The sequence below is a fragment of the Ranitomeya imitator genome, chromosome 5, assembly GCF_032444005.1.
Source record: "Ranitomeya imitator isolate aRanImi1 chromosome 5, aRanImi1.pri, whole genome shotgun sequence".
In the NCBI taxonomy this organism is placed as follows: Eukaryota; Metazoa; Chordata; class Amphibia; order Anura; family Dendrobatidae; genus Ranitomeya; species Ranitomeya imitator.
Window position 1 is genome coordinate 406948525 of NC_091286.1, and position 119531 is coordinate 407068055.

General features: G+C 44.3%; 1 protein-coding gene across 4 annotated transcripts; it reads left to right on the forward strand.

Annotated features, from left to right (window-relative positions):
- The first annotated feature begins 741 nt into the window (after positions 1–741).
- LRCH3 (leucine rich repeats and calponin homology domain containing 3) lies at positions 742–117784 on the forward strand. 4 transcript variants are annotated; one of them, XM_069726993.1, is made up of 22 exons: positions 748–1042; positions 38654–38798; positions 45160–45286; positions 47381–47486; positions 50816–50952; positions 51069–51178; positions 51670–51763; positions 57568–57688; positions 58758–58897; positions 59155–59231; positions 61663–61749; positions 64914–64965; positions 65137–65259; positions 68530–68574; positions 71237–71290; positions 90110–90190; positions 99363–99411; positions 100147–100248; positions 100620–100705; positions 102591–102728; positions 102835–102912; positions 114949–117784. In XM_069726993.1, exons 1-22 carry the CDS (start codon positions 802–804, stop codon positions 115066–115068), a joined length of 2313 nt encoding a protein of 770 aa, XP_069583094.1. In that variant the 5' UTR covers positions 748–801; the 3' UTR covers positions 115069–117784. The 4 variants fall into 4 exon arrangements, with proteins under 4 accessions (XP_069583096.1, XP_069583097.1, XP_069583094.1 ...); XM_069726995.1 differs by lacking the exon at positions 90110–90190 and having other exon boundaries at positions 742–1042; XM_069726996.1 differs by lacking the exons at positions 71237–71290; positions 90110–90190 and having other exon boundaries at positions 744–1042.
- The last annotated feature ends 1747 nt before the right edge of the window (positions 117785–119531 follow it).

The following is a 119531-nucleotide window of genomic DNA, read 5'->3' on the forward strand; positions in this document are numbered from 1 at the left end:
GATGAGCTGGAAGCCCCCCATTCCTGCACTCTATGGGTCCAGTTCATCAGAGATTTTAACCCTTGCTATGTGCATGGCATCCACCCCAATACCCCCAGAACTCCAGTGTCCTCTGACATACCACACCCTCCAGTGCCCCATGGCACCACACATACTCCAGTGCCCTCTGGCCAACACACCCTCCAGTACCCCTGGCACAACACACCCTCCAGTGCCCCCTGGCACCACACATACTCCAGTGTCCTCTGGCACAACACACCCTCCAGTACCCCTGGCACAACACACCCTCCAGTACCCCTGGCACAACACACCCTCCAGTGCCCCCCGGCACAACACTCCCTCCAGTGCCCCCCGGCACAACACTCCCTCCAGTGCCCCCTGGCCAACACACCCTCCAGTGCCCCCTGGCACCACACTCCCTCCAGTGCCCCCCGGCACAACACTCCCTCCAGTGCCCCCTGGCCAACACACCCTCCAGTGCCCCTGGCACCACACATACTCCAGTGTCCTCTGGCACAACACACCCTCCAGTGCCCCCCGGCACAGCACACACAGCAGACCCTTCCTGGGATTCCACCAGACTTCACGTTCTGTAGTTCACTTTAAATGAAGTTCGATAAAGCTTACAACCCGACATCAAAGAACGACACATGCGCAGTAGACACATCCGGCAAGCTGTTACGCCTGCGCCGTAGACCATCTGTGCTGGCTTAACGGGCATGCGCGTTACGGCCTGTCCTTGCCCCTGGCTCGCGTTTCCCGTCAGCTTGGTTGCGCAGGCTCACTGAGGAGTCGGGGGTGATGGCGGCCGCGGTGTTGGCCGAAGGCTCGGTGGTTCCCAGTTATACTGGTATTATCCATAATGGTCACGGAGTGCCCTCCGCTTCCGGCACTGGTGTGGGACCTGCAGCTTGGAACCGTTCACTAGAAAGGGCCCTGGAGGAAGCTGCGGTCACCGGGTCTCTGAATCTGAGCGGCAGGAAATTGAGAGAGTTTCCGCGGAGCGCAGCGCGACAGGATCTCAGTGACACAACACAAGCTGGTGAGCGGAGAGCGGGCGGGTGTGGGGGCAGCACGACACTGGCCGTATGGCGAGCGGCTCGGTGACAGGCTATGTACGCAGTGTGGTGACAGCGGTATGTCCATGTACACAGTGTGCTGCCAGGATCTGACCATACACCTGGTGACAGCGGTATGTCCATGTACCCAGTGTGCTGCCAGGATCAGGGCATACACCTGGTGACAGCGGTATGTCCATGTACACAGTGTGCTGCCAGGATCAGGGCATACACCTGGTGACAGCGGTATGTCCATGTACACAGTGTGCTGCCAGGATCAGGGCATACACCTGGTGACAGCGGTATGTCCATGTACCCAGTGTGCTGCCAGGATCCGACCATACACCTGGTGACAGCGGTATGTCCATGTACCCAGCGTGCTGCCAGGATCCGACCATACACCTGGTGACAGCGGTATGTCCATGTACACAGTGTGCTGCCAGGATCCGACCATACACCTGGTGACAGCGGTATGTCCATGTACCCAGTGTGCTGCCAGGATCCGACCATACACCTGGTGACAGCGGTATGTCCATGTACCCAGCGTGCTGCCAGGATCCGACCATACACCTGGTGACAGCGGTATGTCCATGTACACAGTGTGCTGCCAGGATCCGACCATACACCTGGTGACAGCGGTATGTCCATGTACCCAGTGTGCTGCCAGGATCCGACCATACACCTGGTGACAGCGGTATGTCCATGTACACAGTGTGCTGCCAGGATCCGACCATACACCTGGTGACAGCGGTATGTCCTTGTACACAGTGTGCTGCCAGGATCAGGGCATACACCTGGTGACAGCGGTATGTCCATGTACACAGTGTGCTGCCAGGATCAGGGCATACACCTGGTGACAGCGGTATGTCCATGTACACAGTGTGCTGCCAGGATCAGGGCATACACCTGGTGACAGCGGTATGTCCATGTACCCAGTGTGCTGCCAGGATCAGGGCATACACCTGGTGACAGCGGTATGTCCATGTACACAGTGTGCTGCCAGGATCAGGGCATACACCTGGTGACAGCGGTATGTCCATGTACCCAGTGTGCTGCCAGGATCAGGCCATACACCTGGTGACAGCGGTATGTCCATGTACACAGTGTGCTGCCAGGATCATGGCATATACCTGGTGACAGCGGTATGTCCATGTACCCAGTGTGCGGCCAGGATCCGACCATACACCTGGTGACAGCGGTATGTCCATGTACCCAGTGTGCTGCCAGGATCTGACCATACACCTGGTGACAGCGGTATGTCCATGTACACAGTGTGCTGCCAGGATCAGGGCATACACCTGGTGACAGCGGTATGTCCATGTACACAGTGTGCTGCCAGGATCAGGGCATACACCTGGTGACAGCGGTATGTCCATGTACCCAGTGTGCTGCCAGGATCAGGGCATACACCTGGTGACAGCGGTATGTCCATGTACACAGTGTGCTGCCAGGATCCGACCATACACCTGGTGACAGCGGTATGTCCATGTACCCAGTGTGCTGCCAGGATCCGACCATACACCTGGTGACAGCGGTATGTCCTTGTACACAGTGTGCTGCCAGGATCAGGGCATACACCTGGTGACAGCGGTATGTCCATGTACACAGTGTGCTGCCAGGATCAGGGCATACACCTGGTGACAGCGGTATGTCCATGTACACAGTGTGCTGCCAGGATCAGGGCATACACCTGGTGACAGCGGTATGTCCATGTACCCAGTGTGCTGCCAGGATCAGGGCATACACCTGGTGACAGCGGTATGTCCATGTACCCAGTGTGCTGCCAGGATCAGGGCATACACCTGGTGACAGCGGTATGTCCATGTACACAGTGTGCTGCCAGGATCAGGGCATATACCTGGTGACAGCGGTATGTCCATGTACCCAGTGTGCGGCCAGGATTCGACCATACACCTGGTGACAGCGGTATGTCCATGTACCCAGTGTGCTGCCAGGATCTGACCATACACCTGGTGACAGCGGTATGTCCATGTACACAGTGTGCTGCCAGGATCAGGGCATACACCTGGTGACAGCGGTATGTCCATGTACCCAGTGTGCTGCCAGGATCCGACCATACACCTGGTGACAGCGGTATGTCCATGTACCCAGTGTGCTGCCAGGATCCGACCATACACCTGGTGACAGCGGTATGTCCTTGTACACAGTGTGCTGCCAGGATCCGACCATACACCTGGTGACAGCGGTATGTCCTTGTACACAGTGTGCTGCCAGGATCAGGGCATACACCTGGTGACAGCGGTATGTCCATGTACCCAGTGTGCTGCCAGGATCCGACCATACACCTGGTGACAGCGGTATGTCCATGTACCCAGTGTGCTGCCAGGATCCGACCATACACCTGGTGACAGCGGTATGTCCTTGTACACAGTGTGCTGCCAGGATCCGACCATACACCTGGTGACAGCGGTATGTCCTTGTACACAGTGTGCTGCCAGGATCAGGGCATACACCTGGTGACAGCGGTATGTCCATGTACACAGTGTGCTGCCAGGATCAGGGCATACACCTGGTGACAGCGGTATGTCCATGTACCCAGTGTGCTGCCAGGATCCAACCATACACCTGGTGACAGCGGTATGTCCATGTACCCAGTGTGCTGCCAGGATCCGACCATACACCTGGTGACAGCGGTATGTCCTTGTACACAGTGTGCTGCCAGGATCCGACCATACACCTGGTGACAGCGGTATGTCCTTGTACACAGTGTGCTGCCAGGATCAGGGCATACACCTGGTGACAGCGGTATGTCCATGTACACAGTGTGCTGCCAGGATCAGGGCATACACCTGGTGACAGCGGTATGTCCATGTACACAGTGTGCTGCCAGGATCAGGGCATACACCTGGTGACAGCGGTATGTCCATGTACCCAGTGTGCTGCCAGGATCAGGGCATACACCTGGTGACAGCGGTATGTCCATGTACACAGTGTGCTGCCAGGATCAGGGCATACACCTGGTGACAGCGGTATGTCCATGTACCCAGTGTGCTGCCAGGATCAGGGCATACACCTGGTGACAGCGGTATGTCCATGTACCCAGTGTGCTGCCAGGATCTGACCATACACCTGGTGACAGCGGTATGTCCATGTACACAGTGTGCTGCCAGGATCAGGGCATACACCTGGTGACAGCGGTATGTCCATGTACACAGTGTGCTGCCAGGATCAGGGCATACACCTGGTGACAGCGGTATGTCCATGTACCCAGTGTGCTGCCAGGATCAGGGCATACACCTGGTGACAGCGGTATGTCCATGTACACAGTGTGCTGCCAGGATCCGACCATACACCTGGTGACAGCGGTATGTCCATGTACCCAGTGTGCTGCCAGGATCCGACCATACACCTGGTGACAGCGGTATGTCCTTGTACACAGTGTGCTGCCAGGATCAGGGCATACACCTGGTGACAGCGGTATGTCCATGTACACAGTGTGCTGCCAGGATCAGGGCATACACCTGGTGACAGCGGTATGTCCATGTACACAGTGTGCTGCCAGGATCAGGGCATACACCTGGTGACAGCGGTATGTCCATGTACCCAGTGTGCTGCCAGGATCAGGGCATACACCTGGTGACAGCGGTATGTCCATGTACCCAGTGTGCTGCCAGGATCAGGGCATACACCTGGTGACAGCGGTATGTCCATGTACACAGTGTGCTGCCAGGATCAGGGCATATACCTGGTGACAGCGGTATGTCCATGTACCCAGTGTGCGGCCAGGATTCGACCATACACCTGGTGACAGCGGTATGTCCATGTACCCAGTGTGCTGCCAGGATCTGACCATACACCTGGTGACAGCGGTATGTCCATGTACACAGTGTGCTGCCAGGATCAGGGCATACACCTGGTGACAGCGGTATGTCCATGTACACAGTGTGCTGCCAGGATCAGGGCATACACCTGGTGACAGCGGTATGTCCATGTACCCAGTGTGCTGCCAGGATCAGGGCATACACCTGGTGACAGCGGTATGTCCATGTACACAGTGTGCTGCCAGGATCAGGGCATACACCTGGTGACAGCGGTATGTCCATGTACCCAGTGTGCTGCCAGGATCAGGGCATACACCTGGTGACAGCGGTATGTCCATGTACCCAGTGTGCTGCCAGGATCCGACCATACACCTGGTGACATCGGTATGTCCATGTACACAGTGTGCTGCCAGGATCAGGGCATACACCTGGTGACAGCGGTATGTCCATGTACCCAGTGTGCTGCCAGGATCAGGGCATACACCTGGTGACAGCGGTATGTCCATGTACACAGTGTGCTGCCAGGATCATGGCATACACCTGGTGACAGCGGTATGTCCATGTACCCAGTGTGCTGCCAGGATCACACCATACACCATGTGACAGCGGTATGTCCATGTACACAGTGTGCTGCCAGGATCCGACCATACACCTGGTGACAGCGGTATGTCCATGTACACAGTGTGCGGCCAGGATCCGAGCTCACACCTGGTGACAGCGGTATGTCCATGTACACAGTGTGCTGCCAGGATCCCACCATACACCTGGTGACAGCGGTATGTCCATGTACCCAGTGTGCGGCCAGGATCCGAGCTCACACCTGGTGACAGCGGTATGTCCATGTACACAGTGTGCTGCCAGGATCCCACCATACACCTGGTGACAGCGGTATGTCCATGTACACAGTGTGCGGCCAGGATCCGAGCTTACACCTGGTGACAGCGGTATGTCCTTGTGCACAGTGTGCTGCCAGGATCTGAGCTCACACCTGGTGACAGCGGTATGTCCATGTACACCGTGTGCTGCCAGGATCTGACCATACACCTGGTGACAGCGGTATGTCCATGTACCCAGTGTGCTGCCAGGATCCCACCATACACCATGTGACAGCGGTATGTCCATGTACCCAGTGTGCTGCCAGGATCAGGGCATACACCTGGTGACAGCGGTATGTCCATGTACCCAGTGTGCTGCCAGGATCCCACCATACACCATGTGACAGCGGTATGTCCATGTACACAGTGTGCTGCCAGGATCTGACCATACACCTGGTGACAGTGACTGTAGGGGTGTAGTAGCCTGCCGTAGATGCGTGGACATGGCCATCTCTAGAGACGTGCTGTTAGCGTGTACTGGCGGATAGTCGCTGAGTCTGGCCGCCTGTCTAGCGCTGCAGTATCAGTATAGGACCTGATCACTGACTGGTGCTGCTGGTGCCAGTTCTTCTCTGCTCTTGTCTCCTTTGTTTTTCTGCGCCATACTTGCTATTGTTAGGAAACCGTTTGTCTGTACCTAGATGTAGTGCAGTAAATGGTGGCCTTTAATGGGGTTGAATCTTCTGGCAGTTCCTACCCAGATGTGACTCAGAATGACAGGGCTGTGTCCTGAATGCTCACTAATGTAAGAGGAATACCAGGCCCCAGCCAGGTGGCACCGTACTAATTACTGAATACATTGGGTTAAATGACGGCATTAGGAAAAGACCTTTACAAACATGACCATGATCTGACCTCTGCTGGGCCGCCCTTCTGATCGGGACCGCAGTGTTCTGTACTTCAGGGTTCTTTTTTTATCTCCCTACAATCTTATTACTTGTTTAGTTGAATTTTGTTGTTTATTTAAAGCAGATTCCTTCTGAGTGTTTATGAGCAGAGAGATTATCTGTAAATAGGTGTATGGGGAGCTGAGAGCACTCGGTAGACAACGGTAATCATTTGCTGTCAGCTCTTATGTTAATGGATAAATTAAAGAGGTTGTCCACTGTTCGGGTCTTTTTAAATTATTATTTAAATGCATATAATTGGGGCTAATCCTTTGTTTTCTCAATTGAATTTCATTTCATCGACTTGTACTGTTCAAGATTATTGTACCTGTTTTTATTATGTATACCCCTCCTCACATGTAAAGCGCCATGGAATAAATGGCGCTATAATAATAATAAATAATAATTGTCCTTGTGCAGTCCGTGTGCCGTGCAGGAGACAGCGCTACTGTAAGCGCTGTCCCCCCCACTGGTGCTGAAGCCGCGATTCATATCTTCCCTGCAGCAGCGTTTGCTGTAGAGAAGATATGAATAATCGTGTTCAAAGTAAAGCTCCATGTGCCCCCCCCCCCCCCCCCGTTATTAAAATACTCACCTGGCTCCCTCGCTGGTGCTGCTTCCTGTCCTGGCCGCATCTTCTACTGTATGAGCGGTTACGTGGGGCCGCCCATTACAATCATGAATATGCGGCTCCACCTCCCATAGGGGGCATATTCATTACTGTAAATGAGCGGCCCCACGTGACCGCTCATACAGTAGAAGGTGCGGCCAGGACAGGAAGCAGCGCCAGCCAGCGAGGGAGCCGGGTGAGTATTTTAATAACAGGTGGGGGGGCGCACAGGGGGTGGGAGGGGGCATGGCACATGGAGCTTTATTTTAAACATGATAATTCATATCTTCTCTACAGCAAACGCTGCTGCAGGGAAGATATGAATCGCGGCTTCAGCACCAGATGCAAGGGACAGCGCTAAACTTTAGCGCTGTCTCCCTCACGGTGCGTGTGGTACCCAGTGGGCACACAGTCGGCACACGTGTGCCACACTGATGTACCACAGAAACGCACACTGACACGGATAATTCCAGTACCGATTTTTCCGGTACCGGAATTATCTGGACGTGTGAGACTGCCCTTAGGCAGCATAAATCAGCTGAAAGGTTCCTGTTAATGTTCATATAGCTTAAATGGGTGACTGACACCTCAAATATGTTTTCTAAACATATCTTTACACCCTAACCACTTTTGTAATTTGCTTTATTATACAACACTTTTCCCTATCTAACTAATCTGTAAATGTGTCTGTTTTTTGTTATGGAACCTCCTGTGACATTTTGTTTGACAGTGATATCACAGGAAGCTGGGTCTGCACTCACTCCCCGCAGTGGCCATTGCTCCTCCTGGAACAAGACATAATCAGGGGGCTGCACTGAAGTTACAGGTCCTTCTCAAAAAATTAGCATATAGTGTTAAATTTCATTATTTACCATAACGTAATGATTACAATTAAACTTTCATATATTATAGATTCATTATCCACCAACTGAAATTTGTCAGGTCTTTTATTGTTTTAATACTGATGATTTTGGCATACAACTCCTGATAACCCAAAAAACCTGTCTCAATAAATTAGCATATTTCACCCATCCAATCAAATAAAAGTGTTTTTTAATAACAAACAAAAAAACCATCAAATAATAATGTTCAGTTATGCACTCAATACTTGGTCGGGAATCCTTTGGCAGAAATGACTGCTTCAATGCGGCGTGGCATGGAGGCAATCAGCCTGTGACACTGCTGAGATGTTATGGAGGCCCAGGATGCTTCAATAGCGGCCTTAAGCTCATCCAGAGTGTTGGGTCTTGCGTCTCTCAACTTTCTCTTCACAATATCCCACAGATTCTCTATGGGGTTCAGGTCAGGAGAGTTGGCAGGCCAATTGAGCACAGTAATACCATGGTCAGTAAACCATTTACCAGTGGTTTTGGCACTGTGAGCAGGTGCCAGGTTGTGCTGAAAAATGAAATCTTCATCTCCATAAAGCATTTCAGCCGATGGAAGCATGAAGTGCTCCAAAATCTCCTGATAGCTAGCTGCATTGACCCTGCCCTTGATGAAACACAGTGGACCAACACCAGCAGCTGACATGGCACCCCACACCATCACTGACTGTGGGTACTTGACACTGGACTTCAGGCATTTTGGCATTTCCTTCTCCCCAGTCTTCCTCCAGACTCTGGCACCTTGATTTCCGAATGACATGCAAAATTTGCTTTCATCAGAAAAAAGTACTTGGGACCACTTAGCAACAGTCCAGTGCTGCTTCTCTGTAGCCCAGGTCAGGCGCCTCTGCCGCTGTTTATGGTTCAAAAGTGGCTTTACCTGGGGAATGCGGCACCTGTAGCCCATTTCCTGCACACGCCTGTGCACGGTGGCTCTGGATGTTTCCACACCAGACTCAGTCCACTGCTTCCTCAGGTTCCCCAAGGTCTGGAATCGGTCCTTCTCCACAATCTTCCTCAGGGTCCGGTCTCCTCTTCTCGTTGTACAGCGTTTTCTGCCACATTGTTTCCTTCCAACAGACTTACCATTGAGGTGCCTTGATACAGCACTCTGGGAACAGCCTATTTGTTGAGAAATTTCTTTCTGGGTCTTACCCTCTTGCTTGAGGGTGTCAATGATGGCCTTCTTGACATCTGTCAGGTCGCTAGTCTTACCCATGATGGGGGTTTTGAGTAATGAACCAGGCAGGGAGTTTATAAAAGCCTCAGGTATCTTTTGCATGTGTTTAGAGTTAATTAGTTGATTCAGAAGATTAGGGTAATAGGTCGTTTAGAGAACCTTTTCTTGATATGCTAATTTATTGAGACAGGTTTTTTGGGTTATCAGGAGTTGTATGCCAAAATCATCAGTATTAAAACAATAAAAGACCTGACAAATTTCAGTTGGTGGATAATGAATCTATAATATATGAAAGTTTAATTGTAATCATTACATTATGGTAAATAATGAAATTTAACACTATATGCTAATTTTTTGAGAAGGACCTGTACTTACTAGCTTTTTGCATCGCTGCCCTCTGTAGACATCCTGGATTTTGGATCTTGAGTGATGGTCGCAGTGGGAGAGGTGAGTGCAGCATCAGCACTCTTCTTTCTACTCCACCGCCATAACTTCCAAATGAAAGAAGACATTGTCAGGAGTTGGAGATAGAAGTGAATGAAACCAGCGCCGCCCAACAGCTTCTATCAACTCCCTCCGACTAATCATTTATCAGGGGAGGCGCTGGTTTGACTAGCTGCTTTTATCTCCGCCCTCTGATGGTGATTCGTTTGAGGTCTGTACTAGAAGCTGTGGGGCTGCACTGATGTCACTCACTTCTATCTCCACCTCCTGACGGCGTCTTCTTTCAGTTAGAAGCTATGCCAGCAGCAGAGATAGAAGCAGAGTGCTGGCACTGCACTCGCATCCCCCACAGCTTCCAGCATCTAGGACGTCTTCGGAGGGAGAAACTAGCGAGTAACTGCAGTGCGGCCCCCTGTGACGTACTGTTCCAGGAGGAGCGATGGACGCTGCGGGGAGTGAGTGCAGCCCCAGCCTCCTGTGACATCATGTTTGAGACACAGAAAGTGCAGTAAAAAACATATTAAAGGATTAGCTAGATTGTGAGAAGTAGATATTTAGAAAATACATTGTAGGTTGTGGACCACCCCTTTTAAGTGTCCCATGTTAATTGGTCTTTGCTGGCTTTTTTTTCTTAAAGTATGTGAATAGATCAGATCTCAGTATTATCTGCGGAGTGCTTCATGTCCATTATTTTTTGCATTGTAGTGTTATACTAGTTTTATATATGTGGTGCAAACATATATTAAAAGGTTTATTTGCAAAATCTTATTGGGGATAACATCATGGAGAGTTCAACTGCACCCATTGATCATCCGATTGGGGTTCTGGTTCCTGAGAATCTGTTTTTGCAGAGCCATATATTGATTAGTGCTATGCTTGACTTGCTTATCGTCTATTGTCTATGTGACTGCCTGAGAATCGGAGTATAGTGCTCAGCTTTTTCAAGCAGTTCCATAGACAATTAATGCAGCAGAAGTTCAACTTGCCCACCTGTATTTTATTCAAGAATGGACTCTGCAGCACCCTATCCCTGGGATCTAGAGCTCACATGTGACCCAAATAATCAGTAAGCTGTAAGTATACCATGGATAGGGTATATCTTTCAATCTTGAGAATAGCCCTTTAAGGCTCTGTTCATACCTGGATTCTGAGTTCCATTTATCAGCTCAGTTTTAGGAACAAAGAAACGGGATGCATATGGAAAACAGACCTGCTTCAAAAATGCAAACTGCCAGCAGAAGAGCCTTACTGACTATCATGGGGTCGGTCTGCTTTCAGTTCGGGCACGCTTGCATATGTTTAGTCATGGATCTATTTTCCACATACCTGTAAATTCTACTTCTGTGTTCCTGAAACTGAACTCAAAACCCAAGTGTGGATGGAGCCCAGCATTGCATTAATCAGCCTATTGTAACACAAGCGTTCCATACATTGTTACTTCCTTCCATGCGAGCCTGGCCGCTTTACACTGTGAATCAGCCAGACTGGTGTACAGATGTGCAGCTGTCGTCCGGTGCCAGCTACGCTCTGGGAGTACGGCCTGGCAGCGCTCCAGGACAGTTTGCACTTTGTTTTGGCATGTGAGTGTTCGAGGGAAAGAAAAAATCGTTTTGAGCATAATGACATCCTTCCACCTGCCTCCCAGGCGTTGCTCATTCATGAAGATTGCATCCTTTTTGTCATAGAAATGTACAACACGAAACGCTGTCACTTCCGTTCCCAGACAAACCGTTTGCTCTGGTCTGCGGTCACTGTCCAGATCCCACATAATTGTACATTACAGCAGGTAAAGCTTGTGTCCTACTATTCAGATTGGCCAGTAGACTAACTAGTAGATTAGCCAGTCACCGCTGTGCTCCGCTTTCACTTTACGGCCGGCAGTCAGTCAGTGCGGGAAGCAGACGGCAAGGGACCTGACGGACACCGGAATGTAAGTATGTGCTGTTTGGTTTTTTTTACATTTACGATGGTAACCAGGATAAACATCGGGTTACTAAGTGCGGCCCTGCGCTTAGTAACCCGATGTTTACCCTGGTTACAAGCAAACGCATCGCTGGATCGGTGTCACACACACCGATCCAGCGATGACAGCGGGAGATCCAGCGACGAAAGAATGTTCCAAACGATCTGCTACGACATACGATTCTCAGCAGGGTCCCTGATCGCTGCTGCGTGTCAGACACAGCGATATCGTATGGATATCGCTGGAACGTCACAAATCGTACCGTCGTAGCGACAAAAGTGCCACTGTGTGACGGTACCCTTATGGTGATGAGATCCTGGCTTATGATTTATGTAAAGCACTGTGGAATTATTTACACTGTTAGGCCGGCGTCACACTACCGTGTTTTACGGACGTAAGAGGGGTGCTGAAAATGCGGATTGCATACGGTACAATGCTTCTCTATGCCCCAGCTCCTATCAGCCGTATTTTGCTGATACGGTCTTCTACGGCCGTAGAAAATCGCAGCATGCCGCGTTTGTCACCATATTGCGCAAAAAATCCGCCAATGAAAGTCTATGGGGGCCAGAAAAATACGGATTACACACGGACCAGCAGTGTGACTTGCGAGAAATACGCAGCGGTGTTAGAGAGAAAAGCCGGCAATTCAGTGCGGTGTACAGTAAAATCACACTGACAGCTTACAATAGAACAGGTAGAATAAATGTGTACACATAGAATAGGTATATATATATATATATATATATATATAGTCAGTGAGACACATATATGTATATATATTAATATTCCAGCGCTAGATAGCTTTAAAGCCGGTAATTTAATTGCCGGCTTTTGCTATCTCCTTCCTAAACCTGACATGATATGAGACATGGTTTACATACAGTAAACCATCTCATATCCCCATTTTTTTGCATATTCCACACTACTAATGTTAGTAGTGTATGTGCAAAATTTGGGCGCTCTAGCTATTAAATTTAAGGGTTAAATGGCAGAAAAGATTGGCGTGGGAACCCGCGCAATTTTCTCCGCCAGAGTAGTAAAGCCAGTGACTGAGGGCAGATATTAATAGCCTGGAGAGGGTCCACGGTTATTGGCCCCCCCTGGCTAAAAACATCTGCCCCCAGCCACCCCAGAAAAGGCACATCTGGAAGATGCGCCTATTCTGGCACTTGGCCACTCTCTTCCCATTCCCGTGTAGCGGTGGGATATGGGGTAATGAAGGGTTAATGTCACCTTGCTATTGTAAGGTGACATTAAGCCAGATTAATAATGGAGAAGCGTCAATTCTGACACCCAGCCCTTGAGATATTTGTAGACAGCTATTAAGTCTCCTCTCAGTCTTCTTTTTTGCAAGCTAAACATTCCCAAATCCTGTAACCGTTCCTCATAGGACATGGTTTGCAGACCGGTCACCATTCTGGTCGCTCTTCTCTGAACTTCTCCAGTTTGTTGATGTCTTTTTTAAAATGTAGTTCAGATCCAATCCTAACTTTTGCAAAATACAGAAAAAACAAACCGGGAAATGAACCAAAAAACTATATGTGTGAAAGCAGCTCAGTGTATGGCAGGATAAACCACATGAAACAACTCGGGCTTTGTCTGAGTTCTGTGTTTTGTTTTTTATCCACACACTGCCATGTTAGAGACTCTAGCAACTTTGTAAGTCAAGTGGTGAAAGAGCAGCCGTGTTCCCGATATTACATGTGGCTGAAGATGGCCTGGAAGGATGTCTACACATTTAGGCTGTGTGCACACGTTGCGGTTTTTTTCGCGGTATTTCCCGATAAAAACGCTATAAAACCACAAAAAAAAAAACGCATACAATAAGCATCCCATCATTTAGAATGAATTCCGCATGTTTTGTGCACATGTTGCGTTTTTTTCCGCGAAAAAAAACGCATCACGGTAAAAACCGCAGCATGTTCATTAATTTTGCGGTTTTTTTGCTGATTTCCCGCTACAAAATGCATTGGGAAGTGTCCGGAAAGAACCGTGGCAAAAACGCGTCAAAACCGTGGCAAAACCGCATGCAGATTTCTTGCGGATTTCTTGCAGAAAATGCTGTTTTTTTCTCAGGAATTTTCTGCGAGAAATCCCGAACGTGTGCACATAGCCTTAGAGTATGTTAACATGTAGCACTTATTTTTTCCTATGTATTTTCTGTTGGAGCCTTTCAGTAAAAGATATTTGTCATTTACCCCAGAAAACACCCACCTGATTGTTTTGAAAATGCCCGTTATAACCATATCCTTCTCTAAAAGTGGCCAGTTTTTGCTCTTTTTTTCTTCTCCCTGGTGCTGAATATTCAGGTTTTTACTTGTTTTTTTTTTTTTTTGTTTTATTAAATCTGCCAGAGATGACCATTATTTTTTTTTTTGTGCCTTTTATTATGGCGTTTACCGGGGCTGTGACCTGCCGAATTCTCTGGGGACGTGTCTCTGTAATATTACTCTGTGAACGCCGCCCCCTTGATGAAGACCATAACATTTACACTACATAATAATCCCCATATCTCTGAAACCGTATGGTGAATTTATCCAGGAATAAATTGAAAGGAGAACTGGCCCACCTTTGACCTGTTGACTGATCTTCTTTAACCCTTCGGATTTAGCTTTGCTTTCTGTCCATTGTGACAGCATAGCAGAGCAGGCGATGTAGTGGGCGATGAGTTTTGTCTCTGGAGGTGATATATCGTGGTGATACAGGGGACGGTTCGTCCCGTTTACTTTCCATATGACGTACTGGTGTTTGCAGCAGTTTGCTCGGTCAGATCTGCGGCTGGTTGTCCACATGCTACAAATTACTCTGGAGTTTAAATATAACATGTTATGTAACCGTACACCGGCTGGCTGCATACTTCAGCGCGGCTACAGACCATTTTACTAGCTTCTATTTGTATAGGTAAGGTAGAGTTCAACCACAAAGTGATGGGCTGTGACATTTTATATCTAGTGCCTAGCTGATTAAGGGGTTAAATATTTTCATCTGTATTAAAAAATCTTGCAATGTGATCACACACGTCATATACACGGCCTGTGTCCTCAGAGCCCAGAAGCTTCTTGGGGATATGCTGACGGTGGGCATAAGATGGTTGTTGTCTGATTATTTAGCTGGCGGCCATGTATGACTTCAGCCAAACGTGGGGAAGGAGATGAGCGCATTGTGTGCGGGGATCCGCCAGTAAAACCGCACAAGGAAAAATCCAAGTGAAATGATCCCTGCAGATCAGCACAAGCTCCAGCCACAGATCTATTTCTTAGACATTTCACAGTGTGATTGAGATTTCATCATAGTGAAGACCTTTCTAGTTTTATATTATGAATGCATATTCCGCTAATGAAAAAGGGTTAATAGGAAATGAATCAGTTCCTTGGCTATGTCACTGATTAAAAGATGGAAGAGAAAACCGAAAATATTGACCGCATTCTTAAGTAGGTAAACCATAAGCACCGTCCTGTGTCGGGCATAGGGGCGGAAGCCAGTCGTCAGGATAGGGGATGGAGCATGTACAAGCAGAGGCTGTCGCCTTCTGTGACTAGTCGGCGCCATACTTTTATTATCCTCACTCCCCACAAGTGATGCCAGTAAGATAGGAGAAAGCTGCCACCACTGCAGTATGATCTCCTATGGCGGCACACAAGGGTTACTACTTCTCTGTATTACATAACCATAGGGACTTTACGAGCCACTTGTAGAGTATGTGCCGATGAATCCGCTGGCACAATACTCTTCAGGAAAATGCCAGTGGTGTTTTGTTCTGAAGCATCATTTTTCGCTTCTCCATGTCATTTTTGCAGCAACTTTGCCTCCTGCATTTTTTTTTTCATTGCATACATAAAACAGCAAGGGCTCCTAAGCAGAAAGAACCTGAAGGATGGTCAGGTCGCTCGTGTTAACGGTAAAGGAGAAGAGCAGGTTTTTTGTTTGGATCCACTAAAAGATATTGAATGCCAAAGCAAAAACATCGACAAATTAAAATCTAGGAAGTAGAGCATGCTGGAACCCCCTAATCTACAGGAATCTATCGTTCCTCAGGTCTGTGGTGGGTTTTACATATTCCTTCTTTGAAGGGAAATTGGTGGCAAATCCACTGAGAAAATCTGCATCTAAATAAGTACAGATTTTGTATGTGAAGCCAACATACATGGGAGCGATTAAAGTAAGCTCAAAGGCTGAGCATGTGCCACGGCAAGTAGATTTTCTATCACCGGATATATGTTCAATCATTTTAGCCTTATTTCCATGTGGGTTTTGGAGCGTACTCGCTTGTAAAAGATGTTGTGCTCACATACCCCTAGGCTCTGCGTTAGTGGCTTCGCAAAGCGTCCTGAAGGTAACATGTTATCTTGGAAATGCCGTGTAATCTACAGGCAGCATCTAATAAACTAGAAGAGCTGAACAAAGCATGTTTCAGTTTCTTGGAAAACATTCTCTATAAATTATATTTTATACATGAAATCACTGCTCTTTCTGCAGCATTTTACTGTGCCAGCAAAGGTTTGGCCATATGCTACTTTATCGTCTCACCCTCATGTAAACGTGAGTTGTAAAGTTGAATATAGCCTTTAATTAGGAAAAAAACCTGTTTGACCTCTTTCTTATATAGCTGGATATGGCGACTGTTTCACCTTATCAGGGATGATCCACACAGATTTACTTCCTGAATAGCAAGTCTTGAAATAATTTCAGCAATGTGTGGAAAGTCCACATGCCGCACTGCTACAGGTGACCTGAAACTCCCCTATGAAGGAGGCGCAGAGCTTTGGCTTCTCCATTCTATGGTTCTGCTTGTGTGAAAAAGATCAAACCCCCATTGGAATGCCATCACTTATATGAAGATGAGATAACCCCTTCATGTAGATACAGTTATATGAAAAGGTTTGGGCACCCCTATTAATCTTAATGTTTTATAAAAATTGTTGTTGTTTTTTGCAACAGCTATTTCAGTTTCATATATCTAATAACTGTTGGACACAGTAATGTTTCTGCCTTGAAATGAGGTTTATTGTACTAACAGAAAATGTGCAATCTGCATTCAAACAAAATTTGACAGGTGCATAAGTATGGGCACCCTTATCTTTTTCTTGTTTTAAATACTCCTACCTACTTTTTACTGACTTACTAAAGCACTTTTTTTTTGTTTTCTAACCTCATTGAGCTTTGAACTTCATAGCCAGGTGTATGCAATCATGAGAAAAGCTACTTAAAGTGGCCACTTGCAAGTTGTTCTCCTGTTTGAATCTCCTCTGAAGAGCGGCATCATGGGCTCCTCAAAACAACTGTCTAATGATCTGAAAACATAGATTATTCAACATAGTTGTTCAGGGGAAGGATACAAAAAGCTGTCTCAGAGATTTAACCTGTCAATTTCCACTGTGAGGAACATAGTAAGGAAATGGAAGAACACAGGTACAGTTCTTGTTAAGGCCAGAAGTGGCAGGCCAAGAAAAACATCAGAAAGGCAGAGAAGAAGAATGGTGAGATCAGTCAAGGACAATCCTCAGACCACCTCCAGAGAGCTGCAGCATCAACTTGCTGCAGATGGTGTCACTGTGCATCGGTCAACTATACAACGCACTTTGCACAAGGAGCAGCTGTATGGGAGAGTGATGCGAAAGAAGCCGTTTCTGCAAGCACGCCACAAACAGAGTCGGCTGAGGAATGCAAAAGCACATTTGGAGAAGCCAATTTCTTTTTGGAAGAAGGTCCTTTGGACTGATGAAACCAAGATTGAGTTGTTTGGTCATACAAAAAACATAGCATTCCAAGAAAAACACTTGCTACCCACAGTAAAATTTGGTGGAGGTTCCATCATGCTTTGGGGCTGTGGCCAATGCCGGCACCGAGAATCTTGTTAAAGTTGAGGGACGCATGGATTCCTCTCAGTATCAGCAGATTCTTGACAATAATGTTCATGAATCAGTGACAAACTTGAAGTTACGCAGGGGATGGATCTTTCAGCAAATCTACTCAGGCATTCATGCAGAGGAACAATTACACTGTTCTGGAATGGCCATCCCAGTCCCCAGACCTGAATATCATTGAACATCTGTGGGATCATTTGAAGAGGGCTGTCCATGCTCGGCGACCATCAAACTTAACTGAACTGGAATTGTTTTGTAAAGAGGAATGGTCAAAAATACCTTCATCCAGGATCCAGGAACTCATTAAAAGCTACAGGAAGCGCCTAGAGGCTGTTATTTTTGCAAAAGGAGGATCTACTAAATATTAATGTCACTTTTCTGGTGGGGTGCCCATACTTATGCACCTGTCAAATTTTGTTTAAATGCAGATTGCACATTTTCTGTTAGTACAATAAACCTCATTTCAAGGCAGAAACATTACTGTGTCCAACAGTTATTAGATATATGAAACTGAAATAGCTGTTGCAAAAAAAACAATTTTTATAAAACATTAAGCTTAAGATTAATAGGGGTGCCCAAACTTTCATATAACTGTATGTTTTGGTTGATGTGCTCCTTTATAAGGCTAATATCTATCACTCATTTAGTTAGTACAAAGTTAGATTTTCCTGTTATACTATGCAGTGGCGGCACAGGCAGAAGAGGGCCCCTGTGCAAGTACAATATATCGGCCGTTTACTATCCAATATCTCATTATTATGCACAATTCCACCTACTTTGGAGTTAGCAGTGTTCCGCTTTACCTATTGGGCTCCTATGTGCTGCACCAATGAAAGATCTACCCCTGATACTATGGGTTTATTTTTTACACAGTAGGCACCCTTCACACGCTCGCTTAAAAAAAAAAAAAAAAAAAAAAAGTGAGATAACGTGTGGTTTTGTGTTAACCGTCCATGTGTGCCATAGGAATGTGCTGATCGCGTGACACGTACCGGAATAGAATGCAGAATAGAAATTACAAATTTTTAGGTGTTAAAGATGTGCAAAAATAGAGCTAGATATGGGGGTAGATGATAATAATAATAATAATAATAATAATCTTTATTTTTATATAGCGCTAACATATTCCGCAGCGCTTTACAGTTTGCACACATTATCATCACTGTCCCCGATTGGGCTCACAATCTAGAATTCCTATCAGTATGTCTTTGGAATAGATAGATAATAGATAGATAATAAATAAATAAATGAAAAAAAATGACATGGAGTCCCCCACCATTTTTAGTAACCAGCAAAGGAAAAGCAGAGAGCTATTATCATCAGGTTGGGAAAGTCTAGTCTTTGTTGGGCCCTTCCCAGCCCACAGCTGCTCCAGAAGTGGCGCATCACAATAGAGCCTCCTGTACTGGTGCTTCGCTATTCCCGATTGCCCTGGTATGTTGGCAGTTGAGGTAATGGTGCTTGATGTCAACTGTCCAAAATCACAGCAGACATCAAGCCCTGGTGTTAGTAATGGAGAGGTGTCATTCAGACACCCCTAGTACTAAAAAGAAAAAACACAAAAATACGTTTTTGTTTTTTTTTTAAAAAAGTACCCCAACTCTTTCCCTGGTTCACCAATGTATAAGAAAAAAAAATCCCACCCAGGTCCGTAGTCCAGGGAATTGGACATAGTCCACAAATGTAAATCTGAAAAATCTTCATTTCTCTTTTAAGTTACTGTCCCTCATTCACCAGTTTATTCTAAAAGAAAAGTTCCCACACAGGTCCGACATAGTCCAATGCTTCCCACGACGTTCCCTTAATCCGTTGTTCAAAGCCTATGGAGCCTTTTTTAGACCAGTAACGTTACTGACCTCACCAGTCTTTACTCTTTTTTTTTTGTTTTTTTATTACTGGGTTAGTAATGGGGATGTCTGATAGACAACTTTCTATTACTAACACAAAGGCTTGATGCCAGCTGTTTTTTTGGACAATTCACAGTTGACATCAACCCCAACTACCATTACCCCAATTGCCAACGCACCAGGGCAGTCGGAAAGAGCAGAGGCGAAACGCCAGAATTGGTGCCTCTAATGTCATGCGTCACTTCTGTAGTGACTGCGGGCTGGTATATTTAGGTTGGGAAGGGCCCAATGATCATGGACCTTCTCAGCCAGATAATATAAGACAACAGATGTCTTCTTTACCTTTGCTGGTTACCAATAAATCTGGAGGACCCGACGTCAATTTTTTTTTAATTTATTTATTAGGTTAATCCATGTCCAGTAAGGTGCAAAAGCAAGGCACTACCATATTTTAGAGACTGTAGGACACACTAGACCATAATATGCATTTGGGGTGGAAAATAGGAAAAAAATTATTTTTATAAGATGGGGGTCCGTCTTATAGTCCAAATTTAAGGTATCTTACCCAGGGCCGGCGATGGTGGAGCAGGGTCACAGGAGGCATGGACCCTTCCTCAAGAGGTCGGCGAGTGGGGCAATGCTGCAGGCCCTGGGTGGGAGGAGGGGGTATCCAGCAGTGCGATAGTGCGGGCCCAGTGTCGGCGGTGAGCAGAGTGCATCATATATTTCCTGGCTGCCTTTTCCCTGAAGCCCACAGCCAGGGGAAAATGTCTGCCTCTGGCGGCGTGTGCGCAGATTGAGATCTCGGTTGGGCCAAAATCCCAATCTGTGTACGCACTGCCTCCAACGGCCCACGGCTTCAGGAAAACGGCTGCTGGGAAACCAATGATACACCCCACTCTGCTCACCACCGACATCGGGCCTGTAGCATGCCACACTTCTGCCGCCGTCTTCTTGATGAAGGGACCCTTCACCGCCGCCACGCCCCCCTGTAAACCTGCATTCGGACAATAAGACGCACCTCCTCCATTTTCCTCTCAAATTTTTTTGGGGAAAAGTGCCTCTGATAGTGTGAAAAATACGGTAATTGTATATCTCACGGATATCTATTTATCCGTCTATTATCTATCATCTATTCACCTCAGATCAAACAATCTCTATCTTTGCAAATCTTTAACACACACAAATCTTTGATTTCTATTCCGGTACGTGGCGCACAGATGTGAGTTATGTCATCCATGTGCACAGTACGTGCTGCCTGAAAAATATGGACATGTCTACGTATGGGTCACATGGACACACAGACCGTGTAAAAACACAGACGTGCAAAGCCTCATAGATTATAATGTGTGTGTGACAACGATGCCACATGTACAAGAAACAGACGCGTGAAGGGGCCTAAAGTAGGTGGTGCTTGTACTAATATCAGAAGAATCCGTCTCCAGCTGTACTTGAGAAGGCAGACAGGCGGCTCGCTTTCTGTTGATGTCATCCTTTGAACTGTGGCCACACTGTATTTAGCCTTGGCTATCTCATTGTGCTGAATACAGAACACTGCTCTTGTTGTTAGCTCTGCTACTCAAGGGTTGGATCCAAGACATTTGTATAGATGAAAAGCACCGTATGTCAGATGACCACTATTGAAATGTTGTAAAGTGTGCATTTTTAACAAGTTTCCATCTAGTCCGAGATGGCATCCTTATCTTAACAGACATATGTGAATGCTCCCTAAGGCCATTGTCACTTCTACTGAGGTAGGCGGTGCGTGTGGCTGTCGCTCCTCCATATTGGACCCCTGACTGCATAAAGACCAAGGGCCAAAATAAAGCCAAAAGGATCAATTTTCATTTTACCAATGTGGTCTCATACTGATTTCTAGTTAACCATAATACAAAAAATCCTGACCCCATTTATTCTACCATGATTGTGAATGGCCACAAGATGCTTGATTAAAAGATGAGTATGAAATCCAATTTGTGTATAGTAGAATGCGTGCTCCATCTAGTAACTTGTTGAGCGGTCTCTATAGCAGAGGGGGTTGGCACAGCGAAGTTCATGACATTGATCGAAGTCATCTGAATGGTTGTTATGTAAGACGTGCGCTCCCGGAGAGCCCTGTAACTTGTGCCGCTCAGGATTCCTCTGTGACTCAATCATCAGCTTCTTATTTTGTGGAGGAAACTGGAATTTCCCCTTGAGTTATTTGGTGAAGTATTTTCTCTAGCTGGAACATGTTGAAAAGGGTAAAATAGATTTTTTTTTTCTGGTATGCAGTGGTTGCAGAATTGACATTTGATTCTCAGAACATCCTTGTAATGGGGCACGTTACCTCCCGTTCTGGAGTTACTCCCGTTCTGGAGTTCATGCATATATACGTTTACAGGTAGTATTGAATTGGAGAACTGAGTAGGTTTATATGACTGATATTTGTAGGATCCAGTTTTCTATAAACACATGAAGCTACTGTGTTTTACACCCTTTTAAACTATTGTGTCAGTCTTATTTGAAAAAAGATGTGCCTGCAGTACTCAGCAGCCGCCACTTCGCAGCTGACAGCGCTGTACTATTCAGCTCGGCAACTGTCAACTTCCAGCCCCCAGCACTGTGAATAGCTGATTGGTGGTGCTGCCGAAGGCTATTGGACCCCCACCAATCTGATATTGATGACCTACCCTAAGCAGGATAGATCATCAGTTTAAAAGGATAAGTATCAATCTAAAAGTAAGGGAGCAACCCATTTTAAAAGGAACCTTTCGTCAGGATTGTACACAGTAACCTACAGACAGTGTCAGGTCTGTGCCGTTATACTGATTAAAATGATACCTGGGTGATTTGTTTAATCTTTTCTCTTATTCATTTTCATCTGGACTATTGTAGCTCTCTACTAATCGGTCTCTCTCTTACCAAACTCTCCCCTTTCCAATCTGTCTTGAATGCTGCAGCCAGGATCATATTCCTCACCAATCGTTACACCAATGCCACTACCTTGTGCCAGTCATTGCACTGGTTACCCATCCACTCCAGAATCCAGTACAAACTTATTACCCTCACCCACAAAGCACTCTATGGCTCAGCACCACCCAACATCTCCTTCCTTCCTGGTCTCAGTCTACCACCTTACCCGTGCCCTCCATTCTGCTAATGACCTGAGGTTAACATCCTTAATAATCAGAACCACTCAATCGCATCTCCAATACTTTTCGCATGCCGTGCCAATTCTTTGGAATGCACTACCCAGGTTAATATGATTAATCCCCAATCCACACAGTTTTAAGACTGGCCTACTGCCTCAACGCATTAACCTAACTATCCCTGGGTGGCCCATCAAAATTTTTACCACAACCAGGTTCCTCGCTTCATGTTCTCACGTGCTTTATGCATTTAATATCCCTCTGCGTCTGTAGTGTTGCATAGGCTGATAACCGGTTCAGCCAACCCTCGATCCAACTGCTATGTCCAGCTATCACCCAGTATCGCTGCTACCATTCGCTTCCAAACTCCTGGAGCAGCACGTCCATGCTGAACTTTCCTCCCACCTCTCATTTAATCTTTGACAATATACAATCTGGTTTCCGCCCCATCACTCAACTGAGACAGCCCTGACCAAAATCAGTAATGACCTACTTACAGCCAAAGCTAACGAACAATACTCTGTACTCCTTCTAGACCTGTCCTCTGTAGTAGGAGGCAGTGGTCAACTGTGCCGAAAGCAGATCCTCTCCTCCTTTGGCATCAAAGACCTCGCCCTATCCTGGATCTCCTCGTACCTTTCCAACCGCACGTTCAGCGTCTCCCACTCCCACACTACCTCCTCATCCCACCTTTCTCTGTTGGAGTCCCCCAAGGCTCTGTTCTAGGACCATTACTCTTCTCAATCTATACACTTGGCCTGGGACAACTCATAAAGTCGCATGGTTTCAAGTTCCACCTTTATGCTGATGACACTCAGATCTACCTTTCTCGCCCAGACGTCACCGCTCTGCTGTCCAGAATCCCGGAGTGTCTATCAGCCATATCCTCCTTCTTCTCCTCTCGCTTCCTCAAACTCAATGTGGACAAATCTGAACTCATCATCTTTCCTCCATCCCATAGATCTTCCTTACCTGACCTATCTATCGCAATTAACGACATCACGCTTTCCCCCGTACCGGAAGTCCGGTGCCTCGGAGTAAGCTTTGACTCTGCCCTGTCCTTCAAACCGCACATCCAAGCTCTCTCCACCTCCTGTCGCCTCCAGCTTAAAAATATCTCCAGAATCCATCCTTTCCTCAACCGTTAATCTACTAAAATGCTTGTACATGCCCTCATCATCTCCCGCCTTGACTACTGCAACATCCTTTTCTGTGGCCTCCCTGCTAACACCCTCGCACCTCTCCAGTCCATCCTTAACTCTGTTGCCCGACTAATTCATCTCTCTCCTCGCTACTCCTCTGCTTCCCCCTCTGCAAATCTCTTCACTGGCTCCCATTCCCTCAGCGTATGCAGTTCAAATTACTAATACTGACCTACAAAGCCATCCATAACCTGTCTCCATATATCTCTGAACTAATCGCCTGATATCTTCCCTCACGTAATCTACGGTCCTCCCAAGACCTCCTTCTCTCCTCCACACTTATTCGCTCCTCATCCAACCGCCTCCAAGACTTCTCCCGAATATCCCCCATCCTCTGGAATTCTCTGCCCCAAAACGTCCGACTATCAACCGCATTCGGATCCTTCAGACGGAACCTGAAAACCCACCTCTTCAGGACAGCCTACAGCCTGCACTGACCCCACTGCCTCCTCATCACTACCGAAGCTACCGCCTCACCAACACCGGAGCTCCTGCAACCCTCAACCTATTGTCTCCATCCCCACCATCTTCTAGAATGTAAGCCCGCAAGGACAGGGTCATCTCCAATCTATCAGTCTGTGATTATTAGTTTGCTTACTGTAAGTGATATCTGTAATTTGTATGTAACCCATTCTCATGTACAACACCATGGATTCAATGGTGGTATATAAATAATAATTACATGAACACCCTCTTCTTACACTATGACTGGTCAGAACAATGAAAGCAATTGTTACCATCCACCTTTCGTGTCTCCCCTATTTCCTATAGATTGTAAGCTTGCGAGCAGGACCCTCATTCCTCCTGGTATCTGTTTTGATCTATGTGATTATTGTTATGCTGTAATGTCTATTGTCTGTACAAGTCCTTTCTAAAATGTAAAGTGCTGCGGAATATGTCAGCACTATAGAAATATAATTATTATTTTTTTCAGTTTTGAGTTAATATGCTTGTGCTCCATGGCGGCCTGTGGGGAGGGGGTCTTCATGTGGTGCTCTGCTTACATATTCATCAGTATGGCTTCTGACCAACCACTGATCCCTCACTGACCTGACCCCTAGTTACATAATGAATATTGTATGTGTGTATATATATATATATATATATATATATATATATATATATATATATATATATATATATATATATATATATATATATATATATATATATATATATATATATATATATACCGTATTTTCCGCTTTGTAAGACGCACTTTATTTCCCCCAAATTTGGGGGGGAAATGGGGGTGCGTCTTACAAAGCGGATATACCACTTACCATTACAGGCTGGGATGAGGGGGTGTCCGCCGCCACTGTGGCCCGCCGCCACCGCTGCCGCCCGCCACTGCTGTCACCTCGCCCGCCACCGCTGCTGCCCCGGGTGATGCTGGAGGCTCTGGTGCTGCGGGGGGCTCTGGCGACATTTTGTGAAAGACCAGAGTCCCCCGACAGTTCGTCCATGCGTTCCTGTATGACTGACTCCGGGAAAATGGCCGCCGGAATCTCGGGAGATGAGATTTCAGCGCTGGGATCTCATCTCTCGAGATTCCGGCGGCCATTTTCCCGGAGTCAGTCATACAGGAACGCATGGACAAAGTGCCGGGGGGGCTCTGGTCTTTCACAAAATGTCGCCAGAGCCCCCCGCAGCACCGGAGCCCCCCTGCAGACCCCCTCATCCCAGCCTGCAGCACAGGAGCCTCCTGCAGCACCGGAGCCCCCCTGCAGACCCCCTCATCCCAGCCTGCAGCACAGGAGCTCCCTGCAGACTCCCTCATCCCAGCCTGCAGCACAGGAGCCTCCTGCAGCACCGGAGCCCCCCTGCAGACCCCCTCATCCCAGCCTGCAGCACAGGAGCCTCCTGCAGCACCCTGCAGACCCCCTCATCCCTGCCTCCAGCAACAACCCTGGGACCCTGATCCACCACAGCCACAACCCCTGGTAAGTAATAAGACGCATGGATTATAAGACGCCCCACCAATTTATTAAAAAAAGTTTTTCCTATTTTTCTCCTCAAAATTTGGGGTGCGTCTTATAATCCGGAGCGTCTTACAAAGCGAAAAATACGGTATATATATATTTTTTAAATCCCCTTCTGTAGGCAGGTGGTGCCTGCGCTGCAGCATGATCCCATCTATAATGTGTATTTATTGTTTTTGATGGTGTACATGTATCAAAAAAAAGAAAGTCTGTCTGAAAATGGTCATGGCTGTGCAGTAACAGCTATCGGCTATCTGATTTAAAAAAAAAAAAAAAAAAGTCTCCTCCAAGATGTCAGTGCCTGCTCAGTAGCATCTAGCTGCTACTGCACAGCCTGCGCCTGTTATGGATACCATCAAAGAAAAGCATTAGGCTATGTGCACACGTAGAATGATCCACTGCGGATCTGATAAATCTGCAAGGCAAAAACGCTGCGTTTTTGCTGCAGCTTTATCGTGGATTTACTCCGGTTTTTCTGCGGATTCCACTGCGGTTTTACAACTGCAGTTTTCTTTTGGAGCAGCTGTAAAACCGCTGCGGAATCCGCAGAAAGAAGTGACATGCTGCGGAATGTAAGCCGCTGCGTTTCCGCACATTTCTTTTCGCAGCATGGGCACAGCGTTTTTTTTGTTTCCCATAGGTTTACATTGTAATGTAAACTCATGGGAAACTGCTGCTGACCCGCAGCGTTTTCTGCATCGTGTGCACAGAGCCTCAAATACACATTATAGATGTGATCAACTATATAATTGTCTAATGGTCACTCCCGTCTTTCTGTCTGCCCTTTTGTCACAGATATTTATTGGTCGCGGCCTCTGTCTGTCATGGAATCCAAGTCGGTGATTGGTCTCGCCAGCTGCCTGTCATGGCTGCCGCGACCAATCAGCGACGGCCACAGTCCAATTAGTCCCTCCCTGCTCCTCTGCAGTCAGTGTCCGGCGCCTGCTCCATACTCCCTGCAGTCAGTGCCTGGCACCCGCTCCATACTCCCCGCAGTCAGTGCCCGGCACCCGCTCCATACTCCCCGCAGTCAGCGCCCGCTCCATACTCCCCTCCAGTCACCGCTCACACAGGGTTAATGTCAGCGGTAACGGACCGCGTTATGCCGCGGGTAACTCACTCCGTTATCGCTGCTATTAACCTTGTGTGACCAAGTTTTTACTATTGATGCTGCCTTTGCTGCCTTTGCGAAATTACCCAGAAGACTTAGCGGTCTCGCGAGACTAAGTGATCTGGGTAATTTCGCAATGCATCTCTGGGACCGGAAGATGGCGGCAACCGCGCGCATCGCCAGAGGTTTGCTGGATCTATGCTGGATCCCGCCGGGTGAGTATATAACTATTTTTTATTTTAAAGGGAACCTGTCACCCCGTTTTTTGAGATTGAGCTATAAATACTGTTAAATAGGGCCTGCGCTGTGTGTTCCTATAGTGTATGTAGTGTACCCCGATTCCCCATGTATGCTGAGAAATAACTTACCAAAGTCGCCGTTTTCGCCTGTCAATCAGGCTGGTCAGGTCGGGAGGGCGTGGTGACATCGGTGGTTCTTCCTCAGCTTTACGTTGGTGGCGTAGTGGCGTAGTGGTGAAGACACAGCGCGCGATCTGCGCTGTAATCCCTTGCATCGGTGGGGGCGGCCATCTTCCTGGGGCCGCGCGTGCGCAGATCGAGTGCTCTGCTGCACGGGGCTTCAGGAAAATGGCCGCGGGATGCCGCGCGTGCGCATTAGAGATCGCGGCGGCCATTTTCCCAAAGCCGAGATGCAAACTCGGCTTTGGGAAAATGGCCGCCGCGATCTCTAATGCGCACGCGCGGCATCCCGCGGCCATTTTCCTGAAGCCCCGTGCAGCAGAGCACTCGATCTGCGCACGCGCGGCCCCAGGAAGATGGCCGCCCCCACCGATGCAAGGGATTACAGCGCAGATCGCGCGCTGTGTCTTCGCCACTACGCCACCAACGTAAAGCTGAGGAAGAACCACCGATGTCACCACGCCCTCCCGACCTGACCAGCCTGATTGACAGGCGAAAACGGCGACTTTGGTAAGTTATTTCTCAGCATACATGGGGAATCGGGGTACACTACATACACTATAGGAACACACAGCGCAGGCCCTATTTAACAGTATTTATAGCTCAATCTCAAAAAACGGGGTGACAGGTTCCCTTTAACTATTTTTTTAACAGGGATATGGTGCCCACACTGCTAAATACTACGTGTGCTGTGTTAGATACCGCGTGGCTGCTATATACTACCTGGCCAGTGTTAGATACTATGTGGGCTGTGTTCTGTACTGCATGGGCTGTGCTATATATTACGTGGCCAGTGTTATATACTGCGTGGGCTGAGTTATATACTACGTGGGCAGTGTTATATACTACGTGGCTGTGTTCTATACTGCGTGGCCACTGTTAGATACTATGTGGCCTGTGCTATATATATTACGTGGGCTGTGTTATATATTACCGTACGTGGACAGTGTTACATACTACGTGGGCTTTGTTATATACTGCATGGCTGTTATATACTGCGTGGCTGCTATATACTGTGTGGGCTGTGTTATATACTACATGGGCTGTGTTATTTACTGCGTGGCCTATATTAACGCATCGGGTACTCTACAATTTCTACAATATGTATGTATGTATATAGTAGCCACATGGTATATACCACAGGCCACGTAGTACATATATATATATATATATATATATATATATATATATACGGTATATATATATATATATATGTGTGGCCTATGTGTCTGCTATATACATACATACATATTCTAGAGTACTCGATGCGTTCGAATCGGGCCACCATCCAGTATGTATATAGATATTTTATTTAATTCATTATGCAAACTAGAGGGATCAGTGACCTGTCAGAAGCCGTACACCTGTTAGACCCCCCACCCCTCCACAGGCCACCCTGGGACACGAGCATATCATTAAAGGTACCGTCACACTAAGCGACGCTGCAGCGATACCGACAACGATCCGGATCGCTGCAGCGTCGCTGTTTGGTTGCTGGAGAGCTGTCACACAGACAGCTCTCCAGCGACCAACTATGCCGGTAACCAGGGTAAACATTGGGTTACTAAGCGCAGGGCCGCGCTTAGTAACTCAATGTTTACCCTGGTTACCAGTGTAAAAGTAAAAAAAAAAAAAACTCTACATACTTACCTTCCGCTGTCTGTCCCTCGGCGCTCTGCTTCTCTGCCCTGTGTAAGCACAGCGGCCGGAAAGCACAGCGGTGACGTCACCGCTCTGCTTTCCGGCCGCAGTGCTTACACAGGGCAGAGAAGCAGAGCGCCGAGGGACAGACAGCGGAAGGTAAGTATGTAGAGTTTTTTTTTTTTTTTTTTTTTCTTTTACGCTGGTAACCAGGGTAAACATCGGGTTACTAAGCGCGGCCCTGCGCTTAGTAACCCAATGTTTACCCTGGTTACCAGCGATGTCAGCAGGAAGTCCAGCGACGAAATAAAGTGCTGGACTTTCTGCAGAGACCAACGACATCACAGCAGGATCCTGATCGCTGCTGTGTGTCAAACTGAACGATATCGCTAGCCAGGACGCTGCAACGTCATAGATCGCTAGCGATATCGTTCAGTGTGACGGTACCTTAACTCAAAACTGAAAATAAGGATTACACAACAACCAGAAGAAGGATTTCATCACCCAGGTATCATTGTAATCAGCATAACGGCGCCGACCTGACACTGTTACTGTGCACAGTCCTGCTGACAGGTTCCCTTTAAGGCTATGTGCACACGTACAGGTTTTTTCGCTTTTTTTCGCACTAAAAATGCATACATTATGCATTCTATCATTTAGAATGCATTCTGCATGTTTTGTGCACATGGATGCGTTTCTTTCCGCGAAAAAAACGCATCGTGGTAAAAAAATGAGCATGTTCATTATTTTTGCGGATTTTCTGCGTTTTTCCCGCAATTCTATGCATTTGGGAAAAAACGCATCAAAAACGCATCAAAATCGCGGTAAAAACGCATGCGGATTTCTGGCAGAAATATCCGGTTTTTGTCAGGAAAATTTCTGCAAGAAATCCTGACGTGTGCACATAACCTAAGGGACTATTTTTTGTTTAGTTCGATCATTTTAAATTACAACATAATTGAGAATTTAGCTGTGAATGAGGACGCTTGTTTCCATTCCCAGACTAACAGGTCCATAACTTGCAGTCTTCTCAGTGGATACTATTGCATCTATTTATGCAATGCTCTGTGAGCTGACTATTCATCATCTGCACGGATCTGTCTGCTATAATGTATGGATAATTCACACATTGGGTAGCATCTGTATGCTTTGTCTGTATTGCGGTTGCACTTGGCATGGCCATGTGTTTCCTGCAATGCTGCTGGTTTTGGTCATAAAAAGACCTGCAGTTGGACTGGGAGTTGTAGCCATAATGTGTTAAAGGTACCTTCACACTGAGCGACTTAACGATAACGATAGCGATCCGTGACGTTGCATCGTCCTGGATAGCGATATCGTTGTGTTTGACACGCAGCAGCGATCAGGATCCCGCTGTGACATCGCTGGTCGAAGCAGAAAGGCCAGAACTTTATTTCGACGCTGGATCTCCCGCAGACATCGCTGAATCGGCGTGTGAGACGCCGATTCAGCGATGTCTTCACTGGTAACCAGGGTAAACATTGGGTTACTAAGCGCAGGGCCGCGCTTAGTAACCCGATGTTTACTCTGGTTACCATTGTAAATGTAAAAAACAAACAAACACTACATACTTACATTCCGGTGTCTGTCCCCTCGCCTGTGAGCGCCGGCCGGCCGTAAAGCACAGCGGTTAACGTCACCGCTCTGCTTTACGGCCGGCCGGCGCTGAGACAGTGCAGGGAAGCTGAGGCCGGGGGACAGACACCGGAATGTAAGTATGTAGTGTTTTTTTTTTTTTTTTTTTACATTTACAATGGTAACCAGGGTAAACATCGGGTTACTAAGCGCGGCCCTGCGCTTAGTAACCCGATGTTTACCCTGGTTACCAGGGGACTTCGGCATCGTTGGTCGCTGGAGAGCTGTCTGTGTGACAGCTCTCCAGTGACCACACAACGACGAAACAGCGACGCTGCAGCAATCGGCATCGTTGTCTATATCACTGCAGCGTCGCTTAATGTGATGGTACCTTAAGGCAATAGTCATGTGAATGATCCCCATCAGTCTGGAGTCTGTTATCAGAGGTCATTGCTGATACTGGGCAAAGTGGGTTGTAGAGGATCAGAAGACATGACTGCTCTCTTACATAAGTGGCCACACCTGTCTGTAGGGTATGTCTAGTATTACAGCTTGGCTTCATTGAAGTGAAAAGGGACTGACCTGTAATACCACATGTAACCAGTGGATGGGTGTGGCACGGTTTTTGGAAGAAGGCATTTGTTTTTGTAAGGGCAGGTACCGGCGGCTGTAGTCTTTCATCCGAGAGAATCCATCTGATTATGCGAATTACATTCTGATCAAACTGATCAGTGTAAGCATAGTGCAATCTAATTCTCTTGGATAAGGAGAAGATGTAGTAAAAAAAAAAATTCTCCATTGTCGGTGCACAGAAATCTGACTGCACTCAGATGTCATCCAAGTGCAGTCTGATGTTCCCCACGCCTCATTGACTTGCATTGCGGAGTTCAATCCAAACGCTGCAGGTTTTTTGTTCCTTGGACTGAACATTGGTTCGAAGGCACCCGGACAGCAGATACGCCTGTGTGCCCATGCCCTAATACTATACGTCCCATTTAAACTTTATATAAAACTGTAAAGCCCGCTAACTAGCCATCATCCATGCACACTTATCGTTGCAGTGATGCTACCCAGGTATAAGTGCTTTGTGTTCACATTTCATATATCTATTCTCCTACATCTGAGCCCCACAAAGATTGTCTCATATGGAACAGGACACATATACTGAGGATGTGCAGGGGATGTGGTGTCCATAAAAAGCCCTATGTTCTTGTGCTCACTCCTCCAGGCCATCCTCCACACCATGACATCATCTGAAACGGATCATTGTGCTGCAGAGAGGAGACCGGAACAGCCACATTTCTAGCATGAAGAGGCCACTCTTGTACATTACTGCTGAAATCATTTGGGTCATTGCCAGGTCGTCTGTGTGAGACTATCCGAGAAATAACTGGGCAGCTGTCTATCTGCGACATTCATCTTTACTATGGGGGATTTATCACCATTAAAGCAGCCAATGAATGGTGAATGGCTCTTGTTTTATAGGGCACAACTTTGTACCCTTGGGCATGAGAAGCGAAGACCATGGAAGGTCATGTTACTTGCAGGCACATAACAGAATAATGGCTTTCTGCTTGTCAGAGTAAAGGTGTTTCCCCCAAACATATAGGGATATCCACAGGATGTGTCATGTCTCGCATTCATGGAGTAACCGACTGCTTGTTGTTTTATAAATCCGTCGTACATCTGAAAAGAAACCAGAGAATCTGCTTCACTCATACAGTAAAACCTGTATTCAAAACAGACTTTCCATTTACTGCGAGAGATGCACATGTTCTATGGAGGAGAAGGCAGACGCGACATTCTGCTGCAAATTCTGCGATCTGCACAATCTGCTCATCTGTCTCTGTAATGGGAAAATCTGTATTCACTGAAAAAAATGTTACCTGTGCACTGAGATTGAATGATCAGTGCAAGAAAGATAAAGAAGCAGATAACCCGAATAAGATAAACTACCAGTACTATTGATTTATGAAAAAATTCATAAAATGACTATTGATCTTTAAAGGGAACCTGTCACCCCCAGAATAGAAGGTGAGCTCAGCCCACCGTCATCAGGGGCTTATCTACAGCATTCTGTAATGCTGTAGATAAGCCCCTAATGTATCCTGAAAGATAAGAAAAAGAGGTTAGATTATACTCAACCAGGGGCGGTCCCGCTCCGGTTCTGGTCCTATGGGCGTCGCGATCCGGCGCCTCCTATCTTCTTACGATGACGTCCTCTTCTTGTCTTCCTGCCGTGGCTCCGGCGTACTTTGTCTGCCCTGTTGAGGTCAGAGCAAAGTACTGCAGTGCGCAGGCGCCGGCCTCTCTGACCTTTCCCGGCGCCTGTACACTGCAGTATTTTGCTCTGCCCCCAACAGCCGGAGCCACAGTGTGAAGACAAGAAGAGGACGTCATGGAATGAAGATAGGAGGCGCCGGACCGGACCGCCCCTGGGTGAGTATAATCTAACCTCTTTATCTCATCTTTCATGATACACGGGGATGGGGGAGGAGGGAAGGGAGGGGGCGCTGTGGATAAGCCCCTGATGCTGGTGGGCTTAGCTTACCTTCGATTTTGGGGGTGACGGGTTCCCTTTAAGCTGCGTTCACACTTTGCAATTCATCGTGGTTAATTTTACAGGAGAATAACAATCTGCTGGTCAGCCAGGTTTACCATTGTGCCAGAAAAGGAGAATAGCTCCATTTTCCTTAACGCTTATTCATACGTCAGTGTTTGGTCAGTATTTTAAATGCAAAAACCAGGAATGAAACATACAGAAAAAAAACTATAAAAGACTTACAGTGCGTACGGAATGTATTCAGTCCCCTTTAAATTTTTCACTCTTTGTTTCATTGCTGTCATTTGGTAAATTCAAAAAAGTTCATTTTTTTCTCATTAATGTACACTCTGCATCCCATCTTGACTGAACAAACAGAAATGTAGAAATTTTTGCAAATTTAATAAGAAAAACTGAAATATCACATAGTCATGATTATTCAGACCCTTAATATAAATTGATAGGACTTGATTTGGAAAGGCACACATCTGTCTATATAATACTTCACAGCTCACAGTGCATGTCAGAACAAATGAGAATCATGAGGTCGGAACTGGCCAAGGAGATCAGAGACAGAACTGTGGAAAGGCACAGATCTGGCCAAGGTTATAACAGAATTTCTGCAGCACTCAAGGTTCCTAAGAGCACAGTGGCCTCCATAATCCTTAAATGGAAGAAGTTTGGGACCACCAGAAGTCTTCCTAGACCTGGCCGTCCAGTCAAACTGAGCAGTCGTGGGAGAAGAGCCTCGGTGATGGAGGTAACGAAGAACCCCAAGATCACTGTGGCTGAGCTCCAGAGATGCAGTAGGGAGATGGGAGAAAGTTCCACGAAGTCAACTATCACTGCAGCCTTCCACCAGTCGGGCCTTTATGGCAGAGTGGCCCAACGGAAGCTTCTCCTCAGTGCAAGTCATATGAAAGCCCGCATAGTTTGCTAAAAAAAAAAACACATGAAGGACTCCTAGGCTATGAGAAATAAGATTCTCTGGTCTGATGAGACGAAGATAGATGTTTTTGGTGATAATTCTAAGCGGTATGTGTGGAGAAAACCAGGCACTGCTCATCGCCTGCCCAATACAATCCCAACAGTGAAACATGGTGGTGGCAGCATCATGCTATGGGGGTGTTTTTCAGCTGCAGGGACAGGACGACTGCTTGTCATTGAAGGAAACATGAATGCGGCCAAGTACAGAGATATCCTGGATGAAAACCTCTTCCAGAGTGCTCTGGACCTCAGACTTGGCCGAAGGATCATTTTCCAACAAGACAATGACCCTAAGCACACAGCTAAAATAACAAAGGAGTGGCTTCAGAACAACTCTGTGACCATTCTTGACTGGCCCAGCCAGAGCCCTGACCTAAACCCAATTGAGCATCTCTGGAGAGACCTGAAAATGGCTGTCCACCAACGCTCACCATCCAACCTGAAGAAACTATAGAGGATCTGCAAGGAAGAATGGCCGAGGATCCCCAAATCCAGGTGTGAAAAACTTGTTGCCTCATTCCCAAGAAGACTCATGGCTGTACTAGCTCAAAAGGTGCTTCTACTCAATACTGAGCAAAGGGGCTGAATACTTATGACCATGTGATATGAGTTTTTCTTTTTTAAGAAATTTGCAAAAATTACTACATTTGTTTTTTTTCAGCCAAGATGGGGTGCAGAGTGTACATTATTGAGAAAAAAATAAACTTTTTTGAATTTACCAAATTGCTGCAATGAAACAAATAGTGAAAAATGTAAAGGGGTCTGAATACTTTCCGTACCCACTGTACCTGTTCTGTGTTTTGGAGACGCTCCTAAGAAATACAAATACTGATATGTGAATAAAGCCTTAGGTTCATGTCTGTTTCCTCTTGTATTTTTCAGGGGATAATACTTGTATGAATTGTGGTGGTCTTTTTGCATTATTCGCTGTTCGATACTACATAAAATGTTGAGTACGCTTGTCCTGCTTTTCTAGTTTTGGTCATGTCCAGTTATGATTCTCTGTTCACATGTGTTGTAGACTTTTTTTTTTTTTGCAGTATGATTGACATTATGATGTACCATAAACTCGGCAGACCCCACTAAAGTTGGCGCGTTCCGTCGAGCTGTGTTTGTGTCCATGTAATGGATTTGTCCTCTATGTGAATTCCTAATGCTGGGAATAATAGCAAATTCTGAATTCTGCTTGTTTCTTGCTGACAGAGCGAGGGGGTTTTAGGCGCTTGGGTCATACATTGCAGGTTGTGCAGTTTGGTGCTTGCTGAATGCTACGTGTCACATATTTCACAGCAGGTTAAACTTTGGGTTTCTAGATTCAAGTGGTGAAATATTTTTTAGAAATGTAATGCACTTTAAGGACGAGTGATGTTTTTCTCCCTTTCTATTAACAATCGGCATTGTGTATGTAGAGAGCTCATGACCATGCTTAGCAGTTGCCGTCTTCTAGGAGAGCCTTGTTCTGAGTCTCATAGACTTTAGGGTATTTGTCGACAATCTGGAGTTGCTGCGGGTTTGACGCACCGTACTTATGCGCCCTCAACCCGCAGCGGCCAGAGGTTACCGCATAGTGGATGGGATTTCAAGAAATCCCATGTCCACTATGCTTCCACAGACACCCGCGGATCACCCACGGAGACAGACATGTGGCACTTCTCTCCAGACTGCATCATGTGAATTTCTCTCGCAGAGACAAGAAATGACATCAGTACAATGTATAGGGTGTTATGAATCCGCACGGTTCAGTGATCACATGCAGATTAACCTGCGATCACTAGCCAGCAGCACTTTGGACGCAACGAACATGTGCTTCGTCTAAAGCGCTGCTACTTCGGATCGTGTGCACCCGGCCTTACATGAAGTGGCCTCCAGTCCACTTGAAGACACTGTGAGCCAGCAAGTCACAAATGCAGTCACTTACACCTACACTCACCTCCCGTGACAGCGCCATTACAGTGGTGTCGACGCTTGTGCTCCCAGGGCTCACATTTGGCTATGACACAAGCCCTGTGCCCAGCCAGCGCTGGCGTCTGTCCCTATCTTCAGACGTATATGTAATCAAGAGATGGCATCGGCTGCCTGCTCAATGGTGGGGACAGTGAAGCCAGCGCTGATTGGGCACAGACACAGGCTTGTGTCCTCGCCGCATGTGAGCCCCAGTGGAACAGCACTGAGATGGGAGGCGAGTAATAATGTTTTTATTTTCACGGGGGCAAACATTCACATCGAGAAGGTTATGAACAACCCTTATGGAGCGACATTGGAAATGGTATAAGACGGTGACTGGTAAGTATTGTAGATACTCTCTACACACACAATGCTAACAGAGGGGAGAAAGAGCAACAAAAAGTGGTCCTTTAAGACAAATCAATGTGTTACACAGTAGTCAGTCCCCTAGGATCAAAATGGCACCAGCCTTTTTATGTGCATTTTCTAACTGCTTCCTGGGATTTCCATAGCCCTCACCTTAAGAGTTTTCCTTGTTTGCTTTTTTCTGCGTTAGGCTTCTTTTACACTTGCCGTGTTTTTGAGGCCCCAATACATTTCTATGGGGGCACAAAAATTTGTCTGTACGCCGTATGTCCGTGAGGGCCGTATTTACGGCCGTGAAAAAACATTGAGCCTGCTCGATCTTTTTCACAGTTAACAGACACGATACCCATTGAAAATCAATGGGGCCGCAAAAACAACGGAAGCTTGTTTTTGCGGTGCACAGAGAATACCGTTTTTGCGGAACGCTGTTTTTTTTTTGTTCCAGTACTTTTTCCATTTCCGTTTTTTTTTTTTTTTGTTTCAATACTTTTTTCCTAGTACTTGAAACCAGAAAAACTGCAATCCGGCAGACCTTGAAAATTGCAGCAATACGGCCCACTAAAAAAGGCCCACAAAATTGGGCCACAAAAAACATGGCACGTGTAAAAGAAGCCTTAATTTATGATTTGTAAATATTCCCATGAGTCACCGCAGTGTAATATGTGGAGCTATTGAAGCGCCACCAGCCTGTCAGCTCAAGGTGTCAAAAAGAATTGTTGCTTGTTGAGTCAGAGCAAGACTGGACCAGGCAGCAGCGCTATTCCATTCATCTAGTCATTTGGTTTTACTAGTCAGCCATGACGGTGACAGGAAGCTCCATAAATTGTTACACTAAAATGCAGAAAGGTAAAATACACCACACATGCTTGAAAAAAAACAAGATTAATCAAGATATCAATTTACAGGTTAAAGGGGTTGTTCCGTCCAAATCGATAACTGCAGTCGCTATGTGTGCCTGCAGACTTGTCAATCTCCCGAGCGCGCACACTGTGTATTGCGGGGATTCACCGGTTTCTGAGTCGGGATCATGGGCTATGTAGGAGTTCAACGCTGGGAGTCGGAACACTATTAACCTGCAGGTCAATTGCGTTTTTTGACATGATGGGTTCCCTGTATTGTGTAAATGAGCTGTTAATATCTATTGTCTAGATCCAGGTCTGTACAAGTGTCTACCTCCAGAGCTTAATTTAAACGAAAGGGTGGTGTGATCATTGTGATATGGAATGGCAGACAGTCTGCTCTCCTGACCTACATGTCTCACACCGGTGATGCCCCCTTAATTGAAGATTAAGCTCCGGAGGCAGATTCTCAGGGAGATGAGATCTGAACAGCATATTTACATATTGAGAAAACATGGATTACTCTAGAAAAAGATATTGGATTGCAGATATCAAGTTATCACTTTATTCAACTTTTTATGACCTGCGTGCCCAGACGGCTTAGTAGGGTTAATCCTAATGACAGATTCCCTCTAATACAAGTAGAATTGCAAAGCTGCTTGGTTTTACAAGCCGTTGGCAATTTTACCTATTACAGATGATCATTCAATCCCTTTACATCAGAGAATTGGCGTGAGGCCACATAGTGTATGTCATGTGAGTGCTGCAACCTTTACACTTCCATCAGACGGAGCAGTAAAGCTGCTGCTCATCAATGGCAGCTGATAGCCTGGAGCACTCACATGACAGGAACAATGTCAGATCATCGGGATCACGATAATTGGAGTGGAAGAGGTAGGTATTTGGTTTTTTTTTTTTTTTTTTTTCTAAACACATTAGGGACATTGAATGGGGATTGTCCCGTAGTGCGGTTATTTACATGATATTTTATATACATTTTATATGGATTGTATGGATATTTGCTCTTCTTAACAACATGTAATATAAAGCGCACTGTCTAGACCATGCTTGTTTGTGCAAGACTCGGCACTGTCTGGCATTGAGGATCACTTGTGAAGTAAGCCTTTGCTATGTATTGTTTTCTATGCTTTTCACTGCTGTGCTGTAAGCTACAACTCTGAATCTCTGCTAACCGGTGATTTGTTTAAACTTTACATATACTAAATAATTTTTTACAATATTTTATAATTTCAGTAAATTAACTTAAATTTTGGAAGTCACATTAAAATTTTTTATTGCATCCATTAATTAAAAAAAAAAAAGAAAATGTAATATGAGTTTTACAATGCAGTTATGTGTCAAAAGTACAAGTGGTTCTTGTAAGTAACAGTGGCCCGTTGTATAAGACAGACATGCCACGAAGACGGAAGTGAATTATGCTGCTTTATTTTCATGTCGGCTTCTGAATATTTGGAGTAATAATTGTACTTTTGTTTTAGATTTGTCTCGCAATCGATTGTCTGAAATTCCTGCGGAAATCTGCAATTACGTCTCTTTGGAGAGCCTAAATCTTTACCAGAACTGTGTCCGCTATGTGCCGGAAGCCACTCTTAACCTACAAGCCTTAACCTTCCTCAATCTCAGGTATTTCCCTACTGTGTAATCTAAAACTTCATGTAACTCTGACACCGCTACTTGGGGACAAGGCTGCTGAATTGTTTTGTTTTCAGGAAATAGAGACGAATATTAGCGTGTATGGGTGTAATATCTGCTGGGTGATGTACAGCTCTGGCAAAAATTAAGAGACCACTGCAGTTTTATAAAAATCAGCTTCTCTAGATGTCTGACCGCCATTCCATTCCATTCCAGTGTCAGTTGAATTCCAACCAGAGTACACCTCATTCTACTTAATGTGCTTCTGATTAGGTGATCACCTGAACCAAATCTTATTTAACGAAGGAAAGTATAAAAACCCTGCTGTGGTGTTCATAATCCTCTTGCAATAAGACAAGCTGGATGGCAAAAAAAGTGCTAGTGATATCCCAAAGGTAATAGGAATGAAAAAATAACTTTTCACCATGCCAAAGGAGTTGAAAAGAAAAGTCTTGATTGAGAAAAAGAAAGGCCCAATTCTGGTTTTACTAGCAGAGGGACACAGCGAGCGTCATGTTGCCTCCATCCTTAACATTTCTAAGATGGCAGTCCATTACAACAAGGTCAAGCAGCAGACATTGGTGACAACAAAGCTACAGACAGGAAGAGGGCGAAAACGACTCTACACTGACCAGGCTGACCGTCATCTTATTCGAATGTCACTCAGCAACCACAGGATGACATCAAGTGACCTAGAAAATGAATGGCAAATGACAGCTGGGGTGAAGTACACTGCAAGAACAGTTCGTAACAGACTCATAGAGGCAGGACTCAAGTCATGTAAAGCTAGAAAAATGCCTTTCGTCAATGAGAAGCTAAGAGCCAGGCTAAAGCTTGCCAAAGACCATAAGGATTGGACCATAGAGGACTGGAGTAAGATAATCTTCTCTGAAGAGTCTAATTTTCAGCTTTGCCCAACACCTGGTCGTCTAATGGTTAGACAGAGACCTAGAGAAGTGTATAAGCCACAGTGTCTTGCACCCACTGTGAAATTTGGTGGAGGATCAGTGATGATCTGGTTATGCTTCAGCAAGGCTGGAATTGGGCAGGTTAATTTTTGTGAAGGACGTATGAATCAAGCCGCATACAAGGTTATCCTGGAAAAAACAGTTGATTCCTTCTGCTCAGGCAATGTTCCCCAATTCTGAGGACTGGTTTTTCCAGCAGGACAATGAGCCATGCCACACAGCTAGGTCAATCAAGGTGTGGATGAAGGACCACCACATCAAATCCCTGTCATGGCCAGTCCAGTCTCCAGACCTGGACCCCATTGAAAACCTCTGGAATGTAATCAAGAGGATGATGGATGGATAATCACAAGCTATCAAAGAAGAACTGCTTACATTTTTGTACCAGGAGTGGCATAAGGTCACCCAGAAGCAGTGTTGAAAGACTGGTGGAAAGCATGCCAAGACACATGAAAGCTGTGATTAAAAATCCTGGTTATTCCACAAAATATTGATTTCTAAACTTATCCTGAGTTACAACACATTAGTATAGTTGTTTCTAAATGATCATAAACTTGTTTTCTTTGCATTATTTGAGGTCTGCAAGCAATGCATTTTTTGTTATTTTGACCATTTCTCATTTTCTGAAAATAATTACAAAATTTATGGCTTGGAACTTCGGAGACATGTTGTCAGTAATTTATAGAATATAAGAACAATTTACATTTTGCTCAAAAATATACCTATAAAGAGAAAAATCAGACAAACTGAACATTTTGCAGTGGTCTCTTAATTTTTGCCGGAGCTGTACATGAAGAACACTTGGAGCCAAGGTTGGAAAATTCTGATTTCTTGTCTTGAAGGCAGCAATAAACTTCAGCTATGTGTCTTTAGATCTTTCATATATGTCCAGGTGATCTAATGTTGTAAGCGAGTGTAAAACAAAATGCCTCTTTACCCAAGAGTTATTTTAATTAAAAAAAAAAAAATAGATTATGGTTTACTCACCCTACCTGGGTCCAGCCTTGAGTCTGTATCTGTTACTTTCTCCAATGCTAACGTCACGTCAGCAGTGTTGCAGCTAATTGGTGAGTTGAAGGCACGAGCTGCTCACGGATTGTCTGCAGCTGCTCACTGATTGTCAGTCCTTGTTCACGTAACAGACCTGTAACAGCAGCAACCAGTGCTAACGCCAATCGCTTCTGTTTAACCATTTAAGCAACACTCCCACTAAGTTATTTTATTCATTAAATGCGTGTGCATATAATGTAGTGTCAGTGTATTAACCCCTTTACCCCCAAGGGTGGTTTGCACGTTAATGACCGGGCCAATTTTTACCATTCTGACCACTGTCCCTTTATGAGGTTATAACTCTGGAACGCTTCAACGGATCCCAGTGATTCTGACATTGTTTTCTCGTGACATATTGTACTTCATGATAGTGGTAAAAATTCTTTGATAGTACCTGCGTTTATTTGTGAAAAAAACGGAAATTTGGCAAAAATATGAAAATTTCACAATTTTCCAACTTTGAATTTTTATGCAATTAAATCAGAGATATGTAACACAAAATACATAATAAGTAACACTTCTCACATGTCTACTTTACATCAGCACAATTTTGGAACCAAATTTTTTTTTTGTTAGGGAGTTATAAGGGTTAAAAGTTGACCAGCAATTTCTCATTTTTACAACACCATTTTTTTTTTAGGGACTACATCTCATTTGATGTCATTTTGAGGGGTCTATATGATAGAAAATACCCAAGTGTGACACCATTCTAAAAACTGCACCCCTCAAGGTGCTCAAAACCACATTCAAGAAGTTTATTAACCCTTCAGGTGCTTCACAGGAATTTTTGGAATGTTTAAAAAAAAAAAAAAAACATTTAATTTTTTCACAAAAAATTTACTTCAGCTCCAATTTGTTATATTTTAGCAAGGGTAACAGGAGAAAATTGACCCCAAAAGTTGTTGTACAATTTGTCGTGAGTACACCGATACCCCATATGTGGGGGTAAACCCCTGTTTGGGCGCATGACAGAGCTCGGAAGCGAAGGAGCGCCGTTTGACTTTTCAATGCAAAATTGACTGGAATCGAGATGGGACACCATGTTGCGTTTGGAGAGCCCCTGATGTGCCTAAACATTGAAACCCCCCACAAGTGACACCATTTTGGAAAGTAGACCCCCTAAGGAACTTATCTAGATGTGTTTTGAGCGCTTTGACGCACCAAGGGCTTCACAGAAGTTTATAATGCAGAGCCGTAAAAATAAAACAAAAATTTTTTCCCACAAAAATTATTTTTTTAGCCCCCAGTTTTGTATTTTCCCGAGGGTAACAGGAGAAATTGGACCCCAAAATTTGTTGCCCAATTTGTCCTGAGTACGCTGATACCCCATATGTGGGGGGGAACCACCGTTTGGGCGCATGGGAGGGCTCGGAAGGGAAGGAGTGCCATTTGGAATGCAGACTTAGATGGAATAGTCTGCAGGCGTCACATTGCATTTGCAGAGCCCCTAATGTACCTAAACAGTAGAAACCCCCCACAAGTGTCCCCATATTGGAAACTAGACCCCCCAGGGAACTCATCTAGATGTGTTGTGAGAACTTTGAATGCCCAAGTGTTTCACTACAATTTATAACGCAGAGCCGTGAAAATAAAAAATCTTTTTTTTCCCACAAAAATTATTTTTTTAGCCCCCAGTTTTGTATTTTCCCAAGGGTAACAGGAGAAATTGGACCCCAAAAGTTGTTGTGCAATTTGTCCTGAGTTCGCTGATACCCCATATGTGGGGGGGAACCACCGTTTGGGCGCATGGGAGGGCTCGGAAGGGAAGGAGCGCCATTTGGAATACAGACTTAGATGGAATGGTCTGCAGGCGTCACATTGCGTTTGCAGAGCCCCTAATGTACCTAAACAGTAGAAACCCCCCACAAGTGACCCCATATTGGAAACTAGACCCCCCAAGGAACTTATCTAGATGTGTTGTTGTCCTATTTGTCCTGAGTACGCTGATACCCCATATGTTGGGGTAAACCCCTGTTTGGGCACACGGGAGAGCTCGGAATGGAAGAAGCACTGTTTTACTTTTTCAATGCAGAATTGGCTGGAATTGAGATCGGACGCCATGTCGTGTTTGGAGAGCCCCTGATGTGCCTAAACAGTGGAAACCCCCCAATTATAACTGAAACCCTAATCCAAACACACCCCTTACCCTAATCCCAACGGTAACCCTACCCACACCTCTATCCCTGACACACCCCTAACCCTAATCCCAACCGTAAATGGAATCTAAACCCTAACATTAGCCCCAACCCTAACTGTAACCCCAACCCTAGCCCCAACCCTAACCCTAGCCCTAACGGGAAAATGGAAATAAATACATTTTTTAAATTTTTCCCTAACTAAGGGGGTGATGAAGGGGGGTTTGATTTACTTTTATAGCGAGTTTTTTAGCGGATTTTTATTATTTTCAGCCGTCACACACTAAAAGACGCTTTTTATTGCAAAAAATATTTTTCGCGTTACCACATTTTGAGAGCTATAATTTTTCCATATTTTGGTCCACAGAGTCATGTGAGGTCTTGTTTTTTGCGGGACGAGTTGACGTTTTTATTAGTAACATTTTCGGGCACATGACATTTTTTGATCGCTTTTTATTCCGATTTTTGTGAGGCAGAATGACCAAAAACCAGCTATTCATGAATTTCTTTTGGGGGGAGGCGTTTATACCGTTCCGCGTTTGGTAAAATGGATAAAGCCGTTTTATTCTTCGGGTCAGTACGATTACAGCGACACTTCATTTATATATTTTTTTTATGTTTTGGCGCTTTTATACGATAATTTTTTTTTCTGTAAAATAGTTTTTATTTTTGCATCGCTTTATTCTCAGGACTATAACTTTTTTATTTTTTTGCTGATGATGCTGTATGGCGGCTCGTTTTTTGTGGGACAAGATGACGTTTTCAGCGGTACCATGGATATTTATATCTGTCTTTTTGATCGCGTGTTATTCCACTTTTTGTTCTGCGATATGATAATAAAGCATTGTTTTTTGCCTCGTTTTTTTTTTTTCTTACGGTGTTTGCTGAAGGGGTTAACTAGTGGGCCAGTTTTATAGGTCAGGTTGTTACGGACGCGGTGATACTAAATATGTGTACTTTTATTGTTTTTTTTTTATTTAGATGAAGAAATGTGTTTATAGGAATACAATTTTTTTTTTTTTTTTTTTTTTTTAGGAATATTTTTTTTTTTTTTTTTACACATTTGGAAAAATTTTTTTTAACTTTTATATTTTGTCCCAGGGGGGGACATCACAGATCGATGATCTGACAGTTTGCACAGCACTCTGTCAGATCACCGATCTGACTTAGAGCAGTGCAGGCTTCACAGTGCCTGCTCTGAGCAGGCTCTGTGAAGCCACCTCCCTCCCTGCAGGACCCGGATCCGCGGCCATCTTGGATCCGGGGCTGGAGCAGGCAGGGAGGGAGGTAAAGACCCTTGCAGCAACGCGATCACATCGCGTTGCTGCGGGGGGCTCAGGGAAGCCCGCAGGGAGCCCCCTCCCTGCGCGATGCTTCCCTGTACCGCCGGCACATCGCGATCATCTTTGATCGCGGTGTGCCGGGGGTTAATGTGTCGGGGGCGGTCCGTGACCGCTCCTGGCACATAGTGCCGGATGTCAGCTGCGATAGGCAGCTGACACCCGGCCGCGATCGGCGGCGCTCCCCCCGTGAGCGCTGCCGATCGCATATGACATACTATCCCGTCGGTGGTCATAGGGGCCCACCCCACATGGACGGGATAGTACATCTAATGTCAGAAAGGGGTTAATATGCTCAGTGCTGCCGTCTCCAGTCTCCAGCACCATTCTTCTCTGCTTCGGTGATCTCACCACCCTGCAGACTGTTCGGGTCACGCAGAGCTCAGCGAAATGACTTCTACAATGTAAGCCTATGACGCATCAGAACGAGGCTCCATGGGCTTTCATTGTATTAGACTATTGAGGGCTCCTATGACTTTTATATTTTCTCTAGTATGATTGGGCTTCATAGGAAAACATCAATTACACTATATACTGTATCATTGCAGTATATGAGGTTTAAGTCCCCTAGGGAGACTGAAAAATAAAGATAAAAAGTTAAATTTTTTTAACTTAAAATAATTCCCCTTTTTCCAATTCAGAAATAAATAAATGGGGAAAAAATAAGTATTTGGTAAAAAGAATAACATTTGGTAGCTGGTCTGTAAAAAGTCCGATCCATCAAAACAAAAAAATATTAAAATTATGTAAACAAAGCCTCTGGAAAGAAAAGGAGGAGAAAACGAAAGAGCAAAAATTTAAAATTATGAAAGGGTTAAATAATTATCTCTTCTTTGTCTCTTTTTTGTCCCCCATGAAGTCGGAACCAGCTGACGTCACTTCCTGGGCACGTCTGCAGCCTCCCGCTCAAGGTGCTTATAGCGAGTAACAACAAGCTGGACTCGTTGCCAGGGGAGATCAGCCACCTGCGGCTTCTGACCGAGCTGGTAGGTGCACACGTGGGCTCACATCTATGGGCCAGGCCGAATATTTGCATGACTGGTTATGTCATCTGGTTCAAATCAAACTTGCTTTTATTAAAAGAAATACATTCTCTAATGGAAAGTCCATATAAGTATCACTATTAGTGCCAACATTAAATACACAAGTTCTGTAGTGTTGTAATAAATCATCTCTACTCAACCCTGTCTCCATGACAGAATTCCAGATATCTCTCCATAAAAGCTTGTTGTGCCATCACTATAAGGCTATGTCCACAATCTGAGCACTGTTAGGCCTCCGGTGGATGCACTCACAGCAACTGTAGGTTCCATAGGGTGACTTAAAAGAAAATTACCTATGGTTTAAATTAGGTTTTTGAGTTACGTGGATTTTTTTTTTTACAAAGGTTTTGGCAGTGTTTGTCTTTTTACATTACGATTAGTGATGAGCAAACGTGCTCAGCTAATGTGTTATCTGAGTATCTTGGGCGTGGTTTGTGGAGTTTGCCTAATAAACAGTAGCTGTTCTTTACTAACTTTGAAGAATTTATCCCTAAGTGATTAACTTAGCACCTCACAGTCTATGGACTTTGTACACAGAGAGCCTGCTGTGGGCGGGGTTAGCTGTGGTGTGGGCGGGGTCAGCTTTCTCAGCTCTGCTTCTTTGCTAAATCTAAACTCTCTGATTATGTGAGTCGGCTGCTTCCCGTAAACTAAGTGATACATCGTTGGATTCAGCTTCTTTTTGCCTACATCATGCTGTTCTCTGATGAGGTAGCAAAACCTCCTGACAAATTCCCCTTAAGGAGAAAAAAAAGTAATCCTGCAGTTTTCACACTGGCGACTGGTGCTTTTTTAGATTTGTGTCCTTTCAGAAAGCGTTTTCTCACAAAGCTCCATATTATTGCAGGCAGGATTACCATGACAAGTAATGCATCTATACACAGGCAATAGCACAGCAGCACAGGATCTGCCAATCACAATAAGTGATGTCACACCTGACTGTGCTCCCTTTGCATATGTTCATATCACACTTTAATATGAAAGACAGGGTCGGGATCCTACCATTGTGACTACGTACATGTTATTTTCTGAAATAATAGTATGTTAGTCTAAAAAAAAAAAAAATCCTGCCCAATGTAAAAATTGCAAGACTTGTTGTTGTTGTTATTATTAATATTGATAGTCACATGAAAAAATTGCCAAAAATTATAAAAAAAAACTAATTTAAATAGGTCCTGTTTTGATTACTCATTTCCTCTTCTCTAATGTAAATACTACATTTATTATACTTTAAAATAGAGCTTCTACATAATCCACAGCGCTATAGAGGCATTGGTGTCACTCATTTGTGATCCTAATCTAAGTTCCCTATAACTATGCCTTTGGAGTATGGGAGGAAATCTGATACAGGATATATATATATATATATATATATATATATATATATATATATATATATATATATATATATATATATATATATATATATATATATATATATATCAATATTTAGAATTGAAGAGTCTGGGAGTATAAGCTTATGACAACCTTTGACACTCTCAGTGCAGGAATGAATGTGTCGCATGGATTTATGTCTTTTTACATCAATTAAGGAATTTGCTCCTCCGACTTTGTGGGGGCATCACAACACAGAACTAGACCTCAATCAGAGGACAATAAAACATTCACACTCCTTATCTATAAACTGTTCCAATATTTATGGACATGACTGTTTATCACTCTCCCATAATGGTAGCTCTGCTTCATGTCACCTGTCTGATCTATGACACTATTTTTGTGCTGTGTTGTGCATAAATATGTGATTCTTCAGAATTTTTATTAGTCTATGCCTGATGATGAGACCTGAGCAGTCTCGACAGCTTCCAATTTGTTACCATCTTTTCAGTTAGCCATTAAAAGGTATCAACAGCAGGAAATCTGAGAATTCAGAGGAAACACAGGGAGAGCTTGCTATGAGCTTGACTGCCGGAGACCCTGTGCTGCAAGAACAGTGCTCACCGCCTGTTTCCACCTGTAGGCAACAACTAAAATTCTTGCTCTAACCTCATGAATTATTCTTTTCCTTGTCCTCCACAGGATGTGAGCTGTAACGAGATCCAAACCCTTCCCCAGCAGATTGGTAAACTAGAGTCATTACGGGATCTCAACATTAGGAGGAATCATTTGGTGCGGCTACCAGAAGGTGAGCTGGAGAACGTTGGTAAAGGCTAACCTTTTTTTTTCTATGGCTGTCATAGTTTGTATAATGTGTCGTTCTTGAGTGTCGGCTTGTGTCGGTTGTATATGGCCTCACTTTTGTTATTTTGGATTTGCATAATTTGGTGAATGTTTATGAAGTGAGAGATGTGCCAGGATCGTGTGTAAACTAACAGGAATGTCAGATTAGAAAATGTTTCTACCGTAAATGATTTGTACTCTAAAAGCCGATGACAACACATTCCTGTGTGTCACAAAAAGTGGCGTAGGGACTTAAAATGACATAGTTTGGCTCTGATGTGTTCTACAGTGTAGTTCTAAGCAACTGGTGTAATTCCTTGCTACATTTACCCAACAGCATGTAGTCACTGGCTTGTGCACATTCATCTTCAACCATGCAAATCAGCATATGTTAGTTAACCCTTGTTGGCTGTATCTTCCCTCTGACTTTAACCTCATTCACAATTTTTTGTGCATAAAAGAGAAATTGGCCCGTTTTCCATCAGTGTGCTGGATCAGGTTTTCATGCATAATTGGTCTATGTCTGATTTTTCTATCCATGTGGCATCTGTTTTTATTTTATGCAGGGAAAAAAAATGGTTTCTAAGCTTCTCCTGCCCAATAAACAGTTAAGAACTGAAACCACTTGTGTGGCACATGGATGTCACATGTGAAAGGAACAACATCCGGAGAGAACACACACATTAAAAAAACAGTTGTCTAGATGAAGAATGAAGACTTATTGATGTTTTTAATCACTGATGGCAAAGTGCTTTTCAAAGTAATGACCAGCAAGTTATCTGCCATAACAGAACTCACTGCCCCAGGTCTGGTTCCGACAGGCGCGTCAAAAGACGGGACCCTCAAGTCCGCAGAATGCAGCCAGGATTGGGGACAGGGACAGCAGTGGACCTCATTGATTGCAATATTCAATGATCGGCCAGACGAGTGCATTGAGCGATTTTTGGAGGCTCGCTGGTTGTTACTGGGTGATTGTGCTCATGGGATGCAGTGTAATAGACTTTATTTCATAGGAGAAATCCCTGTACATGTCAGACTTGGGATTTGCTGTCTGTAAAGCTTTAGACTCTTGTGTAGCTACTTTACTGCATTTTACATTTCCTAGTTTCCCCTGTGCTGCAGTTTTGTATAAGCTCCTGGATTTCGTGCCTTTCATGTCTAGTGGTTGACAATAAGGTTCTGAGTGAATAGTAACAATATCCTTCTGTTCAGTAAAAGGTCTTGGCCGTTTCCGTTTGCACATTTCATGCTAAGAATTGCAGAACGCTTCATTCCCAATGTTTGGATTCCTATTTTCTGTTTTTACGGATACATAAGGAAAGATGGAGAGACTTAGCGCTGCACATATTTTCGCTGGAATATATTCTGAGCAATGCCTAAACTATATTGGCAAGGAAAAATCCACACAGTAAAGTATTGCATATGTGGCTGTTTAACCCCTTAAGTAATAAATATTTGTCTTATTGCTGAAATTGGGGAAATGAGAACCAGATTTCTGAAACAATAGACATTGTGATCAATACACTGTGTGCAGTCTGGTAATGCCCCATGGTGAGAAATCCACAAACCGTAGCTTGTGCAGTTTTATCAAGTGAAGTTTTGTCCTAAATTGCCTAGCGTGAACTGTATTATTCCACTCTGATCTATAGTTAAGATTTGCCACAATGCCCGGGCATAATTTTTATCAATAGCTGTACATTTCCAAGGCAAAATCCATTTTGGAAACAGGCGGTGAACAGAGTACCCTATTTTTGTGGCCTGTCCAGGAATTTCTGTAAGGTTTGCAACCCTGATGTATCATTTAAAAAGCAGATGATTCAATGGTTCCACCAAACAAGGCCCCGATTAATCAAGGCTGGTCTTGATGAGGGGGCAGGGTGGAGTCAGCCGCTTCTAATTAGTGAAGAGGGGTGCGCCTGTTCATGAATCTGGATCATTTCTGGTGTCGGGAGTGCCACAACCCATCATGAGTTAGACAAATCGTGGAATCGCTTGCCCCAACTCTTTCAATTTCAGAGGAGCTGGAAAAAAACGGATGTTAAAACTTTAAATGCTGTAAAATTTTGCTACCATTCTGAGTTGCGCCAAAATTGTACAACTTTTCACAGCTTTTAAGCCACTTTTTTGGGCATGAAAGCTTTGATGAATCGGAGCCATAGAATTTATCAAGCCGGTATTCTTCAACTTAAGTAGTGCGAAACAAGGCTTCGGAGTTGTGGAGTCGGTGTCATGGAAACTGAGGAGTCAGAGTCGGAGGTTAGGCTTACCCACTCCACAGCCATGGTGAGAATTCCGGATCTAGGCGATACTATGCTGACTGTTTTAAGAACTGACAGCACGCAGATGAGAAAACCGGACATGAGAGCACCATAAACTGATTTTAGTATTTTTACACTTGCCAAGCCTATGGAGATAAAAGAAAAAATTAATCCTGAACAGCTCTTAAACGTACTGTCAGAGGGAATGATTGTTAAACAGGTTTGTTAAGCTATTTTACTTCAAGGAGAGGGCCATAAACACCCTTACATACCTAAAATAACACCTCCTTGTTTAATTGCCAGCTCTGCTAGAGACTTGCTGTTTTGACTTCAGCTACATGTTGACAGCACGCATCTCCGCTGCAGCCAATCACTTAGCTCAGCAGCTTTGCCACAGTAGACTGTATGGGTCACTGAACATAGTGATTGGCTGCAGCAGTGATGCAAGATGTCTGCGTGAAATCATAGCTTCAACCATGACCGTTTCGGGGAGCAACCGCTGGACCCCTGGTGGGTGATTACCTGCTCTGTTCATTTCAAAGTGTAATTGCCCAGTTTTAGGTCAACAATTGCAGGTACAAGCTGGGCTTCGGAGTCGGTGTCATGGAAATTGAGGAGTCGGAGGTTTGGCTTACAGCCTTGGGTACAAGGCAGGAAAGAGATTTTGTTGCCGGTCATTATTATAGGCCGACTGGGAGAGTGATGGCTACTTTCAGTGTAGAGGTGGACTGGTGATGCTGGAAAGGGATTTTCACAGGCTGTGTAGTTGACAGGTGGAGTCAAGCAGAGAGTCGCCACCACTCCCCATAACCTTTCATTTGACTTGACAGCAGTGGACAGTGAATGTGATGGATGTGAGACCCGTATTGGCTGGCATTTTGGATGAGCTTTTTGGTACCAAGACCGAATTTTTTTCAAATAAAAGTGATTTTATTAATGTTACTATTTTCCAGGTTGACTTTAAAAAAAAGTGTATTTTGTTTTTTACACTTGAAGTTGTATTAAATGTAATATTTTTTTCTTTGTTCCTTCCTAGAACTTGCTGAATTGCCACTGGTGCGACTGGATTTTTCATGCAACAAAGTAACCAGTATCCCAGCGTGCTTCCGAAATCTACGTCACCTCCAGTCCATAATCTTGGATAATAATCCCCTCCAATCCCCTCCAGCACAGGTATGTGCTTGAAATGCTGTAATATTTTGCCAGCTTCTGAAGAGTGGTCTAGATTCTTGGTATCGCACAGACGTCTGAATAGTATCCAATGGTAATTGTCTTGTTTATTTCAATAGATTTGTATTAAAGGTAAAATCCATATATTCAAATACCTGAACATAGAAGCTCTTAAAAATGCTCCAGATCTGCCAGAGTTTGACCGAAGACCCTTAGGCTTTAGTACTTGGTAAGTTCATCACTGCTCTGCATTACGAGAGGGAAGAAATTATCTATTTTAATTGGTGTGATGAAGATGTGACATATCTCTTTAACCCTAAATCTGCTGGTAAATGTTTTTGCAGGTGACATGTTTCCTTTGAGATTGTCTAAGCTATAAGTCTTTGTGAGCAGAGAGTAATGAATTCAATTTTTTTTTCGCATTCTGGTGAAATGCTTAATCATCTAGAAATTGGTGAATCTTGGCCAATCCTGTGGGCTGGTTTAGGACTCGCCACCTGATGGCTGTGATGCACCTTGGTATAGAGCAGCATGGGCATGAGTGACGGAGGGCTAGCTGGGGAGCGAGTGCAGTAATGTTATGGGTCCCTACTGCATCAGGAACAGGAGCAGACTAACAGTGTATGAATCCGTCCCTAGTCACATTGTGGTTGATCATCTGTTAGGTTCCAAAAAAGTAACTCCAACATGAAAAACACTAAAATCTTTTACTTCTTACAGTCATGATGATGTGTATCCTGGGCGTACGTATGGGGCACTGGACTCTGGATTTAACAGTGTGGACAGCGGTGACAAGAGATGGTCTGGAAATGAGGTGAGCTTCAGATTTCGTATCCATTAACCCCTTCCCGACCCATGACGCCACGTAGGCGTCATGAAAGTCGGTGCCATTCCGACCCATGACGCCTATGCGGCGTCATGGAAAGATCGCGTCCCTGCAGATCGGGTGAAAGGGTTAACTCCCATTTCACCCGATCTGCAGGGACAGGGGGAGTGGTAGTTTAGCCCAGGGGGGGTGGCTTCACCCCCTCGTGGCTACGATCGCTCTGATTGGCTGTTGAAAGTGAAACTGCCAATCAGAGCGATTTGTAATATTTCACCCATTATAACGGGTGAAATATTACAATCCAGCCATGGCCGATGCTGAAATATCATCGGCCATGGCTGGAAATACTAGTGTGCCCCCACCCCACCCCTCCGATCGCCCCCCCAGCCCTCCGATCTGGCCGGTACACTGCTCCGGCTCCCCTCCGTCCAGTGCTCCGCTCCCCCCCGTGCTCGTGTCCGCTCCCCCCGTGCTCCAATCACCCCCCCGTGCTCCAATCACCCCCCCTGCACTCCGATCCACCCCCCCCCGTGCTCCGTTCCACCCCCCCGTGCTCCATTCCAGCCCCCCCGTGCTCCGTTCCACGCCCCCCGCGCTCCGTTCCACCCCTCCCGCGCTCCGATTCCCCCCCCCGTGCTCCGATCCCCCCCCCCGTGGTCCCCCCCCACCCTATCATACTTACCGATCCAGCCGTGGTCCCGTCCGTCTTCTCCCGGGCGCCGCCATCTTCCAAAATGGCGGGCGCATGCGCAGTGCGCCCGCCGAATCTGCCGGCCGGCAGATTCGTTCCAAAGTGCATTTTGATCACTGAGATATAATCTATCTCAGTGATCAAAATAAAAAAAATAATAAATGACCCCCCCCCCTTTGTCACCCCCATAGGTAGGGACAATAAAAAAATAAAGAATTTTTTTTTTTTCCACTAATGTTAGAATAGGGTTAGGGTTAGGGGTAGGGTTAGGGGTAGGGTTAGGGTTAGGGGTAGGGTTAGGGTTAGGGGTAGGGTTAGGGGTAGGGTTAGGGTTAGGGTTAGGGTTAAGGTTAGGGCTAGGGGTAGGGGTAGGGTTAGGGGTAGGGTTAGGGTTAGGGGTAGGGCTAGGGTTAGGGTTAGGGCTAGGGTTAGGGTTAGGAATGTGCACATGTATTCTGGTCCTCTGCGGATTTTTCCGCTGCGGATTTGATAAATCCGCAGTGCTAAACCGCTGCGGATTTATGGCGGATTTACCGCGCTTTTTTCTGCGCATTTCACTGCGGTTTTACAATTGCGATTTTCTATTGGAGCAGTTGTAAAACCGCTGCGGAATCCGCACAAAAAAGTGACATGCTGCGGAATGTAAACCGCTGCGTTTCCGTGCAGTTTTTCCGCAGCATGTGTACAGCGATTTTTGTTTCCCATAGGTTTACATTGAACTGTACACTCATGGGAAACTGCTGCGGATCCGCAGCGTGTGCACATACCTTTAGAATTAGGCTATGTGCACACGGTGCGGATTTGGCTGCGGATTCGCAGCAGTGTTCCATCAGGTTTACAGTACCATGTAAACATATGGAAACCAAATCCGCTGTGCCCATGGTGCGGAAAATACCGCGCGGGAACGCTGCGTTGTATTTTCCGCAGCATGTCAATTCTTTGTGCGGATTCCGCAGCGTTTTACACCTGTTCCTCAATAGGAATCCGCAGGTGAAATCCGCACAAAAAACACTGGAAATCCGCGGAAAATCCGCAGGTAAAACGCAGTGCCTTTTACCCGCGGATTTTTCAAAAATGGTGCGAAAATATCTCACACGAATCCGCAACGTGGGCACATAGCCTTAGGGTTAGGGTTGGAATTAGGGTTGTGGTTATGGTTAGGGGTGTGTTGGGGTTAGGGTTGTGGTTAGGGGTGTGTTGCAGTTAGGGTTGTGTTTAGGGTTATGGCTACAGTTGGGATTAGGGTTAGGGGTGTGTTGGGGTTAGTGTTGGAGGTAGAATTGAGGGGTTACCACTGTTTAGGCACATCAGGGGTCTCCAAACGCAACATGGCGCCACCATTGATTCCAGCCAATCTCGTATTCAAAAAGTCAAATGGTGCTCCCTCACTTCCGAGCCCTGACGTGTGCCCAAACAGTGGTTTACCCCCACATATGGGGTACCAGCATACTCAGGACAAACTGCGCAACAATTACTGGGGTCCAATTTCTCCTGTTACCCTTGTGAATCTAAAAAAATGCTTGCTAAAACATAATTTTTGAGGAAAGAAAAATGATTTTTTATTTTCACGGCTCTGCGTTGTAAACGTCTGTGAAGCACTTGGGGGTTCAAAGTGCTCACCACATATCTAGATAAGTTCCTTGGGGGGTCTAGTTTCTAAAATGGGGTCACTTGTGGGGGGTCTCAACTGTTTAGGCACACCAGGGGCTCTGCAAACGCAACGTGACACCCGCAGACCATTCCATCAAAGTCTGCATTTCAAAAGCCACTACTTCCCTTCTGAGCCCCGACGTGTGCCCAAACAGTGGTTTACCCCCACATATGGGGTATCAGCGTACTCAGGAGAAACTGGACAACAACTTTTGGGGTCCAATTTCTCCTGTAACCCTTGGGAAAATAAAAAATTCTGGGCTAAATAATTATTTTTGAGGAAAGAAAACGTATTTATTATTTTCACGGCTCTGCATTATAAACTTCTATGAAGCACTTGGGGGTTCAAAGTGCTCACCACACATCTAGATAAGTTCCTTTCAGGGTCTAGTTTCCAAAATGGGGTCACTTGTGGGGGGTTTCTACTGTTTAGGCACATCAGGGGCTCTGCAAACGCAACGTGACGCCCGCAGAGCATTCCATCAAAGTCTGCATTTCAAAACGTCACTACTTCAATTCCAAGCCCCGGCATGTGCCCAAACAGTAGTTTACCCCCACATATGGGGTATCACCGTACTCAGGAGAAACTGGACAACAACTTTTGGGGTCAAATTTCTCCTGTTACCCTTGGGAAAAATAAAAAATTCTGGGCTAAATAATTATTTTTGAGGAAAGAAAACGTATTTATTATTTTCACGGCTCTGCATTATAAACTTCTATGAAGCACTTGGGGGTTCAAAGTGCTCACCACACATCTAGATAAGTTCCTTTGGGGGTCTAGTTTCCAAAATGGGGTCACTTGTGGGGGGTTTCTACTGTTAAGCCACATCAGGGGCTCTGCAAACGCAACGTGATGCCCACAGAGCATTCCATCAAAGTCTGCATTTCAAAACGTCACTACTTCACTTCCGAGCCCCGGCATGTGCCCAAACAGTGATTTACCCCCACATATGGGGTATCAGCGTACTCAGGAGAAACTGGACAACAACTTTTGGGGTCAAATTTCTCCTATTACCCTTGGGAAAATAAAAAATTGCAGGCTAAAAGATCATTTTTGAGAAAATATTTTTTTTTTTTATTTTCATGGCTCTGCGTTATAAACTTCTGTGAAGCATTTGGGGGTTCAAAGTCCTCACCACACATCTAGATTAGTTCCTTTGGGGGTCTAGTTTCCAAAATGGTGTCATTTCTGGGGAATCTCCAATGTTTAAGCACACAGGGGCTCTCCAAACGTGACATGGTGTCCGCTAATGATTGGAGCTAATTTTCCATTTAAAAAGCCAAATGGCGTGCCATCCCTTCCGAGCCCTGCCGTGCGCCCAAACAGTGGTTTACCCCCACATATGGGGTATCAGCGTACTCAGGACAAACTGGACAACAATATTTGGGGTCCAATTTCTCCCATTATCCTTGGCAAAATAGGAAATTCCAGGCTAAAAAATCATTTTTGAGGAAAGAAAAATTATTTTTTATTTTCATGGCTCTGCGTTATAAACTTCTGTGAAGCACCTGGGGGTTTAAAGTGCTCAATATGCATCTAGATAAGTTCCTTGGGGGGTCTAGTTTCCAAAATGGGGTCACTTGTGGGGGAGCTCCAATGTTTAGGCACACAGGGGGCTCTCCAAACGCGACATGGTGTCCGCTAACAATTGGAGCTAATTTTCCATTCAAAAAGTCAAATGGCGCGCCTTCCCTTCCGAGCCCTGCCGTGTGCCCAAACAGTGGTTTACCCCCACATATGAGGTATCGGCGTACTCGGGAGAAATTGCCCAACAAATTTTATGATCCATTTTATCCTACTGCCCATGTGAAAATGAAAAAATTGAGGCGAAAATAATTTTTTTGTGAAAAAAAAGTACTTTTTCATTTTTACAGATCAATTTGTGAAGCACCTGAGGGTTTAAAGTGCTCACTAGGCATCTAAATAAGTTCCTTGGGGGGTCTAGTTTCCAAAATGGGGTCACTTGTGGGGGAGCGCCAATGTTTAGGCACACAGGAGCTATCCAAACGCGACATGGTGTCCGCTAACGATGGAAATAATTTTTCATTCAAAAAGTCAAATGGCGCTCCTTCCCTTCCGAGCCTTACCATGTGCCCAAACAGTGGTTTACCCCCACATGTGAGGTATTGGTGTACTCAGGAGAAATTGCCCAACACATTTTACGATCCATTTTATCCTGTTGCCCATGTGAAAATGAAAAAATTGAGGCTAAAAGAATTTTTTTGTGAAAAAAAAGTACTTTTTCATTTTTACGGATCAATTTGTGAAGCACCTGGGGGTTCAAAGTGCTCACTATGCATCTAGATAAGTTCCTTGGGGCGTCTAGTTTCCAAAATGGGGTCACTTGTGGGGGAGCTCCAATTTTTAGGCACACGGGGGCTCTCCAAACGTGACATGGTGTCCGCTAAAGAGTGGAGCCAATTTTTGATTCAAAAAGTCAAATGGCGCTCCTTCCCTTCCAAGCCCTGCCGTGCGCCCAAACAGTGGTTTACCCCCACATATGAGGTATCAGCGTACTCAGGACAAATTGGACAACAACTTTCGTGGTTCAGTTTCTCCTTTTACCATTGGGAAAATAAAAAAATTGTTGCTAAAAGATAATTTTTGTGACTAAAAAGTTAAATGTTCATTTTTTCCTTCCATGTTGCTTCTGCTGCTGTGAAGCACCTGAAGGGTTAATAAACTTCTTGAATGTGGTTTTGAGTACCTTGAGGGGTGCAGTTTTTAGAATGGTGTCACTTTTGGGTATTTTCAGCCATATAGACCCCTCAAACTGACTTCAAATGTGAGGTGGTCCCTAAAAAAAATGGTTTTGTAAATTTCGTTGTAAAAATGACAAATCGCTGGTCAAATTTTAACCCTTATAACTTCCTAACAAAAAAAAATTTTGTTTCCAAAATTGTGCTGATGTAAAGTAAACATGTGGGAAATGTTATTTATTAACTATTTTGTGTCACATATCTCTCTGGTTTAACAGAATAAAAATTCAAAATGTGAAAATTGCGAAATTTTCAAAATTTTCGCCAAATTTCCGTGTTTATCACAAATAAATGCAGAATTTATTGACCTAAATTTACCACTAACATGAAGCCCAATATGTCACGAAAAAACAATCTCAGAACCGCTAGGATCCGTTGAAGCGTTCCTGAGTTATTACCTCATAAAGGGACACTGGTCAGAATTGCAAAAAACGGCAAGGTCTTTAAGGTCAAAATAGGCTGGGTCTTGAAGGGGTTAAAGTACACAATATCGCGTGTTCCCACTGCTGATATTTTCACATGACCTTTCTGGATACTATAAGTAATTATCCTGCCATATAAGCAGAACTGATTTCAAGGGTTTACTTGGAGAATTAGAAATGCATCACTTAATTGTTGAATTTTTTTTTGCTTGAAATGTATTTGTTTTTATAGTTTCAAAGTTCTGTTTTTAATGTTTACCTAAATATAGCCTACAGATGAATTTACGGACCTGTCTTTTCGGACAACCGATGCAAATAAAGAGCAGAGGTTAAGAAGAGATCACCAAAACCAAGATTCCCGAGGAAGTTCCTTAATTGCAAACGGTGGAGGTAAGTGCCCAAAAAGTGGAGAAGTCGAGTTTGATCCTCAAGAGTAATTTTAGTTACGAGCACTACTGCTCTCTGCTGCATCTCTCATTGTCACTTTTAAAGGGAACCTGATGGCGGATATACAGTTAAGTCCATATATATATTTGGACAGAGACAACATTTTTCTAATTTTGGTTATAGACATTACCACAATGAATTTTAAACAAAACAATTCAGATGCAGTTGAAGTTCAGACTTTCAGCTTTCATTTGAGGGTGTCCACATTAAAATTGGATAAAGGGTTTAGGAGTTTCAGCTCCTTAACATGTGCCACCCTGTTGCAAGTAACAATTTATACCATCAAAATGTAATGAAGCATTATTATGTAAACATAAATGCCAAGACCACCATAAAAGGTTTCGTATATATCCATACAAAATTTTTGTGCAAAGTTGCTGTGTATAGTGAGAAACCAAAAAAATGTCTGGCTCTTTAAGAGGGGAGTGAATGTAGAGTGACCAAGGGCACTTTATATGTATACAGCTAATTTATCCTGGATGGTAATTAAAGCTGATAGGAAATCAAGTATAATCTGCAAGTGCAGTATAATACAACCCCACTGCGGGGTAAGCTGCAAGTGCTATGCAGAAGTTAAGAGCCTAAGTTATACAACCTATATCAGGATATAGCTTTGGCTCTGAAACCCTGCAGCATATCAGAGAAAAACATACCTTAAAAGCCAGCCAGGGACTAAGACACACAAGTGACTAGTCAAAAAGGCAGGTCCCCAGCAGCTTCACCCTTGCTCATTCCCCCTGACTGATAGGTCTCTCGCTACATGCTTGTACAGGGAGAGACTTGTCAGTCATAGGCAACCGTCCTTTTCGACTAGTCTCGCTGCAGCATTTCAGAGTCAAACATACACAACTGTGTCTGATACCTGCTGCCTGTGGTTCGGGCAGTATGTGTCCACTCTCAGATTCCCTTTAAACTTATGACATGAGAAATCGGTCAAGCTTGCAGCTGGAACTACCCTTCTAAGGATTTTTTTTAGGGTCCATAGTGTTAATAAAGATTTATTTTTTAATAGTGGAGAATGACTTGGATCAGATAGACTACATAGATAGTTATGCTACAGAAGAAGAGGAGGAAGAAGCGAGACTCTCCAGAGGAGACAGTCTGAGCTCACAATTCATGGCATACATAGAAGAGAGACGAGTGACACATGAGGTAAGGAAAAAAAAAGTTGAGATATAGAATGATAAACTAAATCTTATTCTGGAAATCAGAAACTAGGCTTCACCAACATGTCCTCTTATATTTGTGACTTCTGACGATCATTTTGATTATTTTTATCTTTTGAATGCCAGATTAGGCAAAGGGATACTCGAATAGCTATTGTTGATTATCTAATCCAAAAACTGAGTGCATTAGTATTATGTCCTCCTACAATCATTTATTGTACAATCTTTATCATTTTTCTCTAGAGCTCACCCTTTAAACAGGCGCAAGCAAGAGAGCAACAAAGGTCAGAGGAGGCTAGAGGACATTTATTCCACAGCAGGTTAGAGAGTTTCCATATAGTTTTATATACTGCATGTGTGTGTGTGTATGCAAGCATATATGTGTGCATTTGCAAATTACTTTTCATTTTCGATAATCTGGTACCTAAGAATTCTCAATGATACTGGATTAATGACATTTTACCATAGTAGTTATTAATGGACGTCTATTGCGCCTATATGTTTAACATGGTAGTCATCTTCTAGGACTTAACTATTATGCTGCCATTTTTTTCACATTATAATCTTCTCTGCTTTATATGAAACCTCTTGACTAGTGATGAGCGAATGTGCTCAGATATGGGGTTGTTTGAGCATGCTCATGTGCTAACCAAGTGTCTTCTGCATACTCGAAAAATATGTTCGAGACCTCACTGCTGTTAGACAGCCGCAACACATGCAGGGATTGCCTAACAAACAGCTGTGAGACATGCAGCTGCGGGGACTCAAACATATTATTCAAGCACGTCAAAGACGCTGCTTATACACTGTGTGCAGAATTATTAGGCAAGTTGTATTTTGATCACATGATACTTTTTATACATGTTGTCCTACTCCAAGCTGTTTAGGCTTGAGAGCCAACTACCAATTAGGTGAATCAGGTGATGTGCATCTCTGTAATGAGAAGGGGTGTTGTCTAATGACATCAAAACCCTATATAAGGTGTGCTTAATTATTAGGCAACTTCCTTTCCTTTGGCAAAATGGGCCAGAAGAGAGATTTGAGGGGCTCCTGAAAAGTCCAAAATTGTGAGATGTCTTGCAGGGGGATGCAGCAGAATTGAAATTGCCAAACTTTTGAAGCATGATCACCAAACAATCAATCGTTTCATGGCAAATAGCCAACAGGCTCGCAAGAAGCGTGTTGGGCAAAAAAGGCGCAAAATAACTGCCCATGAATTGAGGAAAATCAAGCGTGAAGCTGCCAAGATGCCATTTGCCACCAGTTGTGCCATATCAAGGTGTGCGATACTCGGGGACATGGCCAAGGTAAGGAAGGCTGAAAAATGACCACCTTTGAACAAGAAACATAAGATAAAATGTCAAGACTGGGCCAAGAAATATCTTAAGACTGACTTTTCAAAGGTTTTATGGATTGATGAAATGAGAGTGACTCTTGATGGGCCAGATGGACGGGCCAGAGGCTGGATCAGTAAAGGGCAGAGAGCTCGACTCCGACTCAGATGCCAGCAAGGTGGAGGTGGGGTACTGGTATGGGCTGGTATCCTCAAAGATGAACTTGTGGGACCTTTTCGGGTTGAGGATGGAGTGAAGCTCAACTCCCAGACCTGCCAGTTTCTGGAAGACAACTTCTTCAAGCAGTGGTACAGGAAGAAGTCGGTATCGCTCAAGAAAAACATGATTTTCATGCAGGACAATGCTCCATCACATTCCTCCAACTACTCCACAGTGTGGCTGGCCAGTAAACTTCTCCAAGAAGAAAAAATAATGACATGGCCCCCTTGTTCACCTGATCTGAATCCCATAGAGACCCTGTGGTCCCTCATAATATGTGAGATCTACAGGGAGGGAAACATACACCTCTCAGAACAGTGTCTGGGAGGCTGTGGTGGCTGCTGCACGCAATGTTGATCGTAAACAGATCAAGCAACCGACAGAATCTATGGATGGAAGGCTGTTGAGCGTCATCATAAAGAAAGGTGGCTATATTGGTCACTAATTTTTTTTTTTGGGGGGGGGGGGGTTGCATGTCAGAAATGTTTATTTCTAAATTTTGTGCAGTTATATTAGTTTACCTGGTGAAAATAAACAAGTGAGATGGGAATATATTTGGTTTTTATTAAGTTGCCTAATAATTCTGCACAGTAATAGTTACCTGCACAAACAGATATCCTCCTAAGATAGCCAAATCTAAAAATAACCCACTCCAACTTCCAAAAATATTAAGCTTTGATATTTGAGTCTTTTGGGTTGACTGAGAACATAGTTGTTGATCAATAATAAAAATAATCCTCTAAAATACAACTTGCCTAACAATTCTGCACACAGTGTATTTGTAGAGCGTCATGCAGATTTTGATCTCTCCCGCCATCAGCGACAGTCTTGCGTTCATCATCCATCTCTACAGAATATGGGCATACCTATTTTGCACATACAGGACATTTCTTCAATAATATTTTAAAAAGTTATTTGTGAATCCAACCATAAGAAATAGACTCCAGTGCCAAGTGGTCGGCTTTTGCTGAAACGGAGTCTTAAGTGTCAGACCTTGGGCCTCAAAGGGAGCCTTTGATACTTTGGCGGGCCAAGTCCAATCCTGCCCTTTATTCTCTATTCTCCTGTGGATAGCATTACAAATGTGTTGAGCTTTCTATGTAGACTATCCCTTTACAGAAACAAGAAAATTGCTTTCATGCTTATCCTGGCAGTAAATCTGCAGTGCTTTATGTCATTCATGTGTGTCATCCTGCAGAACCCAAGAAGAATTGAAACGACCTGAATCTTTGAGCTTAATACAAAATAAGCAGAGGCAGCCGTCACCACGTAGGCAATCTGACAGGTAATGACATTAACAGCAGCTGACGTGTGCTCACTAAGAAATAGGTTTCTAGAGTACTGAGCCAATGCTCTTCATGACTGCTCACTGCACATAAGTGATAAAAATGCTATTACACAACCATTTTATGTCTACACGCTCAGCACCAGTGTTGAATCTCCTAACCTGTTTCAAAGAACATGTTATAGGCATGATTCTTTCATCATCTTCACTAAACCCCTTTATTTGACTGGAACACCCATGGTCAGATACATTATTGTTAATTCCAGGGTGCTGTACATGTGAAGAGGGTTTACACACACACACATAATAATCCATTTTGAAAAATAATGAAACACTACATAGTAATTAACTACATGTGTGTATATATACAACTTGTTTGCCCACTTAAAAAAACAGATCCAATTGAAATCAGTTTTTTTTTCAACATTGTAGTCTGTGGAAAACTGATCTGTTAGGCTACGTTCACATTTGCGTTGTGCGGGGCTGCGTCGGCGACGCAACGCACAACGCAAACAAGAACGCATGCAAAACGCATAGTTTTGCGACGCATGCGTCCTTTTTTTTGCCGGATTTTTGGACGCAAAAAAAATGCATCTTGCTGCGTCCTCTGCGCCCTAACGCTTGCGGCACAAAAGATGCATGCATCGCAAAACGCATGCAAACGCATGTCCATGCGCCCCCATGTTAAATATAGGGGCGCATGGTGCATGCGTCGCCACGGCTGCGCCCGACGCAACCCGGCAGAACGCAAATGTGAACGTAGCCTTAAATAGCCATCAGTCTTTCTTCCATCTGAAAAGGATCTGTTTTTTGCTAACTGGATCAGTTTCAAAATGAATGATATCTTGAAAATTCACATATCCAGTAGTACATGGTAAATACACTCCTCAAAAAATAAAGGGAACACTAAAATCCCACATCCTAGATATATCACTGAATAAAATATTCCAGTTGTAAATCTTTATTCATTACCTAGTGGAATGTGTTGAGAATAAAAACTAAAAATGATCAAGGTAAATCACAACTAATATCCCTCGGTAGTCTGCAGTTGGAATGATGCTCAAAATCAAAGTGGAAAATTAAGTTACAGGCTGATCCAACTTCAGTGGACATGCCTGAAGACAAGGAAATGGTGCTCAGTAGTGTGTGTGGCCTCCACGTGCCTGTTTGATCTCCCTACAACGCCTGGGCATGCTCCTGATGAGATGGCGGAAGGTCTCCAGAGGGATCTCCTCCCAGACCTGGAATAAAGCATCCACCAACTCCTGGACAGTCTGTGGTGCAACGTGATGTTGGTGGATGGTGCGAGACATGATGTCCCAGATGTGTTTTATTGGATTCAGGTCTGGGGAACGGGTGGCCCAATCCATAGCTTCAATGCCTTCATCTTGCAGAAACTGCTGACACACTCCAGCCACATGAGATCTGGCATTGTCCTGCATTAGGAGGAACCCAGGGCCAACCACACCAGCATATGGTCTCACAAGGGGTCTGAGGATCTCATCTCCGTACCTAATGGCAGTCAGGCTACCTCTGGTGAGCACATGGAGGGCTGTGCGGCCCTCCAAAGAAATGCCACCCCACACCATTATTGACCCACTGCCAAAACCGGTCATTCTGAAGGATGTTGCAGGCAACAGATCGCTCTCCATGGCATCTCCAGACTCTGTCACATCTGTCACATGTGCTCAGTGTGAACCTGCTTTCATCTGTGAAGAGCACAGGGTGCCAGTGGTGAATTTGTCAATCTTTGTGTTCTGTGGCAAATGCCAAGAGTCCTGCACGGTGTTGGGCTGTGAGCACAACCCCCATCTGTGGACTTCGGGCACTCAGACCATCCTCATGGAGTCGGTTTCTAACTGTTTGTGCAGACACATGCACATTTATGGCCTGCTGGAGGTCATTTTGCAGGGCTCTGGCAGTGCTCCTCCTGTTCCTCCTTGCACAAAGGCTGAGGTAGCGGTCCTGCTGCTGGGATGGTGCCCTCCTACGACCCCTTCCACGTCTCCTGGTGTACTGGCCTGTCTTTTGCTAGCGCCTCCAGCCTCTGGACACTACCCTGACAGACACAGCAAACCACCTTGCCACAGCTCGCATTGATGTGCCACCCTGGATGAGCTGCACTACCTGAGCCACTTGTGTGGGTTGTAGAGTCCATCTCATGCTACCACGAGTGTGAAAGCACAACCAACATTCAAAAGTGACCAAAACATCAGCCAGAAAGCATTGGTACTAAGATCTGGTCTGTGGTTCCCATCTGCCGAACCACTCCTTAATTGAGTGTGTCTTGATAATTGCCAATAATTTCCATCTGTTGTCTATTCCATTTGCACAACAGCATGTACAATCGAGTGTCAAACAGTGTTGCTTCCTAAGTGGACAATTTGATTTCACAGAAGTTTGATTTACTTGGAGTTATATTCTGTTGTTTAAGTGTTCCCTTTATTTTTTGGGCAGTGTTTTTATTTTTCCACCTCCAGTAAGCAAAAAATGGTTCCTATTCAAATGAAAGAAAAATGGATGGCTATTTAGCAGATCTGTTTTCCATAGACTTCAATGTAAAAAAAAAAAAAAAAAAGTGATCCCTTTTGAAATAATTTCAGGTGGGCAAAAAAGTGGTCTGCACAACTTTTTTTTGTCAATGTATCCGTTCTAACTAATGACTACCGGAAAGGCGAGCATAGCCGAACAGTGACAGGCTGGTACAGAGGGGGAAAAGGGGACCCTGCACTCACAGGCTTGCAATCTGAATTGAGGAAGCAGTCAGTTATTGCATTCTCTATGATTTCCTCAAGACAGGAGTCCGTCATTGTTAGTATTTTAAACTTGCTTTTCTGGGGAATTATGATTGCATTTTGTCAGAACCTTTATATGGAGCATTTAATATTCCCTCAGATAGCTAGGAGTTTTTTATTAGCTGGAATCACTGTTGTGTACGGAAAAAAATACATAAAAGGCTCTACAACTTTTTACCTCCGGATCAGTTTGTGGGTTCCAGGTCTTGGACCTTAATTATGATACTGTTCAGGCTTCTTCTAGTTTTATTTGCTTACCTTTGACATGCAGCAATGTGCTGCAAAATATGTAGGTGTTATAGTAGTAGAGATTATTATTTAAAGTGTTTAAAATACCCATTTAATCTATTTTTTTATCTTTACTTTTAGATCCCAGGTAGATGCTACATATCTTTTATCCTTGGCAAATGGTCCAAACCAGGTAATGTCTGGAGAAAGCGTCTGGTACTTTCTGCCCATGAGTGATCTGATCTGAGTACATCATTTTATACTTTAATACTTTCCCTGTGTTAGCATCTTTATTTTTTTACCTCTGTGAAAGCAATAGACTTTTTCTAATTTGTGCTCACTTTATACATTTTTTTGGGTGTAGACAAAATTAGACAGACATAGAAGAGATATTTTAGAAAACACCAGGAGGGAGGCACAACTTGCAGCTCGGCAGTATGAAGATGAAAGGATAAGAGACAGAATTGCACATACAGATTCTTTAAAGGTAAGCATCAATACATATTACCCAAAGGCTGGCAGGAGAGGTTATAAGTCATGATGTGGTTACACATTTATAGTGTATATTGTGGTGTTAGTGATCTATTTGAATTTATTTGTATATGTACAATGGATACGGAAAGCATTCAGACTAAATTTTTCACTTTGTTTCATTGAAGCCATTTGGTAAATTCAAAAAAGTTCATTCTTTTTCTCATTATTGTACACTCTGCACCCCATCTTGACTGGAAAAAAAACAGAAATTTTTGCAAATGTATTAAAGTAAAACTGAAATATCACATGGTCATAAGTATTCAGCCCCTTTGCTCAGTATTGAGTAGAAGCAGCCTTTTGAGCTAGTACAGCCATGAGTCTTCTTGGGAATGATGGAACAAGTATTTCACACCTGGATTTGGGGATCCTCTGCCATTCTTACTTGCAGATCCTCTCCAGTTCCATCAGGTTGGATGGTGAATGTTGGTGGACAGACATTTTCAGGTCTCTCCAGAGATGCTCAATTGGGTTTAGATCAGGGCTCTGGCTGGACCAGTCTAGAATAGTCACAGAGTTGTTCTGAAGCCACTCCTTTGTTATTTTAGCTGTGTACTTGGGGTCATTGTCTTGTTGGAAGGTAAACCTTCAGCCAAGTCTGAGGTCCAGAGCACTCTGGGAGAGGTTTTCATCCAGGATAGCTCTGTATTTGGCTGCATTCATGTTTCCTTCAATGGCAACCAGTCATCCTGTCCCTGCAGCTGAAAAATCCCCCATAGCATGATGCTGCCACCTCCATGTTTCACTGTTGGGATTGTATTGGGCAGGTGATGAGCAGTGCCTGGTTTTTCCACACATACCGCTTATAATTATGACCAAAAACGTCTATCTTTGTCTCATCAGACCAGAGAATCTTATTTCTCATAGACTGGGAGTCCTTCATTTGTTTTTTAGCAAGCTCTATGCGGGCTTTCATATGCCTTGCACTGAGGAGAGGCTTCTCTGGGGCCACTCTGCCCAACTGGTGGAGGGCTGCAGTGATAGTTGACTTAGTGGAACTTTCTCCCATCTCCCTACTGCATCTCTGGAGCTCGGCCACAGTGATCTTGGAGTTCTTTACCTCTCTCACCAAAGCTTTTCTCCCACCATTGCTCAGTTTGGCTGGACGGCCAGAGTGAAAGAGTGAAAAATGTTAAAGGGGTCTGAATACTTTCCGTACCCACTGTATGTAACATGTATTTGCCAACCAATGATGCCACAGATGTTCTCGACCGAAGACAAGTCCATAGACATTGCAGACCATGTTAGAATATTTAGGCCATGCTGATTGCTTACAGTAGCATAAGCAATATGCGACCTGGCGTTATGTTTAAAATGTCTCCTGGTACACTTTTGGGGAAATGGCCGTACCACTGGTTCCACCACCAAATCAATATCCTGAGTTGTTAGTGTACCTGCAATGAAGACTAGATGGGTCCGGCTGCCATATAGTATGGCACCTCATAACATATTCCCTTGAGTAATACCATAGTAAGGTTCCATTATGAAAGATTTTTCATGGTGTTGCCCATGTAGCCTCCTGACCAATTTCCAGCTATCATTGTATCAAAGACAAAATTGGGACTAATGGCTAGACCTCCATTCCAACCTCCATTACCATCTTGCTCTGCACCATGATAGCTTTTGAGAGCAATGGCGTAAAGTCAGCGGAATATCTGTAGATGGCCGTCTGGTCATAGTCAAGTGCCTTGCAAAAGCCTTTTGATGGTTTGTGTAGACACTGTTTGACGCCTTGGACTTTGTATGTGAAGTCAAGTTTCACTTGAAGTACAAAATGGATCACCACTCGTCATTCTTCTAACCAGGACATTCCTGCAGAGGTTTGCCTCTATGCACCTCTTACTATCAATCCAGTTTGTCGTTCTCCCAACATGTAACGAATGATGAACAGTGCTGACATCTTGGACTAAGCGCGTTGAAAGCAAGTGAGTGATGACCCAAGGACTCTCTGTGGGCAATAATTGCCACTTCAATGAACAGGATCAACATCACACAATCATCTCACAAGACTAGATCCAATTTTTGCTCTTTAGCATCCACAGAGGCTGTTCTGCTTTTTCTTTGGAAAATATAAGAATAAATATATTACAGTACCAAGCAAAAGTGTTAGACAGGTGTGGGAAAGATGCAATATGAATGAACAGAAATGTAAATCAAATATTTTGGTTTGACCCTTTCAAATACAGCATTTAGTTTTCAAGGTACAGTTGCACAAAGTCCAATTATACCAAACTAATGATGGTGATTATCATGTTCAAATGTTTGACACACAATCATTAACTGAAATTGGTGTGTAGAATGTTTAAAACTGGGTGAGTAACAGACAAAACTTTGCTACAAAGGTGAGGTTGTGAAAGACAGTTTGATGTCACAGGTCATAGACCCCATGGCAAGACTGAGCACAGCAACAAGACAAATGATAGTTATACTGTATCAAGAAGGTCTCTTCCAGGCAAAGATTTCAAAGCAGACTGTGGTTTCTAAGTGTACTTTTAAAGTTTTTTTTGGAAAAGCCACCAAGAAATGGTCAACATTGAGGACCATAGACACCTTGCTCAGCCCTGGATACATGATGCAGCAGATGAAAGATCCGCTATGTTTGCTTTGCTTTGAAATTGGAAAATGTCTAGCAGTGGCATCAGCTCAGAACTGGCAGCTACCAATTTGACTCTGCTATACACATACACTGTTCGGAGAAGCCTGGCCAGAAATGCTCTTCATGGAATAACCTATCCTTCAAAAGCTATGTGCCGTGTTCCTAGAAGAACATATGCGCTTTTGAACGCAAAGGATGGTCACACCAAATATTGGTTTAAGATAAATTTTTCTTTTGTATTTGCTTTAACTTTGAAATGACCTTGATCTGTAATTATACAACTCTATTAAAAATTCTTTCACCATTTGTTGTGGCCAATCTTTGCCCATTGCTCACTTGTAGACGTTCTTGACATACCTCAGATACCTATGCAGGGTGAAGTATGCAATGTCTGCTTGCTGTATTGTGTCCCTTTTCTGCTGTCAATATCTTCTAGCATTATCTGAAATAGCTTCATGGTTTTATATCCCCAAGAATAAGGATAATTTAGCTGCACGTTCCATCGTATACAGTCAGTTCAGAACTAGAATGTCATCATGCAGTGGCTCATCCTGTATATTGTTGCACAGCTATAAATTAGTTTTGGCTTTTGCATTTACTGTAATATTGGATTTATTTTCCCTTTTCCAGCAGAAAACATTGAGTCCAGAAAAGCAGAGCCCGCTGGACAGTGAGGTGAGGGTGTGCGCAGTAATGTGGAGAATTACTTTTATTGGGTACCACCTGTGCGTTATATTATTTATATTAAGATCATAAAACTCCATTTGCTAAGTTTCATATTTGCAGATATTCTAAATGTCAGTAATCCTGTATATTTTATTGCTTTCCCAATTTGATAAACCCATCTTATTTTGGAAGTACTGTACAATCCACATATATGCACTACTTAGAGGGCTGTCCCACAATTAAATATTAAATTACTGTTTATTTTACAATAAATATTCCTTTATTTTTCTATTGATATCACTTTCCTGACTCTTACACCCTCTTTATGACCGATCCAGTTGTTCTTATGATTCCATTTTCAGAACGTCATCCTAATGTGCAAAGTGCAAGTGAGAAGCCATCGCTTCTAGTGAGAGTGAGCTGGCAGCTTGGACTGCTCTACTGGGCAAGTGCTGCTATGGGCGCAAGCTGTAAATCTGTGTGCCTCTAATTAGGAAAGCCACTTTCCAGTTTTTTTTCTTTCAAGGGCCTCAAAAGGGCACCAAACAGCAACATAGAGCGTATCCGTGGCTCAAAAGTTCAGATATTGAAGGAATTGGTGCTTCAGAACACCGTAATAGCACGTAGAAATGTTGGATATATGGCAGCACGCTGTATTTGTGCAACACAGACCTTTAAAGGGAACCCGTCGCCAGGTTTTCCCAATATAAACTACAGACACCACTTTTATTGACTCTTTTAGGCTGGTTTCACGTTAAAGTTCGGCTGGGGTGTGGGTGGCTGCGTACTTCCTCTCTTCTTCCTCCCTTAAGCTCCGCCTACTCCGCATGCTTTCCCGTGCAGTCGCCGGACACCTCAAAATGCTGCATGCGGAAACATCCACATACAACGCATGTCCCTGCGTACCCAATGTTAAAGATAGGTGCGCAGGATGCAGACGGAGCATAGGCGGAACTTAAGGGAGGAAGTACGCAGCTATCCGCAGCCCAGCTGAACGCTAATGTGAAACCAGCCTTACAGAAATCTAGCAAGCTGCGTATTAGTCCCCAAACCCATCTATAGTCTTAAAAATACCTTTTACACTCCCCCCTCCATGTGGCGAGGTCCGGTCTGATGGGAGTTGCTGTTCTTGCTTCGGCGCCTTCTCGCAATCACCATCATCCTGTTTGGTTCATGTGGATGATGCGTCCTACATCATCCACAGTGTCCCCAGTCACACTCCTATGCAGTCCCGTGCACTGCCGAGAGCAGAGCATATTACTGTAAAGTGCATGTGCCGGGAGAGTCCAGAACGCACAGATGCCCCGGGAAGTAAGGCCGGCTCCTGCACACTACAGTGCTTTGGTCTGCCTTCTGGAGGGCAGCGCAAAGTACACCTGTGCAAGAGTGCGGTTTGGGACACTGTGTGGATAACGTAGGATGTGCCATCCTCATGAAGCCAGAGAGGGGAGGCGCCAAAGCAAGACCAGCGACACCCATCGGCCCAACCGGACAGTGTCATATGGGGGGGATGTAAAATGTACTTTTTGGGCTATTCATAGGGTGTTGGGGACTTACATACAACTTGCTAAACTACTGTAAAAGGACCATTAAGAGTGGTGGCCGTATGTTTATATTCGGAAAACCTGGTGACCGGTTCCCTTTAAACTAAATCTACAAGCTCCATGTTGGATGAGTAAATACATCCTGCGCTGTCCTCTCATAACCGATTATGTATGTTTTCGCTTTCATATATTCTAGTACACAGTAATAACTAAGAATGATCTGTCACTAGAGGCCCAGGATACTGGGGACCACTGCCATAGATTTGAGCTTTTCTAGGTGACTGCCATTGATACTGCTTTCAGTATTCTATTGAATCTCTGTCTATTACATTTTTTCTGCATGAAGTCATAGCGCAGAGTTATATAAGTGGTATGATGTCCGCACTGCATGCATAGCAGCAAGTTATGTCATGTTTCTGGAATCACTGTGTTACCATCAGCTTCCGTTGTTGAGTATGTCAGCATCTACCAGATTAACATTGTATCTATATTTGTTTCTTTTGTGTCCATGACGACTTCTGAGTCATGGCCGCTGCTGGCCTGGTGTCCATTACATTCGTGCAGCATCAGTATCGCCTGTAATGAGTAGAAAAGTCAGACGACCGGAAGAAACTCCACTCGGAGACCACCTTGGGTTTGGATCCTGATGTGGGAACTGCCTTCCCATAGGTGCTACCATGATGATGTCATAGTATGCACTTAGAACTATGCCAACCAGTGACATGTAATTGTGTCTATTGCATCCGACGGTCAATAAACCTACATACATCTACAGGCCTCTTTCTATAGGTGCAGACATCAGAGCAGTAAGCGTCACTCTGCTTACTTTAGATTGAATTTTTTTTTTACACTTTTTTTTTATTAACAATATGAGGGCACATGTCAGTGTTGTGGTAACAGACAGATTTGGCATGATCTCGTCTGATGCTGATTCTGTTTCTTTACAGTTTTCATAGGAGGTGCCATTTTTTCACTCAGAGTCCCAACCATTTTCCACAAACAAATCTGCTTCTCTCCATTAGTGTCTTCATCTGGTACCTGAACATTTGCATTTTATTCTTTTTTTCCTTGTTTTATGAGTTTGCGTGTTTTTGACATTGCTCCATCTCTCCCTGCCTCCATCTCAGTGTTCCCTCCCATCCAGACGCTCCCAGCATACAGATGATAGTGCCCTCTTAGTGGTAAGAACCCTGCATGGAATGATCTAGCACCTTCGGCATGACACAATTCCTCGTGGAATCATTTCTAGATGATGCATGTCACCAGCATAAACCAGGACGTTTTTTTTTGTTGTTGACTTAAATCCAAGATTTTCCTGTTATTTTGCAGCATTTTTTCACGTTTGCTTTCGTAAATGTGAAATTGAAAGCTTTGCATGGCAATGGTTTCTACAGGTGTGATTTTGCTGTGGAGTTTCTACTTTATTGTAATCACGGTTAGCGCTCCTGGAGTAGCGTATGTCCGTCTGCTTCAGCTATTCTGTGTACAATTGGAAATGCTGCATACAGAAAATAATCCCATAAAATATGACTGGTCGTGTATTTTGTATGACCGCCTCTTATAATATCCTAGGTAATTACAAAAGCATTAAATATTAATAATGGCTGAGTCCTGGTTTATGCTGTTAGGGACTGATGATTTAGCTCAGTTGTTGCATTGATCACAGTATTTAAGAATAGCATTCACGTTTAAAGGGGGTTTTTATTAAAGGTTACCAATTGGATGCCATTGTGAGAGAGGAGTAAGAGAAGTCATACTTGCCCACAGAATCCACCCTCCAGTCTGGAAGTTCTTCTGTCTTTGCCAGACCGGACGTAATAACATGCAGACCCGACCGTGCAGTCAACTGCTGACTTTAGTGATCAAGTCATTGGTGGTCATCACTTTCAGTTCGGGTGGAGAATGTCAGTGTGGCTGCATTAGGCTACGTTCCCACGATGAGATTTTGGGGAGTTTTTTTTTCATGTTGCAGATTTTTTGCACTACTTTAGGTTATCAAAGTCTGATCGGTCGGGGTCCGATACCTGCCCTCTCCACTGATCAACTGTTATCAGCGTCGCCGACCAAAAATGCTCACTTGCTGAGCTGTCAGTCTTCTGATAGTGGCCGAAGCAGGATACTGCACATCCGCCTCCTATTCAGAACCATAGGAAGCGGATGTGTAGTACCCTGCCTCTGCCAATGCCAGAAGAAGGCAAGCTCCGCAAGTAAGTACTTTTGGCCACCAACGAGAACGGCTGATCGGCGGGTGTGCCTGATGTCAGACCCCGACTGATCAGACATTGATGACCTATCTTCTAGATACTAGGTCATCAATGCTAAAGTAGTGAACAACCTCGATTTAAAGAGATGCAAGTAACCGATTTTACTTAAATATGCAATGGGAAAAACTCACCAGAAACTCATCCTGGGAACTTGGCCTCAGAGTTGAGGGAGAGAGTATGGCTTCTTTTATCAATCTTTTAACAAAGAGCAGAAAACCTTTTAGTTTACCTCCCTCAATATTAAAGCATAAATGTCTGAGAATGTTTTGAAGGAAAGAGTAAGAAAATCTTAATACTTTGGTTGAGCTGGTGCACTTTTAGTGATGGTGTTTGACTTATCACAGACACTGCAAGAAAATAGAATTTGTCACCATTTTTATTTGACCTTATTAACTTGTACTGTTGAATTGTGGTTGTGTGACACCAAGTGATAGTTGTCTATGGATAATGTTATGTAAGCCCCCTTTCCAACCCTGCCATAAAACAAAAAATAGGAAAAGGTATTTAATACATTATAAGGATCTGTCATTTTATAGAAACAAAGAAGTTATGACTAAGCAGAAATGAAAAAATATTTTGTATCTGCAAATGCCAAGCTAGCCTTCTACATGTCAGGGTGTTGGTCAATAATTGCCATACCAGACAAATGGAGTAATGGATTCCTTCTCTTGGATATGTAGAAACACTGCATTTGGTTGTGGTATGATGCTTTATAGACTAGAGGGACTGGCATATTGCCAATTTGATATCTTCTGCTTTTCCCCTAATAGCAAAGAATGCAAAGCAAATTGGTAAAATTACACTTTTTTGTGTCTTCTACATGATGAAATGTATTTTGGCTAAAAAATATAATCAAATTATTTTGTGTGCGCAATGATAATTTATGATTTTGTTATACTTCTGGAATAATCTTGTTTGGAATAGCAAATTAGTCAGCTGTCATTTAATCCAGAACATACTTGTGTTTAGCTAGTGGTGCATCAATTTCCTCTAGATTGAGGTTTAGGCTATGTTCACACGTTCAGGATTTTTTTCGTCCGTTTTCCGCGGGAAAAACGCATACATAAGCATCCCATCATTTTTAATGCATTCCGCAATTGTTGAGCACATGATGCGTTTTTTTCTGCAAAAAAACGCATCGCGGTAAAAAATGCAGCATGTTAATTAATTTTACGGATTTTTCGCATTTTTCCCGGTATTTTAATGCATTGGGAAGCTCCAGAAAAAAAACGCGCAAAAAAAAGCGAGAAAAACGCGAAGAAAATGTTTTCTTGCAGAAAATGTCCGTTTTGTTCAGGAAATTTCTGCAAGAAATCCTGACATGTGCACATAGCCTTAAGATGGCCATTCACATTAGACCATGGTAGGCTGGACTTGGTGAGAGTGGCAGACCATCTGTGTAATGGCTAGTGATTCGTTCAGCCTATGTTGTGAGGAAGGTGGAATGTTGAATTCAAATCTGATCTTTTGTGCTTAACTTATCACCGGCCAAATCTTTTATCACCTATCTACAGGATAGATGATAACTTACTGATCAGTGGAGGTCTGACCACTTAAGGTACCTTCACACATAACGATATCGTTAAGGATATCGTTGCAACGTCACGCTTTTTGTGACGTAGCAACGATCCCGCTAACGATATCTTTATGTGTGACAGCGACCAACGATCAGGCCCCTGCTGGGAGATCGTTGGTCGTGGGGAATGATCAGGACCTTTTTTTGGTCACTGATCACCCGCTGTCATCGCTGGATCGGCATGTGTGACGCCGATCTAGCGATGTGTTCACCTGTAACCAGGGTAAACATCGGGTTACTAAGTGCAGGGCCGCACTTAGTAACCCGATATTTTCCCTGGTTACCATTGTAAAAGTAAAAAAAAAAAAACACTACATACTCACATTCCGTTGTCTGTCACGTCCCCCGGCGTCAGCTTCCCTGCACTGTGTCAGCGCTGGCCGGCCGTAAAGCAGAGCACACCGGTGATGTCACCGCTCTGCTTTACGGCCGGCGCTTACACAGTGCAGGGAAGCTGACGCCGGGGGACGTGACAGACAACGGAATGTATGTAGTGTTTTTTTTTTTTTTTACTTTTACAATGGTAACCAGGGTAAATATCGGGTTACTAAGCGCGGCCCTGCACTTAGTAACCCGATGTTTACCCTGGTTACCCGGGGATTTCGGCATAGTTGAAGACAGTTTCAACGATGCCGAAGTCTTTCCCCTGATCGTTGGTCGCTGGAGAGAGCTGTCTGTGTGACAGCTCTCCAGCGACCACACAACGACTTACCATCGATCACGGCCAGGTCGTATCGCTGGTTGTGATCGTTGATAAATCGTTTAGTGTAACGGTACCTTAAGACCCTCACCAATCCACAGAACAAGGAAATCTTGTCCTCATCAGGACACTATTATCCCTGTTACGGCAGGTAACAGGCTACTTTCACACTTCCGTCTTTTCAGATCTGTTGCAATGCGTCGTTTTGGGAAAAAAACGGATCCTGCAAATGTGGCCACAAGATCCATTTTTTCCCATAGACTTGTATTAGCGACGGATGGCCACACGTCGGATCCGTCGTGTTTTGGCGGACCGTCGTCTGGAAAAAACGTTCAATGTAACGTTTTTTGTCTGCGTCGAAAAAACGTACAGCGACGGATCCTGCGGCGTCCCTCGTTGGCTAGAATGGAAGCCTATGGGCGCAGGATCCATTGTTGTCCGTCAAATGACGGAATCCAGCAACAGATTCCATTTTTTTTACGCTGAGCAGGATTTATATTCCTTTAATTTAACCCATTTTTCCTGCAGCTGCTGCATCGACGGATCCATCAAAAAACAGGATCCAGTGCATCGGTTTTTTACAATCTGCACAGGATCCGTCTTTTCAACACTTTGATGGATTATGACTGATTCTAAAAGACTGAAGTGTGAAAGTAGCCTAAGCCAGGGGTGTCAAAACTGCATTCCTCGAGGGCTGCAAACAGGTCATGTTTTCAGGATTTCCTTGCATTGCACAGGTGATAATTTAATCACCTGCAGAGAAAATGCTAAGAAAATCTTGAAAACACGCATGGTTTGAGGCCCTCGAGGAATGCAGTTTGACACCCCTGGCCTAAGCTGTCCAACCTCTGCACCATTCAGCCTTCTTGGGGCTGCTGTGAAGAGCCAACGCGGCCCCATAGAGAATGACTGGAGCGCGGAGTCACTGTTGGGCATTATCCCTGTTAGAATGGAGTGCCCACCGTGTGTTTTTAGTGCGTATTTCATACAGCAGATTATTTTCTGCAGTGTTTTTCCACCAGTTAGCTAATTTAAGCTACTTGCGTTTATTGCTCTATATATATATATATATATATATATAATAAAAAATAAAATAGGCTTGAAAAAGGATATATATATATATATATATATATATATATATATATATATATATATATATATATATATATATATATATATATATATATATATATAATAAAAAATAAAATAGGCTTGAAAAAGGATTGTTGTATCCGAAACGTTGCCACGCCGTTCAGGCAATAAAGTCCACTTTTTTCTTATTTTTTGTGCTGCTTATTTTATTTTTTTCATATTGTTGGAAGCCATTGGATCACTGGCTGGGAAAGCTTTGCACTGCATTAAGGTATTCTGTAGATGCTGTTCCAATTTTTTTCTATATATATATATATATATATATATATATATATATATATATATATATATAGGAAACTACCGTATATACTCGTGTATAACCCGTGATTTTCAGCACATTGTTTTGTGCTAGAAATGCCTCCCTCTCCTTATACACGAATCATTGTCCAGAAAGCCGGCGGGGGAGATGCAGAGCAGCAGCAGGAGCCGGCTAGCAGAAGACAATCATACTTGCCCTCCACGTGCCGTCGCTGCATCTCTGTCCCGGCGCCGGCAGCTCTTCCTGTGCAGAGAGGTCACATGGTACCGCTCATTAAAGAAATGAATATGCACGCGTCTCCACTCCCATAGGTGTGGAGCGCAGATTCATTAACTTAATTCATTAATTGTTCAGTCTCGTCTGACTATTGTAACTCTCTACTAATCGGCCTCCCTCTTACCAAGTCTCCCCTCTCCAATCTGTCCTGAATGCTGCAGCCAGGATCATATTCCTCACCAATCGTTACACCGATGCCTCTACCTTGTGCCAGTCATTACACTGGTTACCCATCCACTCCAGTGTGTGAACATATATTTCCATTAACAATTAACCTTTAATATTACAATAAAAACCACCAACCCAGTGAAAAAGTATATAAATATACCGAAATATGCAACCTAATAATAGACTAACCTGCAAGATACCCTATGCTAGGACTATATTGCCCCTGCCTAGCTGGAGGTTGGCGCCACCACTTACCGTGGGCTATCCCTCACTGCCCTATTCCATTTATGATGATGCAGATGGCACATAATAGTATTGATTGAAACTCCTTCAGAATCAGTATTCCATGGATATATTAATAATCCAACAACATTAGTACCAGAGGCAAACTAGCCCAGAAACAATACAATAAGCATGATCAAGCAGCCAGGAGTATACTTAGCGCGAAACAGATGCATCCCGATGTGCCATGATGGATGATGAACCCATCCACTCCAGAATCCAGTACAAAACTATTACCCTCATCCACAAAGCACTCCATGGCTCAGCACCACCCTACATCTCCTCTCTGGTCTTAGCCTACCACCATATCCGTGCCCTCCATTCGGCTAATGACCTGAGGCTAACATCCTCAATAATCAGAACCTCTCACTCCCGTCTCCAAAACTTTACACGTGCTGCGCCGATTCTTTGAAATGCACTACCCAGGTTAATACGATTAATCCCCACAGTTTTAAGCGTGCCCTAAAAACTCATTTGTTCACACTGGCCTACCGCCTCAACGCATTAACCTAACAGGGATACTGTGTGGTCCGTTCAAAAACCTTAAACCATAATCAGGTTTCTCGCATCATGTTCTCACACGCTTTATGCAGTTAATAGCCCTCTGTGTCTGTACTGTTACATACTTAGGCTGTTTAACCGGTTCATGCAGCTTTACATGAACATCCGATTCTTACACTCTGGCTCGCAAGAACAATGAAAGCAATTGTTACCATCCACCTTTTGTGTCTCCCCTATTTCCTATAGATTGTAAGCTTGCGAGCAGGGCCCTCATTCCTCCTGGTATCTGTTTTGATCTGTGTTTATTGTTATGCTGTAATGTCTATTGTCTGTACAAGTCCACTCTATAATGTAAAGCGCTGCAGAAAATTGTTATTTATTAATGAGCAGTTTTATGTGACCGGACAACTAAGATGCAACAACGGCATGAGGAGGGTGAGTAGGGGGGGGGGGGGGGGGGGAGGGTGAGCCGTGCATACAGCAAAGGGACGGGGGAAGAGGGGGGGGTTACGCCATGCGGGAATGGGGGAGCCATGCATACAACAGGGGACTTATGGTACATATACCAGGACAGGACGGGGGGAGCTGCACATACCAGGACAGGGATGGGGAGGCATTCATACCAGGACTGGAATGGGGGGCATTCATACCAGGACAAGGATGGGGAGGCATTCATACCAGGACAGGGATGGGGAGGCAATCATACCAGGACAGGGATGGGGGGGCATTCATACCAGGACTGGAATGGGGGGGGGCATTCATACCAGGACTGGAATGGGGAGGCATTCATACCAGGACAGGGATGGGGAGGCAATCATACCAGGACAGGGAAGGAGAGGCATTCATACCAGGACAGGGAAGGGGAGGCAATCATATCAGGACAGGGATGGGGGGGGCATTCATACCAGGACTGGAATGGGGGGGCATTCATACCAGGACTGGAATGGGGAGGCATTCATACCAGGACAGGGATGGGGAGGCATTCATACCAGGACAGGGATGGGGAGGCATTCATACCAGGACAGGAATGGGGGGCATTCATACCAGGACTGGAATGGGGAGGCAATCATACCAGGACAGGGAAGGGGAGGTATTCATACCAGGACAGGGAAGGGGAGGCATTCATACCAGGACTGGAATGGGGAGGCATTCATACCAGGACAGGGATGGGGAGGCATTCATATCAGGACTGGAATGGGGAGGCATTCATACCAGGACAGGGATGGGGAGGCATTCATACCAGGACTGGAATGGGGAGGCATTCATACCAGGACAGGGATGGGGAGGCAGTCATATCAGGACTGGTATGGGGGGGCATTCATACCAGGACAGGGACGGGGGAGGCATTCATACCAGGACAGGGAAGGGGGAGGCATGTAGACAAGGACAGGGATGGGAAGGCAATCATACCAGGACAGGGATGGGAAGGCATTCATACCAGGACTGGAATGGGGAGGCATTCATATCAGGGCAGGGATGGGGAGGCATTCATACCAGGACAGAAATGGGGGACAATGCATACCTGGCTTATACTCGAATCAATAAGCTTACCCAGTTTCCATGGCAAAAGTAGGTGCCTCTGCTTATACTCTAGTATATACAGTATCTATTTACTGAATTGCTGAACTTTGGTAAAACTTTGATAGTGCAGATTTCATGCATTTTGAGTGCATTTTCAAGGTGTTAATGCACTAAAATCCTATGTGCATTTTTTACATGTGAATTTTCCAAGTCATTTAAGTCTGTGGGGAAAATTTTCAAATAAAAAGTATATTTATCACAAGAGAAACTGACATGGTGCAGTGTTAAAATTAACCTATGGTACTTTTTTTTTTTTTTTTTATCTGTGTTGATTACAGCTCAGTAGGCATGAGAATTACAAAAATGTTTTCTTTGGTGCAGAGAAAAATGCACAAAATTTTCATAATGGGAACCTGGCCTATAGTGGATAATATGCCTACAGAGATGGGGATCGGTGGCCTACTCCCCTCCTAATATTTAGAACACATGCATGCTCGACCAAGTGCTAGTGCCTGTGTCATGGACACATTTACACAGAAAATGATGGTTATGTAGAGATTTGTATCACTACATATTTCAAAAAATATATCAAAGTAAAACCGTGAAATTGACTCAGATATTTGTGAATGAAAAGATGAACTCTTGGAATCTACTGGACAAGTTGTGGTTTTGAATGACACTATTCTCTTTACCATATAATGTGCTAAAAAATGGGGAGCAGAACAATGAAATGTGTCTTGTTGAATTAACGATCTGCTGGGAAGTACAGGTTTCATAGGCTTTTCATATCTTTGTATCATAGGAGATCTTACATAGCAGACACGGGGTCTTAAAGGAGGTACATCAGATATTTGTCCCCGGAAATGATGATCTCTATGTATGTATGTATATATATATATGTGTGTGTGTGTGTGTGTGTACAGTACAGACCAAAAGTTTGGACACACCTTCTCATTTAAAGATTTTTCTCTATTTTCATGAGTATGAAAATTGTACATTCACACTGAAGGCATCAAAACTATGAATTACCACATGTGGAATTATATACTTAATAAAAAAGTGTGAAACAACTGAAATTATGTCTTATATTCTAGGTTCTTCAAAGTAGCCACCTTTCACTTTGATGACTGCTTTGCACACTCTTGGCATTCTCTTGATGAGCTTCAAGACGTAGTCACCGGCAATGGTCTTCCAACAATCTTGAAGAAGTTCCCAGAGATGCTTAGCAATTGTTGGCCCTTTTGCCTTCACTCTGCGGTCCAGCTCACGCCAAACCATCTCGATTGGGTTCAGGTCTGGTGGCTGTGGAGGCCAGGTCATCTGGCGTAGCACCCATCACTCTCCTCCTTGGTCAAATAGCCTTTATACAGCCTGGAAGTGTGTTTGGGGTCACTGTCCTGTTGAAAAATAAATGATGGTCCAACTAAACGCAAACCGGATGGAATAGCATGCCGCCGCAAGATGCTGTAGTAGCCATGCTGGTTCAGTATGCCTTCAGTTTTGAATAAATCCCCAACAGTGTCACCAGCAAAGCACCCCCACACCATCACACCTCCTCCTTCATGCTTCACGGTGGGAACCAGGCATGTAGAGTCCATCCGTTCACCTTTTCTGCGTCGCACAAAGACACGGTGGTTGGAACCAAAGATCTCAAATTTGGACTCATCAGACCAAAGCACAGATTTCCACTGGTCTAATGTCCATTCCTTGTGTTCTTTAGCCCAAACAAGTCTCTTCTGCTCGTTGCCTGTCCTTAGCATTGGTTTCCTAGCAGCTATTTTACCATAAAGGCCTGCTGCACAAAGTCTCCTCTTAACAGTTGTTGTAGAGATGTGTCTGCTGCTAGAACTCTGTGTGGCATTGACCTGGTCTCTAATCTGAGCTGCTGTTAACCTGCGATTTCTGAGGCTGGTGACTCGGATAAACTTATCCTCAGAAGCAGAGGTGACTCTTGGTCTTCCTTTCCTGGGGCTGTCCTCATGTGAGCCAGTTTCTTTGTAGCGCTTGATGGTTTTTGCCACTGCACTTGGGGACACTTTCAAAGTTTTCCCAATTTTTCGGACTGACTGACCTTAATTTCTTAATGATGGCCACTCGTTTTTCTTTACTTAGCTGCTTTTTTTCTTGCCATAATACAAATTCTAGCAGTCTATTCAGTAGGACCATCAGCTGTGTATCCACCAGACTTCTGCTCAACACAACTGATGGTCCCAACCCCATTTATAAGGCAAGAAATCCCACTTATTAAACCTGACAGGGCACACCTGTGAAGTGAAAACCATTCCCGGTGACTACCTCTTGAAGCTCATCAAGAGAATGCCAAGAGTGTGCAAAGCAGTCATCAAAGCAAAAGGTGGCTACTTTGAAGAACCTAGAATATAAGACATATTTTCAGTTGTTTCACACTTTTTTGTTAAGGATATAATTCCACATGTGTTAATTCATAGTTTTGATGCCTTCAGTGTGAATTTACAATTTTCATAGTCATGAAAATACAGAAAAATCTTTAAATGAGATGGTGTGTCCAAACTTTTGGTGTGTGTGTGTGTGTGTATATACACATGCAACTCAACACACACAACTTGACACATGAAACTCGCCCTAAAACACACACAAGTCTGGTATTATCCTTCAAACATAAAAATCTGATTAATAAGCAGACAAACTACAAGAGCAACAAATACCATATAGGAAATACGGCAGCTGCCAGTCACATGACCTGTCTATTATGTGTATGTGTGAGCTAATATATAATAAGGGAGATGACAAACGTATATACTGAGGGGAAAATGAGAGGTGTGAGGTGAAAATGAGAGGTGTGAGGTGAAAATGAAAAGGGGTGAGTGCAAAATGAGGAGTGAGGGAAAATAGTGGAGTGATCGGAAAATGACAGATGTGAGGTCGAAATGACAAGTGTTAGGGGGGAATGAGAGGCGTGAGGGGGAAATGAGAGGCGTGATGGGAAAATAAGAGAAGTGAGGTGCTATAACTAACCACAGATATTTACTATGCCCAGGCAACGCCGGGCTCTTCAGCTAATTAATATATATATATATATATATATATATATATATATATATATATATAGCTGACTATAAGACGCACTTTTCCCCCCTCAAATTCGGGGGGGAAATGAGGGTGCGTCTAATAGATGGAATGTACCTGTAAATGGGGTTCGCTGGAGCTGGGAGCCGGCGTCGGTCGAGCTGAAATGCTGGAGCTGGGAGCCACGGAAGTCCTTCAGCGCTGCCAAAGCCGCCGGCGGTGGAGCGGCCACTGCGGGAGCCGCCGGCGGTGTTATAGCAACTACCTGAGTTTCCAACGGTGGAGCGGCCCTGCTGAAACCGCCAGCTGTGGCATCATGGAGGTCTGTCCCGGAGCGGCCCTGCTGGAGCAGCAGCATGGGAGCCGCCGGCGGTGGAATGGAAGCCGCCGGCGGTGGAGCGGCAGCATGGGAGCCGCTGGCGGTGGAGTGGGAGCCGCCGGCGGTGGAGCGGCAGCATGGGAGCCGCCGGCAGAGTCGTTATCTGTCGGCGGTGCAGGGGCCACTGCGGGAGCCGCCGGCGGTGGAGTGGGAGCCGCCGGTGGTGGAGCGGCAGCATGGGAGCCGCTGGCGGTGGAGTGGGAGCCGCCGGCGGTGGAGCGGCAGCATGGGAGCTGCCGGCAGAGGCGTTATCTGTCGGCGGTGTAGGGGCCACTGCGGGAGCCGCCGGCGGTGGAGTGGGAGCCGCCGGCGGTGGAGCAGCAGCATGGGAGCCGCCGGCAGAGTCGTTATCTGTCGGCGGTGCAGGGGCCACTGCGGGAGCCGCTGGTGGAGTCGAGGAGGTCTCGCAGCCGCTGTAGTTTGTATTCTGCGGCCAACCTAAACAGGAAGTAGGAGGTCTCACATCCGGTCACGTGCTGCAGTGAAGTGGCCTTGTCTCAGCTACTGTTGTCGCTGTGGCTTGTGATCTGGATAGGAGAACGTCTACTTCCCCTTCTAGCGTGGCCACGGTAATTTGGAGAAAAGTTTAAAAAAAAAAAAAAAAAAGTTACAGTAAAACACACACTCACTGCTATCGCAAACTCTAAGGCTAGGTTCCCATTGCGTTAATGGGACCGCGCTAACGGACAGCGTTGCATGGCGAAATTAACGCCGTGTAATGCGTCCGTTAGCGCGCCCATTCACAGCAACAGGGACGCGCATCCCTAGCGCGTGCCATTCTCGGCACACGCTAGCGATGTGTCAATGTTTTGTTTTGTTTTGTGGCGCGCCGCGGACGCTGCTTGCAGCGTCCGCGGCGCGCCCAAGGTCCGTTTCCCGCTCTCGCAGATCTCCGAGCGGGAACGTTTAACGCGACCCCTTTATACAACATTGCGTTAGCACAATCCGCTAGCGCTATGCGCTAAATGGATTGCTCTAACGCAATCTGAACCTAGCCTTACTCCCAGCATGTTACAGGAGCTGCATGTTAGGGCCTGTTTCCATGTGGAATAATACATCTGGATTTACTGCGGATTAGATGCTGCGTACATCTGTAGAGTCCAATCCGCAGCGTCCAGATGTTACAGCATAGTGGAGAGGATTTTATGAAATCCCGTCTCCACTATGCGTGTATCCACATGTGTATCCGGACATGGGGCGCGTCTTTATAGATTGCAGCATGTCTATCTTGCGGAGACGCTCCATCTCCGCAAGATATCGTAAATATCAGTCAATGAATACGATGCGGTGCTTCCGCATGTGCTCAATGAACACATTCGGAATCACCGTGCATACAACAGGAGTGGTGCTTTGGGCGGAGCGGGGCATCCGCTGCGTCGAAAGCGCTGAGTTTCCTGAATGAACGTGGAAACATAGCCATAGTTCTCCAAAGCACTTGACATACGGTACAATAAATGGAACCTATGACATACGGTATTAAAGGTGATATGTTTTCTGAATACAGGTTGTCCAATGCGTAGGCAGCGTGCATTAGTGTAGCAACAAGCTGTATGACTTTAGCCACTTTTTTCTCTGAAATGCCACAGCATTTCAGAGGGAAAAAAAGTGGCTAAAGTTATACAGCTCACTGTTACGCTAATACCGTACATGCTGGATATGCATTGAACAGCCCGTACTTTAAAAGCCACCTAAAGACTAGTCAGACAGGTCCCCAGCCACTTCTCCCCATCCACTCCCAATGAGTGACAATTTTCTTCCTGCGTGCGCATACAGGAAGAGACCTGTCAGTGATTGGCAGCAGGAGGGGAAAAGCCAAAGGTACGGTACAGCGTGTTTTTCTCGGAAACACCGTAGCATTTCAGAGTGAAGCATACCATACCTGGCTTACAGTAGATCATACAGCCAGTGTCTGATACATGCTGTCCGTGGATTACGGTAGCATGTATCAGCTGTCAGGTTCCCTTTATACCGTAGTGTTTACAGTACTTCTGCATTGGGAGGTGAACTGCATTCACATGTGGACAGATGCATGATTGGCAACTACGGAGTCATGCAGGTGCCTTGGTTGGTTCACTTTGATGGTAGGATGTCATCACTACTCAGTTCCCAATCCAGAAGCAAACGGTGCCAGAAAAACCCTTTTAACCCATCAAAAAATACAATATGTCTGTACACACGCTTTTTTTTCATCACACCACATAAAAAAGTGATTGAAAATTCCACAGCATTTTACAGACATCATCATCACTGTCCCCATTGGAGCTCACAATATCTCTATCTGTATGTGTTGGAAGTGTGGGAGGAAAGCTGAGAATGCGGAGGAAACCCACACAAACCTCGGTACAACATACAAACTCCTTGCAGATGTTCTCTTTGGGGGGTGTTGTTCTGTACAAGAGCGTAGCACTACCTGTCGCCCTCCAGCAACAGATCCCCCACAATAACAGTGTCAGCAGCAGGACAAAGTACCGTACTGATACCATAATTTTGTATTTTCTTGCAGAAAGATACGTTACCTTACTCTTCTGGAAAGATGTCAAAGCAGAGAAGGATTTCATATAAAATCCCTTTTAAACTGGAGGTAGTGAAGTACGCCAAAGAACATGGGAACAGGGCAGCGGAGAGACACTTCGGGCCACCTCCAACTGAAAAAATGATACGGGAATGGAGGAAACAGGAGGATCAGCTACAAAAAACGGACAAAGATAAAAAATATTTACGTGGGCATGCTGCAAAGTGGCCACATTTAGAAGTGGATGTGAAAGAGTGGATCATACATCACAGGAACAATGGATATTCTGTATCGACAAAAATGATCATTTATGAAGCTAAACGTCTTGCTGCAGAGAAAGGCATTCAGGACTTCACAGGAACACCATCATGGTGCTATCGATTTATGAAGCGATGTGGCCTTGCTATGCGCACAAAAACTAGGATTGCACAAAAAATGCCTAAAGAATACGAAACCAAGATTGTGTCTTTTCACAAATTTGTACTGGATGCAAGAAAGAAAAATGGCTATGAAATGACTCAGATTGGCAATATGGATGAAGTCCCATTGACTTTCGATGTTCCGTCAAACAAAACGGTTGATGTGAAAGGTGCCAAAACTATAGCCGTGAAGACGTCAGGGCATGAGAAAACCCATTATACCGTTGTGTTGTCCTGCTGTGCAGATGGCACCAAATTGCCTCCACTGCTGATTTTTAAGAGAAAAACCATGCCAAAAGAGACAATCCCAAAAGGAGTCATTGTTCATGTTCACGACAAGGGATGGATGGATGAAAATGGCATGAAGATATGGATAGAAAAAGTGTGGTCCAAACGTCCTGGGGGGCTTCTGAAAAAAACTGCTCTATTAGTGCTGGACCAGTTTAGGGCACATATCACTGAAGCCACAAAAAGGAGATTTAAAGAAGAGAAAACCCATATTGCCGTAATTCCTGGGGGGCTTACCAGTCAGTTGCAACCTTTGGACGTTTCCATCAACAAGCCATTTAAAGTTTTCATGAGAGAAGAGTGGAATAAGTGGATGGCTGCTGGAAACCATGATCTGACGCCAACTGGAAGAATGAAGAGGCCCACAATCACCCAAGTTTGTGAGTGGGTGAAAACCTCATGGCAGTCCGTTAAGGATGAAACCATTGTGAAGTCCTTCAAAAAATGTGGCATCAGCAATGCCTTAGATGGCTCTGAAGATGACATCCTCTATGAACAGAGTGAAGACAGTGATACTAGTGATTCTGAGGAACCGAGCTTCCTAAATATGGACAGTAGTGATGAGGAGGAGTTCTTGGGGTTCCCTGATGACTGAAGAGTTTCTGTACTTAAATCAGTAATGGTTGTTAATGTTGCTGCTGAGTTCTGTTTACATTTCCATTGGTGAAATATTATGTTATTTATGTTATTAAATATTTTACCCTGTTATTTGCTTCAAAATTTTTTGTTTTCCTGTTTTCAACCTCTAAAACTTAGGTGCGTCTTATGGTCCGGTGCGTCTTATAGTCCGAAAAATACGGTATATATATATATATATATATATATATATATATATATATATATATATATATATATATATATATATATATATATATATATATATATATATATAGGGGCAAAAAAGTATTTAGTCAGTCAGCAATAGTGCAAGTATTTGGTCAGAAACAAACAATCAAGATTTCTGGCTCTCACAGACCTGTAACTTCTTCTTCAAGAGTCTCCTCTTTCCTCCACTCATTACCTGTAGTAATGGCACCTGTTTAAACTTGTTATCAGTATAAAAAGACACCTGTGCACACCCTCAAAAAGTCTGACTCCAAACTCCACTATGGTGAAGACCAAAGAGCTGTCAAAGGACACCAGAAACAAAATTGTAGCCCTGCACCAGGCTGGGAAGACTGAATCTGCAATAGCCAACCAGCTTGGAGTGAAGAAATCAACAGTGGGAGCAATAATTAGAAAATGGAAGACATACAAGACCACTGATAATCTCCCTCGATCTGGGGCTCCACGCAAAATCCCACCCCGTGGGGTCAGAATGATCACAAGAACGGTGAGCAAAAATCCCAGAACCACGCGGGGGGACCTAGTGAATGAACTGCAGAGAGCTGGGACCAATGTAACAAGGCCTACCATAAGTAACACACTACGCCACCATGGACTCAGATCCTGCAGTGCCAGACGTGTCCCACTGCTTAAACCAGTACATGTCCGGGCCCGTCTGAAGTTTGCGAGAGAGCATTTGGATGATCCAGAGGAGTTTTGGGAGAATGTCCTATGGTCTGATGAAACCAAACTGGAACTGTTTGGTAGAAACACAACTTGTCGTGTTTGGAGGAAAAAGAATACTGAGTTGCATCCATCAAACACCATACCTACTGTAAAGCATGGTGGTGGAAACATCATACTTTGGTGCTGTTTCTCTGCAAAGGGGCCAGGACGACTGATCCGGGTACATGAAAGAATGAATGGGGCCATGTATCGTGAGATTTTGAGTGCAAACCTCCTTCCATCAGCAAGGGCATTGAAGATGAAACGTGGCTGGGTCTTTCAACATGACAATGATCCAAAGCACACCGCCAGGGCAACGAAGGAGTGGCTTTGTAAGAAGCATTTCAAGGTCCTGGAGTGGCCTAGCCAGTCTCCAGATCTCAACCCTATAGAAAACCTTTGGAGGGAGTTGAAAGTCCGTGTTGCCAAGCGAAAAGCCAAAAACATCACTGCTCTAGAGGAGATCTGCATGGAGGAATGGGCCAACATACCAACAACAGTGTGTGGCAACCTTGTGAAGACTTACAGAAAACGTTTGACCTCTGTCATTGACAACAAAGGATATATTACAAAGTATTGAGATGAAATTTTGTTTCTGACCAAATACTTATTTTCCACCATAATATGCAAATAAAATGTTAAAAAAACAGACAATGTGATTTTCTGGATTTTTTTTTCTCAGTTTGTCTCCCATAGTTGAGGTCTACCTATGATGTAAATTACAGACGCCTCTCATCTTTTTAAGTGGTGGAACTTGCACTATTGCTGACTGACTAAATACTTTTTTGCCCCACTGTGTGTGTATATATATATATATATATATATATATATATATATATATATATATATATATATATATATATATATATATATATATATATATATATATATATATATATATATATATATATATATATAATTTTATATATATTTTTTTCAGCACCAAACGGAAATGGGAGCATATAGAAAAAAACACACGCGTAACTGAATAAAAAAACATTATCACATACTTAAAATAGCAAGCATTTAAATATGTGGTTCTATAATGTATGGTGGTGACCCAGAATATTAATATGGCAACAATGAATCTAATCTGCGTCCTGATGATAGTCCAAAGCCAGATATGGCTAGCACTCTACTGACGTACCTATTCTGACATCCCTATTCCCCATTTTTACTGACTTTGCCCATTGACTTACTCTGATATTAGGATAAAATGTAATTCCTTTAAAACAGCACTAGTGCCAAAGCTGAACCCTTTGGGGATTAGGGATTCAAAGTCCAGTCTGTAATGTTTGACAAATATATCATTCAACAACACAAAATGACTGTTCAAACCAAGCCGAGACGCTCTGTGTACCCTTGCTGCCAATAAGCAGTTCAGTGCACCTTCGCACCTCCTTGTTTTTCATCAATCTCTGCTGTATTCCTGTAATCCAGAGCTGTCAAAAATGGGGGACAGAAATAAATGAAAAACAAGTTGATGGAAAGGTGCACTGACAAGTTTAATGCTAGTGGTGTAGGGGGTACTGTGCGCCTGTGCGTGATTTGTACAGCCATTTTGCGCTGACACTCAATATCTAAAAAATCAGTTTAAACATGAAGACAATGAATCCAACATTGTAGTTTGGAACGGGCACTTTTTTTCCAAGAAACCTAGCAGATTGTGCCATTTTTGAAGAGCAATCTCTTCCAGACTGTCCATGTGGCTGATGTGTCCCAGAGACTTTACCACCTTTTTAGTGCCAGCAAATTGAAAAAATACATTCTCTAATTATCTGAAAGCATCAGATCTGGATACAGAATTATAATTTAGGTTTTAGAGGCAGGCAATGCAGAAATTAAGATAATGGTTTATTCAAGTGATTAGAAGGATGTTCGGGATGATGGCTCTTGGCGTTTAGAGAATAGATGATTTGGCTTTGACCTAATTGCAAAAGTATTCAACCTCATCAGAAAGTTAGCAGATTTGTAGCCTTTGACAATCTGCACCCATTTTTCCTGCAAGTACCGTATATTTAGGTAAGAGTGTTCACTGTGTTTGAGATCTATGCCAGTGACTGAAGTAGCCAAGCGCTCTGCTTCGCTGTTTGTCAGGGTTGTCGGTGAACATAGTCAATCACCATTCTTTCCATATGTCTACCAGCTATAGTCTTGTAGCTAAAGGTGATGAAGATGGGACCTAGGCTGCGTTTGCCTTGTGGTGTACAATTGAGTTTTTTTATTCACACCAACGCATTTTGGCCCCGGACTGGTGCCTTTTTCAAGGTAAAAAGCCATTAGATTTTTTTACCTTGAAAAAGGCACCTTTGGTGTGAATAAAAACCTTAGTTGTATACCATCACGGCTTGTTCATTCCCACAAGCTTAGCCCAGGTACAGCGACCTCTCCACTAACGTGAATTGCTGGCAGAATTTCTCCTTCAGCCGCGGATCCTTACACAACTGCCCCAGGCGAGCTCTGCCATCTAGCTCACCCTCTTATTTCTCTGGCAGTGTTGCCCTATTGTGATGGTGGAAAATGATAGATGGTAAATGTTTGGTAAAGTGTGGTTTTTTTTTTTGTTTTTTTTTTTTAAATTTTTATTCCATTTATCAGTAATTATGAAGTGATGTGATTCATTTAGGTGTCCAAATATATATATTTTTTCTTTAATCAGTCTGGTCTTTGATCTTTCGTCTTTGTAACGTGAGAAAATGCTGCGAGTTGTGTTGTGCATGGATTATATGGAGGCCGATGCTGATTCCGAGCGAAACCATTTGTTCCACTGAAATACATTGTGCTAACCTGTTTTGTTTTGTATTGTAACGAGAATAGTCAAATCTAAAAAATGCTTTGCCGTGTAATCAGGACTGTTTCTCTTGTGTGGTTGTGCTCCCTGATAACTGCTCTTCATCTTGTAGCCGTCTTCTGTAATGATATCTGAAAACCCATCTGTCTCCATTCAGTAATCGTTGCTGTGCTTTCTGCTCTCTCTAATCTCCGCATGCACTCGGCTGCCTGTTCTTGTGGGTGTGCCGTGCAAGATGATGCCTTCTCTCGATTGCTTTCATTTGAGCCACACTGTTTCTGTCTCTCCTCTTCTGTCTTCTTCCTCCTGCTGGCAGAATGGCTTTGAGCCTCATTTTTTCTTTGAGGTTGACAATAACACCAATACCATTAAAAGGAGGCCAGGAAGCCACCTGCAGGTGAATAAAGCATGCCACTACTGGGGTTTTGGTCATCTCCTGCCTCATGGGTCAGTGTAACGTTCACTATTGAGATTCATGAAAGTGTCCTGTAACATGTATGTGTTCAGACAGCAGGATTTGTGGTGGTTACGGAGGGGTCATGGGGACATAGCTGCTGCACTGCTTCCATTAACCCAGGAGAGTCAAAATACCAGGGAGCTGTAAGCAATCCGTCTGATAAGCTAAATTCTGCTGCATTTTGAGACTGACACAAATGTTTTCACAAAGTTTGCCGATTCAGTATTTATAGTAGCATTACGCATAAAGGGAATCTGTCTCCAGGTTTTCGCTATTTAATCCGAGAGCAGCATGATGTAGGGTCCTTGATCCTGATTCCAGCAATGTCACTTGCTAGTTTGCATGCCATCATTTTGAAACCATTTTCTCTGCTGCAGATATAGCAGTGCTCAAATACGGGGATCTGTATAACCCCGCCCACACCACTGACTGCTTTCTGTGTACACTGCATAGGCAGAAAGCTGCTAATCAGTGGTGTGTGGAGGGGGGTTACACAGAGCAATTGACTAGAAGGCATGAGATATCTAGTCCTGTAGTGCTAATCTCCTGCTGGTAGCACACTGATTTTATTGAAACCGCAATGTACAACTTACACAACCTAGTAAGTGACATATCGTTGGAATCAGGCTTCCAGCCCTCAGATTACACAGCAAAAATTCCTTTTTACATTAGATTATTAAGAATGATCAGATGAATTAAAAAAAGAGAAGACTATTTTCTTGCTATGAAGATTAACTTAATCACAAAAACCACATTTCCACGAATTTCAGACCAGCCACAAAATGACCTGCTTACATCATTGCAGTGATCGTCTCGTTAGTTTCAGAGAAGTTAGCTGATATCACTCTTCATGCTGATTGAATTGTAAGAGCAGACTGGTTGCTTTAAAAGAGGACAGTGCTCAAAATCATAGTCTTCTGTTAACCATGGTTCTCTCCAAGGAGATACGTGCAGGCCACATTGCATTAAAAGGGCTTCACCGGTCAGGCTGCTTGTAAGATTGGCCCTACATCAACCATTCATTGGATCATCAAAAGCTTCAAAGAGAAGTTCAGTTTCTGTAAATAAGGCTTCAGGGTGCCCAAGAAAGTCCATCCATGACCTTCTTCTAAAGGGGTTTCCTCTACGGGATTTGTTGAACGTGCAATGCTCGCTCAAGAATGGCAGTAGTCTTCTGAATGCAGAGGCAAAGGGTATAAGAGGCTTGTCCATGTCCAGAATGGCCTCAAAGATGCCATTCCTCTCCAAGAAAACTTAAAGAGCAATCTGACCTTCAGCAAGAAGTTCAGGGATTGGCCTGCAGAGGATTGGGGTAAAGTTATTTTTCCCTTCCCCATGACAGCACCGCACATTAAGAGATGGTATCCGCCCTCAGGAACAGGAAACCTGTAACAGAGATAAAAGAAGGGGGCGGCCCCTCTCTCCTCAGTTTTGGTTTCCTGTTCCTGCAGGCGGATGCCTGTACAGAAATACCTCCGGAGGGATTCCCCTCTGATGTTGCCGGTCTGAAGGCCAAGGTCTGGGAGGGGGCTGCAGCTGGGCGCAGTGTTGTGCGTCTGTGATCCCGGCCTTGGGGAGCTGTCTGGCCGCGCTTGTCCCCTTCCTGAACTCCCCGGCGGCTGCTCCTGTCGGGAGGCTGAGCCAGGGTGCAGGCGTGCCCATCACGACACTGGCGCCGACTGAATGGGTGACGACTTCCGGTCATGCCGGAGGTGACGTCACACGCCGGAGTGAGAGGGTGTGCTGGACGCTTCCAGGCGGAAGTTGTTCTAGGAGCACGCACACCGCGCCACTCATATTAAAACAAGACAGCGCACAGTAACCAGCGGTGAGCAGCCTCAAGCATGGCGGACCCCGCTGCAGATGGACGCGCACCAGAGGAGGACCGACAGCCCCTTGTGGTACTCGTGGGTTCGGTGGGTGAGTGCCTTTGTAAGGTGAAGCACACTATTACTGACGGCCCTATCTCATGTTTATATTATAGGGTAGAAAGGCCACCACAAAGCAGAAGAATAGGGTGTGTGCGTTATGCAGGGAAACCCTCCCTAAAACATACGAAAAACGGATCTGTCGGCCATGTATTGAAAAAACAGTACCCCATCCCTACTCCAGAGCATCATTAGGGATGAGGTGAAGATGTCAGTAAAAGAGCAGTTAAAGGAACAATCAGGTCTGAAAAAACCACCCCTCCCCATACCTCTGAAAAAAACCAAAGCTCTGATATAGACTCAGAGGAAGAGCTGGGAGAATTAACCCCCTCCGACATATCAGATCTAGACTCATCGGATGAGGAGTGTGGCCACCCTTATTTCTTATCTGAGAATATTGGGGAATTGCTAAAATCGGTTAGGTCCACTATGGGGGTTGAAACGCCCAGGGAACAACGCCCTTACAAGACTCTGTTTAGCAATTTAGAAGGAAAAAAACGTAAGTTTTTTTCCTTTTCATGAAAGCATCCTAAATCTAATTAAGAGAGTGGAAAAAAACTAACAAAAAGATGTCAGTACCACAGACACTAAACGCAAATATCCGTTTGACGAGGAAGTTTGTGATAAATGGGAGAAAGCCCCAAGATTAGATGCAGCCATCGCCAGCACATCTAAAGGGATAGCCTTACCATTTGAGGATATGGGTGCCCTAAAAGACCCTTTGTCAAAAAGGCTGATGCCTTGTTAAAATCCACTTGGGAGGCGTCAGCGTGGTCATTTAAACCAGGGGTTGCCGCCACTTGCACAGCTCGTGCTATGGTCAAGTAGCTGGAGGAATTAACTGAGCAAATTAAAAATAAATGCCCAAGAGAAAGACTGTTAGAGGCAATACCTTCAATACAGAAAGCGGCAGGTTTTCTAGCGGACGCGTCGGTGGACTCCGTTTGATGTGCCGCCCATGCATGTGCTTTATCAAACTCAGGGCGTCGGGCATTTTGGCTAAAAAACTGGAACGCAGACTTCCAGTCAAAAGTAAAACTTTGAGCAGTCCCTTGTGAGGGTCAGTACCTTTTTGGGAAAACATTAGGTGAACTACTGGAAATATCTTCGGATAAAAAGAAACTGTTTCCACTTCCTCCCTTCTTTAAACATCGTTGGGGTGATACTCGCTCGTCCTTTCGAGGATCAGGAAATAGGGGTGGCCGTTGACGATCTGATGATAGGTCCATGCGAGGAAGACCCTGGAGGAAAGATAAGGGATTCCTCTTGAATAAGCCTCCCCCTAGATCAAACTCAAAACAGCAATGACGCCTGGAATCCGGTGGGAGGAAGGCTCCAACATATCCTCCATCAATGGGTGGCATTACCTGCCTCTCAATGAATAACAAATTTATTATCCGAGGGCCTGCGACTAAATTTCATCAGGCCCCCGCCACGAAGAGTAACATTCACTCAAGTGGCCAAGAAAAATCAGGCCGCACTAGAAAAAGAAATTCAGATCCTTCTATTATTATTATTATTATTTATATAGCACCTTTGATTCCATGGTGCTGTACATGAGAAGGGGTTACATACAAATTACAGATATCACTTAGGGTACCGTCACACAGTGGCACTTTGATCGTTAGGACTGCACGATCCGTGACGTTCCAGCGATATCGTTACGATCTCGCTGTGTCTGACACGCTACTGCGACCAGGGACCTCGCTGAGAATCGTACGTCGTAGCAGATCGTTTGAAACTTTCTTTCGTCGCTGGATCTCCCGCTGACATCGCTGAATCGGCGTGTGTGACGCCGATTCAGCGATGTCTTCACTGGTAACCAGGGTAAACATCGGGTTACTAAGCACGGCCCTGGTTACCAGCGTAAACGTAAAAAAACAAACACTACATACTTACCTTCTGTGTCTGTCCTCCGGCGCTGTGCTTCTCTGCACTGGCTGTGAGCGCCGGCCAGCTGGAAAGCACAGCGGTGACGTCACCGCTCTGCTTTACGGCTGACCGGCGCTGACAGTGCAGAGGAAAGCACAGCGCCGGAGGACAGACACGGAAGGTAAGTATGTAGTGTTTGTTTTTTTACGTTTACGCTGGTAACCAGGGTAAACATCGTGTTACTAAGCGCGGCCCTGCGCTTAGTAACCCGATGTTTACCCTGGTTACCAGGGGACTTCGGGATCGTTGGTCGCTGGAGAGCTGTCTGTGTGACAGCTCTCCAGCGACCAAACAGCGACGCTGCAGCGATCGACATCGTTGTCGTATCGCTGCAGCGTCGTTTCAGTGTGACGGTACCCTTACAGTAAACAAACTAACAATGACAGACTGATACAGAGGGGAGTGGACCCTGCCCTTGCGGGCTTACATTCTACAGGTTTATGGGGAAGGAGACAATAGGTTGAGGGTTGCGGGAGCTCCGGTTTTGGTGAGGCGGTAGCTTCGGTAGTGATGAGGAGGCAAGCGGGGTCAGTGCAGGCTGTAAGCTTTCCTGAAGAGGTGGGTTTTCAGATTCGGTCTGAAGGATCCGAATGTGGTTGATAGTCGTACGTGTTGGGGCAGAGAATTCCAGAGGATGTGGGATATTCGGGAGAAGTCTTGAAGGCGGTTGAGTGAGGAGCGAATAAGTGTGGAGGAGAGAAGGTCTTGGGAGGATCGGAGATCACGTGAGGGAAGATATCGGGAGATCCTTCTACAAAAGAAAGTCCTAAAAAAGGTACCTCATTCACGAGTGGTACAAAGGTTCTACAGCACTCTTTTCCTTACACCAAAATTAGACGGTTCAATGAGAACAATATTCAACCTAAAATCGTTAAACCGGTATATCCGGGTGGAAAAATTCAAAACGGAGACCTTAAGATCGGCAGTGAAGTTACTCAGTCCAGGGTGTTACATGGTGGTAATGGACTTAACCGACGCCTATTACCATGTACCAATCTGCGAAGAACACCAACAGTACCTTAGATTGGTAGTAGAAATAGCTAAGGTTCCCACTCATCTACAATATCGGTGCCTTCCCTTCGGGGTCTCAGTAGCTCCTAGTATATTTCCAAAAATAATATCGGAAATAGCATCTTACATAAGGAAGGAAGATATACTGCTGGTACCCTATTTGGACGACATTCTTGTTGTAGCGGACGACGACAAAAAATGCGGAGAGGCAGTCACAAGGGTACTAGAAATACTGATAAAATTGGGCTGCATAATAAACTTAAAAAAGTCAAGACTAAATTAACCCAGATTCAGGAGTTCCTGGGAATCCAACTGAATTCAATCGAGCAAAAATGCGTTCTGCCAGACAGAAAGATTCACTCAGTCATTCAAAAAATACGACAGGTACAGACGGGTCAACCCATCTCTCTAAGGTCCGCAATGTCACTTCTAGGGGTCCTAACAGCGACAATTCCAGCAGTCAAGTGGGCACAGGCCCATACAAGAGAATTACATCAAACCTTGTCCGAACAGTCGGTGGTTCGATGCAATCTAAATCGGAAAATACTCCTATCACCACAGGTACAAGAATTGTTGAAGTGGTGGATAAACACGGAAAACTTAAATGCTTGTACCATGGTCAATTCAAGACCCGGTAGTACTAACTACAGATGCAGGGCCATTAGTTTGGGGAGCACACCTGTCAGATCTAGTTCTACAGGGTCCGGTCCGTGGGAACCCTCAATGAGAACAGCATCCTCCAACCTAAAAGAGTTGACAGCCGTAAGGCGAGCACTTCTCCAAGTGGGAAAAAAGGTCCAAGGAAAACGCGTTACAATACTGTCCAACAACAGTACTACCATAGCATACATAAAACGACAAGGAGGAACAAAATCAACGTCCCTGATGTCGGAAGCCAAACAACTGTTCTAATGGGCAGAAAACAACATTTTGTCTTTGTCAGGAACACACTTAAAGGGAAAAGAAAATCTTGTGGCAGACTTCTTAAGTCATCATGTATTACACCAGGGAGAGTGGTCCCTGAACAGAGACGTATTTGGGAAAATCTGTGCTATCTGGGGCATGCCAGAGATAGATTTATTTGCCACAAGAAAAAACCGACAAGTAAACAGGTTCTACTCCCTCAATCCAAGGGAACACCCGGAAGGAGTAGATGCAATGCTTCACCAGTGGAAATTTCATCTAGGGTATGCATTTCCTCCAATTCAATTAATTCTGAGAGTCCTAAAGAAGATTCGGGAGGACAAAGCGCGGATAATCCTTGTAGCACCCTTTTGGCCGAGACTGGCATGGTTCACATGGCTCAGACTTATATCTATCTCGGACCCATGGATCCTCCCGGATATACCAAATCTCCTACACCAGGGCCCAGTGCTACATCCTCAAGTGCACAGATTTCATCTCGCCGCCTGGAACTTGAGAGGGGACTAATACTAGCAAATGGTTTCACAAACTCTTTAGTAGACACGCTGCTCACCAGCAGAAAGGAAATAACATCGGATAAGTACTAAAAGATATGGGAAAAGTTGCTGGAATTCTTGGGTCGGAAGTTGTCCAATACGAGCCAGAAAGTCCCGGTAAAAGAAATACTGGAATTCTTTCAAAAAGGGCTGGAAAGAGGGTTATCTACTAACACCTTAAAAGTACAAGTCGCTGCCCTGGGTGCATTGTTCGACCAAAAACTTGCAGATCACCCCGGAGTCTACCGGTTCATCCGAGCCTCATTTGCAGCAAGACCCTCAAAATTATTACCTAAGGTGCCTCCCTGGGGATCTAAATTTAGTCCTAAATGCCTTAATCTCTCCTCCTTTTGAGCCTCTTCTATCTCTGAGAAAGCCTTAACGTTGAAAACCGTACTCCTGGTTGCCCTAACGTCGGCTCGGCGTATCTGCGAGCTGCAAGCTATTCCTGTAAATCCTCCATATACTACCTTTTTGGAGGACAGAGTGATCATAAAAACTGATCCGGCCTTCTTTCCAAAGGTCAATTCAAAATATCACAGCGATCAGGAAATAATTTTGCCCTCATTTTGTGCAAATCCAAAATCCCAGGGAGAGCAAGCTTTTCACTGCCTTGATGTAAGACGTTGCCTACTCCAATACATAGAAATGTCAAAATCATGGCGAAAGTCGTCAACCCTTTTTGTCTCTTTCCAGGGGCTTTTTCTTACTCTTCCTCAGGACAGACTCCCCCACTGAGCATAAGGGCTCACTCTACAAGGGCCATAGCCACGTCCTCGGCTGAAAGGGCAAATGTGTCTGTAGAACAGATTTGCAGAACAGCAGTATGGTCTTCACCCTCCACTTTCTTCCGCCACTACAGGCTAGACCTAGGGCCCTCAAATCTAGGCTTTGGTAGTAAAGTGTTATCTGCTGTTGTCCCACCCTAGGATTCTATTCCATTTCTTCCTCACAATGTGCGGTGCTGTCATGGAGAAGGAAAAAGAAAAAAATGATGATTACTTACCGGTAATTTGATTATCCAAAGCCATGACAGCACCGCATTAGTTCCCGCCCTATCTTGGTGATGGTTGTGTGATGCACAAAAAAGGAAAGAAAAAACCTCCATTAAACATAAAAGGTGTATAAACGTAACCTTGTTAAGTAATATACAGGTGTACTAATTTGGCGGTTACCTTGCATACTCTGAAACAAAAACTGAGGAGAGAGGTGCCGCCCGCTTCTTTTTTCTCTGCTACAGGTTTCCTGTCTTGGGGGCGGATACCATCTCTCAATGTGCGGTGCTGTCATGGCTCTGGAAAATCAAATTAACGGTAAGTAATTATCATTTTTCTCTCATGAAGCTTCCTTTAGACTGTTTGGGACATCTGGATGAATGATTGTCCAGAGAACAAAAGGTGAGCGTTACCATGATCCATGTGTTATGCCTGTAGTAAGTCATCCCAAGACCATTCATGTGTGCGGTTGCTTTTGATCCAAGGGAATGGACTTACAATTTAGCCTAAAAACTCTGTCAAGAAAAAAAAAAAAGGGAACCAAACCTCCTCCAAGAGCGACTTCTCCCAATCATCCAGAAGCAATTTGGTGATGAACAATGCTTTTTCTAGCGTGTTTGAGCACAATGTCACAAGGTAAAAGTGATAAAGTGGCTTGGTGAATAAAACATTGATTTTGGGTAAGTGGATAGGAAACTCCCCAGATCTTAATCCAATTGAGAAATTGTGGTGAATCCTTAAAAAGCGGGTGTAAAAACAAAAACCTGGAAATTATGATAAACTCCAAAGCACTGATTAGGTTAGAATGGGCATTAGTCAGGATTTAGCCCAAAAGCGGATATCCAGCTGCAAGGGCAAAGGGCAAGAAGTCTTGGAAAATAAGGGTGAACGCTAAGTATTGAGTCTCTGCATATACTTGGTGTATTTGTTAATAAAAGCTTAAAAAGTATGAAATGCTGATGGTTATACTTCAGGAACCATAGAAACCTTTCACTAATAGATCTAAAAACAATGAAGCAACAGACTTTGTCAAAAACAAAATCTGTGTCGGTCTCGAAAGCTTTTGGCCACAACTATATAAAGACTTTCAGTCATTACAATGACTGATACTGAAAACTACAGTAGTTGTGATAATCTTTCTTCTGGTGCCATAACTGTAAAGGGATCCTGACTGTCCCCAAGCACTGCTTCAGAGGTATGCCTGAAGGTTTCTGAATAGGTGTTTTATGAGTTTTCTAACACTGGATGTTTGAACAATGAACCTTTATTCTGCAGTGTCACATATCAGATCAGGACTAGTCCAGTGCGACATCTCTTCCCTCTATTAGTCCCGTCTTGAAATCTTCCAAACGCTGTTCCCTGGACTTAAGTGACACCCTTCATGCTCCACTCTGTTTGGTAGGACTGTTATGGAGGAAGTCCATCACACACAAGGAGGATTGATTAGCAGATCCGACGTAGGACCAGCACAGGGGAACAGATTCCCCCCTGATCTATGCCTGTTTGCCACTGCAAAACAAAGCTTCAAACACTGCAGTGTTAGCACATAAAATGCCTCCGTAGAATAAAGAAATCTGCACCCACACTGTGACAGTGTTTGGGAACAGTCATGGGACCTGACCGGTTCCCTTCTAAGCTCTCTATGTATATTGGCTTCAGTGACAGCAGTTCGGTGACTGGTGTTACCCCATGCATGGTGTTACATCCTTGTTCCTTCTCACGGTCTTTCACTTTATCATAAGGATGCCATTTATTCTACTTTTTTTTTTTTTTTTACTTTTAACAGAGTGATGAGAGGTCATCGCTGACTCCCATTTCACCCACTTTTCAGACTGGTAAGTTCATTCTGAATTGTACCTGCGAGGGTACATGTGAGTGTGAGGGACTGTTTAGGCCTTTTTATATGAAATTAAAGTTGACCTCACCACAAAAGGCAGAAATGTTTTTTTATTTTATCGGTGCCAAACATTTATTTGAAGGGGTTGTCCTAGTAGTGAGCACACACCAATAACTATAAAGTCGGATCCATGCAGCACGCGGTCTGAGCTTTCACCTGAGTGCTAGGCTTCCTTTTTGATATGTTTGTTTTTTCTGTATTGTAGCTTTGGTATTAATTCCAATGGAGCTTTAGGCTAGCCTTGGGGATCTTGGGGGATCTTTCATGCTGCAATCCCCCAAACTCTTGTTAGGCCTGGATCACATGGCTGTTGTAATAATTGGGTTCCGTGTGCAGATCTGTCTAGTGTTCCGCGTTGCGTGTAAATGCACTATTCTGCTCCGTAAAACAACACTTCTTGCCATTATATTTATTGTTCTGTACCAGAATAGCGCAAGCTGTGATTCTCTTTTCTCCTGGAAGGTTGTTCATGGGCTCCAGCACAGTTAGTCCGTTGTGCACTCCTAAATTTGGTTATGTAGTACACAATAGTAGTTTTTGTGCACTCTAGCATTAATGGTAAACATAGGAAATAAAACTGTTGTACGTGCAAGATAAATGCCTACGTACGATGTAATCGGTGAACATTATCTTTGCAATTATGATTGAAATCTGTGAAAAACATTTTTTGCAGTACATTTGTCCTCGCCAGCATCTGCTACATCATATCGATGCTCCCCTCAGCGTCCAGAAAGCTTCTTATTCCGGGCCGCTGTTCGAGAAGACGTCAAGAGAAGTAAGTGTGAGAGCTCGTTTACATTTATAGCCATCCGACTCCAGTAGGCATATTTGGCCCAAGTTTTGCAAGACAGAGGTCCGACGTAAGGAGAAAACGTAATCCGAAAAGTCCATTAGTCTTAAAGGTTGCCGTTCTGAATCCGTATGCAGATAAGAGGAAAAAAATCCTATCACCCATACATTGTAAGACACAATATTCATATTTCAATTTGACAAATTTTGTATTCATTTGTGAAGAATCGAGCTTCTGCCATTTTACTACTGTGGAAAAAGCACATTGACTTTCTATCAGATGGCTGCTGGTTTTGACGATGGTAATCAGATATGTCAGATTGTAGTAGTGATTTCTACATTGTCTTCTGTTAACAGGTAACACCCCTCCTCCTGCTTCTAGTGATTGTACAAGCTCCAAAATTAGGCAAGAGGAATTGGATGTCTCCGATCAACTCAGAAAGGTTTGTAACTGCAAAACTAACTACTATACTACATGGCACCGACGCTACATGCGGAGATTCAATAAAAGATGTGGAACAAAGATTGCAATAAGTCGTAATGTCTCTTCTGAAGAAGTCCTCCATTGACCTAGGTGCCTTCAGTTGCCACAGACCTGTCTCTAACCTGCCTTACCAGGAAATGTTAAAGCTGTTATTATCACAGTAGATGCCATCAGCTCTTGGCATATTTGATCCTTTGTAATCTGGGATCATAAATCTGAAAAAGCCAAGCGCTGTTCTCTTCTGCTCCATGGGGAATTAATGGAGCATCGGTTGAGCAAGTGCACAGTCACATTCCAAGTTCACATGGCGTTAAAGCAGCCCATTCAACACATGCGTTAAACGGGCTGTGTTAACGCAAGTGCTGAAATGTGATCGTGCTAGCGCAGATAGAGCTAGCAGATGCTCTATCTTTGCTAGCGGTGACGGACCCGGAAATGCTGCAGCCCGCGTCCGAGGGTCCGTCACTCAATGACGGCACATTGCTAGCACACCCCCTCAATGGGCGGCACGCCCTCAATCGCTAGCGATGCGTCCGACATAGAGCTTAATGGCAGCGTTAACAGACTTCATTATGCTGCGGTGTAACGTATCTGTCTAACGGACTGCCTATAACGTAATGTGAACCCATGGGCATAAAAGATCCCCGTTCTGCTGATCTTTGATGGTCCCAGTAGCTTCACTCCCATCAATTGATGCTTTAAATCTTTTTAACCCCTTTAAACAGCTCTGTGCAACTGATGGCACAGGTCTTCAGTGGTTTAGCTCCTTCCTAACAGGCATTAGCTTGTCATCCTGCCACTTACCTGAGCTACTGAATAAATGTCTGCTGGTGAAAACAGTACCTTGGCCAAACTGAAGTTCTCTTGGTCGGATGTGAGACTCTTAACGGCACGATGTTAACTAACACACTCCTCAGACCTAGGCCTAGGGAACACAGTCCTTCAAAGCTCTGCACATGTGGACAACTTCGGTGTAATTAGTCTCTAGAACCAGATCTCTGCCATTATAACATCCTCATACTTCCACATGTCAAAACATTGCAAGAATGAAATGTGTTATTGCACCAGAAGATCTATCACCACGGATAATGCCTTCAGAACTTTACTGAGGAAATTGCCCTATATGTAGGCCTCCAAGACAGAAATCACTGCCTTCACTTAGTTCAAAATGGTAGATTTATAAGCAAAAATCTTAGCGTGCTCCCAGTCCTTCACGGCTGACACTGGCTGTCCATAATGGTGCATAACTTTCAAAATGTCATTTAAAGACTTAAAGAATTTGAGCTCATATATGTTTTGGATAACTGATAAATGTTTTTAGGACTCGCTCTTAAAGCAAGACTGTAAGTTTGACACTTACAAAATAGAATATAACCAAATAATCATTTTTTTTCCCAGACTGAACTTTGAGTTCCTTGTGAGAAAAACCCATTACAAACGGTGGTTGTTGTTGACGGACACGCAGTGGCCCATAGAGATACCGGATGGGCATCTAAGACAGTGCTCCTTTTTTTTTTTTCTGAGACAGTGCTCCTTTTTTTTTTTTTTTTTTTTTCATTGTTCTATTTCAAGAAAGAATAAAGCAATGTTCCCATGAACATATTACAGCAATATTTTCTTATCTTTATTACATCCACTATTCGGGCTTGGAACTGCGGCCTTGATGCAGGCAGAAAACTAGAGCTAGAATGCAGTCAGTGAAACCTCCACAAGGCACCCCAGCATTGTAGTGGTCTTAGGACTCAATAGTTGTGGTCTCCGACTTGTCTTGCCAACTGCTCCAAACTGTAAAAGGTCGAACATAACTGCTTTAACTCTAAAGTTTTCCTTTTTTCCCCCCTTAGAATATTGAATCACGGTTAAAGGTATCACTTCCCACTGACTTAGGAGCGGCTCTCACCGATGGCGTGGTGTTGTGTCATTTAGCCAATCATGTTCGGCCAAGGTCGGTGCCGAGCATACATGTTCCCTCACCTGCTGTTGTAAGTATGCTGATATTGTCTTATCCTATATGCTAAAAAAAAAAAAAAAAAATGGAAAATAAGTGTTGTGCTTTCCCCAGTAACAGTCATTGTCTGTCTTCCATAGCCTAAGCTCAAAATGGCAAAATGCAGGAGAAACGTTGAAAACTTCTTGGAAGCCTGCAAAAAAATTGGCGTTCCCCAGGTAAGAAAACGCTGCCATTAAGTCTCTGCTGTATGAGAACACAATATTACATTCACTTTTTGTGTTATTTTAAAATTACACATCATGCATGCCTATTACTATTCTTTTTTTTTTTTTGCAGCCATTTTCTGTGGCTGCCTGCTATAGTCTATCTTAACATACATGAACAAATAAGTACAACTTTACTCTTTCGTCTCACATTCTAGCTTTTGTTATAACTTTTTGTTTTTCATTGCGACATCTACATCTTTCTATTTCTTTTTTGTTATGCGTTTTCAATCTGCCATTGTGAGTTAACATTGCCCTTTATCAAGCAAATTGTACATGTACATCTTCACATTAGGTTTAGCCCTACCAGCAGATGTAAGTGATAATCGAGATGGTGTGTAACAGATATGCCGCCATCAGAAGGATCTGGCAGCAGTGTATTCTTCTTTAGCCATGGAAGATGCCATTCTTATGGTGGAGTTGTAGAGTTCACTCTAGAAAATAGGCCGTTGCATCTGAGCCACATTGGACTTTTATCTCAAACCCCCTGTGGCTTTCCAGAAAATATTTCTGCCCATCTACTAACTGCTCCTTGATTTGTAGTCTCCTGCAGGGTGTTGGTACAAAACTGGAGCAAAATTGTCAGGATAGATTGTAACGAGTGATGAGCGAACGTGTTCAGATAAGGTGTTATCAGAGCATGCTCGGGTGCTAACTGAGTGACTGTGGCGTGCTCGAAAAATATATCCGAGTCCCTGCAGCGGTATGTCTCGTGGCTGTTTGACAGCCGCAATACATGCAGGGATGGCCTGTATGTTAGACAATCCCTGCATATGTTATGGCTGTCTAACAGATGCGAGACATGCAGCCGCAGGGACTCGAACATATTATTCGAGGACACTCAGCACACGAACATCTTATTCTATAACACCTTATCCGAGCATGTTCACTTACCAACAATTGTAATCTGTTCAGCCTCGATAATGTGGAGAACAAGCCAAAAAGTCAGTTTGGAGCCGTGTAATCCAATGGGCATAGCTGTGAAATTTCTAGGTAGTTCTGATGTCTGATTGGACATTTGTTTGTCATCTCTTCTTCTCTAACACCAATGTTTCCATATGGGATATACCCGGGGAGAGGAGAACATTAACTGCTTCATTATGTCCATTTTCTACCCTTCCCTTTGTCTCGTACTCTTGCCTAACTGCATGATGGTGTTTGCATGACTGACTCTGCTTTCTGTTTTTCCCTTCCTGCTGACCCCACTCTGGACAGGACAAAGTTTGTCTCCCTTCAGACATTCTCCAGCTAAACCTCGGCAGCGTTTCGGGGACTCTGGAAAGTCTCCTCTCCTTTGGAGACGGCTCACGTGCACCTGCTCTTTCCTCCCACCTCCTGGGCTTTGGGGTTTTCTACTGCACCCTTATGCTTCTCCTCTTCATGCTCTATCGCTGGTTTCTTACCTTCTGGACCCAGGTGTGAAGATACAGGGGTGGTCCGCTGTCTCACTTTGGTGGGGGTGGGTCGTTTTCCTGATCCTACAACTATGAATTCTCCTACAAACCTTCTTACTGAAGCACAATGGCAATGTTAACCCTTTACTGTGAAGTAATTGAGAGCACTAATCCGGGGCCAGTGCCCATGATTGCCCACGGATGCACATGCTACACCCTCTATGCTGCACACTCCGCTTTCAGCATGAAATAGTCAATGCTTTGATACCTATAAGAGATGATGGCTGACCAGCGTTACCTTTGACCGATAGGCAGTGTGGGGCACATTTAGGAGAAATGAAGAGCAGATGGACAGGTGGGATCTGGCTCGGTCGCTGATTTCTCAGAGCTCACTGCACCCTTCATGTGCCTTCATGTCAATGTTGCTAGAAGTTGTTTTCCCAGTTTGGTAAATGCATTCAGAGGACACCCTGGAATATCCTATACCAAAGGTTCACTAGTCTGACCGAAATGACGACTAACGAAAAAGGGCTGAATTTTATACATTTGCGTCAACCTGTTTTAGCAAACATCAAAAACAGGACTCAAGTCCAGGGGCTGACTGGCAAATTTTAGCCTGGGGGGCAAGCACACAGCAGTGGCCCATGAGTAGCGGCTCATCCTTAAAGGGGTTGTCGGATCTTATGCTACATGTCTACAGACACTATGTGTGAATCCTCATATCATGCGCTATGAAGATTCTCTGGTGCCGGCAACAGGTGGTCTTGTGACTGCAAGCATGCGATATATATATTCCCAGCCACATTTCGACTAGACTGTTTTGGGCCTTGTTCAATACAGTTGCATTAGGCCATGCAAGTCTGGTCGGCATGTGACCGCATGTATGCAAATCACAAACTTACAGCCACACACCCGCCAAATGACCACAGCACTGCCAGCAATGTGAGAAGCACAAGTCTGCAGTCCAAAGAATGACAGAGTGAATGCACCAATGGCACACACACACACGCACAGCCCCACTGTATAATGACAGACACATGCACAGCCCCACTGTATAATGACACACACACACAGCTACACTGTATAATGACACACATACACAGCCCCACTGTATAATGACACACACAGCCCCACTGTATAATGACACACACACACAGCCACACTGTATAATGACACACAGCCCCACTGTATAATGACACACAGCCCCACTATATAATGACACACACAGCCCCACTGTATAATGACACACACACACAGCCCCACTGTATAATGACAGACACACACACAGCCCCACTGTATAATGACAGACACATGCACAGCCCCACTGTATAATGACAGACACATGCACAGCCCCACTGTATAATGACACACACACAGCCCCACTGTATAATGACACACACACACAGCCCCACTGTATAATGACACACACAGCTACACTGTATAATGACACACAGCCCCACTGTATAATGACACACACAGCCCCACTGTATAATGACACACACAGCCCCACTGTATAATGACACACACACACAGCTCCACTGTATAATGACAGACACATGCACAGCCCCACTGTATAATGACACACACACAGCCCCACTGTATAATGACACGCACACAGCCACTGTATAATGACACACACATAGCCCCACTGTATGACACACACAGCCCCACTGTATGACACACACACACGCACAGCCCCACTGTATAATGACACCCACAGCCCCACTGTATAATGACACCCACACAGCCCCACTGTATGACACACACAGCCCCACTGTATAATGACACACACACACACACACAGCCCCACTGTATAATGTCACACACACAGCCCCACTGTATGACAGGCACATGCACAGCCCCACTGTATAATGACAGGCACACGCACAGCCCCACTGTATAATGACAGGCACACGCACAGCCCCACTGTATAATGACAGGCACACGCACAGCCCCACTGTATAATGACAGGCACACGCACAGCCCCACTGTATAATGACACACACACAGCCCCACTGTATGACACACACACACGCACAGCCCCACTGTATAATGACACCCACAGCCCCACTGTATAATGACACCCACACAGCCCCACTGTATGACACACACAGCCCCACTGTATAATGACACACACACACGCACAGCCCCACTGTATAATGACACACACACACGCACAGCCCCACTGTATAATGACACACACACAGCCCCACTGTATGACAGGCACATGCACAGCCCCACTGTATAATGACAGGCACACGCACAGCCCCACTGTATAATGACAGGCACACGCACAGCCCCACTGTATAATGACACACACACAGCCCCACTGTATAATGACACACACACAGCCCCACTGTATAATGACACACACACAGCCCCACTGTATGACACACACACGCACAGCCCCACTGTATAATGACACACACGCACAGCCACACTGTATAATGGCATACACACACAGCCCCACTGTATAATGGCATACACACACGCACAGCCCCACTGTATAATGACACACACGCACAACCCCACTGTATAATGACACACACACGCACAACCCCACTGTATAATGACACACACGCACAGCCCCACTGTATAATGACACACACACAGCCCCACTGTATGACAGGCACATGCACAGCCCCACTGTATAATGACAGGCACACGCACAGCCCCACTGTATAATGACAGGCACACGCACAGCCCCACTGTATAATGACACACACACAGCCCCACTGTATAATGACACACACACAGCCCCACTGTATAATGACACACACACAGCCCCACTGTATGACACACACACGCACAGCCCCACTGTATAATGACACACACACACGCACAGCCACACTGTATAATGGCATACACACACAGCCCCACTGTATAATGGCATACACACACGCACAGCCCCACTGTATAATGACACACACGCACAACCCCACTGTATAATGACACACACACGCACAACCCCACTGTATAATGACACACACGCACAGCCCCACTGTATAATGACACATGCACAGCCCCACTGTATGACAGGCACACGCACAGCCCCACTGTATAATGACAAACACACACCCACAGCCCCACTGTATAATGACACACACGCACAACCCCACTATATAATGACAGGCACACGCACAGCCCTACTGTATGACACGCACAGCCCCACTCTATAATGACACACACACGCACAGCCCCACTGTATAATGACACACACACAGCCCCACTATATAATGACATGCACACACACACACACACGTACAGCCCCACTGTATAATGACACACACACACACACACGCACACACGCAACAGCACCACTCTATAATGACAGGCACACGCACGGCCCCACTGTATGACAGGCACACGCACGGCCCCACTGTATAATGACAGGCAAACGCACGGCCCCACTGTATAATGACAGGCACACGCACGGCCCCACTGTATAATGACAGGCACACGCACGGCCCCACTGTATAATGACAGGCACACGCACGGCCCCACTGTATAATGACACACATGCACAGCCCCACTGTATAATGACAAACACACACAGCCCCACTGTATAATGACAGGCACACGCACGGCCCCAATGTATAATGACAGGCACACGCACGGCCCCACTGTATAATGACACACACACACACAGCCTCACTGTATAATGACAGGCACAAGCACAGCCCCACTATATAATGACAGGCACACGCACGGCCCCACTGTATAATGACACACATGCACAGCCCCACTGTATAATGACAAACACACACAGCCCCACTGTATAATGACAGGCACACGCACGGCCCCAATGTATAATGACAGGCACACGCACGGCCCCACTGTATAATGACACACACACACACAGCCTCACTATATAATGACAGGCACACGCACGGCCCCACTGTATAATGACACACACACGCACGGCCCCACTGTATAATGACACACACACTCACACACAGCCCCCCTCTGTATAATGACAGGCACATGCACAGCCCCACTATATAATGACAGGCACATGCACGGCCCCACTGTATAATGACACGCACACGCATGGCCCCACTGTATAATGACAGGCACATGCACGGCCCCACTGTATAATGACACACACACACACACACACCCATTGTATAATGACAGGCACACGCACGGCCCCACTATATAATGACAGGCACACGCACGGCCCCACTGTATGACACACACACACACACACACCCATTGTATAATGACAGGCACACGCACGGCCCCACTATATAATGACAGGTACACGCTCGGCCCCACTGTATAATGACACGCACACGCACGGCCCCACTGTATAATGACACACATGCAGCTCACAGAGTGCACGCAGCACACACACGCACGCAGCTCACACACACGCACGCAGCTCACACACACGCACGCAGCTCACACACACACACACGCAGATCACACACACACATGCACGCAGCTCACACGCACACACGCACGCAGCTCACACACACACACGCACGCAGCTCACACACACACGCACGCAGCTCACACACACACGCACGCAGCTCACACACACACACACTCTCACACACACTCTCCTCATACACACACACACACACACACACTCTCTCCTCATACACACACAGACACTCTCCTCTGTGGTGCAGGGGCGGCTGATGTCCATGTGCAGCTCTTCAGTTTCTCCTGCTCACAGCTCTGCACTGTCCCGGCACCTCCCCCGTCTCTCCTTCTCTGCCGGGATAGCAGATAAGAGCAGGAGAAGCCGGAGCTCCGTGCACACACAGGCCGGTATGCCGGTATGCTGACCTTTCATCTTGGCTGCTGGCTCTCTCCCTCAGAGTGGCAGTGGCGCATAGGAGCCTGCTCATCACATACCCCTGCAGCCTGCATGTTAGGGCTGCTGGCGGGATGACACCATCGCGCACTACAGGTGCGCTATGTATTAGTCACTGCCAGTCCTCCAGCGGCCCTGTGCAGCTGCTTAGACACCGGCCCGGGGGGCATATGCATTTCTGCCACCTGGGCCAGCCCGCGCCTGCTCAAGTCACATTAAAGGAGCACTAAATTTCCTGTACCCCCTGTGAGAGCTAGAAATGGAAGGTGCACTATAGGAGCAGATGAGAATTCCTGCATGTAATGTGCCGTTTCCCTCCGAGAGACTACTACCCCGGGCGTACCCCGTCAGTACCGGCTGACTTTCCAGGAGACTGCATTTTTATATTGCTGAGAGACCATAGATTTAAAGGGATTATCTGTGCTAATAATACTGATGGCCTATCTACAGGATGGGTCATCAATATCAGATCGTTGGGGGTTCTAACATCCAACACCGCCGACAGTCACATGTAAGCAGTGAATGGAGATCACGGCGCAGCTCCATTCACTGCTTACATCCAGCCGCCCCCGGAGCTGGCGGGACACGAATGTCATCAGCCCAGACAGCCTATCTAAATGCTTAGGAGAAAGAGTTTACAGCCCCATTACTTATACGTTGTATCATGAAAAGGAAGTTATAATCAGAAAATTATTGATTTCATGTTCATGGGTTAAATGTTTTTTTTTTGTTTTTTTTTAATAATCACACATCTGTGTTAAAAATAAATAGAAATCTTGCAGGTTTCACACTGGCCACTAGACTTTTATTTTTTTGGTCCAGATTCCATTTGTGTCAGGAAATAACACATGTACATTGCCACAAAGATCAAACGTCGACTCTAATCTTATGTTGAAGTGTCTGTTGAGCCTGAGCAAAGATCATGATGAAGGGAGTGGGCACAGAGTCAGCTGTGACATCACTTACTGTGATCGCTGTATCCTGTGTAATCAGCGGTGTACAGAGGTGTTCCCCTTGTGTAATCCTGCCTCTACTCATATGGAAACTAATCCTGACTGGACAGAAATTTATAGTCTTAAAAAGCCCCAGTGTGAAAATTTCAGGATTACTAATTTTAGACTTTTAATGAAGATTTTAATATGAAAAAAAAATGTACCGTAAATGTAACAAACTAACCTGATTTAAATGTCATTTTCTGATGATTGCCTCCCTTTAAAGTTTCAAAAGAGCCACTAACTACCAGGACTTTGCTCCTGCATCTCAGTCCCTATAATCCTTTTCACTATTTTAGCTCTGTGGTATTTGTAGATACTACAGATCTTTGGTGGATCCTATTTTCAGCAACAATGTAATGCATAGGCCAAATACCCTTTTGGTGTTTCCTTTCTAGGAATTAAAGAGAATCCGTCACCAGGTTTTTGCTACCTCATCTACAAGCAGCATGTTATAGAGGCAGAAACCCTGATTCCAGTGATGTCACTTACTGGGCTGCTTACTGCAGTTTTTATAATATCACTTTTTATCAGCAGGAGATTATCATTACAGCTCCTGTAAATCTGCTGCCATGTAGTCCTCCATAGTCATGAGCTCACTATAACCCCATCACATCCACTGATTGGAAGCTTTCTGCGTATACTGTGCATAGGCAGGAAGCTGCCAACCAGTGCTGGGGACAGAGTTATACAGAGCTCATGCATATGGACTGGAGGACTATTTGGCAGCAGGTTTATTAGTCCTCTAGTAACAATCTCCCACAGAGAAGTGATTTTATCAAAATTGCAGTAAGCAGCCCAGTAAGTGACACACTGCTGGAATCCATATCTCAGGCTGTACATTATGATTACACAGATTAGGTAGCAAAAATCTGGTGACAGATTCTCTTTAAATGCGGGACAGATTAGATTTTAGCCTGTCTAATCCTGTGTGTCTCCAAGGGGTAAACCAGAGGTGACTGCATTTCCTAGCTGATTCATCCATCCCCTTCTGAGCTGAATGTCTATGATTATTGGAGATTGTTTTAGCTGATAGGTTTCTTTTTTGTTTATAACCAGTAAATGCAGCTAAAGTCCTGAGTGAGAGGGTCACTATTAAATACTAGGAGCCTACTACAGGTTCCCTTACAGCGTGAGGTCTAACACTGCAGTGTTTTCCAGGACATTTGTATTACTAAGAATATGTTGTGCCTTGTTTCTTTTTAACGTTGCAGAATAAACATGATGATCTTCATATAATCTGACATTCACACAGGTTATAAAACGACTTTGGAGGATAATGTTCTAGCAGAGATCTTCACAAATAAGATCTTACCTGAAAGAACTGAAAATATACTTTATCAATTAGATTGTATGGCTGAACTGAACACTAGTAAGCTTCAATAGATCTGGCTCCAGATAAGGTCTAGAGGTAGACAGGGGCGCCATAATCCAGTCCTGCGTACTGCATAGAACTATCCTCCCTGGCTATCTAATGCATTGTACGGAATTTTCCATCTAGACAATGATGTCGGATGGCGATCAGTCGGGGCGTTTACAGTAAAAGCAATTGTTGGCGGCACGAATAAACCGCACTGTACCACCAGTATGATGAATCTCCTCCAGGCTGTTAAGATAGTACATGACCGATTCATTTTATAAACCTAAAGCCAGACCACCCTGGTGCAGCATGCCACACATTAGAACAATGGCGTAAACTAACCTTGAGACTGATGCATAGGTCCCTCAATGATAAAATCCAATTAACCATTTCCACCCCCATACCTATGGGGATTACTAAACTGTTGTTGATATTTTGTTGGTGTGCAAACACAAAGTAATCAGAATATCACTTTCTGTACATACAGATAGACTGTACAGCTAGATACTATGCTAATAGTATGTGCAGATGGATAATATACTGTAAAACCAAATAAATGGGCTTGAGCAGATGTTGGTGGGAGTAGAATGTATAGGTGCCGATTCACACTGTGGCCATTAACAAACATAGGCAGGGATAAAAACAAAATGAGCAAATCCTCTGCAGTAAGTAAATAGTAATAGTGCATGAAAATAATATAGGGTAGTTGGTTATCACATGTTATGTACATGTACGATTACTATTTACTTACTGCAGGGTATAGGCACGTTTTGTTTTTATCCTAGGTTACACATTGTCCTGTGTGCCTACACAACTGTGCACTAGTTAATATGCTATACTTGCTGTGCAGCCCAGCGCTCTGGGGAAAAAAAATATAACTTTATTCCAGCGCAATTAAAAAATGAATGACCTCTTCAATGTCATCCAGCAATGTAATATAAATCTCTGTTTCTGACTGTAAACCAGTCCTTAATCATAATTATACCAACAGTATTTTTCTGGTGTGAAAATTCATCAGATACTGTTTTTATTTATTTTTTTTGTTTTCTCTTTGTGTTACAATAACCAAGACTACTTGTTTTACTAGTGGCCCTCCTTTCTACCTCTTTGCCATCTCCCAGCGTTATAGAGTCTGATGTAGCTTGAGTTTCCAGTGTTCAGTTGAGCCCCAGAATTTTAGTTGGTAATATATTGTTCATTTGTAAGTGTTATCTTGTCCGATCCGGGCGCTGAATTGACATGGACTAGACAGTTATAATACAAGCGTCTGTATGCAAAATCCATATTTTAGCAACCAGCAGTCTTCTGTGGCCTGATGCCTCTAATACTCTAATCTCCATGCAGATTATCCAGTTTAGTTTGAGGACAGTCTGGTGAGCTCCACCTAATATCAGGTTTATGATGAGCGTATTCTCCTCATTGGTGTTACTTCAAATATTGTATTACCTTGACCTAAATAGACCTCATTGACGCTGAAGCCAAAGTAGCATCTTGCCTGATCTCACACTCCTCTCCTGTATGTGTGATCTTCACTAAAGGTACCTTCACACTCAGCGACGCTGCAGCGATACCGACAACGATGTCGATCGCTGCAGCGTCGCTGTTTGGTCGCTGGAGAGCTGTCACACAGACAGCTCTCCAGCAACCAACGATCCCGAAGTCCCCGGGTAACCAGGGTAAACATCGGGTTACTAAGAGCAGGGCCGCGCTTAGCAACCCGATGTTTACCCTGGTTACCAGCGTAAAAGTAAAAAAAAAAAAAAACACTACATACTTACCTTCAGCTGTCTGTCCCCGGCGCTCAGCTTCTCTGCACTCCTCCTGTACTGACTGTGAGCACAGCGGCCGGAAAGCAGAGCGGTGACGTCACCGCTCTGCTTTCCGGCTGACCGACGCTCACAGCCAGTGCAGGAGGAGTGCAGAGAAGCAGAGCGCCGGGAACAGACAGCGGAAGGTAAGTATGTAGTGTTTGTTTTTTTACTTTTACGCTGGTAACCAGGGTAAACATCGGGTTACTAAGCGCGGCCCTGCGCTTAGTAACCCGATGTTTACCCTGGTTACCAGTGAAGACATCGTTGGATCGGTGTCACACACGCCGATCCAGCGATGTCTGCAGGGAGTCCAGCGATGAAATAAAGTTCTGGACTTTCCTCAGCGACCAACGATCTCCCAGCAGGGGCCTGATTGTTGGTCGCTGTCACACAGAACGATTTCCTTAACGATATCGTTGCTACGTCACAAAAAGCAACGATATCGTTAACGATATCGTTATGTGTGAAGGTACCTTAATGCTTGTTCCTCTGATACACCAGACTATTTATGTATATATTAAAGCAATAGAAACTTCCCATGAAATACATCATGCAGAAATTCTTGGAAAAACCACAGTCTGCAGTTTAGGCCGAATATTACCATGCATCACTCTCTACCTCAACTGAGGATTGATGTCAAGCACAGCATGGCTATGTCTTTTTATGCAGCTAGCCCAACCAAACCTACAGCCTAACTATATAGAAGCAGAAACGTTTTAATTAAGGGCAGATTTACATGCTAAAAATGACTCCTTGTAATGAACTTGAATTCGTGATCGTTGCCATCATGATTAACGTGATAGTGACCAGTAAAAAGATGGCAGATTTTATAAAATGTATAGCGTGTAAACCTGTTATTTGCTTGTGTCTATGATATGAACAGGCAGACCCAGAGACGTGGTGTTCTGACAAATTGCTGCGACATAAAGACAAGATTGAGAGGCTTACGTGCCTTAGTCCAACCACATAAATGTGCAAGGGGTCCTGTCTTGGTAGCATGAACACTGAAGCTTTTGGCTGAGGCTACACTGCAAGTATCACAAGCGTTACTGAGGTCACAGGAAATTTTGCGATCATGGCAAGGTGGCTTTCAACTTTTTTTTCCCCAGGAACATTTCTTTGCAAGTTTTAGTTGCTGTGCAGCCCCAGCCGGCCTCACAAACATAATGCATGGTGTAGTAGACTGTTAGAAACAAGAAGAAATGCAAAGTCCTGATGTATGTTGGTTTCTTCTGCAGCTCCTGATCAATTGCACTTTGTTTTTTGCTGAATTTTGTAAATAAATTTTGCTACTGAGATAACTGTCTACATTCCTGTTTTTCCTGCTTTCTTCTCTTTTGACTGTAAAAATGACATTTTCTTTAATTTTTCCATACACTACACATTCTTGAACTTCGTAGATATTCTTCATAGCCTATTATTTTAGAAGGTATATATTTGCCTACTGGCCTAGACATCTGCTAAATGATATCATGATTCTGAGTGTACTGCTATTTTTATAATTTTTTGTTTTGCCTTTTTTCCCCCACCTTCTTTTTTTCTTCCTCCCCTTCTCTTTTTTCCTCCTCATTCAAATACCCCCCCTTCCTCTCACTTTCATGTCCAGGAACGTTTGTGTCTGCCTCCGCACATCCTCGAAGAGACTGGATTAGTGGAAGTAGCAGGAACAGTGCAGGCCTTGCTGGATCTTGCACCGCCCAAACCACTTTCCCCCACTAGTGTGTGAATGGCATGGGATCCAAAGGCTCCTCACTTTGTGTACCACTTCAGCATCCCGCTTTCACTAAAGGGCCCACCGAAAACAATCACGGACTTTTAACAAGTGGGGATTTTTACACGCATATGCTCCGATTTTGTTCACAAAGGGTTTTAATTGAATTTTAAAAACTTTTTAGCGCTCACCCTACATTCTTCATTCATTATCAATGGTATAAGCACTTTCTAAAAATTAAATTCTCAATCATGCCCATCCAATAAAAGGGCTATAAAAACAGAAAGAAGTGCAATATTCAACTGTTATGTGCATAACTGACACCAAGAGAAGGGAAAGCGGCTCCAAAGCCCTGCAAAGGGACAAGTTATTTATTTTATTTTCCTTGTTCCCACCTATGGCAAGATCCTTTTATTGTGTATCCCAATGAAAGGAAGTCTGCCGTGTCCCTGAGGAATTCCGTGAACAATCTAATGCATACATTCTGCACTGAGTGTTTGTAGCTAATGTGCGGCGAATATCAAGGTAAAGCAACGCACCATTCCGCACTTCTCGGGAGGCCCGGCACCTGAAGATTACCGACTATTGTAAGTGAATGAATCCACCGTGCACACAACCTTTCCTTGGTTTCATTCGCAGAAGTTGAACATAAAATACAACATTGTAACTGACTTATAAAGTGACTTTTCCTGTATGGACATGTGGACTTGTTAACCTTATGTTCTTGGAATTTGAATTCCTTGACTTGCGACTTGGTGGAGCAATTTTTGTGTTGTGTTTTTTTTTTGTTTTTTTTTAATTTATGCTTTTATTTATTTTATTTTTTATCTTTTTAAGCTTTGGAAATTCCAGTATTTGGTCATAGTGAACACATTTACAGAAAAGAGTTTGATGTCGCCAATAGTTGGTATTCGGAGCCTCATAATGTTGTAAATATTACATTGCACACCGGTCGTCGCTTAAAAAATAAAATAAAACTTTTATAGGAGATTAGGGCAAACCTAATAGACTGAATGTCTGTACTGCAACTGACTTGACCATACAGAAGAAAATGAAAGTAGTCTTGTGGCCCGGAGCATTGAGATCTAGCCATACACTAGAATTTTCCAAAGATTGGCTAGATGCAATGTCTAAATCTGACTGACTACATGTGGTAATGGAAAATAATAATTGTTTTTTTTTTTTTGTTTGTTTTTAAATGGATCTCTGTTTTTAACCCCAAAGACTTGAGCCATACACAGTCATCGTATTATTGGGTTTTCTTATGATTACTTTATACTATGTGTGACCATGATCTAGAAGGTATTTGTAGCTCCTGTAATTTCTGCTTGTAGACTTTTACATAAATGGTTTAGAAAAATGATGCGCGTTTCAAAGGGGACTTGAAGTTTTAATTTTGTATAAAGCTCAAACTCTCTTACCATTTAATGTAATATTATTTTTAATATTCTATATATAATTCCACCCTCACTGCTTGAGATCTCTAAAGCTCCAAATGGTAAAAGATGTTTTGGCAGTATACAAATGGAAAGCCTAATAAAAGGGAATGTAAACCTAATGTGTCCCCACAGGAAGAGAAAAGTGCATTTATTTTGTGTTAGAAGGATCTACTCCCAGCCCTACATGTACCTTTATGGCCTTGTCCATACCAATAATAAAGGTCCATTACCTGTTCCATATTTGATAGCCTTAAATTAGAAAGGATCCCCATAGAGGGAGGAAAGCCTTGCATAAAGATTTGAGAATGGAGTTCCTGTTCATTCTGCTGGAATCCATTTCTTGTCTTCCCTTCATTGAATGTTTCTTTATACTATAATGCTTAGAAGTTCAAGTGATGTAAATATTAAGACTTATTCTCTTGCGATACTTTTCTGTATTGTCAGTGAATAGGATCTGGACGTTACTAGAAGATTCTTTTTGCTTATTTAGTGCTTATTTAGTCTCGAACAGATGATATCTGCATGTTGATTTTGTACATCATGCCACATATACCCATAATGGTTATTACAGAATACACGCAAAGTAACTGTTGGTACATAATTCGGACCTCCATACTACGAGTAGTATTTTACTGTTATTTTACCGTAAATCTCTTTACTTTTATACAAAAGAGAAAAACGTGTACCCGACTGCATATATTGCCCTACACATACTACCAAGCCTTGTAAATGATTTCAAATTCAGATGCTTTATCTGTAGATTTAACTATATTAGTATGCTAAATGTCTGTCTATAGGATATAACTGTAAGAGATTACTTTTATTGGAAATTTGTTGATGTAATATATTTTTGTGGAATTTTTTTTTGGCAAATTGTTTTCCAATTGTAATTTTTTTTCCGAAGTACAAAATAATCCACAATTTTTAATTGTTGAACAGCGGCTGTTTTTTGTTGATTTTGTCACTGATGGCAATCATGTCTTTCCCTACTTGCTGCAGTGATTTGTGCCCACTCTGTGTTTGCAGTGATCTTTAAACATATTTTGGATGGCCATTCTTCTAGGTTGAGCCCCATAGGTTTTAATGGTTAATTTATAGATGCGGGTACTCACTGAAAAAAGAGGGACATCACCAATCAAAATATGTGGAACCATTACACCTACACTGTGCAATAACAGGAGTTGTGTAAAACTAGATTGATTTTTTTTTTTACAGAACCATTCTTGTAAATAGGCTCTGTCTGATATTGCCTGAATGAAATAAATGGGCTTTCCATGCAATGCCCAAATATTCTGGGTCCAGAGCTCGTTATATACTGTGTGCAGAATTATTAGGCAAGTTGTATTTTGATCACATGATACTTTTTATACATGTTGTCCTACTCCAAGCTGTTCAGGCTTGAGAGCCAACTACCAGTTAAGTAAATCAGGTGATGTGTATCTCTGTAATGAGGATGGGGTGTTGTCTAATGACATCAAAACCCTATATAAGGTGTGCTTAATTATTAAGCAACTTCCTTTCCTTTGGCAAAATGGGTCAGAAGAGAGATTTGGGCAAAAAAGGAGCAAAATAACTGCCCATGAATTGAGGAAAATCAAGCGTGAAGCTGCCAAGATGCCATTTGCCACCAGTTTTGTCATATTTCAGAGCTGCAACGTTACTGGAGTAACAAAAAGCACAAGGTGTGCGATACTCAGGGACATGGCCAAGGTAAGGAAGGCTGAAAAACGACCACCTTTGAACAAGAAACATAAGATAAAACGTCAAGACTGGGCCAAGAAATATCTTAAAACTGACTTTTCAAAGGTTTTATGGACTGATGAAATGAGAGTGACTCTTGATGGGCCAGAGGCTGGATCAGTAAAGGGCAGAGAGCTCCGATTCAGACGCCAGCAAGGAGGTGGGGTTCTGGTATGGGCTGGTATCATCAAAGATGAATTTGTGGGACCTTTTCAGGTTGAGGATGGGGTGAAGCTCAACTCCCAGACCTACTGCCAGTTTCCGAAAGACAACTTCTTCAAGCAGTGGTACAGGAAGAAGTTGGTATCGTTCAAGAAAAACATGATTTTCATTCAGGACAATGCTCCATCACATTCCGCCAACTACTCCACAGCGTGGCTGGCCAGTAAACGTCTCAAAGAATAAAAAATAATGACATGGCCCCCTTGTTCACCTGATCTGAACCCCATAGAGAACCTGTGGTCCCTCATAAAATGTGAGATCTACAGGGAGGGAAAACATTACACCTCTCGGAACAGTGTCTGGGAGGCTGTGGTGGCTGTTGCACGCAATGTTGATCATAAACAGATCAAGCAACTGACAGAATCTATGGATGGAAGGCTGTTGAGTGTCATCATAAAGAAGGGTGGCTATACTGGTCACTAATTTTTGGGGGGTTTTTGCATGTCAGAAATTTTTATTTCTAAATTTTGTGCCGTTATATTGGTTTACCTGGTGAAAATAAACAAGTGAGATGGGAATATATTTGGTTTTTATTAAGTTGCCTAATAATTCTGCACTGTAATAGTTACCTGCACAAACAGATATCCTCCTAAGATAGCCAAATCTAAAAAAAAAAAAACCACTCCAACTTCAAAAAATATTAAGCTTTGGTATTTGGGTCTTTTGAGTTGATTGAGAACATAGTTGTTGAGCAATAATAAAAATAATCCTCTAAAATACAACTTGCCTAATAATTCTGCACACAGTGTAGCTAGCACATAAATGGGAGTCCTAAGTGACAGCCCAGCCCGTCTACTAAAACAAAATGCCCCACTAAAATATTTGAAAGCGATTTAGTTAACATTAAAATGTATATAATTAGGACCAAACAAAATCTTCTGAATCCCTGTAGTCTATCCCTAAAATTGCTTTTGCAACTGCAGTCTGTAGTGAACGGTATAACACTTGACTGTCTCATGTTTATCAACTGAAATGTTGCAGAAAAGTCATAAAATGTATTGCAAAAAACGATGCCACATTTATAAAAGATGTGCATAATTTTTAATTCTGCATTGTAAAATGTTTGAAGGGCTTTAT

Bases quoted from the DNA above. Each gene is read 5' to 3' on its own strand.
- LRCH3 (XM_069726992.1), top strand. From the start codon at position 802: ATGGCGGCCGCGGTGTTGGCCGAAGGCTCGGTGGTTCCCAGTTATACT. The intron at 59,232-61,662 runs GTTAGAGAGTTT...GTCATCCTGCAG, and splicing joins GGACATTTATTCCACAGCAG to AACCCAAGAAGAATTGAAAC. The intron at 65,260-68,529 runs GTAAGCATCAAT...TCCCTTTTCCAG, and splicing joins CACATACAGATTCTTTAAAG to CAGAAAACATTGAGTCCAGA.